This window comes from Silurus meridionalis, chromosome 3 (assembly GCF_014805685.1).
Source record: "Silurus meridionalis isolate SWU-2019-XX chromosome 3, ASM1480568v1, whole genome shotgun sequence".
Classification (NCBI taxonomy): Eukaryota; Metazoa; Chordata; class Actinopteri; order Siluriformes; family Siluridae; genus Silurus; species Silurus meridionalis.
In genome coordinates this window covers 10,297,288-10,441,466 of record NC_060886.1, presented here as the reverse complement: position 1 = coordinate 10,441,466, position 144,179 = coordinate 10,297,288, and the positions used below count along the sequence as shown (strand labels likewise).

Genomic DNA, 144,179 nt, shown 5'->3' with positions numbered 1-144,179 from the left:
TAAAGTTTCTCAGTATGCCAAGTATTATATCTATGAAGAACTTGCTTCCTAAGATGTGTTAGGTTATGTTTCATTGGGATATACAAGTCTATTTCTTTTCTTTAAAATATTATTCTCAAAACTTAGAGACCAATTAAATCAAAAAAAATTTTTTTTTTACATTTAAACTTTTTTTTTTTTCAGAAAATTACGGCAATGACTATGCAACTATGGAACATATTTATAGAGCGCAATTTCCCAAATTGTTGATTTTAGTTGGATTTATGTTTGGATTTATGTTTGGAGGGGTTTGGATACACATTATACAAACCTTAAAAAAAAAAGTCTTTCTGTAAAGTAAATGAATCTAGTCTAACATATCCAATGCTTAACGATTGTTGGTTTTATCGAGAATGCAAATTCACGTCTATTTACATACACAAACACTAATTTGCACCTAGATATAAAATTTCCTTTTAGAAAAAGTTTGTGTACTTGTGAAAATGTCAGCAATAGACTTGCAAAATGGCTATCTTTACTCGTCATCAAAAAGTAAATACGCCCCGGAGTCTTTGCCTAATGTTTTCTGACTACTTTCGACTTACGATCATTGTACAATCTTTATTAAAATGTCTCGGAAACTAGCACGGTACCAGGATAAGAGCTTTATGACGTGTATTAGTGGTGTGGTTATAGACAGGGAAAGTGAGTCATGCTGTATGACCATGCACTCTTTAACACCATCATCAGGAGGACAAACAGCTTTACACAGCACATGTGTACCTTTTGGGTAATCCATGCTTTCTCAGCTAAAAAAAATGGTGCATTAACAGAGGGGGAAATATGGTGCGTTCCTTTAGTGAACATATTTACATTGAATATGAAGAATAATAGAAAAGAAAAATCACTCAGCACAAATATAATGAGACTTAAGTCAGCATATTATAGAATATATATTCTCATATAATGAAAATCAAGTCAGCACAAATTTAATAAGACATGAGGGGTTTGAGTTTTTCTCTAACAGCAGATCTCAGACACACAACCTTAAAATGGTGCAAGAAAAGCATTTCTACAGATGTAAAACTATGTGTATTAACAAACTACAGAGACTCAGATAATCACTCTGTACAACTGGCGTGAACAGAAAAGCATCTCAATGTTTAACACTGCGAAATGTATGGCGGTTGAACTACAAAAGCACAAGATCGTGTTGGGTTCCTCTTCTGAAAACAGAAACGACATGCCAAAGGGCTCACCTATTCTATGTATATGCTCAAAACTAAAGGCACCCTCTATAGTATATTCTCTGTACCTGTTCTGGAGGTCATGGATTGGGATTTGCTTTTAGGGAAAAGCTTTAAAGGTCAGTTAGTGTATGCAAAATATGGTGTTCGATATACAAAAGGGGTTGCATTAATAGTGAGATGAGGCACTTTTATATTGTGATCTAAAATATGGAAGTGGTGTGTATGAGGAAAACGCGTTATAAGCACATATATAACCCTGATTATGACGTGTTAAAGACGTGCAAAGGTGCAGTGAATGCCAGAAGAAATTTTTTTTTTTTTTTTTTTGCAGATGCGTTCCTATCATGCAGATACATTAGTGTCACATTCCCTCATCTCTGTGTAATGGGTTCAGACAAACCTGATCGGCGAGCTTCAGCACTGCCATATCGAGGTCACCTGATGCGATTCATCCGACCTTCTGCAGATGAACACCGGTAATCAAAAGCCCCCTGCTTTTCGTTGTAGACGCACAAAGATGCGGTCGGGGCCCCGGGGCTCGGTGGCGGCCCTGGCCGGTTGATGAGTCGCTACCTCCGGCTGGAGAGCAGAGCAGGACCAGGGATCCAGGAATGCAGACGGTGCTGGAAATCCCAGAAACGATCCGCATTTGCAGCAGGGTTCAGTGAGAGCTCAAATCGGGTGTGTATCCGCTGCACATCTTCCTGTATGCTCTATATATTTGGATGCGTTCAGAAAACAGGAAGTTAACGATTTCTCTCTCCTCCCCCTCTGCGCCTCTGCTCGACTCAACAAACCGAGCTTTTTTCTTTTGCACCCATACGCCAATAAACCCCGCCTCCTTTACTGCGATAGGCTGATAGTCCACGCTCAACTAACCAATCAAAGGTAGGAAAACTAGACTTGAAGGTAAATAGTGATTTCAAGCCATCTTTATGATGATGACAGGAAATGCACGCTGTAAATGTTCATTCAAAGGATAAAAATAGAAATGCAGGTTCAATTACAATTACAGAAGTTTGCCCTTGAGCAAAGCCCTCAGCTGTAAGTCCCTCTAGATCTTCTTCTTCTTTTGGCTTCTCCCATCTGTCTCCATACCCCCCTGTCCTCTACATCTGCCTCTTTCAACCCAACTACCTGCATGTCTTCCCTCACCACATCCATAAACCTCCTCCTTGACCTTCCTCTTTTCCTCCTTCCTGGTGGCTCTAACCTGTGGTGCTCTTCCTCGGCATGAAACCATACTGTTGCTCACAGATGGTCACCTCTTCTCTCAGCCTGGCTTCCACTGCTCTTTTCTATAACTTTATGGTGTATCTGATCAACTTAATTCCCCTGTAGTTACTGCAGGTCTGCACATCTCCCTTGTTCTTAAAGATTGGTATCAGCACACTCCTTCTCCATTCCTCAGGCATCTTCTCACCTTCCAAAATCCTGTTAAACAATCTGGTTAAAACTCCACTGCCATCTCTCCTAAACATCTCCATGCTTCTACCGGTATGTCATCTGGTCCAACCAACTTTCCACTCTTCATCCTCTTAATCACTGCTCTCACTTCCTCCTAACTAATCCTATCCACTTCCTGCTTCACCATCTCCACACTATCCAACCTTCTCTCTCTCATTTTCCTCATTCATCAGCTGCTCAAAATACTCCCTCCATCTTCTCAACACACTCTCCTCACTAGTCAACACATTTCCATCTCATACAGCTCCTCATATGCCTTTGGCTTTCGCCACATTCCTCTTCACCTGCTGCTGCATCTCCTTGTACTCCTGCCTACTTTTCTCATCACTCTGCCGATCCCAATTCTGTTTTACCAACCTCTTTCTCCTTATGCTTTCCTGCACTTCCTCATTCCACCACCATGTCTCCTTGTCTTCCTTTCTATTTTCAGATGTCACACCAAGTACCTTTCTAGCTGTCTCTTTTATCACTTCTGCAGTAGTTGCCCAATCATCCAGCACCTCTTCACCCCCACCCTGTCTGACCTCTTCCCTGAACCTCACACTACAGTCTTCCTCCTTCAGTTTTCACAATCTTATTCTTCTTTCAGTCTTCACTCTCCTCCTCTGCTTCTTCACCTCCAAAACCTTCCTACAGACCACCATCCGATGCTGTCCAGATACACTGTCCCCTGCCAACACCTTACAGTCTCAAATCTCCCTCAGGTTGCATCTCCTACATAGAACATAGTCCACCTGTGTGCACCTTCCTCCACTTTTATACGTCACCCTATGATCCTCCTTCTTCTTAAAATAAGTGTTCACCACTGCCATTTCCATCCTTTTAGCAAAGCCTACTACCATCTGCCCTTCCACATTGCTCTCCTTAAAGCCATACCTACCCATCACCTCCTCATCACCTCTGTTCCTTTCACCTACATGCCCATTGAAATCTGCCCCAATCACCAATCTTTCATTCATAGGTACACCTTTTATCACTCCATTTAACTCACTCCAGAATTTTTCCTTCTCCTCCATCCTACAACCCACTTGTGGAGCATAAGCACTGATGACATTTATCATCACCCCTTCAACTTCCAGCTTCATGTTCATCACCCTATCAGAAACTCTCTTCACCTCCACTAAATTCTTATTGTACTCTTCCTTCAGAATCACCCCTACACCATTTCTCTTTCCATCTACACTATGATAGAACAGTTTAAACCCACCTCCAATGTTCCTGTCTTACTCACTTTTCACTTGGTCTCCTGAACACACAACATATCTACCTTTCTCCTCTCACATTAACTCTCCTTTCCCACCATTTAACTTATAAAGATGTTTTGCATTTTTGCTAACCAAATACAGGAAGTGAAAAGATTAGCTGCTGGGGAATGAACTGCTTTTTAAAGCAGGATCTCCGAGCACATTCATGCATTCTCGTCCTCTTTTACCAGAAACATAGTGACAAATGTAAAATCCTGTGATTATACCACTTACAGCATTATAACATTCCATTTCTCAATATTTTTAAATTTAGACCCTTTGAATATTTGCCACCATCTATAGAAATTAAATTCAATTATTTATGTGCAGTGATCACTTTGTCCTGGTCAGGGAGAACATTTGCATCTCCATACAATCTGTACGCTCATCCCAGGATCAAATCAAGGACAGCTACACCTGATTAATAATGTAGGATGCTGTTGAAGTGCTTTCAGGAAACAAAATTGGGTGTTTGTGAGATTAACCAGTATATTTGGGATGCAAATATTTAACCTTGATGCAAACTTAACATGCAAAGATTAAAGCTAAAACAAAGCCTTGAATTCCCCAACTTGAAGAGTCACAGATTGTGTAGCATTGCAAACTGGATGTAAAATGTACTTACATTGATACTGTATGTCATGAACAGCCCATGATATAGGATGTTAGGACTCATTTCACCTCTGTATTGCTATCAAACCCTTACTTTAAACGTCTGGCAACTAGTTGCCATTAAAAGAGATAAAAGATATAATTTCTTGAATGGAATTCAGTTATGTTAGAAAAGTAAAGAAAAGAGTGCAGGCAGGGTGGAGTGGGTGGAGAAGAGTGATAGCAGGAGTGATTTGTGATAGGAGAGTTTATAGGACTGTGGTGCGACCTGCAATGTTGTATGGTTTAGAGACAGTGGCATTGAGTAAAAGACAGGAGGTGGAGCTGGAGGTAGCAGAGCTGAAGATGTTGAGGTTTTGGGTTTATGGATGTGGTGAGGGAAGACATTCATGTAGTTGGGTTGAAAGAGGCAGATGTAGAGGACAGCGGGGTATGGAGACACATGATCTGCTGTGGCGACCCCTAATGGGAGAAGCCGAAAGAAGAAGAAGAAAAGATATCTTAGAGTAAAGAGTTACAGTATCTCACTATAAATACACTTCTTCGTGGAAAACAGCCAGAGTTTGATAGGAAACATATCTAAGCAAAGAGCACCATGAAAACAAAGGTGCTGTCAAAACAAGTCCAGGAAAAGCTATGGAAAATTCTCATTCAGACGAAAATGTCCTATAGAGCACCAGTACATCCATTAATGTAAAATAGGATGAAGGCACTGAATAGAGGATGCTATTCACCAAAAAATAAACGACTGTGTATGAAGCCCATTAGTCTGGACAGAAACCATGAGGCCAAGAATTACTCACAAAGTTAGAGATGAACAGTTTAGATGGAAGAAATGGACAATGGTTCTTTTGATGGATAATTAAACATGTTGGCCTTGGAAGAAAGTGTTATGTTTGGCAAACACCCAACAATGCTAAACATCCTGAGGGAACCTTCTTGTACAATGAAACATAGTGGTAGCATCATGCTGATAAAATGTATATGATTTATATATTGGTTTGATCCTATCATGCAGTAGAGTTCAATTCAGCACCTTTACAGTGCAAACATGTAACCAGTGTATACACTTTAGCAATACATTATAGTAATATAAAAAAAAGTTAATTTTTTCAACTCAAATTTTTAAACTTGTGTATTAAATAAATGCAGTGCACACAGACTCAAGTAGTTTAAGTCTCGAAAAATGTGAATATTTCATAACACTAATAAAAAAAAAAATTTTGTTGGCCTTCTGGAAAGTATGTTAATTTACTGTATATGTACTCAGTAATTGGTAGATGCTCCTTTTGCTTTAATTACTGACTCAATTCGGCGTGGCATGGAGGTGATCAGTCTGTGGCACTGCTCAGGTGGTATGGAAGCCCAGGTTTCTTTGACAGTGGCCTTCAGCTTATCTGCATTTTTTTGATCTCTTGTTTCACATTTTCTCTTGGCAATACTCCATAGATTCTCTATAAGGTTCAGGTCTGGTGAGTTTGCTGGCCAGTCAGTCAGTGGGCAGGTGCAAAATCCTGCTGGAAAATGAAATCAGCTTTTTAAAAAAGCTGGTCAGCAGAAGGAAGCCTGAGGTGCTCTAAAACTTCTTGGTAAACAGGTGCAGTGACTTTGGTTATCAATAAAACATATTAGACCAACACCAGCAGATGACATTGCACCCCAAATCATCACAGACTGTGAAAACTAAACACTGGACATTAAGTAACTTCGGCTATGAGCTTCTCCACCTTTCCTCCAGACTCTAGGACCTTATTTTCCAAATGAAATACAAAACGTGTTTATTTAAAAAGAGGACTTTTGAAGAGTTCTTCTTCTCTTTAGCCCAGGTAAGACGCCTCTGACGTTGTCTGTGGTTCAGGAGTGAAGTCCTTGACACGTCTGTGTGTGGTGGCCCTTGATGCCTTGACCCCAGCCTCAGTCCATTCCTTGTAAAGTTCACCCAAATTCTTGAATCGATTATGCTTGACAAGCCTTTCAAGGCTGCGGTTTGCTTGGTTGGTTGTGAATCTTTTTTTTCCACTCAACCTTCTGTTAACATGCTTGGATACAGCACTCTGTAATCAGCTTCTTTGGCAATGCTGATTGGCATGTCACCATATAAAAATTTGAAATTGAATTGGTGGGTTTTTGTTAAATGTGAGCCAATATCATCACAATTAAAAGAACCAAAGACTAAAACTACTTCAGTCTGTGTGCGTTGAATTTATTTAATACACAAGTTTCACAATTTGAGTTGAATTACTTAAATGTACAACTTGACAAATGAAAAACATGACAACTCCTCAAGAAGTTATAAAAATTTGAAAAGTCTGTATTGTCCATGCTTAAATCACATTGCTGCAGATTTGTCCGCTACACATAAGAATGCAAATCTGCTGTTCTACTACATCTCCACTGGATGCAGCTCCAGTAAATGTGAGATGACTTGTGCTTTGGGACATGGCATATTTGTGCTGGCCATAAAAGGGTTCCAGGTACACATGTGCATTAATACTCAGAGAGGCAGTGGCATTCAAATAAGAGTTAGTTGATAGTAAAGGTCCCGGTATGTTCCAAAAAACACAAAATGGAGGTGATCTCCAAGGATTTATGATGTTGCCAAATTCTGGGCATAATATATGCATATCATATAAGAACAGGCAACGTCTTCCATCATCACCTGTTCATTTTAGTGAATCGATGCTGCTTGAAAGTACAATGTGTTTGCAGAGATGTATTTCTGTTCACCACAGCTGCAAAGAGTGGAAGTGTGTATGAGTTACCACGGCTCTCTGGATCATCTCACATCAGTAAGGCATGTCCACCCTCAGAACTGCCATTTACTGGATGATTTACATTCTGGGCAAACTCTAAAAACGATTGCATATACAAACATTAGGAGTTCAGGATAAGAAATGTTTTCACCAGCCTTTTAATCTGCATAAAATTCTGCAATTTAATTGACTGGGTAATAAATTAATGATGCGACTAGAACATTGGCATGTTATGTGTAAATACCCATACTGTTAGGAAACAAGTTTAACCGGGTGGAAAATAACATGGAAATATGACGTCATAGCATATTTAAAATGCTTTGGAAAATACCAACTAAATGTGAATGGAAGTGACAGAAGAATAAGGGTATTTATTCCCGTAACAATAAGTGTAAAAAAAAAAAAAAAATACTATATATATATATATATATATATATATATATATATATATATATATATATATATATAAAATTTCTTTTTTAAAAAGATGAAAGCGGACAGAACAGCATACTTAACCATTAAATATACCATAATACTGACTGCAAGTACTGAACTGTGGTTAAGGCATTAGCCCCTGTTTGCAATGCTGATAATTTGATTGTCTACTGCTTTGTGAACACATAACTTGTCTTCCTTGACTGGAACTTGAACCAGTATTGAACTTTCTATACAGCACTGCAGATTTGTTGCTATGAAATGTGAGCAGTTTTCCCCCTATTCCCACTTCTGTAAGTCACAGTTGCTGGAGTGACTGGTCCTGGAAACAGTATGCTGTCCAAATAAATCTTTCACAGTGGGATATTTTTATGAATACGAGTCTGACAAACCACTTTAGACACTTCTGACCTCAATGCATAAAGTTAATGGCTGAAGAGTGACTTCAAAACCACTTCCACCCACTGTTGACAAAAATGCCTGAACCTGCCACAGTCCAAAATAATTCACTGCCAACCATAAACCATTAAAATCTATCAAACGATCTAGCAATGAAAAATCTGATTATTTTCATTTATAGGTGTAAACCTAAAATGTAAGCCCTGATTCTAATACAATAATCACACAACTAAGGATGCCTTTTCATACACAAATGTTTATTTAGGCATAACAAGCAATAGAGTAAGAACAGATGATTGCACAGAAATCATTACACATGAGAAGGTTTGTTGAGACTTTCCTACTAAGATCTTAATAGCTGCTGGCAAATCTGCCGCTACATTTCACTGCAATTGTTTGTGTCGAGTAAAAAAAAAAAAAAAAGAAAAGAAAAAAGTCCAAATATTTCCCGAATTTTTTTATTTTTTTTTTTTATTTTAAATGGTCTATTTTAATTTAAAACTGTTTTGCTAACCTCAAGCATGTGCGATTAATGACGCTGCAAACCAACAAAGTAAACGGACCAAGTACATAAAGCAGTGTATTTTAAAAACGAACGAAAAAAAAGGAATAAAATAAAAAAATGAGTGCACAAGTTTAAACGTATTCACAGAAAGTACTCGAGCTCATAGCGAACGAATGGGTTCTTCTCATCATTGTAGACAAGTGGATAATGTGCAATGAGAGCATCCTGGGAACCAATGTAAATGGAATTATAAATCTTCCAGTACACATCACGAACTTTCCGTGCAGGGTGAAACAATCCCTGAAAGAAAAACAAAAACACACAGAGTTTATTAGATAAAAGGAATCTCGCAAGAGTCAACTTTTATGAAAAGAAAATTAAAAATGCCTACCTGCAGACAATATTGTAACATCCGGCATGGTCCGATTGCCACACGAAGTCCCTCAAGGGCCCCCATTACAGCTTGGATAACATGCGGAGATGTTTCAAAAACATTAGGCCAAACATAATTGAGCAAGTGGTTGAGAGAGTCTTCACAACCGAACCCATATACACCCAGAGACATGTGTTGTACTACAGCACTGGCAGTCTGTCTATGCACAAGATCTCTGTGAAGGAAAAAGATTTGTAGGTTACATTCATTTCAATAAGCGAATAAAACACATTAAAAGTAAAAGATAACTGCTCACCTGTCCATCAGAGCATCCTCTAATAATGGGGTGACAGCATAGATATAGTCCTTGCCCATTTCACCAATATATTCAAATAAAAACGAAAGAGATTTAAGTACACCGTTCTGAACGTTTAGTTCAGGTACACGGTACTCGTTCATCAGTGCTGGGAGTACGGTGAAGGGCGAGCACGTTTCTGCCACAATGGCTATCGCAACTGTTGTACAAACTCTGTTCTGACGCTCCTGCACTTTCAAGTTGTTAAGCAGCGTGGCGAGTACATCGTGAGGCCTAGACGAATCAAGACAAATCAAATTAATTCTTTTTGAACATCACAAGCACTAACATTAAATGGAAGCAAAAGAAGATTTTTTTTTTACCCGATTGCCTTAGCAATATAGCCGAAAGTGTTCACTGTGGCTCGTCTGATTGCCTTCTTGTGAGCTTTCAGTAGTTCCAGCAGTTCGAAACAGATTCGCATCCACTCCCTGGCAGACACATACTCTGCACCCCTACAATGAAAAAGCAGGAACAGAATATTTCAGGCCTGATGTACAAAAGTATTACAAGGTGCCTACAGTGGTTTGCTAAATTGAATACTTCAAATATTATATTACAAAAAGTGGTCACTGAAAGGAACAGTGGTGAACCGGTGACAGGGTCATGGGGACACGCCAAGAGGAGCGAAGACTGGACCATGTGGTCCGATTCCACAGATGAGCTCCTGTAGCCCAAATTGCTGAAGAAGTTGATGTTTGATGAGTCAGGACTGTTTTGGCATATTATTAGGCAGGAGGTCATAATGTTATGCCTGGTCTATGTAGATGTAGGGTTGCAGCATATGCATAAACAATAACCTGACCGTTATTATAATACTTTCCTCTCTCCTGTGAGTTGGTTTTGAAGACCACAGTGATTAATACGGTCATACTGCAAACTGAAAAACTGTGATTGCTGAATCTAATCCAAAACGTCAAACTAGGTATAGTAAAGAAAAGTATTTCCTATCAAATGAAAAACTTTTAGGGATAAACAAAAGACACACTGTTTTAGCAACAGATGAAGCAAGATTCAACACTAACCGGTCAGCAATTCTGCCCACGAGATCAATGCAGTTCTCTTGCACCTTTTCATGCCTGTTTTTCAAAATGGGTGTCAATCGAGGGAGTAAATCCTTAATTGGAGGCGTCATCTTGTGCATACCTGTGGGAAAGGGTCAAATGAATATAATTAGTATGGACTGTTCAGTGATAATTAATCCCTGTATTCCAATAGCAACACTTATATACATAATAAAAGACATACCAATGACATTGACAATAGCTTTAAGGGCTCCAAGGATGCTTCCAAGCACTTCAGGGTACTCCTCTCCCAGGTACTCATACAGCACAACACCCAAATGACCCATCAGCTTCTCCTGTTAACAATTAAAGATCATATTTACAGGTTAAATCCAAGAACACAAGTAACAGGAATTTTATCATGATTATGTTCAGGTAGCTGTATTTCAGAGTAACAAACTATTTCACCTCTTGACAGGTCTTCATAACCACAGCTGTGCGAGAAATGAGATCAGCAGCCTGCTGACGGACTTTGGCCGACTTATTGTTTAGACGCCACAAAACAGTACCGCAGATCTGAGGCAGGTAGGGTTTAACTCGCTTGCCCAGAGCATTCACCACTGTGCCAAAACCGTTCAGCATCACAGAGTCCTGTGGAATGAATCAATATTAACAATTAGATTATAACTGACAGACACAGACACACACACACCCCAAAATAAAAAGGCATTTCGCTGTAATTCACCTCAGTGGTCTGTTCTTGGAAAGCATACAAGATGCCGTCAATAAGCTGCTCCTCCAGTTTATGGTCGATGTCTGCTGCACCCAGGTTGCCCATGATCTTCTCTATTGTCTCCATCACCATTTTTCTGTACTGCTCAGCTTCATCCTTCAAGTCGTCCACAATTCTTGAGATGATTTCTGCTGCACCAACCTTGTTGGCCAGCTCTACTGTAGTGTCTACCAACTAGAGGGAAAAAAAAAACAAAAACATGGCATATCATGAAACAAAACGAAAGTCAGAAGCATTGCTGAAAATACTTGTCACGTTTAATAAACACTCGCCAGAAAAGAACCCCCCAACATACCTGTCTGTAATTACGCCTGTCCAAGGCCATACGGTGCTGCCAGAAGTGTTTGAAGAAAGGGGGCAAAATCTCAGTTTTGATGTAGTTGGCCTCCACACCATCTGTCCCACAGCACTGCTTTACCACCTAAAAAAGTGACAAACAGTGTTACTTGGTTCTGCAAAATTACACAATGAATACGAACCACTCAAATGTACTTATGGTTTAATAAAGCATCAGTTCCTCTAACCTTTAGGACAATCTTCTTCATTTCCTCATCTGGAGATTGGAACTCTCGAATGAGGATAAGCATCACTTCCCTTGTGTAGTAGTTGGCATACTCGGCATCCATCAGAGGAATCAAGTATCCAATGGCTTTTAAGAAAGCAGCCAGACCCTAAAGAAATGCAAACAAATATTATTTATCTTCTGTTTAATCTATTTATTTTTCCTGTTTAATCTTTTTTTACCTTGACAACTGCTGAACCAGAGTTTATAATAATCGTTGCTCATAAACTTGATTAAATGCTCACCTTGCCTCTGTGCTGTCTGATACCCTTCCAAAGTGGCTTCAGCACCGAGTCGAAAGACTCGATACCGTAGGGTGTGGCAGCTTCTGCAAGAGCAGCAATAGCCAAAGCACTGATGGTGCGCACTTTCTGCTGCTCATCCACAAGACCTGCAAGTATAAATACAGAACATTAGAGGGGTGTAAAGCACGACAAACTCCACAACAAACCATAAAGGAGTTTTATTACATCGAAATCTGATGCTGCAAGAGTCAGAAAAAATCAGCTTGATTCTAGATATGTTTACATTACCGTTACTTACCATGTTCAATAATCTCCACCAAGCTGCGCAGATGAGGCAGGATGGCACAACCCATGAGAATGGCAATCTGCTGCACAATTTTGATACCCGTGTGCCGAGCCTGCCACGACTTCTTGCTCTTACACACGGCTTTGAGGAAAGGCAGGAGGGAGGGAATACCCAAAGCAGATGCCACGACAGCAAAGGCACGAGCCGTTGTGTTTCTCACATATTCGTCCATGTTGTCAATATCAGGCCTCATTGTGGAGATCATGGTGGCCAGACCAGCAGCCTGTATTAGATAGAGAGATAGATGTCAACAACCAAAATAATAGTACATTATTACTAGCAAAATTACAGGAATTTTGCCCACCTTTGCCAAATTAGAGATAATCTCTCTGCCCTCTACTCTGGCATAGTAATCTTCATCAATCAACAAGGGCTCGATGACCACAAGGATCTGAAGAAATAAAACAGAGATGAGACACGGTTCATATATACAAAATATTTTAAATGTAGCATAAAATACTATAGACTCACCTTGTGGACATAAGGTCGAACCAAGTCGTCCAGTTTGTACAAGATGCGATCGATGACTTTTACCAACAGATGGCGCTCCTGGTCTTCAAGAGTGGGAGACATGAGCAGGGGCAGAATTTGATTGAAGAGCGGTCCAGCACCAAATTCCCGGGCCTTGTCTGTGATTTGCCTGAGAGCAGCCTAAAAGTACAGCAGAGATGATTGGACAAGATCATGGTTCGATCAGATAATAATAAATAAAAAAAAACCTGAATCATGACAGCTCAGCACATGCCAAGTGTACCTACCTTCCTCATGGGAGGGGTTCCGTTTTTTATTTTCAGAAGCAGCTTCATGATCTTGCGCTCCTTCTGCTCCTCCGGACTCAAAGTGGACTCATCCACCTCCACCTGAAAAAGACACAATGTTGCTTTAATCTCCAAAACGGGCAATGTCCGAAAGAAATTAGCATTCATATAATAAAGAATCTCACCAGAAGTTTGTCAAAGTACTGGATGTCATCTGGTTTGAGGAAAGGCAGGTTGCCAGATGGCTGGTCGTTCATCTGTTTAGTTGTTCGGTCTTCAGCCTGCATGTGGAAGCCTGTCATGCCACCGATCGGGGTTGGAGTGGCTGATAACTTGCGGGCAGGGGTGCGGATGGGCACGTAGCCTGCTGGTGGGGGAAGCACCTGCGGGGAAAAAAATAAAACGTTAAATGTTTATTATAAACACCACTTAAACTTGCTATAACAAACCAAAAAGATCTAGAGCATGCCTTGTAGCCTTCTGGAAACATAGCATCCAGCTCCTCATCAGTCAGTGGACGATTCCGCTCATCAATCTCTCTTTCCCAGCGCCATGCTTGAAGCTGCTCGGGGGTCATACTCATCAAATGACCTAGGAACAAAAACAAAACAATAAATACAATTTGTCTTTGCTTCAAAGGATGCCTAAAAATATACACTTTATTGGAATAGTACCTGGAGTGGGTGTGGCCATATTCATAGCAGGTGTGCCAATGGGGGTCTTTCCAGGGGTGAGGAGAGGAGTGGAGGAGCCCATCTGACTGGCAGGAGTCTCATCCCAGCGGGACTTTCGTTTGCTTGCTCCAGGTGTTGGGGTCTCCTCCACAGACTCGTCCCCTCTGTCTGTACGAGGAGTCTCAGCCCAGCCGCTGCCATGTCCAGGCGTTTCTAAAAAATAAATAAAATTATTTTTAAATTGTTTCAAATGTCTTGAATTTGAGACAGTTATTTTTTAAATAATTACAATTATTAATCATATGCTGTATTCATTTACCTCTTTCGGTCTTTGGCGTCTCGTCCCAGCGGTTCTTGCGCACGCTGGAAGTGGCACCACCGTGGCCGGGTGTTGCGTGTCCAGGGGTGTCCCGGCCAGGCGTCGCAGCACCAGCAGGCGTGTGGCTGGGTGTGGGGTCCCACATGCGTGTACTGGGGGTGGCTCCGGGAGTCTCACTACCCTTGGGACGACCAGGTGTCTCATCCCAGCGACTGTTTGATGGTGTGTGTCCAGGTGTGTGTCCTGGTGTCTGGAGGGAGAGAGAAGAAAGCTTTATTATGCAAAAAATTATGGTATGTTTTTAAACAAAACCAAAAAAATTGGAAAAAGTGTCAGATGATAACAGATGCTCTAAACTTCCCCACCACCATGCACACAACTTTTAGAGTGGACATACCTCTGCTCCAGTATCTGCCTGATCCCAGCTGGACACTTTTTTTGGTGTAGAGCTTGGGGTCTGGTCAGCAGTCTGGTCCCACCGACGCTTACGTTTGGGAGCAGCAGCTTGAGATGCAGCAGAACCATTAACTGCTTTCAGGTCACCTGATTTAGCCTTTTCTGCCATCTGCAATCTGATTTCTCTCTGTACAACACAATTTTAAAAAGAGCTCAGAAAACACCTCGATTAAACCGTTTTACTTTTAGACACACTTTATATATTTATAAAAAAAAAATAAAAAGGTTTACAGTTAAAAATATTGTAACTTTTTTAATACCTCTTCTTTGGAGAGATGCTGCTCCTTCATCACATCCATGTACGACCTGGCAGGCATCTTGGGATCTGGCGTTTTGCCCCCTGCGCAAAAGAAAGCACCAACAAAATGCAAGACAGTTAGCCAGGTTCATGCTACCACCAGCGCCTTCCTTACATTGAAAAGCAGTCAACTGACCCTCATTCTACTCCACAGAAATCTTTTACTTACTGTCCTCTCAACATAACAGGTTGCATCACAATACAGCCTAACATTAAAACACTCCTAACATTCATAGTTTAAAAAACAGGCAGGTACATAGTGGATTATGTTAAGGAGAGGATATAGCCATCAATGTTGCAGGGTCCTGGGCTGTGCTCTCCAGAATACGTACACTTTCAGTGCCAAGGGTCCATCTGCAGTCAGACTTCAACCGGCAGAAAAGAAGCCTAGAAAATTGCTCTTTACCATTAGTAACACTTTGGAAAAAGGTTTGGAAAACTCACACACAACAGTATAGCACCTGTGATGCCCTGGTCACTCACTGTACTCAAACCTCATACAAGACTACAGCTCTAATCAGATTTACAAAGCAATATTGATGTGCATAGATAGATTTGTACTTTTAGGGGAGGAGAGGAAAAATTGCATTAAAAGCACTTGTGTGCATTTGAAGGAGGAAGATTTGGATATCTAGAGTGTGAATTTGTTGAACACAAAAATAAATAGAATGGGTTGGACAAAAATAAATTAGAAGTGACAAAATGGGAGGGATGAGGTTGATCAGAACTTTGAATACAGAGAGTTGTTGAACCCATGCCCCCCCTCCCCATCCCCTCCCCCACACAAAATATTCCTAAATCTGATAATCTCTCTTCTCTTTGTTCACCATAACCTACACAGGATGAGGTGCTGCACCCTTAAGAGAGTGCAGACAGGACTGGCATAGCAGTACTGCTGTAGGAGAGAAATTAAGCACAGTTAGTATGGGGCTGTGGAGTGTTTGTACACAGATTCTTCAAGATATATTTCTATTTTAAAGATAAAATAGAAATATATTTACACAACACGCATATAGAGGATGCTCCTGTTTGAAAGTTGCTACATGCAAGGTGATTTACCCAGTGGTATAACTGAAATAAGATGACCGCTTCCCTCGCTACACACTATTTAAAATATTTCTCCGTGTGACTTTATCGACTTGGTGCATACACACTTTCCGCTTGTCGTTTTTATCATTAACAGTTTATTGTATATGCAACTGCAATGCTACACCAAATGCCTTAGAGACATGTGGAGTTAGCAAGTTGCAGCTCTTTCAACAAAAAATGTCAAAAGAAATGGGGGCGTAATTATATATACGTGAATATTAAAGTAAAATGTCACCAGTCTGCCTGTAAAAAATTACCATTTCTCTAGAAAGAGTTTAAATAACTGATCGACAACACTGGCTTCTCGTTGCCTTCACAGATCTCTTCCTTGTAAAAATTTTACTTTTGCTTAATAAGATGCTACATATATATTTTATTTATATATATGTTTATTTGTTTGCGATTCATTTCTAGAGGGCTTATATTTTTGGCTGCCTGCCTAACTATTTAAAACACTTCAGAATATATAAATCATCCATTAACCCTTCGAAAGGCACACACCTACCTGGAACCTGTCTGGTTGGGCCTACAAACTCTAACAGCAACACCACCCAACTAGTAGTTCCCACAGACACCCAGCACCTTCAATCCTCTGAAAGGTCCCAGCCAGGGCGATCCAATTTGTTTGTAAATTTGTGACATGTATTACAGGAAAAAAGGCTGTGAAATCGTTTAAGTCTGGGAGAGCACAATGTTGGGTAGTGTTCGAAGGGTTAAGCACCAAACCGGCTGATCTGGACCAGCAGTGGTGAACGTGTTGACCAACAGTGCAATGATCAGTATGGACATGGATGGGGATATGAGGTCAAATGATGGTGTAGTATTTACCGTCTGCAAAAGGGTCGTGACGCTCAGGAGAGATGATCATCTTTTGTCTGCGTCTCTTGTACTCATCTTCACGATCCGAGATCTTCTGTGGCCGGTGCTCGGCAAAAGGGTCATACTGTGGAGGAAGGATAACTGGGTGTTAGCGCAATTCAAACACTATTAGAAAATGCTGCTACAGTTTTGCAAAGTTATGGCAAACAGTGGGTTCAGTGCACAATTCCATCGAATTGTTCGTGAAAGAAAGCACAGTATATTATGGATGAATTTGTTGTATAAAGGTTACACAAATCATTACATTTATAAAAATCTGATACATTTTACTGTTCAACCATACTGTAGACCAGCGGTCCACAACCTTTTTTGTGCCACGGACCGGTTTAGTGTCAGACAATATTTTCACAGACCTGCAATTAAGTAGTGGCGGATAAATACAACACAATAAAATTATACGACCGGCATAAAAACTGGCGTTTTCTAAATATAATAATAAACGTGAATCCACTGTGCTGTTTTTGTTCATTTTGCTAGCTTGGGGGTTCGAATTTAGCGGTAACGTATTGTGTGTTAGGGACCAGAGCCCCTCTAAGAAGGTAGCAGATGGAGGTAAGACATGTGACCGAGGCATCATGACACGCATCAAGAGTGAGTCATAGACAGATGTGGCGGAATGAATCCGGTATTTAAAAAAAAAAAATCAGAAAATCAGATAATTAAAACAAAAATAATGTAAGCTATGTATTCTTTTTTGTGCGGCCCGGCCCCAACTGACCCGCGGACCACTACTGTAGACCATTACAGAAAAAAAAGCATATCAGTACCTGTTCATCTGATTGAGGAATGGAATTGAGTATTGCCACTGGAGCATGATACCCCGGTTTCTTCGGACCAAGCAGAGTTGTAGAAGAGTCTTCTTCATCGTCCTAATGAAAAGTGAGAAATTAAAAGACTAGTTCAGTCTTTCAGTCCAACGCGACCATAAATATAAAAAAAAAAGCCCAAGTGTTCAGACAAGTCATCCCCTGGATAAATAAAAACACAATGATAAGCCATAACCACAACACTTACATCCTCCTGCTCGTTGGCGGCAATAGACGTGACGTATCCAGCAAAACGACTGTCGCTTCCTCCGTAGATCTCCTGGTCGTAGTATCCGGTCGAATCGAGACCGACTCCTTGATCTCCCTCCTCCAGCAGCGCAGCCTTCATGCCCTGGATCTCCAGGATCTGCGCCTCGATATCTGAACACACACACAGAGCAATCATGATTCAAAAATGAGTTTTGTCATTCCAGATATAAAAGTTTAGATGAAGTTTCCAACATGATCTACAATGAGAAGAAGCACACAGTACGTTCTTTGGTTTAATACAGAAAAACAGGCAGGTATTTAAACACACTGAACAAATCCTAAACTCAAACTATCGCTTATTCGAGAATCAGACAAACCATAAACAAAAGATGCGCTAGACACAAATTCGAGATCTACATGTTCCTACTATAAAAGAAAACAGGACCAATACAATAATACAGTTGAACAAAGCAGGAAGATCACGTGTCCTGTGTACCCACGTCGGCAGAGCATTTACAGACATTACACAGGCACTAAAATACTGTGATAAAGGAAACATGTTTAAGATTTTACTGTTAATATAAATAAATAAACCGGCACAATACCGAATATAACAGAAGCTGTAAAAGAGGTGAGCGAGTCCATGATGCCGAAGGCGGCGTTACAATAATAATAGGACATGGCGTCCTTGTTGTGTTAGCATGTTAGCTACCTGGGTATGACACAAAAACAAGTATAAAATGTTGAATAAAACAGCAAAACGCGAAGTTGTGTGTGGATTTGCTTTTTGAACAATCTTTTGGACAAAAGCTGCACATTTATAAAACACTGTTTGCAGGGAGCTGGCGCCATTTTGAGAGACCGTCTCAATCAGAACGATGTACATGTACTCGCAAAACAAAAGCTTCGGTTCTTCCAAGACACGAGTTGTAATGTATAGGTGGTGGGTGTTATTCTTTATTTTTTAAACGAGCGATTGCATTTGAGAAACCTGAAACGGTTTCTGAAATGCGTCATAGACCCGAACTTTACAACAGAGCACAGGCGCCATCTTGTTTTCTTCGTCGCGTTCACGTTGAGCACAACACGGCGCCATTCACCGCCTTCATCAACAAGATTATACGGCCTAATACGCGCGTTTAGTGTTTATGATTGCAAGAATCATATCGAAATACACTCACCCTCGTGTGTTTTGGCGATTTTCGCCATGATTCTGTGTAAGCGTGTACGCGGATTAGTCCCGGAAGGCCTGCTTCGTCTCCAACGTTATACAATCGCGCATGCGCAGTGAAAGACCTGGGCGGGAACAATGGCTACGTCACACAACGTCGTCTATTAGATTGTGGACGTGCACTAGTGATAGGAAGATCGAATCGTTTTAGTGAATCGGTTCTTTGAATCCTTGAGTTATTTAGTTCATGTCGTTTCTTTAATCACCTTCATAGCATATCATTTATGAACGATCCATTACTACCGTCCACTATTTCAAGCTGTTACTACATTATCCTCTGTATTGGACTTGTATAATAAATAGACAACCTGTTGTTAGGCTATAAAATGCAAGCTTGGAAATAAGGCATTGATTATTATAATGATCTGGTAAATTTAGTAATTCAGCCCTCATTACACGCTCACTGTCCACCTGTACACCGGCTTATTTATGCAGGTATCTATTCAGTCTGTCATGCTGAATCATCCAAAATGGACAGCCAAAGACTTAAGACAAAGTCAAAGTTTAGTACCCACGAAATTGTACCCTTCTAAATTTATCCATAACAAGCAAGCCAATGGTGAAAGTGGCAAAGAACAACTTTTTGAAATAGTAGAAACCTTGAGAGGAACCAGAATCCTCACCAAACCACACCGCACACGTTCACTTTATACCACACCGTACCACACACTTTCACTTTAAGGACAATCACATCAACCACCCTATGTGATTACTGTTTACTGTTTACTGTACATTAGCATACCTTGTATCCACAAACACACCCTGTATATACAATTTTTCTATATATATATATATATATATCTTTATCTTTATATATTTTATATTTTACATAGTTTATTGTCTTTATTTATCTGCCATTGTAACAGATTGTTTATATAAATTTGTGTCCAAATCCATCATCATAGTTTCTCGAAATGCTCAGTAACCTCATGCATCTTAAAGCTGTTCATGAGGAACCATTTTCAGCTACACAGAGCGGTCTTTAATTGATATGAACTCCATCCAGAGGGTGTCAGATGGATCAGGTGAATCCAAAAAGAAGAAGGGGCTGCATCGATGGACACTGGTACCTCAGGAGTGTGTTTAACTAGACAGATCTTCAACCATCCAGTCGTGAGTCTGTGCTCATGAAGAACCAGTGTGGTCTTCTGATGTTGTAGTCTATACAGTTTAAGGCTTCAATGCACATGTGTGAGATGCATTTCTTCTCACCAACGTTGTGTAAAGTGATTATTTGAGTTACTATATCTTTCCTGGAAGCATAAACCATTTTGGAAATTTGACACAAAAAAAAAAAAGAAAAACTGACTTTTTTTATCAACAAGACTTTTCCAACCACAGAACATAATTTTTCACACGATTCTCAGCCAATCCTTCTGGAACCAACATCTATGCCATGGCTGAAGACACTTGGATTATACATTTCCTCCCTATTCTGTTGTTTGAGGCGAACGTTACCTGATGTTCTTAACTTGTATGATTTAATGCATTGTTCTACTGCTATACGATTTGCTTACAGGATAACTACATGTATGAGCAGATGTTGCTTTTAAAGTGGACAGTGAGTGTACCCCGAGGGAACACATTCTGTTCTGTATCAACCCTTTACTAAACAACGAAGAGCTTTAAATCTCACCTGATATCTTATTGCACACACACACACACACACTGAGATCTTGAAAAAGATCTATGAAACATTTAATATAAAATGTATAATGCGCATAGAGGTAAATTGCTAGTCAACAGATTTGACAAATGTTCCAGAAAGACAAATGTGAACTCTATCAGATGTTTTCATGCAGTAGAGCCACAGATTAGTACATGTGAGTGGATTTGTAGGATGCACAGTTTTTTCAGGTCTGCCTTTAAAGGGAAAACTTCCAAAGGTAGCCAATAACACATTTTGGTTTTTTTTCTAATGGTACTTTTTTCGTTTCTACCCTATTGCATTATCATGTGTTTCTATCATGTATTTTGTGGTACATAGGCAAATCAGTATATTCAAAGCAAGTTATTATTGTATGTTAGAATCAGCATATTTGAAGCATGAGTGAAATTGTTTCTAAATTTTGAAAGGGTGATAAATGTGTCAGAAAAACAGATGGTCAGAGATTCCATGTTAGAGGGTCACGAACAGACCGAAAGCCTGGACCATAAACATAGCACATGCTACTTAAAAAAAACAAAACAGAGATGGGTAGGTTTCACCACCATTATTTTATTAAATTGGAAAGAACCTAACCTTGTCTAACAGAATCATGGATCTAGAACTTTTGCTTGGCATTTTAATTGTGTAATTGAATTTCTTACTTTTGATATGAATTAACCGCCGCATTCCTATGTACATGAAGCTTTTGCAGGAAATCTGCTGCTTTATAATGCAAAATATATGTCAGAGTTGATAGAAATTAACAGGTTTAATGTGGTGTGTTTCATCCATCCATCCATCTATCTATCTATCTATCTATCTATCTATCTATCTATCTATCTATCTATCTATCTATCTATCTATCTATCTATCTATCTATCCTATCTATCTATCTATCTATCTATCTATCTATCTATCCATCCATATATCTATCTATCTATCTATCTATCTATCTATCTATCTATCTATCTATCTATCTATCCATATATCTATCTATCTATCTATCTATCTATCTATCTATCTATCTATCTATCTATCCATCCATATATCTATCTATCTATCTATCTATCTATCTATATCTATCTATCTATCTATCTATCTATCTATCTATCTATCTATCTATCCATATATCTATCTATCTATCTATCTATCTATCTATCTATCTATCTATCTATCTATCTATCTATCTATCTATCCATCTATCTTTCAGGCCATGGTGTATGTCCTGGGACATGAAACTGTCTTCCACAACCTCGTCTTAGTAGCAATGTTTGGCTGATCCTCACCCAGTTTTCAGCCTCCTACACAGCTATTTCTGTTTCAGTTAATGACTGGGTTTCAACATGCATATTGAAGATCATTAGCACCTGCTTGGTGTAACTGATTAATACTCTGACACTGCACAAGCCCTGACTTTGTGCACCTGTATAAAGTGTGCAAGTGTACGAATCAAAAGCCAAAGGGTGGCCACACCAGTTAGTGATTTGATCTCTATATCTCTACTGTTAATTTACTTTCCATTTTCTTAATTGATTAAAAATAAACTAACACTATTATATCATTATTGAAAGCATTCTCACTTCACAGCTTTTTTCCCAACTGCCTGAAACTTTTGCACAGTACCTTTAACACTGAGCTACTAGTTTCCTATAGAACATATACACATATATTTCATTTTTATTTCTGGATTTTGGCAGACGCCCTTATTCAGTGACTTACAATATATATATATTTTTTTTACCACTAAACAATTAGAGAGCTTAAGGGTCCAACAGTGGCAGCATGTTGGTGCTGGGATTTGAACTCATGAGAAATCTAACATGTATATAATATGTTAATGTGCTGCCTTTGATCTATTATCTCCATTCCATGAAATTTACTATAATACCACACACTGCGTCCTCAAAAACTGATTTAACTTTAACCTTTTGCAGATATGTGCCCTGAGCTCCTCAGCCTGGGCAACTCTATCCCACATCCCGTGACATTTCTCTGCGCACGTCATCAATTTACATACTCAAAAGAGGGCCAGCCTGACGGACAGCACTTCCAACCAATAAGCAACGAGTATCTACTCCGCCCCGTCCAATAGAATTACGAATACTATTGGGCGAAACCCCTAAAGGGGCGGGCTCAAGTACTGGAAAAAAGTGTAGCGCTCGAGCAGGGGGGGAGAAAGTGGAAAAAAAAAAAGATGGCGAGAGGCTCCCGGTGTTTGCGGAGAGCGGTAGCGGAGTGTATTAAACAGTTACCTTTCACAGCGACTCGAGAAACACCGGGCAGGAATGGAGTCAGGTAATAAGCGAACACCACTGGGGAACAATTTAGACTCGTTTCCGCGGTTGGAATGTAGCATTAAAGGTTAGCTAGGTGGCTACATGAGCCTTCTGCTAGCGTTAGCTAGTCGTGTAGCGTTACTGTTAATGATGGCAGCCATCCAATTTACTTTACCAGGAATGCAGTGCTTATTGGTTTCGTTTTCTTTCGTGGTTCATCAGTGGTCAGGTTTGTTAACTGATTATATATATAAATAAATATAAATAGGGAGAAACCATCTGCATAAGCTGTGGCCGGATTCATTTGGAACAGACGTTGTTCCTACTGCTTTACCTGTTTGCTGTTTATTCTCAAATCAACAGGTATACATGCCCGGCCTGTCATTCATGCAGGATCAGGGGGAAAATTGCAATCAAATTGACACCAAGTTTCTTCACATGTCCTTGAGTAGTCATTTGGTCTTCGTCCGAAAACACCTACTGTTTTTTTTGCTGTAAATATTTGTCTGGATTTATCCTTAGAAGGCTTTCCAGCTTTCCATTCCATACATCTTGATATACACCTTTTCCTTCCTGCCTCTCAATTGTGTAATTGTAAAGTGAATCTAAAAACTTTCGTTTGAACCCTCAGTCTCTGACGTAGCAGGACTGAGACGTCATAACAGGTGACACCCGAGACTTTCCAGTGTCTCAATGTATCAGCTGCCCTTCCTGCCAGCTGCAGGAACACCGTGTACCCACAACACAGACCTGCAGCGGTGGTCCGGCACGAAACACTGGCTTGACTGCTGTCCAAAGTCCACAACACGTCCTCTGGTAGTTACACCTTCGTCATACTTGGCCGCGATCATCACGTCTTGTTTAATGTGCTGTGTCAAAGCCTGACGTTGAGATGTGGGGTAATGACGACAAGCGCTTGTTCCTAATAGCTGTTGAGTAGGTTAAATAACTAAAAGGGCATCCTGTTGATCTGTCTTCATGAAGGGGGTAGGTCTGGGGTTTTATTTTTTGCCTGGGATTAGTTTTCCTAGAGTACAATGTTCGCTGCAGATCACAGAATGTTTTGTGTACATTTTTTGGCTTCAGAAACTTGGGAAGTTATCAGTAATCTGATTGGCTGTCACTACTTTTATGTATATGCAAAAAAAATCAGAAAGAGTTCAACTGCATATGCTTAATATGGTGTAAATCTTTTTTTTTATATATGCATCAGTATTTCCAGCAGTAAAGCAGTCTCACAAATTTGGATCGACAACTTGCTATTGGTTCCTGACTTTCCGACACCTTTTATTTGCGGAAGAATTGTTCAGTCCTGTGATTGAGTTATTAAACTGGCAGTGAGGACACATGTTGAGCAAACAAGAAAATCCTGCACGGGATTTTGTGTGCTCAGGTCAGCGATGGCTATGGTAAAAGGTAGCATAAGGGACCCTGGTGAGACATGGGTGTAGCGAAGCCTTATATCTATGAAAGAGGTTTTAGATTCAAGAAAAACGTTTGGTTTCGAATGTTTGATTAATATTCCTATTAAGATGCGGTGATGAGGATAAAGGTAAAGTATTAAATTTGCAACTTTTTCAGTGTTAGTTATTGCCTCGAGAGTCTGGGTGTATGTGTTTGGCAGAATAGTGTAAAATCCATGTGGTTTAGCAGTCAAATGAAAGCACAAAGTTATTGTATTAAGAGAATAGGGACAGAAGGCTGATAAACTTTGTGCTCAATATTTTATTGTTGTTAGTGAAAACTTTGACTCAGAGTGATACTGGATTATGTCCATATCCATTTCCTGCTTGACGAATCTTGCAATTTAATATCAACATCTTTTCTCTAGTTTAATCGTATTGTATTAGTTGGGCCATTTCCTTACTTCGAATGACGGACATTGTTGACAAAAATCCAGATGTAAATTTAGATTTAGATATTTGGCAAAGGTAATCATTTACTGGTGCTTTTTATGACCTGCTGCAATCTGTTTTGGGACACGTAGGACAAATAGATGTCAGATGTTCACAATCCACCCATTGTCTCCTGATCACTTGAGAGTTTGTCCAGCATTTGGTTGTCATAAGGACTATCTATTACAGTACTCACATTATGAATTGAATTATCATCATTTTGTTTATTCTTTAATATCAGGTGACTCATGGTGAATTTTTGGTTGTCAGATTCACAGCCACATGACAAGAGGCATGTCAATAGAGAGGAATTAAGCAATGCTAACGTTAAAGAACTGAGTAAAAGCAGCATGCAGTCAGTCATCTGACATGAAATGACAGCACCAGTGGTGTTGCAGTTTTTGTTTGTTTGTTTTTTCAATTCAGGCCTTGTTTTAAAAGATAAATAATAGCAGTGATTGTAGTGTAAACAAACTACATGATATTAGTGATTCATTGTAAACCTGATGACTCTAGATTAGATTAACCTTAGTGCAGCATGCAGTGGGTGAGAAACGTAGAAGGGTCCTAACATAGAGGCTACAAAGAAAATAACACACTTGATCACTTAAATTCCTACCGGTAACCAGTCAAATATGTAAACGTCTACCTTATGTATTCTTTTTCTGTTTTGTTTTTTTATTTTTTATTTTATTACACTGCATGTTCTTCTACAGTTTCTACTACAGAGGAATCTGCAGTGTAATAAATAATATGTAGAAAAAGAATCTATATCTTTCCACTTACTCCTCCGTGTGTATAAGAGCGGAAATTTTGTCTGTCATCCTGACTTTACCTTCTGTAAAACTTTTTTTTCTCTCACCCTCTTTTTAATTTGCATCCTGTACCTTTCACCCAGACAAATTCCTCATGTGTGAGAGCATTGTTCTGATTCTGAGTCTAAAAAAAAAAAAAAAAAAACGATTAAGAAAACCTTGTAGTATGCATAGAATAGTAAAGTTTATGGCATGTATAACATGTAAAATATTGTAATTTGATCGTTAACCAATTGTTTTCTTTCTTTCTTTCTTTCTTTCTTTCTTTCACGAAGACTCATACTGATGATGATATATTTGGATTGTGGCTGATTTGTGCTCTTCTATAAAGAAACAAGCCCATGTTTTTTTTTTTTAAATCCTACAATAATGCAAAAGAGATGATTCTTAGTACATTTCCATAAAATTTTCCCAATTTAAAGTCAATTTTATACAGAAATGGTTCGTGTTCTGAACTGCTTGTTCAGTCCTCGTTTAGGTCCTAAATGAGCCACAAGCAGGCATAAATGTGATATTTCAACAGCTCACAGCAATACATTGCAGAGTATGAAAATGTAATTCACTCTCCTGCTTATCTGTAAGCTTTTCGAAAAGTGCCATGCAATCTTGTTTTCACTGCGTACACGTTATCTTGGCAGTTTGACAACAGCTTTGATCAACAGAAAATTCCAGGATCATGTCAATAATCCAATCCATCTGACAAAGAACGACTTTGGATTGGTTGATGTGTTTTTGTTGCTGTGAAATCTGTAAAAAAAGAATTCCTCTTAAGTCCTGTGTGAAAAGCCTAATGATGAGTTTCTTATCCCAGGCTGCTTTGTGTGTATTGTGTCTAGATATCTGTCATCGTGTGGCATCCTGATGACCAGAGTGCCTCCCCTGTTGCGTATGACTGCGTGTGGCCGTCCTGCACTCTATCCAACCAGAAGCTTTTTCAATCTCGCTGATTCCTTTAACAAGAGGAAAGAGTACTCCGAGAGACGCATCATTGGGTAACGTGTCTTCTATTTCGTGATATAAATGTATATTGTATGATGTCAGTTAAAAAAATCAAATAAACATATAGAATTTGAGTACGAAAAAACATGGAGTGTGTGATTATGGAAATAAATCCAGTGTTCCAGTGGTGTGGTGACGGTAATTCGATTATAAACGGGATATTTTTCTATATCATGCCCTTGTGTTTTTCCATTAAACCCATAATGTTTTGCAAACAATTACCATATTCTTTTACTATAATAGATACACTTAATGCTTTGTATCTGTTCGATTTAATGATGTGGAACATACTAGACAAGTCAGTACCTGTTATCCTCTCCGCTTTCTCTCTCTCAAAGTTAATATGACCGAAAATGTCAGAGCAGCTGTTCAACACATTCTGACCAATGAGATTTGAGAATTCAGCAGGGCAGTGTTTATAACACTAATAATAATGCGGCTTTCAGTACTGCACAGCTCAAAATACTTGTATGCCGACGGCCTTCTGGGTTTCTGCAGTTATCTGTGCCAAGCGTGGAGGTACTTTCATTTTAACAGAACCCTCATTCATGCTGGCGTTAGATAACTGCTTTTTGGCAAGGAGAGCACAAGGCCTGTGCACACAGGGGACTGAATATTATGTAGTCAACCAAGTCTCATTAGTGTCACATTACACATTCCTTTGCCCCCATATTTTACATAGATAAGCAGCCAATTATAGCTGTTTCTCCGAAGCCTCAGTACTTCTGCTTAAAGGATTTCAAGGTGGCAGCATGTCATAAAACAGTAATTATAAGAAGGAAAATGTTCAAACTGCAGTTAAACAAATGTGTCGCATGTTTCCGAGACGGAACTGGGGGGAAGGAACTGATTTAATTATTAATATTAGGGAGGAAATCCAAAGTAACAAACTGAGCAATTTCTTTTGAAGTTACATTCTGGAAACTTTGCAGGGCATAATGAATAACATGAAGTTCTAATGATTGAAAGGTTTAACTCATTTGCTCCTGGCTAGCTTGAGATTATAATAAACATATTTTTGACCTTTACACAACTCCTTATCAGCTTTTGAGAAAGTGAGGAAGGTGACTTGGGGTTAGGCTCGTAGCTCATGGCATGGTGCCATTTTTCCGTCGACCCTCTCTGTGTGTCACCTCAAACATTTTTCACATGGTTTCCAAGTTAAGCCAGACACATTTCTACTGCTGGCCCCACACCTGCTGGATGGTGGCGCTCACACCAGTCTATCGACTTCTCCATCTGCTCTCAGGTATTCCATGCAAGAGATGTATGAGGTAGTATCCAAGGTGGAAGACTATCTTCACTTTGTGCCCTGGTGCAAGCGCTCTGACGTCGTGTTCCGGCGTTCTGGTTTCTGTAAGGCCAAGCTCACAGTGGGCTTTCCTCCAATGGTGGAGAATTACACATCTCTTGTTTCAACAGTGCGCCCCCATTTGGTGAAGGTAAGCATTTACTGTAGAGAGGACTTTTTGGTATGCCTTAAAATAAGTGTATTTTAATTGCATATAATTTTTTTTGCTGGTGATACTTATTGCATTATGTCTCTGGTTTTGCCCACAAGGCATCATGTTCAGACGGTAAATTGTTCAATCACCTGGAGACGGTGTGGCGATTTAGTCCTGGCCTACCTGGCTACCCCCGTACGTGCACTCTGGACTTTGCTGTGAGTAACACAGAATAATTTGTGCTTGTTTTGTTTTCAAACCGTCCGACAATTTCATCTTTAAAGAAACCAAGATACTTGTTGATGCAAAATTCGCCCTTGTCGTGTGCAATCAGCATTGTGTATATTTAAAGCTGAAGCTCCGACTGAATCTATTTGACCTGGGTACTAATCAACACTTAATTTTTTCTGCAGCATTAAAAGATTTTTAAACCTAATTCGTAAGCAAAGGGCAGAGTTACGATGTGGTATCAAAAAGATTTAAGACTAACTCTGTTCCAGTTTTGTCTCTTTTGCTGAATGTCCTCTCTCAGACGCCTTAAAACCCGGCAGTAGAACTCGCTGTGGACAGTCTGGTCCCTGAGGACGGATTCTCAGTGCACCTCAGTGGACCTGAGATGGTGGGCTTTTTTACTGTGAAGACTGTTGCGCTGTCTCAGGGCCGTACCTGTACACCCAAGTTTCCTCACCTGTAATGATCCTTGACATGAAGGACCTGTCATCCACAGCACGCTGACCGAGTTCTTATCAGACTTCGGCAGCGCTCGTGCCACTCAAAAAACCTCAAACGACTCACTGTAGCATCCCCGAATCAAGCTAAATGCAGAATTTCACGTTTTCTCTTTGTTCTAATTTGCTATCCATGATGAAATCGCAGACCTGGTAGCGCACGTGGTCAGAATAGTACCAGTTGCACAGCTCCTGATGTACACAAGACAATGTCTTTTGGCACATTGCCCTGTAAGGTGCTCCCTGTGACTGTGCGTGCAGCCTTATGCTGCCATCTGTTGGCGTGTTACAAAACCAGTCTGGAAACTTTCTGATACCACCTCATATATACTCATTGTTTAATTAATGGTTAAGATTTGAACATATTATTCAGGTTTTCAATCATTTAAGTCTCAATATAGTTTTTTTGTTTTGTTTCAATTTATAACACTGTAATTTGAGACGGTGTGCAGTACAGTCAGTCCACAAGGTCACATTCTCCTGTCTCTTTCCATGACAGATTTCCTTCGAATTCCGCTCCCTGCTGCATTCGCAGTTGGCCACGGTCTTTTTCGATGAAGTAGTCAAGCAGATGGTATCAGCGTTCGAACGAAGGGCCTGCAAACTCTACGGTCCCGAGACCCAGATCCCACGCGAGCTGATGTTCCATGAGATCCACCACACGTAGCGCCTCTCCATACATAGAGGCTTCCAGGGCGGGAGGGCATTAAGGGAATTCTGGTAAAGGGTGCTTTCGGAGAGGGGACGTTAACAAACACAACTTCACGTGCCTCAGTATCTGCAGTGCCTGGTCCAAACAAAAAAAAAAAGTTTGATTTTACATTTTTATCCTAAGTTATTTTTGGGGGCTGGAACAATTTTTCGGAGGCATGGCGTTGTAAGGCGAGTTAAATGCGTAGCTGCATCACTCCATCTCTGATCATATTTTAGAACTGCGTTGTGAGCCATAATGCGTAATGGCAGCTGGAATATGTGGAAAGTCTGTCAAGAGCTCAGTGAAAAGATATTGACCAGTTTTGTAAAAAGGAGATGGAGAGGGTTGTTTGGCATGTGTGGGATTGGGATTTCAGTAGGATTGAACCAGGCCTGTTTTTCACAGGGGTCTACGTTTCTTTTTTTTCCCCCGAATCGTCTTGTAAGCTTTTGGTCTGTGTGTTTATGTAATAAAACAAACACACAAAAACAGTATAAGAAGACCTGGACTTGTCCAGTATGGGTGGTGTGCATCATGCAGCAGCCATAATCAGAACCAGTATTTTTTTTTTCTTTCACAAACTTCCAAGAAGAGATTGCGCGTGCCCTGTATATAAAGGGTACACTGTAAGTACGTGTTGCTGCGCTGGCTGGATGCATGCATTCAGTGTCTTGTATCTAAGACCAACGGGCAGCAATACCTTCACACCAGCAACAGTAGGGATTTCCATGACATGTGCTTTGCGAAACCGAACCGATTACATACACTTCACGTGCACAGCGATAACGTTTCCCGCCTGTGCAGTGTGGGGACATGCTTGCCAAATCCGGAGGAGGTATGTGAAGTCGGCACATGTATATAGTTTTAACTGCTGAACGTTCATCGATGGGAGCACGATACGTATCATCTTCTGGTGTCTCAATAAGTGTCCAGATCAAAGGACGAAATGTTTTATTGTAAATGTGTGCAATATGTTTGTAAAGTTTTTTTTTTAACAGATAGATCCTTCCGACTTTACTAAACGGGCCCAAACTCAGGGGGCTGATGGGACAATACACTTCATGGCTCTCGTGAGATTGCTGTATAGTGAGGTATCTGCTTAGACCTTCGAGATTCCGCTCAACCTGCATGCCCTTTCTGCTTTTGAACCCAGCACATCACATATTTATCATTGTCTTCAAAACATATATTCATAGACATCGTATATTTATTTTGGATATGGGTAAACCACATGTATATATCTAATGTAAGACCACAGACTAGTCTACGGTGTATGATATTGTTTTTGTTTCTTGTAGTAAGATTTATTTTAGTAGTTTTGATTGGGGTGTTCAATGAGCGTGATGGCGAGTATGTATCCTGCCTGCATGGTTTATAAACTATTTTTATATTAAAAAAAGAAATTCAGGCTTCTTGTGGTCTCTTGTGCAGTATCTTGTTTGCCAGCATCTAGTCCAGACTAGTTTCACCTTCAAAATAGATGAGTCATGTGAGAGATAATATTAGACACCTCTAGCTATGAGCTTCTCAACAGCTGCTGGATAGTGTGCTCATGTAAATAAGCAATATTACAGATAATGAAATACAGGATATGCCAATAATTAGACAAGTTGTTTCATTAATAGCCAACACACCAAACTCTACAGACACTGCAGTTTGGTTTTTAAAAATACTAAAATATCTCTCTCAATACATCCTAATGGTTTTCTCTCCTGAGGAGAAAGAAAAGGAATTGGTTGATTTTGCCTGATGGATGTCCTACACAATGATATGTAACGGGTCATTTCACACAAATTGATTGATATTGCACTTTCATGTAACATTCAATTGCCAAATTACATCCAACACAATCAAACCTTGCTTTCTCTCCTTTAAAAAAAAAAAAAAACCCATAAAAACATACATGCTGAGACACAAATCCCATGTGAGGTTACTGGCAGAGATTATGATTAAAAAAAAAAAAAAAAGAGGACGAGGTCTTATTTGGAGCTTACTTTAACATTTTATTAAATAAAAAAAACTAAACAATTACTAAGCGCTATTGTACAAAACATTTGTTGATCAATCACACATTTGTAACTCCAGTCACAGCTGAAGAAACACCAGCCCCACTGATACACATCAGACGAAGACAAGTGACAAAATCTAGGCCTAAAACTCTCAGTCTCGGGTCTGTTTCCTCATATTCTATACAGGCAACTCATTTGAGCATTTCAGTATTTATATCAGGAACAGTCTGACACATGCAAGTCATCAGTGAAATCATTTTAATGTTCTTGACTGACAAGTGAATGTTTAGAACAGGTGTAAACGTAACATACACAAAAAGAGACAAACTGGACAAAAAAAAGGAATTTGCTGACATCTGGCTCAAGTTCCTCAACACTGAAGCTTTTTTAGAACTTTTAGCAACAAGTACTCCTTAATATTATTCATTCGATGCACAAATAGGACAGATGAGAGAATTCTTGCTGCCTACTATATTAACCACTGATTAAACTGAGCATGTTGCGTATGAACTGATGCCACAGGCCGAGTCTGGTCACTTGGTGCTTGTCTTCTGTGCAATGAGGTCAGGTCAGCTTCAGCCCCGAGTGGAGAGGCGAGATCAGACTTGATTTTTTAGAAGAATGTGGGACGGGGGTTATCCGTTTCTTCTGCATTGTCACACACCTTTCCAGGTAGGAAAGGGGGGTGCAAGGGAAGGGTCAATTTGTGTCCCATGCCATCACCCTCCCTACCTCAAAGTCTGTATGGCACATGTGGTAGTGGAGTTTAGAATCCCATACCACCCATGCCGCCCATACCACCCATGCCGCCCATTCCCCCTGGAACCTCCTTCTCCTCCTTGGGCAACTCTGTGACCACAGCTTCCGCCGTCGAGAGCAGGGATGCGACACCAGCAGCGTCCAGCAGGGCTGTCCTTACCACCTGTAGGGGGAGACAGAGATTTAGCACAGCTGCAGTATCTATGTCTTCACAGCAGATGGCACCAAAGATTTCAGTTTAGCGATTAATGAAAGATCGAATACACACTGATCAGGCCTAATTTTGTGTTGGTCCCCATTTGCTGCCAAAACAGTTCTGACCCATCAGGCAATAACGGCATTAACTTCTTCATTGATTTGAGCTACAGGAGCTCGTCTGTTGGACCTGCCTTCGCTCCCCACGTGCATCAATATGCTTCATCCGCCCATGACCCCGACACCGGTTCACCACTGTTCCTTCCTTGGAGCACTTTTGATAGATACTGACCACTACAGACAGGAACATCCCACAAGAGCTGCAGTTTTGAAGATGCTTTGACCCAGTCGTCTAGCCAACACCATTTTTTCTGCTTCTAACACGTCAACTCCGAGAACAAAATGTTCACCTGCTGCCTAATATATCACTCCCACTAACAGGTGCCATAATGAGCTAATCAGTAGTCATAATATTATGCCTGATCAGTGTATATGTAATATATACACATTCATAACACACCTTTGTAGGGTCGATGATTCCTCTCTCCACCATGTTGACGTACTCGCCATGAAGGGCATCGTAGCCGATCTCACTGCCGCTCTGCAGTATTTTTTCCACCACCAAAGAACCCTCAACTCCTGCGTTCTTAGCAATGGTCATGGCGGGGATGCGCAGTGCTCTGCGGATGATGTCGATACCTGGCAAAAAGTCATAGTTCGAAACCAAGCGCCATCTATTACACAACCTTCAATTAATTACTTTTCTCAAGAGACGTACCGATCTTCTGGTCCTCGTTGATGGGTTTGATAGTGTCCAGGGCGGGAATGCAGCGCAGGAGAGCGCAACCTCCTCCAGGAACAATGCCCTCTTCGACAGCGGCCCTGGTGGCGTTTAGAGCATCAGTAACTCTGTCTTTCTTCTCATTCACCTCCACGTCACTCGTTCCACCAACCTACAACAGAACAGCAGTCAGCCCACTATGCTGCAGCTAAATGGGTACACTTTTCCTTTTTATTTTTCACGCCTGTTTTCTGACCTTGAGCACAGCCACTCCATCAGAGAGCTTGGCCAGGCGCTCGTTGAGTTTCTCCTTCTCGTAGTCGCTGGTGGTGTTCTCCAGCTGTTCGGCGATCTCGGCAGCTCGCTTCTCGATGGCGGCCGGGTCGCCGCGGCCCTTCAGCAGCATGGTGTCGTCTTTGGTCACGACCAACTCACCCACGCGACCAAAGTCATGTACCTGTACATCCTCGAGAGCCAGGCCAACAGCCTCGTCGCCAAACACCTAAATAAGAGTCATACATTATAAACCTTGCATGTGCCAAATTATACCTGTGAGATATAGGGATTTGTTAAACATGAAAAAAAAAATAAACATACAGTTCCTCCAGTAGCAATAGCCATGTCTTTCAGCTGGTTCTTCCTGTTGTCTCCGAAGCCTGGGGCCTTCACTGCCACAACCTGCAGTCCAACCTTCAACCTGGAGGAAGGAAGTGCATGTTACAGCCTAACTGTTAATTAAAACTCTCTAAGGAACAGGAATAGTCATTTAATTATGTACAAGAGCTTTATTTAGAACAAGAATTTAAAAACGACCTGTCATTCTGCATGCGCATGTGCTGTACATTATAAAAGGTACTGAGCTCTTATAACATCTCACACTGAAAAATTAATAAAGAAAAGTCAAACCTGTTGAGGACAAGAGTGCTGAGGGCCTCTCCGTCTACATCCTCAGCCACAATGACCAGGGGTTTACGGTGCTGGTTGGCGAGTTCCAGGGCTGGCACGATGCTCTGGACGCTGGAGATCTTCTTTTCACACAGAAGCAGGTAGGCATCCTGGAACTCACACTTCTGACCTGCAAACATCAGTCAGTGGATACTGAGTGAAGGAGAGTTTGGAAATAATTACACCAGCTGTGTTTCATCAAAAGGACTGCTGACCTTTAGCAGTGTTGATAAAGTAGGGTGAGATGTAGCCACGGTCAAACTTCATGCCTTCTATGATCTCCAGCTCATCGTGCAGAGTTTTGCCATCCTGGATGACACAGAGGAAATAAAATTCAAGGAAATGTTCGCTAGATTTAGATGTGCTGAACTACGCAAGCTGGGAAACACACCTTCACAGTGATCACTCCTTTACGTCCAACTTTCTTCATGGCGTTAGAGATAATCATACCCACTTCAGTGTCTCCATTGGCAGAAATAGTGGCCACCTGTGGATGTAAAGTTGAAGCATTTTAAAATCAAGTGTTTAAAGCATTAATCTATACAGCACACACTTTTACCTATAGATTTAAAATTCTTACCTGAGCAATTTCCTCAGGTGTAGTGACCGGTTTGGACAGCTTCTTGAGCTCGTTGATGACCGTTTCCACAGCCAGCATGACTCCTCGGCGGATCTCAATGGGGTTGGCACCTTTGCTGATGGTGTCGAAGCCCTCCTTGGCAATAGCCCGTGCCAGTACAGTGGCGGTGGTGGTGCCGTCCCCTGCCTCCTCATTTGTGTTATTAGCTACATCCTGCACCAGCCTGGCCCCGATGTTCTTATACTTGTCTTTAAGGTCAATGCTTTTGGCAACTGTGACTCCATCTTTAGTGACTTTTGGGCTGCCCCAGCTCTGCTCGATGATAACTGTGCGACCCTGATGAACGGGAGGGGAAAAAGCATTAAGACGGACACCGTGACCTATTCTAGAAAATATTCCAGAAAAGGATCTCAAAGAAAGTGCGCAAAGGAAATACATCAAACTCAACCCAGTGCCCTCTAACTATTTGTGTAAAGTATTGACCATTAATGTGTTTTGTGGTCATGTTTGATTTCTGTAAAAGTATAAAACAGTGTTGTCTGGATATTTAAAAATTAATACTGATCTCCATTACCAACACTAATACAGTATATACACCCCCCTTTTTTATTAAACAAACCTACCTTTGGTCCCATAGTGACAGCAACAGCATCTGCCAACAGGTCCACTCCCTGGAGCATGAGTGCCCGGGCATCTGCTCCAAACTTGACCTCCTTGGCATAGGAGCGAGTGAGGTGTGGAGCCAGAGCCCTGCACACAGGCCTCATCTGCCTCATCACACTGGGCAAGCGGAACATTTCTACAGGGGAAAAACCAGACACAAAAAAAATCTAAATCAACCTTTTATATATAAAAAAAAAAAAAAAAAAAAAATCCAAATAATACTAGTTGATCCTTTTACACATTTTAAACAAATGAATTTAAATTAGTCACATGACAAAGCAAAAGTCAGACAGCGCCCCTACTGGTACACGAGTGAACTGCAGGACTTTTGCGGGAGGGAAAGAGCCGGGTTTTTTTTTTTTTTTTTTGCACGCTTCGCTCCCAGTGAACCAAAATGTCACCAAAAATCCAATCCGCTTTTAATTAGCAATTATGCCCATACTGTGTGCACCAGTATCCCCGGGCTTTCTAGATATTACACGCTGGTTCATTCATGAAGCCCCCTCCGACCCACGTGGAGTCCAGGTCACGCGTCACAAGGTCAAGCTTAACGTCCTCATGGCAACACGTCCGGAAGCACCATATATCAGCGCACACACACACACACACACACACCTCCTACAAATACGTTTAATTGGCTTAAAACGTATTGTTAATTGACAAAAAAACAGCATAGCACATGTTTCTTCTAGACGCCTTTGAGAATGAATACTGAATAGCAATGATAAGAAGGGTGGCATTCTGGTGATCAGAAGGTTGTGGGTTCAAATCCCCGGCTTGTCACTGCTCAGCTGTAGCACACGTGTTTTATTTTATTTTTTAAATTATAAAACGTGTGCCATACAATCAAAAAAACAATGCAAATTTGTTAATAATAATAATAATTGGTTAAATAATTAAGGGGAACAGAAACAAATATAAGTAAATTGTTTGAATCATGTATAAACTTGGGGACTAGTAATGTTTCCTAAATCCACACCATTTAACAACAACAGTTATATTGCTGAATTAAGGCCGCATTGTTAGCTAGAGATGATTTCACAACATGGTCAACATCCCCCTGTTTAATCAGTCAGTTAGTAATCATGTGTAAGACATGGGTGGAAAATGATATCAAACTCAACTTAATACAAAAACAGCGTTAATAATGAGTAAAACACAGCATTTAATTCAATACATCACATTATAAACTGTTCGCTACTACTTTTGTTGCAAAGCATGATTTCATTTTATAATCCCATATCATGCATGTCGTTTGTACTCTCTTGCAAATAGCATATACATTCATCACAATAATAGTCCGATTAAACTTACTTTAACAAGGACTGGAAGCGTAGCACCCGGCTGGAGGAGAGAAAGGAGTGATATAACGCAAGGAAGGTTCTCCTGCTGCAATTCAAGGAGCTCCACTGCAACGCACATGGGCTTCTACATCCGGGTAACAAACCGGCCCGCCCCGAAACATGAATACACACCTCTTGTATCTATTTAATACTTTCTTTTTAATCGTTCTAAATTTAAAACGACTAGAAATATCTTCGTATATAATTTAATTTCCACCAACACAAAAACCTACAAATAATATTCCTGATTTATGTATAATTATTCAAAGAAAATATGTTTATGCTCGATCCGGGGCCCGGGTTTCTAGAATTTTCTCGAACTCTATTGGAGAAAAAAAGCGAGGTCAGGGGTTGACATTGGGTAATCCCTAAGCGCGGGGTTTCCTCCTTAGAATAGGTTTTTAGCACAGTTTCTTTAATATATCCTCCACTAATTGTCATCAATACCAATATTATGAAGTACAACGCATTTATGTATCGGTTCGTATAGAAATATTGTTGAAAATCCGCCAATATTCTTGTCAGGCAGGGTCCACTTCCGCGCATGCGCACTCTGCTTCTAGAGCTTTCTTCACGTGGGTTGTACGGCGTGCTGTCTCCTGAGTGCCACTTCTTTTCCTTGGCCTTTCAACACGAGCAGGACTGAGACTCACTGCTAAAGACTCACTTCAGACATGGTAAGAAGATTGAAGATTATTTTTGTTATTTCTACTCATTTTCTTTTGCGTTATATAAAAGGATCTGTCCTTTTTTTCTTCTCCTCTCCTCATTTATCAGTAATGTAGCCGGCAAGGTCATCATGCAATCATGCATCCACCTATACTTGGTCACCATTAGCAGTAATAACGTCTCATATGATAATCATTGTAAGGTTTGGTTAATATACAGGACAAGATCAGGGGAGATTTGAGCTCTGTGACATGAGTGCAATAGATCATAGCCCATGATTTCATAATCCTTCTATTCACTACCTTCATAGAGCAACTTCTGATCTGTGCAGTGTGATCATCAGTCACGTGGTCACTGCTCTGGTCTGCTCATTATCACCTGTATAATGAATACGAATTTAACAAAGAAATGGCAGTGGAACATATAAGATCTTGTAATAATCTGACAACTGAGCTCTGAAACATGGGTGCAATAGATTATAGCACAGGATTTCTTCATTGGTGAACATCTATTCTTTTATAAGCTGATTTTATACAGCAACTACTGATGTCTGCTCTATTTTATATCTATTTTTATCACCTGTATAATGTTGAACTGTCTAATAAACACATTAAATTAATACACTAAATAAATGGGACTGACACAGGTGTTTTTTTAATGTATTTATTTTTTCATAAATACGTTTAAAATCTACATAACCTTTCACACGTATTGCACAGAAGACTCACTGACATGGTCTTTAAGGGCTTTGGGGTTGCTACAGGTACGGTTAAAATCCCAAACCGAACATACACTGAAATTTCATGTGTATGAAAAATGTTTCTTGGAAAACTAAATAAATAAAAAAATTGTGGTTTATATCAAAGTCATGGTGACCAAATACAACCTCTTGTATGACAGAGAAATTTGGGATAAAGGTGAAGTAAGAAGATGCAGAAATCCTGAATAATGTCCACAGAAGAGATGAGAAACAGAGTCGTCCTCTGCACCACAGAACGAATATAAAAGATGTTCAATGTTCAGAATTATTTATTTTTATTTATATTTATTGTAATGGACATAGAGTAGGGGGCTTTTGAAATTGGTGAGGTAGTTTATCTATTTATTTTTTTCTTGTTTGTTCACATTTCACTGCTGATAAAACACTGGGCAGAGTTTCAATTGATTTGCAGGAAAATTGCCAAATGTATGTAAATTGGGCCTCGTCCCCCTGTGCAGTTAATTTCATCAGCCTGTTCTTTCCAGAAGTTTCTCATCTCTCCTTAGATGATTATCTTGGTGTCGGTGCCCTTTGTCCTTCACCATATCTGTAAACATTTACAAAGCCTCCAAATTCTACCCCTCCTCCTCTACCCCCTCACAGTACTGTCCTTGGTCTTCCACTCCCTCGAACATGACCTTCACTCAAGGACATGGACACAGTTGTTCTATGCAGCTGGCGGTGAAAGTCTTTTAAGTCCATGCAACCTCAATTCCTTCACAATATGGTTCAGTTTAATAACTGGTGTGTGATGTGTTGCAGAAATGCAAGGCATTCAGAAAAATGAAATCTTAGATCAGGCACTTGGTGTTAATAAACCCTATTGATTATATAAACAACATACATCAGTGCTGCAAGAAAACCAAAAAGGTTTCTACTGTTACCATTGTTTTACCGGGGGACTGGTTGTGGGCAGCATTTTTGCATCATAGCTTCAAGGTCCAATGTTCGATCCTAATCTTTGAGTGAATTCCTGGGACTCTGACCAGGATAAGTTTAAATCAGGATAAATGAATAAATGTGTGTAATGTCTGTAATTTAGTGATTTCTAGTTGAGGTAATGTGTTTGTGAATGTTGCTTTACATTATCTCACTGGTCTAAAAATCTCACCCAGTTATCTTTTACCCTGTAATAGGCAAAGGCATTCCGGAAATTTCTCCCAATGTTCGACCGAGTGTTGGTCGAGCGTTTAGCAGCAGAGACCGTGACGAAAGGAGGCATTATGATTCCAGAAAAGGCCCAAGGAAAAGTGCTGCAGGCCACAGTTGTGGCTGTAGGACCTGGAAACACCAACAAGGTGTGTGTTTTGTAACAATAAATGATACATATTATTTATTATGTGCCTTTTTGTGCTGGAAGATTATAGAAACTGATTTCTTTGCCTTTTCTGTCAGGACGGAGCCGTAACACCTGTCAGTGTTAATGTTGGTGAGAAGGTTCTACTACCAGAATATGGAGGCATGAAAGTGGTTCTTGATGATAAGGTATGTCTCTTCCCATCCTGTGACGAATTTATCATTTGTGGGATTTTGCTTAAACATCATTCAAGACGCTTGTTCTAATAATTATTTTATTCCTAGGACTATTTCCTGTTCCGGGATGCAGATATTCTAGGAAAATACGTCGAGTAGTTTGTGGTATCGTCCCATATCACCATGTTCGTATTCCCCGAGGATTAGTTGCATCTATTTTTCCTTTATTTTGGTTTCTTTTCTATGTTGTCAATTGTAAATAATTATGACTATACTTTGTTATATTAATAAAGTGAATTTGGGGAAAACCTGATTGTCTTTGATGTAATTGACTTGATTGAGTTTTGTCTCGCCCATAATCAGAATATCAGATTGCTTAATAATGTGGACAGAAGTCCGATTAGAGTCTTGTAAAGTCTAGGGTTAGTTTAATGCAGCCTTATCTTGTAGTCTCCTGTAGATATATACTTGGAGAATGACTTACAAGCCATCTTTGCATACATTATTATGTTTTTATTAATACGTGTTGATAATGACTGCAAAAAAAACTGCTTCATAGCCATAATATATGGCATTAAATAATGTCATTTCTATATTGCATTTAAAATAAATGCATGCTCATTATGTCCTGCAACTTACACAATTCAGGTAAATAACAGGCTGGTGTGATACTACTATAAAAGCATCTGTCATATGTTCTTGAGGAACAGTACTATAGAAATGAAACCTGGGTATATTTCAGAGTAGTCAATATGCAGCTTGTATAGCAGTATAGATTTACTGTCCCCTGAAAATTACTCCACATACAGCCAATGTCAATGTCAGTCAAAATAGAAATATGAGCTCTGAATTGTACTTGAGTAAAAAGTAGCCTTTACTACTAACTGTGTCATGCTGGTAACTGGACCTCACATCATATTCATATATTGATAAAAAATAATTTCACATTTTGTTATCTAATGAATGTGTCCATGAATGTGTCTCATCAACTTTAACCCCATACATCTTGTTACCTTCTGCCTGCTCATTGATATCTTCATAAACTGGTCTACATCTGTGATGTGTAAGAGCAAGGAAATGATACACCAGTGGTAGATTGAAAAAGCCGCACAATGACAGGAAATAGGTTGATGGGCTGAAAACAGCGTGCAATGAGAAGAAAAAACATTGATCACGTCAATGAATAGATTAGAACTAAAGTAGAAATAAGTAAAACAGTAAAATAGATCATGTGTTTAGAGAATTAAATAGTAATTTTAAAACACACACACGTGCACATCCGTATTACCCAAATGGGGTCCAAAAATTTAAACTATTTAATTAATTTTTTCCATTTAAATTTTAAATTTGTGCCAATTTAATTGATTACTAAACTATAATATACAAACTACAATATAATAAAAAGGTTTGCTTTAATTTGATTTATTATAAAATTTTTACATTTACTCTTCAAATGTCGATAATCACTAATGTTAATAATAATAAACTGCATTAATAAAAATGACAAGCTATTTCATGTTTTGAATTACTTTACCGAAATTGAACTGAACCATGACTTAAAAATGAGGTACGTACCGTATATGAATTGAATATGTATATTATTTGAAATTTTAGTTTAATTAGTCCATGACCTATTTGCTCTCAGTATCCTAGATGTTTTCTCAGATTTATTTTTTTTTCATTTGGGTTTTTCCACTTGAAGTTTATTACTTAAATTCATATTGTTGAACTAAGAGCTTATATATATATTGTTAAGCAAATTCAAGATCATGTTCTGCTGACTGATTTCTCTCCACAGGGAATGTGATGAAGTGCATATTCAAACTTAATAGACTCATCACCACCTATTTTAGTAGAAATACCAGTAACCCTGCTCATTTATGCAATTCTCCAGTCAGTTTTGTGATATGCAAATTAAAGTTGCTTTGTTGTAATGCAAAAGAAATTGGCATGTGACCCTTTAATACGAAAACCACCTCAATCCCTGGACGCATTTTATTTGTACACATTTATTACTTTAATACAGTTTTATCACATCACACACACACACACACACACACACACACACACACACACACAAATGACTGCTTTACATACTCAGATTTGTCCAAATACCACAAACATAAATGATTAAAACACATGACAATGCAAAAATTTTTTTTTTTTTTAAAGCACCATAAAGCAAATGGTTAAAATACAGAGAGGGTATGAATTAATACTTTTGGCTACTGTACAAAAAATACAACAGTATTTATGGTAAAAAAAAAAAAAACAACAGCAAAAAAACGAGTGTTTTGGGCGCCATTTTATCCCTGGGACCTGCACTAGTATAATGTCTACAGCACTGCAGTACCACGGGCGACCGCTTGAGGCGCGCGCACACCATTAAGTCGGTCGAGATGGTCATGGCGGAGGGGACAACCGTTCTGAGGAGGAACAGACCAGGCACCAAAGCGAAGGTACACCTTCTCATCTTTCATTTAGACACGCGGTTAAACACAAGAAACACGTCGAGTTTGGAAAGACGAATGCACATTGAATCCAAAGGCATGATACAGTTACGATGATACGGTTGGCTCGTTTGAAGCAGGGCTCGCTAACGTTAGCATGTTAGCATGCTGACAGATTCTGCTCAAATCACCGGTTATGGACACTGACCGTAAATCTTTAGTGTTTCTAGAGTTTCCTGCTCCTGTAATACAACGATTAATAATCCGCTAGTCTGGTGTATTTATATGATTTCATCCTCCCTAGACACATAACTTTTAAATGGAGGCTTTTATTAGCTAGCTAGCTTCATATTCATTGTAAACAGAGAAATGGCTTAGCCATGTTTGAGCACTACCCTGTTAAATAACAATAATAATCACAACTCCAGTGTGACAGGATTCAGGAAACTCATATAATTTGTTGATATATTGTTTTGGATTGTAGTAGACTTGTACCTATGTCTCTAAATATATATTTATATATCTAATGCTATAAGACCAATTTGTTAGTTGCTAGTCGACAGAACAGTTAGTGCTCTACTGAACGTATAAGATAAACTAGATATTCATATAAATATACACTGTACATGTAGATATACACTATTTGTACATGTAGGTATACACATGTAGATATACACTATTTGTACATGTAGATATACACATGTAGATATACACTTTTTGTACTTGTAGGTATACACTTTATACTTGTAGGTTTACACTACTGTATTTGTACTTGTAGGTATATACTTTTTGTACATGTAGGTATACACTACTGTATTTGTACATGTAGATATACACATGTAGATATACACTATTTGTACATGTAGATTATACACTGTTTGTACTTGTAGGTATACATTTTATACTTGTAGGTTTACACTACTGTATTTGTACATGTAGATATACACTATTTGTACTTGTAGGTATACACTTTATACTTGTAGGTTTACACTTTTTGTACTTGTAGGTTTACACTACTGTATTTGTAGGTATACACTATTTGTACATGTAGACATACACATGTAGATATACACTATTTTTACATGTAGATATACACTATTTGTACATGAAGATATAAAGATGTAGATATACACTATTTGTACTTGTAGGTATACACTTTATACTTATAGGTATACACCTTTTGTACTTGTAGGTTTACACTGTTGGTACATGTAGATATACAGATGTAGATATACATTATTTGTACATGTAGATATACACATGTAGATATACACTATTTGTACATGTAGATATACACATGTAGATATACACTATTTGTACATGTAGATATACACTATTTGTACATGTGGATATACACATGTAGATATACACTTTGTACATGTGGATATACACTGTTTGTACATGTACATATCTGTAGATATTGACATTTATGGTATTTGGCCGATGCCCTTATTCAGAGCGACTTATGTTATCTCAGATATACAGCTGAGCAATTGAAGGATAATAACCTTGTTTAGGAACCCGATTGTGGCAGCTGAGGAAACTGGGGAAATTGACCGTTTTAAGGAAAAATAAGATAAATTAAAGTAGATAAGATAAGATATATCTTTATTCGTCCCACAGTGGGGAAATTTCTCTGTTATTTGTATGTGTACACTGTAGATATACACTACATGTACATGTAGATATACACCAACTGTTGATTAAACTGTAGAATATACACTAACTGTACATGAAAACATTTTTTTATGTAGCATTCACCTACAGAGTTAACCTACAGATTTATTGGTTTCTTTCCGTGCTGTCAGGACTACTACAGCTGGCCCGATGAGTCATTCGAGGAGATGGACAGCACGCTGGCAGTGCAACAGGTGGGAGCTGCTTACAGACCAAACCCTTATGTTTATGTAGGCTCACTGATGAGTGAGGGATGTACAATATGTCTCATTGTATGTGGACACCTGAGCATCACATCTCATTTTAGATTTAGTCCCTCCTCCCAGACCCAATTGACAACTTCTGTTGGATTTTTATAAAAACATGAATTAATTAAGGTGAAGCTTTTCGTAAGAACACATTATAAAGCTTTTTGGAGAGAATGTTCGATGCCAGTGTTTAACTGTTTGGGGTAAACTGTCTTTCTTTATGATTTTATTGAGTTATGATGACATCACATGTCAGATAAAAACAAACATAACAATATAATCATAAACTGATATCGTAACAATATGATGTTACTTAATGAATCCACATATAATGGTTATAGTATAAGACTAATAAAACATTTCAGAGTGTGCATTTTTTTGTAGAAAAATAATCCCCAGGGAAGTAACATGACCGCTTGTTAATTGCTTTCTGATAATTTTGCTACATTATTACTGTCCATGTTGTTGAGAAGTCTCTGTTGTGACGTTCTTAGTATATCCAGCAAAACATTCGCTCAGACTGCTCCAACATAGAGAAGATCTTGGAGCCTCCAGAAGGACAGGATGAAGGAGTGTGGAAGTATGAACATCTCAGGTAACTCTTCTTCTATTGGAATACAGTCAAACATCTCTGATTTGGTGGTGCATCACGTTCTGTTTCATAATGTAATGTATGTGGTTGCTACCATGGTGCTCAGCTCACAGTGTTATAATGAAACCATAACTATGTATGCAGGAGTCTTTTTCCCTTTAGTAAAATGTTTCAATGTTTTCTAGGCAATTTTGTCTGGAACTCAACGGCCTGGCAGTTAAACTCCAGGTAATCTATGATGCTTAGTCCTCAGGTACAACACAAAGAGTTAAAATAGAGGCACCACCCATGTTGACCCAGTTGTGTCCCTTTTGTATACTGAGCAATCGTTTCTCTATTTTTTTTTCTTGTAACGCTTTGTTGCTTTCGCTTGTGCCGACAGAGCGAGTGCCACCCAGACACGTGCACCCAGATGACTGCCACCGAGCAGTGGATCTTTCTTTGTGCTGCTCACAAGACTCCAAAGGAAGTGAGTATACTGGTGTGCCCTTGCACCCATGTGTCCAAAATATAAAAGATGCTACCTGCTATTCCTGAAAGGACGAAATTGATGGCTTGTGTCCAGATCTGATTCTTGCATAGAACGCTGCCTTCTTGGACATCATCTGCCAAGTCTTGCACACATTTATTCAGTAATTCTGCAGTGAAAAAAAATTTTTTTCCATTAGCTGATTTATTCAAGTCAGGTTTATACTACATTTCTCTGCAAACAAGTACTGGATAGAAACCCAGTTTATAACAGTGCACAAACATTCAGACACTAAATCAAACATGGGGCAATAAAGCAGCCAGGAACCCCACATAAGCTTTTTTCACTCATGAACTTTTATTTACTTTTTAGAAATTATAGCTATTTTAAATAACTAGTGACAGTACATGCACATGTTTGCTGTTTGTGAAATATTGAAATAAAATCTCTAACAAGTTTTTAGTTTGTGACAGCTGAACTCTCTGAACCAAAGGATCACATGCAGCTTTTTCAATTTCTGTCATGCATCAATGTAATGAACCATACAGAAGACCCAAAACATGCTAACAGTCCCTGAAAGTCACTACAGGATCGGCTTCTGACAGTGTCTCCCTTTCCCTCTCTCCTTCTTTCTCTCTCTGATTCAGTGTCCTGCCATTGACTATACCAGGCACACTCTGGATGGGGCAGCATGCCTTCTGAACAGCAATAAGTATTTTCCTAGTCGGTGAGTGCCTTTAATACAAAAGCTGCCGTATCAAAACATTTCCTTCTCTCATAAGAAGTTTTTTACACTACCGGGGAAATTGAGTGGGAAGCGTGTTCTCTTTTTCACAGCGTCAGCATTAAGGACTCGTCCGTGGCGAAGTTGGGCTCCGTGTGCCGTCGCATCTACAGGATCTTCTCCCATGCTTACTTTCACCATCGCCAAATATTCGACACGTATGAGGTCAGCAGACATTCATTTGACACACTGATTATTAATGTCTGTTAACTTTTGGAGGGTGTTTTCTAAAGGCTACATTTTTGTTGACTGAAAACGTCGAAGTATGGACAGAAGGCCAAAAGGGAGAGAAAAATATGTATAATATTAGTGTGGCCAAAAGGTGGGTTTTTTTTGTGGAGTTAGGAGCAGATTCTCAGCGCTGGCAAAAGATTGGCGCTAGACCGCATTGGCACAGCTGTGATTGGTTGTTACGTTGTGAGCCAGCAGTTGCTATGAAAGTAACACACGTTCTAGAAAAAATGTGTAGGAACCCTGAACTTATCTTCCCGTAATGCAGAATCAGAAGGCACTTAATTTATCGACGCATAGCAAAAAAAAACTGCAGGAAATTAGCATAGGTAGAAGTGGTCATTTTTACAAATAAAACACCACGCAGACCGCAAAATAAATGAAATGGAAATAAAATAAAGTTTATGGTTCATGAAGTGCTGCATTCAGACCATGTTTGAATAGCATTCCTCCGGTTGATCAGTAGGTGGCACCCTAAAACAAGGTTGAACTGATACAGTAGTTCACACTGTGCAGAGTGTTAATTCTATTGAACACCAAGAATAAACAATGGTACAATTCAACATTAGACACTGCATTTTGTTATTGTGGAACGTCCTGTTCAAATGCAAATGTTGCCGGGAAACTTTTCTGGAGGCAAAAGCATCCCTTAATGATATGCATTGAACAAGATTTCCAGGAAAGTTCCTCTGACCAACATACCATACACGTGCCATACAGCTCTCTCTTGTTCACACTGCCTGCAGAACGAGACGTTTCTGTGTCACCGCTTTACCCGCTTTGTGATGAAGTACAACCTGATGTCTAAGGACAACCTGATTGTGCCCATCATGGAGGAGGAGAACCAGAGCGGCTCTGCAGCTGAGAGTGAAGCCTGACCTGCACCACTGCGGAGCATGCTGAACAACTAGAATTCAGATACACACTTTTTTGTTTTTGTTTTAACATCTACCAAAAAAAACAACAACTCAGAAGCTCTCTTGTATATACGTCTCACTCTTGCACTCCAGCATAAAAATCTGTCAGGCTGCAAGAGGCTTTCCTTTGCGTTTTTCTTTTCATCCTATATAAACAAGTGTGGTGATATTCACCCTTTCTTTACTTGTTAAGTTATTGTGTGGGTGGAGGTGTTTTTATCTATTTTTTTGCCTTTTTTTTTTTTTTAAACTAAAGTTAGATATTTTCATTATGATAGTAATATAACACACCTCATACCCAGAGCTGGCTCTGAGCCGTACTGTTCAGTGGACTAGCAGATAGATTGAGTAGTTTTTCATGTTTGTCATGTTTGTGAATAGACATGCAAAACAATTGTGAATAAATTGACAAGCGCAATGAGGGAATATCTGTTTTAATAAAAATATTAACTCCAACAATGTGTGTCGAGTTTCAATATTTAACATTTTAAAATACTGTCACTGGTAGATTATACTGGTCACTATTAGTTATTACAGTAAAAAAAAAGGACCCGCATTTTTATGGCTTATTAATCGTATATACAATATAATATTCTACAACCTTTTTTCCCCCTAATAAAGTGTATAATTTAAAGCAGGATAAATGCTAAAAAGCAGAAATGTTAAGTCTTTCTACTCATAGATGCTGTACATGGTCAAGTTATTTCCTTCAGAGATCCAAACAGTGGAAAAGTGAATGTGTTCAGTTCTTTAGACCCCTAACCACCCCCACCCAAAAAAAAAAAAAACCAAACCCAGGACTTTCTGTAGCACCACTTGTGTTTAAAACTGCTATATAAGATGTGCTCCCTTCAGTCTGATCTTTCTCCCAATTTTTAAATTATTAAATATGAAAAATGCACTTTCATTGCCTGGTCTCAAAACAAACAAAAAAGAATACGTGTTTTCGCTGACTGTTTCGACTGTAAGGCCTGGGCATCCTCAGTACCATAAATAAGCAAATCAGAAACACAAACATTTGTGTCCTGCAACAAGAAGCAGAGGAGCAGAGATGAGCCTCAATGATCAAATCGATACGAGTGCTGAAAGTGAGATCGACTGATGTGTGAAAAGTGAAGAACAACAACAGAACAATCAACCAAATATTGTGAATGCTGGAAAAAAAAAAAAAACAGTGAAGGAATGCAGATGTGTGTTAATCCTACAGAATATGCGTGCAGTGTGATGGATCCGTGCCATGCAGCTTGTTAATCTGTAAGTCTTCTGTGCCTTGTTCTTAAAAGGTATTAAAAATGAAATAAAATCCACCTTGTTAAAAAAATTACGGCTTTATAAAAACACCCAAAGTGCCAAACGTTTGTCTGTAGGAGATTACGAGGGACGAAGTAAATGCAAAGAAGCACAACCGGAATTGTTAATGATAATTAAACTTCTCCTGTAGCAAAGAGCTGACCAAATTGGATCCAGTTCTCGAGACTGTTCATTGTGTGAGCCGGTCACATACAGGTGACCTCAGCTGCCCCGTCGTCCTGCTCGAAGCCGCCCTCTTCCAGCTGTGAAAAGGCGCTAGGATAACCAGCTCCAAACAATGGGAATCCACCAATGCTGCCTGAACCTGGAGAAATTTCCTCTGCCGCCTCCATGCCTCGATTCACTGAGTGAGTGGCCTTCTGTCTCCCAGTACAGCTTTCCTGAGACACATGAAGAGGCAGATGATTACTACAGCATCTGTATTCTAATTCATATTTAAAAGAACTTACTTTTTTTAACAGCACTACTTTTATTGTTTGGCCCTTTTTATTAAAAGTATAATTAAAACCTTCAACGCAACACATTTATTCACAACGTCCTTTCTTTACTCGGATATATATCTGTATGTATAAAATCCACCTAAATATTATTTTTAATCCCTAAACATTTTACTTACTGTGTCGAAGTCTCAAATGAAGCACCAAAATCCCCTATGATGCACACATCCGGCGATTAAAACCGTCCGTGTGGAAACATAGCAAAAGTTCTATTTGGTCTCCAGATGATTTACTTAATTGAAAACACCATCATTACTTTAAAACATTTACAAGAATATTTTATCTTCATGCGCTATGTTGAGTTTGGTTTTAATAATAATAAACATTTTGCATAACATTTGCATAAAGCATCCATATTTGTCCATGCCCATGTTGATTAGAATATTTAAACCTTAAACCGTATTAATTTAAGGTACATTTAGAACAGAAAAAATGTGCGATTAAGTTGCGATCAATCATAAGTTACCTCATGAAAATCGTGCGATTAATCAAGACTAAATATTTTAATCGATCGACAGCCCTAATTATTATTTATACCACAGTACCGTCGAATTCTGAAGGCTGCATTTCAGACATGTTTATTTTACTGAGCTGTTTACTGCTTATACAGTAAACTCATTTACAGGGATTTAAGAGGTGATCTCAAAATGTTTCAAGACGAGTTCTGTTAGATATACTATATTTATCTACGTTTACACACAAACGCCTTCAAAATAGTCCCCTTGCACAGTAAACATTGCTCCCAGTGTTCCTGCCACTTCTGAAATGCGTTCTGGAAGTCTTCTTTTCAAAGTGTGTCAAGCACCTTCCCCGGAGATAGAGAGATTGATAGATTCGTACTAACTAGCCAGCATACATCAACGGTCATGAAGAGTGAACACGTTTGAATCTGTTTCACAGGATGTCGCACATGGCAAATGTACACACTCAGAGCAAAAAGCTATCTGCCCTCTTCTATATACAGTATGTGAGCTCACAGAGCTCCATGATTGGCCAACATTGGGACCCCTAGTCTTCTGCGGCAGTACTGCAGGCGGTCGGCTAATTAAATGTTGAATCACAAAAAAAATGTTGTTAAAAAAAATAACAAACTAAATTAAAAAAATTAAAAATCAAAAGATAAAATTTCATTTACAAATATTTTTATTATTACATTAAAGTTCTATTATACCTAAAGCTGAAGTTCATGTAAATGTATAATTGTCCACCTGACAGTAAAATTAAATGTTTATTTCTTATTAAAACTTAACTGCAAATCTATTAAAATAAACAAACTGTAAATAACAAAATGTTATTAAAATTTTTAAGTACATGTTTGATATGATGCATAAATCTTTTTGAAAAATGTGAAAATATATGAAAATATATACGAAGATGCATGCAACAAAAATATAGTTCCAATTGTTTTACCATAATATAACTAGTGTTATATGATTGGTTTCTATTGATATCAGTGGATATGTTTGACACATTTTGTCACTTAAGGGGTCCTTGACCTGAAAAAAGTTGAAGACCCCTGGGCTAACATGACTGTAGTTTCACAGAGGGAACAGAGTGTCACTCATTTCACTCTGTTGGACAAACAATTTATTCTGATGATTTTGTGTTTATCTTGCTGGAATAGTCAAACATTCTGATTTGTAACAAATTTTCCACCATCTTCAGTACCAAGAACTTTCTTCATAGCCTGACAGTGTGAGCATGAGAACTGTTTAGAGCTGCTACAAAAAAAAGTGATCTCAGGAACTTTTTTGCCTCTTCATTAAAAGTAACTAAATAAAATACTATGTAAAAAAGAATCCATGTTCATTAATAAATTAGTCACCAAATTGCTGTGGAACATGAGAATTGTTTATTTTATTTCAGTTCACATCACCCCATTGTTCATTCTAACAGTGTGTTCTATGGTGTTTTGTGAAGTGGTTAAAATAAGTTTCAAATCTGTTTTAATTATGATATCGCTTTGGTGTCAGGTGATGAAATGCAGAAGGTCTTTGCTGTACCTGGCTGTTCTTTCGGATTGAGGAGGATTTAACAGGCCTCTGCAGGAACACCACTTGTTTAGTGGCCAGATTTCCTTCACTGCAAAGGAAAAATAAACCCTGCAGTCATGATAAAAAAAATAAAAAAAAGAGAAAAGGGACAAGTCTGAACATTGTGCATGTGTTTTACCTGTCATGCCGAATGATAGGTGTGGGCAGTACGCACGTCAGTAACCAGCCAAACTCAGCTAATGTGTGAAGAAGTGGCCCGTAATCCGTTTTCACGTTAGAGCCCTGTTCCATACACACACACACACACGCAATTTTTACATGCATTACTAATTTTTCTTTTTACACATGTTGTACAGACATGAGTGTAGGAAGTAAAGCTTTCTCCTTAGGTTCTACTGCTATTGACGGTAATGTGCTACACTGTGTATTAGGGATGTGCATCTCCATACCTGAGGCCAATGCGATTCTCATCTTGATGTATAGCCATCAGTACGATACAATAGACATACATATGAAGCAGCTACGGATGCGATGCGATTGGCCTCTATTACGATTCAGTGCGATCCGATTTCGAACTGATTAAACGTTATTCAATGCAAAAAAAAAGAAAAAAAATTATGACGCAATGCAATTCATTATGGTACAGATAGTTTGCTTTTAGTTATTTATTTTAGACAGACAGCAAATCATACATTTATCTAGGTGCCTTTAGACTTCTAATGCATGGCTCTTTCATAAACAGGGCTTTGTAGTGCAAAAAAGAGAATGATTAAATATAAACCCGATATTTAATCTTCTTGTTCTTTCTGCAGGAAGATGCAGCTCTACCTCTGCCATGTTAATCTGTATTCTATGTGACTCTCGGGACACGCCTCGGTCTGTGCGATGTTGCGATACATCATATTCCCCGCAGCAGCGGTGGTGCTGAGAGAACGGGCTTGAGAAACAGTTTAGCGAGGAGAAATCGATCTACATTTAAAATACTGGTCACAAATTATTAGTCACTTTCAAAATAATAACAGTATAGCGCGCTTACTAATAATTATATGTAGTCTTTACCGATGCAAATGTGATAAAAACAACGTATCGCGATATAAATGGCACCTTGTATCCGATGCACACGTTCTAAAATTTATGCATCACATCGTTAACTTTTATTATGGTGACTCTGACCATCCCTAGTGTGTATGAAGAATAAAGTGCTTTTGCTGACCTCTATAACAGTCCACTGCTCAACAACGATTGTGTCATTGGCAGGAGGTGCAGGGCTTCTCTCCTCATACACAAACAGACCCTCTAAAGATCTGGGCACTGGATCACCTATTAAAAATAAAAATAAATCCCTTATCATTCATCCTACGCTGATATAGAGAAATGTATCATTCAGTCATAATTACATTATAATATACTGCACTGTTCTACACAATGTGTACACATACTAGTGCACACAAACATTTCTGTATTTTGCACTAAATGTATTGTATAGGAGTTTAATTCATCGTGGATATACACACCAATGATAAATAAATGATTCAACATTAAACCGGTCTCATTATGTCAGCGCTGGAAATGTGTGACTGACCTACTAAGATAACGCTGAACTACTTTGAAGCCTAACGAAGGAACAGGGTTCTGCTGTTGTATTAGGAAGGAGAGACGTGAAGAGAAGTGAGCTGTGTGTACGCCCTCATGCTCTACATTCTCAGACCCCAGATGTCTTCGCACACATCTGATTTAGCTGTTATTAGTCTGGTGCAAAAGAGGAAGGGAGGTCATGAGGTTGAGCACTAAATATAGTCACTGTGGGAGAAAAGAGAAGAGATGGAGAAAGGAAACAAACCAGAAACCGACACTGAGGGGATGAAGACAATAAAATTGGAAGGGGGAAAAAAAAAAAAAAAAGACGGAAAAAAGCATAATAGCGAGAGCAGATGAAAAGATCAGTCAGATATGAAGTATTTTAAGTCAGACCTGCTTTTAAAAAGTTTGCACAGCCCTTTCCTTTACAACCTCACAATTTAGTACTTTTTTTTCTATTTTTTCTATTTTCACTGTTGGACAACGTGTTTGGATGGAATCTTATTTCAATCGTGAAATACGTTACCTCTAGGTGTATCCCAGTACACAAAAGAGTCCACTAATGACCAGCCTTTGCGGTAGTAAGCTGCCGTCAGCTCGAGCCAGTCGGCCTCCAGACCGCTGACAACTTGGCCCTTCCTGGACACGTGCATGGAGAGCGCCCCTTGGTGGTAGCAGCAGGCTAGCGGGTCTAGCGGGGCACATCCTGGAGCCCAAGTGTGGAACATGACCAGCAATCTCAAATCTGCAGATTTGACAACACAGAAGCACTTTAAGTCTAGAAGCCATTGCTTTCTAGTTCGGAACGATAAAAGGTTCCATCAATAGATTACCCTGCTATGGAGAAACTGATGTTTTTTTTCCTTAACCTTTTTTATTAACTCCCAAATACATCAATTCACTCTTCGTTTTCCTAGCAGGAGATCTGAAGCTGAAGCCTAATGGTTTAACAGATTACACCGAAACATAGAGTGTGGCTCAATCACGAACACTTAGCTGATGTGACTTGTGAGTGGAGCGTCCAGGTCAAGCGAAAAATACATTACAGCTTGATTAGCTGTGGTTAAAAGTGACGAGGTGTGAGAAATGTTAGTGGTTAACAGCACTGTGACACCAGATTCACTTCCATAGTTGTAAAAATTGTTTTGAATTGATGTGCATTTATCCAATGCAAACTCGTTTTATGTGATTGTCCTCCGTCATATCGGTTTGGTGACGGTATCTATCGCTACCATCTGTCGCAAGGCTCCTTATGACTATCCTGCTTTGCCACATGTACATTACAGCACAGTGAAATTCTTTCTTCGCATATTCCAGCAACGTTAGGAAGCTGAGGTCAGAGCACAAAGTGGCAGCTTGAGGATACTAGATAGTCTCACCTGGAAATTGTCAACATGTACCTAAGAACTGCTTCTGCAATCTTAAAGACTATAGTGCCTTCAATAAACTTAGTACTGTTGGCTAAATTGGAAAAAAAATCCTGGTTCCTCTTAAGGGTTCTTTCCCATGTCATCTGTGAGTTGTTCCATATCACTGGCTGTATTTCTGCATTGCTCATTAGAAATCTACATACAGATTTCGGTGAAGCTGCTCTTTTGAAACGGTATGCAAATAAAATTGTTTGGTTGAGTTTCTGTCTTTTTAATATTTTGGTTATACAAACTGTAAGAGAGAAAAGTGACAAGCGACTTAGAGATACTGAAAGTACCACCTGACCAAACCGAGCAGAAAGATTCCTTTGTCTCTCACCATTTTAAGGTTAAAAATAACCTGTTGTATTCTGGATATGTGATCAATTGTGTGCTAAATATAAAGAACCTTAAATGGCAATTCATTTAGATTACTTTAACTCTCAGAATGTTTTGGTTAGAAAGATATTGTAAAATGTTGTAGTGTCTTTTACTTGTTGTTTTTAGAGGTGGAGGGTAACAAATTTACCTATTTTATTACTCCTGTTGCTTGAATTGAGTAGTTTGTTTGTGTTCTACTTTTTGAAAGTAGTTTTTTTTTTTAAATCTGTCATTTTACTTTTACTTAAGTATATTTTGTTTGAAGTATTGTACTTAACTACATTTTAAAAGCATATCAGTTACTGATAAAAAAATACAAAAAATAATTTATATATAAAAATAATACAAGGGAAAAAAAAACAAGCTGTTAAAAACTACTGCACTGATTGATAGAAAAAAAGATGGAAACGGACAATACAGACACCGCTGATGCAGACCCAGCTGAAAGCGAAATCCAGGCGAATCAAAAGTTGTTCAATGTGTCTGGGTTTCTTTTTGCTGCAAAAGTGCATAACACATTAGACTTAAGTCACAGACTGTAGTGTTTATTTATTTATTGCACTTTTATTTGTAAAGGTGTTTCTTCAATTAAAAACAAGGTTGAGATTTATATCCCCTAGTCCTTTTTAAACTACACGAGATTCCCCCCACCCCACCCACTGCTGTTAAAAAAGAAACTAGGTAAATTTTGTATAAGATACTTTTACTCAAGTAAGTTGAGTAGATTTTTAGACAGGTAACTTTAAATGTACTGAAGTAAAATGTCATTACAGTAACCGTAACTTAAGTGAAATATTTTATTACTCTTTCCACATCTGGTTGGTTTTTTTTTTTTTTATCTGGCATATGCTTATCCCCCACTGTAATATTCACATAGTGCAGTACACTAATCCCCCGTTTATCGCAGTGGTTACGGTCCAAAACCACGATAAACAGATGCGCACCCTAAAAAGTTATATTTTATGTATACAGTACTTTACTGTATTAACATTTTACTTCATTTTATAGTTAATAATTATATTATTAATACAATTAATTATTTTAACATAAAACTCAATAAAAACAATTCTCTCTAAGTTTTTTGGTCTATCATGCTATCCGCGAGAGACCGGGAAAATCAGCTAAACAAATTAGTTATGTGGCAAATGCAATTCTGCGATAAACCGGGGGCGCCAGATTCGAACCACAGTAAAGCGGGGAATTACTGTAAATCACTTTTTCATTATGATACTATTTCAATAAATACCTTATCACCATAAACCTTTTTTGCAGAGTCACCAGGGGCATGATGTTGGATGGCTTCAAGACAATTTGCATCATATGCTGTTTCATGTCAGTAAACCTTGCACATTTTCACTGCATGATTACTCCGAATGGTCTGAAACCTGCCCCAATACCAATATTTACCACAGTACTGTCTGTATGGAGGAGAGACTTGTGAGATGTGTGACCTGGACTATATCTGGCGTCTTCCATGTCTTTGTCTCCAGGTGGAGTGTGTGGTGGGGAGCGACAGTTCTGTCTGGGACTCGCCACTCTGCCGTTGCACCTCCCTGCTCCGGCCTGTTGGAGCACAGAGCCCACGAAACGCACGCCTCCCCGAGCATTGCAGTTAACCTGAACGATCCACAATCCACAGCGTCAGTGTTGTGTGTAAACGAGATTGTTTCAGTAAAAATAAGAAGAACCTTGTAGATCTTGTCTACAAAAAAAAATAAATGAAAAGGAAACACTGACCCGGTCTATAAGTGCTCTTACAGTGTCACTGGTCAGGGAATCTCCAGGCAGTGGCCACTCTTCAACCCTTAGCACTGGTACACTGTGAACCATGGCCACTGCATGCTTACTAAAACACACACACACACACACACACACACACACACACACACACACACACACACACACACACACTTTTCGTTTAGAGTTTGGGAAAATTCTACTTTGCTCTGTATCAATTTTTTTTTATTGTGTTTTAAGCAAGTGTTGGAAAAAAGGGACTGTGAATTGTATGCAGGTTTCTCAAATAATTAATTTTATACAAAATCCTATTGTGCAGCCTGTGACCTCTACAGTGATACTGCTCTATTCATCATGGCCTACGTCAGCACATAAGCGTCATACATGCCTCACGACACGCCTAAGTGTTTTCCTACACATCCAGCAACTCTCTAGAGATAAGCTGTTGCTTTTTCCTTTAATACAATGCTACCTGTGTCACATCTCAGTAGATATGCAGACCTGGATGCTTCTCTTTCGCCTGCCTGCTTCTCGTGTGCACCATGTTTACACCTTTGTGTGGTTTTGCGGTCTCCTTAAAAGCCTCTACCTCTACTAGTAGCTTACCTATTCTGCCCTGGATACAATACTGGAGATGGCACAGGAATCAAATATAAAGAACAAAAGGAGATTAGAGGAGATTGTGTACTCCTGCTTTTAATTCTTTGGCTCCTCCCACCTGACCCATCATTTTGCTCTCCATCCTTATACTTCTTTTTGAAGCTTTGCATCCATGTGGATTGCCTAAAGATCTGCTAAACATTTCCAAGACCTACCCTTGCTTTCTATTCCTTTATTCTGCAATGATTTATAAGAAGTTTCGGGTCTAGTTTATCTCGAATAGGTCATCGCAGGGAGGTTTTCTTCGTGTGTTGCTCATTTAGGATAAAAATTTGCATCTGGAAGCCAGTAAAGCTGCTGTTTAGCTATTGTTAGAAGCTTTAGACAAATAAAACTAAATTACCTGGGTCGTTGTCTGGTCATGATGGCTCGGTAGAGCAAACTGCATGGCAGAGAGCGTGTGCGACCAACAGAGAGGATGATGGGATGCAAGGCAGCCAGTACATAACCCTGAGTGTAGTATGGCTGGAGGGCCTGAGGCAGCTCACACAGCGAGGACAGGTACTGCACAGTGGGTCGACTCCCTGAGAGACATCAAACAATGCAAAAGAAATGAAATATGCACATTCATGATGTTCAGGACTGCTCCTTTTGAATTAATTTATTTGGTAACCAGATTACTCGGATCAGGTCTGATTGGACATAGAGGCTAAGAGAGAATATATAAAGAAAGAGTGTTGAGGAAGACTAACATCATTGTGTTAGATAAGACAACCCCTCCATCTTACACATTTGAATTATTACCATCTGGCTGACGATACGGTGTTCCTAAATGCTAGAAAAACAGGGCAAAATTATTGTTCATACTTCAAGCAATTACATTTTTAAACTCTTCTTCCTCTAGTGGTAACATATTGTCAATTAAACTGGTCATAATTATTATTTTTATTTATTTATTTAATGTTTACACATGCCATCTGTAAAACTGAACTGAAGGCAAGAATACACCCTGGATAGGAGGCTAGCCTATTGATGAGCATTACACATGCACACCCTTTCACCTGTCGATTCAAAGAAGCGAGAGTCGTAAGTTAATCATGAGTAAAAATTTCACAAACATGATGCGATACCAGGTTTTAAACATCGGTCTCAAGGCTCCGGCAGGAAAGTCTTTTTTACTACACTAACCCCAAAATACACTTCCTCTGTCTACAAAAGAGCTGCTGTTCATAGCCTGTATACACTTGCATAACATTCCAACATACACACACACAAAAGTGGATTGCCATTCACTTTTTCACAAACATTCCAAAACGGACAGGTACAGGCATGAAGTAATATAAAGTAAACACTCTTTTCGTCTCTGTCCCCATGCTAACACTTATCAGAAATGAGGACTGGTCATTGCATGCCATGTGCTTCAGATCCCACCTGAGCCATGGAGCTGATAGCCCATAGAGAAAGGAAAGCGAGTTTGTATTCGCTGGGCAACAGGAACACCACCAACCTCAGAGAGGGTTTTGCTTTTATTCCCTGGAGACTCCCTCTCACACTCCCTCCCCAACTCCATTTAAACTCACACACTGAGCCCTCTGTTCTCTGCTCATCAAGCAACAGGGAGAGCGAGAAGGAGGCAGTGAGGATAAGAAATGAAGAAATAAATAGGAAAACTGGAAAAAAAAAGTAGATGTTAAAGAATGAAAGAAAATGAAGTAATGAGGCTGAGGGGAAAGAAAGAATCATGAAGAAACAGTGAGTGAAGACAGAAGACTGTGGGGCTGCAGGGTGGCAGTCTGTGTGGAGAGGAGAAAAGCAGGAAGGGGGTAGAGAGAAGAGAGAAAGAATTTATGGGGGGTTTTATGGTGCAGAAAGAGTTTGAGGAAAAAGACTATGTATATTAAAGGGGCATTTGGGAGGGTGAGACAGACATGGCGTAATGAAGAAACAGAAGCTGCAGTGAGAGAAAAAAAAAAGTTTCTGTCTGTTGCTCCTAATCCAGAAAAAAACGTGAAATATATTAAAAGGATAAACAGAGGAATGTAGGTGCAGTTTACATGAATGATTATGGAAATACACATTTTTATCAAAGTGGGCCAGCATTCCAACAGGAGCAGAAAAAAACAAATATTTAAAAACTCTAAATCACAAAGTAAAAATAAGTTCCAGGCGTCTGTTCCATTTGTATTAGCCAACTAATGATCATGGTTTTGAGTCTCATGCTCACAAATTAAGGAACATCTAGTGCCTTTGCTATGTTATGTTGGCATTTTACTGGCATTCAAACACCTTTCTAAGCCACTTTTTGCTTATTTTTTCCCTTAAATTTGTCACCCATTGGCATCTGATCAACAGTCTAGCTTCAGGTTGTCTAGACTCAGGTTGTCTGGTGTGTTAAAAAAAACTAACTTTGCTCATTAAAATGTTCACAATTAATGAATAAAATACATATTCCGTCTTAATTAAAAGAGAAGAACAAAAAAAATAGGCCTGGTTATTTCTATCCTGACCTGATTTCCTCATTATGGTCACAAATACTGATTCAGAATTTCTGCATCTAAAATGCATTGTGAGGAACAGCTCACCACTTGCCAGAGAAAACTACCTCTAGATTACTTGTATACACATTTTAATTTATATTAATTAAAAAAATATTCAGGATATAGACATTGTTAGTTTGACCTTTTTGTTACAGTAATCAGTACAGTTAAACTCTCAACATTTCATTTCATTCTCACTTACTTCATTCTCTTGTACATGTTCCCATACTGAATGGCAGTTTATCTTCACATCGATTTCACAGTCTTTGACTTGGGTAATGGAATCATGTTGGTAGCCATTAACTGAATTCCAATCTCAATGTTAGCTTTCATCATTAGATTATGTCAAACCCCAACTTACTTCCATCAGTTCTAGGTTCTTTTGATAACAAAGAAAGTCACCATTCTGGGCTCCATAGTGGCACAACAGAAAAAAAAATGTTGACGCTATCATTTGAATCACTGGTGGTGGACCTCCCTCAGAACAATCAGAGCAACACTAGCCAATCATTCCCATTAGTGAGCTTGTGCATGTAGAAAAGGTCAGACAGTATTTTTTCCAGAATACTCATGACCTATCATAACAGCAGATTAAAAAGATGTTGGTGTAAGCATATATTATCCTCTCAAGATCGTAGTAGTTGTGTGAGATCTGAACGTTTGAGAGCATGTTAGTGAGTATGAATTGACAAATGACCAAATTTGGAATCACATCAAATTGGAAACCAAACATGCCTACAGTTCTGATCCAAACAGAGTTTGCTTAATCCTCAAAGCTGCAGCTGCTCAGCATAACCGAGTAGACGATTAAGGCCAGTCAGTTTGAATCTGTCTGTTAGCTCCATTACACCACAACATCTGGCGTTCCACAGGCAAGGGCTTCTGGAAAACTGACGACTGAATGTACCTAAAAGTAATTTGACACACGAGTCAGTTAAATTTTTAGATGTTAGATGAAGTACTGTTTATCATTTTCCTCAATTTGCTACATACTATTAAACTGACTGAAAGACACTGGGGGTCTATACTGGAAAAGTTCAGTTAGAACAATTAAATGTAAACGAGTGTTAACGAAAACACTGCTAAAATTATACACTGACTTTTGAGGACAGAGGAGAAAAAAAAACATTTGAGAATGATTTACAGCTGCACAATAAGTTCTGATTTGTTTGGGCCCATGCTGGTTCATCACCATATGCTCAACCGCCCAAGGCTAAAAATACCATATACAACATATAATCTACAAACTTCTACAAGCAGTTTCAACTTTGGCATTTATCATGAGGTTTATGAAATATCTTTAGCCACTTTTGGCTGAATGGTTAAACTTGTCCAGAGAAAGGAGACTGGATAGTCTGGGATCTGCTGCAATGTCAATATAAACGTTCTCGAAACGCATGAATGCAGTGCTAATCCCCTCACTTATTTGGAGGCAGCTATGTTTCTAAACAGATGGCTCTGATGTCTAAGGTAGCAGTGAAGGCAGCCCAAAAGTTGAAGATTCCTGCAATTGTGGATAATAGCTTTCAAACATCAGGCAGCATTAAAACCACAAATAAATACAAGATTGATGCCACAGCGAGCTCTGGCTGTTGTTTATCCAAACTAAATCATTCAAAGAGCCGCCTGATTTCACAGGGATATTCAAAGTAGATGTTAGGCAGATCTGAGAAATCCTCTTGCATTCCACAGGTTCTCAAATACATTCGAAGTAATGCTTAGCACTCATTTGCAGCAAATCATCAATCGACTTCATCCTCAGCCAATCCTGCCTATTTACATCTTCACAAGCAAACAGGAAGAGACCAAAAATCAAATATTAATAAATACTTTTAGCTGAATAATAAAAGAGCACGATGCCATTTCTTCCTTGTAGAACCTTAGTCATGTGCAATTTTGTTTATTCTCTCTAAAATTTACTTTCGGAAGAAACAGACTTGTTCAGGATATCAAGTGCGCTTCAGATGTGGTTTTGGAATGAGGAGTGGTATCTGAATGGATTTTCTCCAATCAATCAATCAAGGGATCGCAAACACTAGGATTCTCAAACACTCTACACTACAAAATATGGGGTTGAATTTCAGCTTTAGGACATTCGGTTCAATGAATACCTCTTCAGTCTGATTTCGTTTTAGCAATCTAGTAGATTTCAAGAAATGTTTTCAGAGGACAATCTCACATTTTCACTCTGAGAAATTTGTGTTTATCTTCTGCTTTATAACAAGAAGTAATCATGGTCCAGTAGTAACCTTTATGAAACTCTACAGACATTCCAGAAAAACGCAGGCTATAAATAGAGAAAAACTCAAAATTCCTAGTTTGAAGATTATAATCGCTGGCTACTTTTTTAAAATGTTGGGTTTACAGGTAATTGTTTGGCAGATCATAAGTAACTTATGCAACGTTACCTAGTAAAGTTATCATAAATCCAGTGAAGCAATTGCAAATTCAATTGCATTAAGTTTGGTCAATCTGGTATACTGCTTGAACAAATGATGATCTCCTCTACTATCTTTGCTTAAACACTGCACTGTTTGTGTGCATGTCTTTGGTGGAAGGAGTTGAAATTGAGAGATGACAATCACTAACTGCTTATAGCAACTAATAAGAAAATTGAACAACTGATAGACATCAACCATAATGGTGAAGTGATGGCCCAAAGTTCACCTTATTCACTCACCATACAGTTATTTAGTAATCCAATCATATGGCAGAAGCAAAATGCATATAAACATACAGACAAAAGGTCAAGAACTTCAGGAACAGCTCACATCAATTATACATGACCTCTGTGACCTTAACCGTGGCATGGTTGTTAGTACCAGATGGGCTGGGTGAGCAGAAACTGTTGAAATTTTCACACATGGAAATTCACAGCAATTTACACAGAATGATGCAAAACAACAAAAACATCCTGTGTGTAGGATGAAACAGCTTGTGGATGAGAGGGATCAGAGGAGAATGACCAGAATGTTCAGAGCTGCCAGGAAGTTTATCATAACTCAAATATGACTCTTTACAAATGTGGCGAGTAGAAAAGCATCTCAGATTGTACATCGACCATTGAGGTGGATGGGCTACAAAAACAATAACAAAACAAAAAAACCCCATCATACTGGAATTCGAGGAAATTGCACAAACTGACACACTGAAGTTTACACAGTATGATGCAAAAAAACAAAAACAGCGAGTAAGTGACAGTTCTGTGGGTGTAAACTTCTCCTTGATGAGAGAACAGGATCAGAATAATCAGTCTTTAAAACCATTATGAGGAGAAAAGCATCTCAGCATGCACAAAACAACAAAAATTGAAGTACAGCAGCAGACTGAGAATCTAAAGATATCATAAGCACACGCATCTAAACAGCTGAAGCAAAGAAAGAAAAATTACCTGGCATCCCATCCATTTTTTTGTGGGTGTGTGTCCATCCACTTCAAGGTTTGATGCGCGTTGTGGGATGCTTTTCTGCTCAACACGGTTGTAAAGAGTGCTATTCAACTTACTAGTGATTTCCTGTAAGTGAAGATCTGGAAATTCTCCTCTGACCTCCAATCACGTTTTTTTGTTACACCATTTTTTGTTTAACACACTCACAAAGTGTGTGAAAAATCCCACACAAGACACAGCTCAGCAGTTTTGAAAATACTCAAGCCAGCACTTCTGGCACCAACAACCATAACAGAGCCACAGAGATCGCATTTGTTCTTCATTCTGATGTCTGTTTTTGTCTTGTATAGTCCAAGCTGAATGTATAGGTTTTATTTATGTCTGTACTTTGAGAGTAACTAACAACTGGAACAAAATTCCTTGTGTGTCTCAACACACTTGACCAATAAACCTGATTCTGATTCTAATGTTCCATGTGAACGTTCACAGAAGCTCCTGAGATTCCATTAAAGTAGACGCAGAGCGTAGACTGGGGGCAAAACAAAGTCTTACAATGTGGAGTGTTCGACATAGACTTTTCAAATAGATGTTTCCATATGATACATCAAGTGTGTATGGGTTTAGTGGAACAACAACAAAAACAATAGCAAACCTAAGAAGTGTGTACAGGATCTACAATAGAGGAACGTTAACAGGAATTTTCAACAATGAAGTTTTCATGTAAAAATCACCAAGGGAATGTGAATGATGAATGTCCTCCTGACCCAATTCTCGACCCTGTTAATGTTGCTATAAGAAATGTGAAACTCTATCAACTTCATGATACCAAAATGACACATTTATACACGTGCCCACGTTGGAGAATTTCAGTGGGGTCTCTAGGACTGGAAGAAGTACACATCTGAACAGATTTCATTACACACGTTAAGTCATAGAACCATGAATCAGAAGTCACGAGCCAAACTTCTATACCTTCTAGACTGAAGTCCAGCAGCACGTACTCGTACACGGTGTCGGTTTTGGTCTCCACATGCGGTCTTCTCAGGGTGGAGTAAATTTTGCCCGGACTGCTATCTTCGGGCTCCTCGAGTTTCCGCAGTCCACATCCCATCGCGGCGGCGTCTCCGGCGCGCACTACAGAACCCGAACCTGGAAAGCCGAACCGACTCCTGAGCACGCGCAAAAGAGCGCGCACGAGCCTAATTCTCCATTCTCGACTCCGTGAAAAAAGGAGACGGTTTAAAAAATGCTCCAGAAAAGAAAGGTAAACCGGTGAAAAGTGTGAGGAGAGGTAGAGTTGTGTAGATCAGTTATATCAAGCTGCACTCCGTTATTTAATTAGGCTGTTCACTTGAGCTCCAGAGCTTGGGGAAGAAATGGCTTCCATACCTAAAGCGCTCTGGCAGTTAAAACAAAAACCCCAAACTCGTGGCTGGACAGAGGAGGGAACTAAATGAGAGGGCGGGGAACAAGACGGGGGTGAGAGCTGTCTAAATGCGCATGCGTAATGATGGTCCAAAACCCTTTGTCCGGCGGTCCCTAACCTTATATTTTTGCACCACGGACCAGTGTCACGAAAGACTATTTTTTTTCCATGGACCATGTAAGGCGCATAACTAAACTAATGATCATATTATATCATATTAAACACTATCAGACGCGCTTGACCTACATTTACAACCTAAATTCTAATATTTGTTTAATGAAATTGTATTAATTTATTCACAACAGTTTATTCTCTTTATTTCGTAGTGTTTCTCTTGGCTGCACTGCTTCCAGTACGTGTATGTAGATGTTAGATTTTTGTCCAATAAGATTTCAGCTTCTATGTGCTGCCATGTCAATCTAATCTGCCCAGGGCCTTCACAATCAGTAGTGCTGGCCCATGTACATTAAACTATATTATCAATGGGTCTGTTTCGAAGCTAGACATCGTGAGGAAAGGTCGGCCAACACCGAAGCTAGTTAGCTTTTTTCAGCCCAGGAAAGGGTTTGTTCTCCACCTCCAGACCAGTGAATATGAGCGGTACCACTGGCCTACAGCCTCTGAGGAGCGGTGCAAATTATGTGAGTATGCATTATAAGTCTGCATCTCTGGTGTGTAGGTTGTATTTAATTATTATTTTTTTAGGTTTTTGCCATGTTATTAAACAAGTATTGATTTTGAACTGCTCCAGATGATGTAGGTGGCACAGTTGCGGTTGTATTTAGAGGTTTGGACCATGCTTTAGTAAAATGGTATTCACCCTCCATATGCGAAATGCCTATCTGTAATGCCACGCGTTGTTTTATTGCGCTTTTGAATAGTATTGATGGTATGGTATAATTGTGACGTGATGGTGGTGTTATTAAGAGGTGGATTCAGTCGGGTAAGTCCTCACTGAAGGCCCAAGTACCAAATGCATCAGGGTCCTTCTCTGCTGGTCCAAACACTCAGCAGACTCATCAGAATCACTGACTTACGTTTTGATATATTATATACACGAACATGTATTAAATTATTCCAAATAGTCTATTCTTTTCATTTCATTTCATAGCTTTTCTCTCGGTTACACTGCTTCCAGGAGTGTATGTTTATGTTGGAGTTTCAGTCCAATCCTATTTCAATCATCAGGTGTTGGCACTGTCAGGCACCTGTATCTTAAAATAAATGACAGTGAAGCTGTTACTTTAACCATCAGATTTCACAGATTTTGCAGCCATCTAGCAGCTGTACAATAACTTGGGCATTTTCACATCCTTTGATTGAATGGTCAAAGAGCGCAACCTGCACAAGGTCAAATATATTAGTGTGGACTTAACAGTTGTTTTTTCATTTCACATTTGCTGACAGAGGAGAAGAAATTGATTTTTTTACAGACATACTTACAAGACCATTTTCAAAATGGAATCTTCAAGAGATCGCAAGGCTCAAACAGTTCAAAACAATTGTTAAGCTTTTCCAAGAGTTAGTTCATACTGGTGTTTGCTTTCCTGTAGAGTCTCCACAAATTTGCCAGGAAAAACGTATTCACTGGAGTTTTAATGGTTGGAGAACTTAAATATTGTGCTACAAAAATGCATTAAAAAACCCAATAAGACTGTATTTTATTGATAGGGTTAAAATTGATTCTTTTGCTAGAGATTAACTATGCAGGTTGTGCAGCTGTGGCTGCAGTAAAAGGGGAATTGTGTTAATTGGGTTTCTTGTTATAGTAATGTTATTCATTCTCACTGCAAGGGATACCTGTCTGTGATGCAGTGCTCTGTTAGTTTTCATAGCTGTGTCAGCATATCAATGGTATTAAAAAGTCTATTAGTCATAACCCTGTATTGAATGGAATGTATTTAAGTAAAAAACAACAAGTTTATGCAACTTATACAATAACTAATTCAGTGTAATGTTCTTAAACGCATTATATGGCCAAATGTTTGTTGACACCCGACCATCGCTCTAATTTGGAAGAGCACAAGTGTCTAAAATGTCTTTGTATGATGTAGCATTTTGCTATCACTGCCCTCTGGCACAAAGCCCTGACTGACTTTAGCCCCTATGAACACCTTTGGTGTTTATTTAAACACTTATGAAACTACAGGCCTCCATTCTTAATATCAGTACCCAATCTTTCTAATACACTTGTGACTGAATTAGCACAAATCCATTTGTTATTTCAATGGGTTCCCTCTTGAGTCTGGTTCCTCTCAAGATTTCTTCCTTTTGTCATCTCTGGAACTTTTTTCTTGCCACAGTCCCTACCAACTTGCTCATTAGGGACAAACTTACACTTATAAAGAATAATCTTATGAATTCTTTATTTCCACATTATCTGTGTAAAGCTGCTTTGAGACAATGTCCATTGTTAAAAGTGCTATACAAATAAAAATTAACTGAATTGAATTTAAATCTTTGCATCCAAAATGGAAGGGAAACTTGCCTAAAAGCATGGAGGTCATTACAGCAGGCAAAAAAGGTGCCATCATTAGTATTTATATCCAAGGTTTTAGAAGCACATGTGTATTTTGTAGTACATTATCAAAATTGTGTCCCCTCCCCTCGCTCTATCTCTCTTTCCCTCTCTCTTTCTCTCTCTCTCTCTCTCTCTCTCTCTCTCTCTCTCTCTCTCACTGTCACCCTCTCTCTCTCTCGCTCTCTCTCTCTCTCTCTCTCTCTCTCTCTCTATGTATTTTATGACATTCTTATTTCTAGACATTAGTGATAAAGAAACTGGTGTTTAGTAACTCTCATATATCCTTGTGTTTTTGGGTGAGTTTGTGTGAGTTGCTAGAATGTTTGTGCTCGTTGTTCAAAGTTCATCATGAGGCTATGGGGCCATTTCCAGGCTGATGCTTAAAACAACATATGGGTCATCAAGGATGACCCCCTATACCAGCCAACCCCTCCCCCTTATCTTACACAGTTACAACTTACATAGGTAACATATTTGTTTAGGTACAAACAGCACAAAGTACAAAAAACTAACAGGATTTGACATTTTTATTTGCAAATAGTATGAAGAAGTAGTTTTTATATTTTTAGTAACCATGACTGCTTAGTTTTTCTTTATCAAAGGTTATATTGTTGTAGTATTGAAGCCATGCCTACTTGAGACTTAAGCAATAACAAACCCAACAGGAGAAAAGGAAGGAAAGAGGCCTCAGTATAGAGGGAAATGTGGATTATGAGCAAAAAGTCATAGTTTACCCTCAACCCACCTCCCAGCAAGATGGTATGAATCTATTAATACATTCTTGTGGGTGAGTCAGGCCCAGAGTGGGCCAGTGTGGAAGGAAAAGGAGGAAAACATTGAGTTGATGGAAAAACTTGTTTCTGTTCCACCTGTCAACCAGACAGTCACAAACAATGGCCACCTGCTGGGTTCTGCATGGCACAGAACAAATAAAAATCGCCATGACCTGCCACAGGCAAGCATTCCATGTAAAAAGGGATTTTATGGCTCAGTTCATGAATGGTTATTAAAGATCTGCTGCACACATGTCAGATTGAGAAATGCTGATAAGAGTGTTGTTTCCACCTCTACTTTGTTTCCAAATTCATCCTTCCAAAACATCTTTGTGTCACGTTTCCTGTTGTTTTTTGTGGATATGAGCCATTTGCTAATCTTATTTTGCTTATATTTTTCAGGCTGGACAATTAAGGGGTTTTCAGCATACTTACTTCCATACCCTCAAGACGACATGGTATGTATTTGCAAGTTTCTGTAAAGTCAAATCTCAAAAACACATCTAATCTACTAACAGGAAAACAATGTAATTCTGTAGCCACACCCCAGGGTCCTGCGGAAGGACATCCAGCGGCTTGAGTAGAATCTAAATCTTAACACAACAAGGCTAATTATTTTTAGAAAACAGTTTCATTCAGTTTCACAGATGTCTTTCATCATATTAGTGGAGTAATCTTGATAGTAATCCTCTCAAAATTTCCATACAGACTTGAAAATGATTAGAAGCTTGTAATTCTAGAGAAGGAGCACCATCTTGTGGTTATACTAAAAAAAACAATGTTATCCAAGAACTAAAACACATAGAAGTTGTCATTTCCTATATAATCATAAACTCAACAATGCTGATATATTTGTATTCTTTGTGTGAGTATATAAGGTAAGTTTTAGTGCAGCCAGTGAACTCAGCCATTTGTATTGGATTGAAATATATTTTAATGGAAATAGCAGTGGCTCAGGACTACAGATATTGCATTTAATCACCTATCACTGCACACCTTCACAATGATTTACTGTAATGAATAGTCATTCGGTGCAACCCAGATGAGAATAGATTTTAAATCTGGGTCTTATAAAGGTTTCTTCCCCACACCATTTAACACTGGCTTGATCATTAGGGACAAACTTACAAATACAAGGAACAAACTTATACATTATGTTATTACCGTTTTATTTTTTTTTATTTCTTTGTAAAGCAGCTTTGAAGCAATGTCTATTTGTAAAACCTTTCTTTAAACTTTTATAAAACATACTTTTATAGCGCTCTTTGATATTAAATTGAGCACAATTCCAAAATACAGCTGTTTTAATAGAGATAATATAAATTAATGAGGATTTACATTGTGTTTAATTTTCAGCTCAGAAACACCAATCAGGCATAACATTATGACCACCTGTCTAATATTGTGTTGGTCCCCTTTTTGCTGCCAAAACAGTTCTGACCCATCGAGCATTAACAGCATTAACTTTTTCAGCATTTTGAGCTACAGGAGCTCGTCTGTTGGATCCAGCCTTTGCTTCCCATGTGAATCAATTAGCTTTGGCCCATGACCCTGTCGCCGGTTCACCACTGTTCCTGCCTTGGAGCATTTTTGATAGATGCTGACCACTGCAGAACAGGAACATCTCACAAGAGTTGTTTTGGAGATGCTCTGACCCAGTCGTCTAGACATCACAATTTGGCCCTTTTCAAACTCACTCAAATCCTTATGCTTTCCCATTTTTCCTGCTTCAATTTTTCACGTCAATTTTGAGGACAAAATGTTCACTTGCTGCCTAATATATACTACTCACTAAAAGGTGCCATGATGAAGAGATAATCAGTGTTATTCACTTCACCAGTCAAAATGTTAGAATGTTTTCGTAATTGGTGTATTTCACTATTACACACCACTTCGCAGTTCTAGTCTCTGGTTTTTATTTTTGATGCAATTTATTTCTGCTTTCTCCTGTAATACATGACTCAGGTCAGCCCACCAACATTTCCTGAATGTGCTGACAGGACTGATAGAGCACAGCTGTAATCATGTTTAAGGTTCAGTGTGTAGTCAGTGAGCAGTTAGCCATACTGCGAAGGAAAATAAGTGTATGTTTATGTCTAGTAAGACTTTTATGCTATTGTTGCGTATATATTTGGGTAGCATAACCCTTGGTAGCATTGCAACTGCACGGTTCCCCATTTCGATCCTTAGCTCTGGTTGCTTGAGTTTTTGTGCATGCGCTCCTTGTGTCTGTGTAGGTTTCCTCTGGGTTCTCCAGAGTCTTTTTACCTTCCAAATCATGGCAATAGGTAGATTGTTGACTCTAAAGTTCCCAGTGTTTGTCAGTGATTTTGTGTGTGTGTGTGTGTGTGTGTGTGTGGCATGGTGCCCTGTAATGGCCTGCCATTCCATCCACATTTGAATTCATAGTTTGGATTCAGTTCCATCATTGTTGTGTAGCAGAAAATTGCTAGAAACTTTTATTTCAGCTCCATATCCATTATCATGAGGTCAGTGCGACATGGAGGCACTCACACCTGCTCTCGAAAATCTCTGCACATTACTGAGACCAGTCTGTCCTCAACACTCATCCTCTTCTGTTAATCCACCGTGTGTGTGTGTGTGTGTGTGTGTGTGTGTGTGTGTGTGTGTGTGTGTGTGTGTGTATGTGTGAAATACCTTGAAGGAACCCAGCAGATTTTTGTCCCCTTTGAAAGCTGTGACGGGTAACATTGTACAAAATTGTTGTACCACATACTGGCCTCTATTTCTAAATAAATCACCCCCGACTGTGTGTGTGTGTGTGTGTGTGTGTGTGTGTGTGTGTGTGTGTGTGTGTGTGTGTGTGTGTGTGTGTGTTTGCCATTGTACTTAATATGGCATATTTGTAGTGTAGTGTGGTGAATTAATGACTGCTGTGGTTACTTAATGAAAATGTAGTCCATATCGGAGGTATATCAATGAATCCACACTACAATTGAGTGTTATAAAGATTGCTAGCTCTATAATGACACGAAAATTAAAAACGACCCAAAAAAATGAAATATATACTTTTGTATACGAAAATCATGTCGATGTTCATTTCACACTGATGATCAATAGATTCAAAATGTGCGAGTGGAGTTCAGTTTATAGTGTAGTACCATTTTATTAAAAAAACACATCTATTAGTTTGGAACTGTAGCTTTAAAACGTGTTCAACACAGGAAACTGTGAGGATGTACGGGGCCTTGCACCTGCACAAGTCTCTGTTTTTTTTACCAAAACAGCACATGAGGGAGGGGGATAAGAGGAGCCTCGGATAGACAGCTTAAAAACAACAAGGCCCCTGAAACACATTTGACACCTCTCCCACACCTCTCAGTTAAGCTTCAAGAAGTGGATGAACATGGTGAAGTTTATACAAAACATTCCAGCTCAGTTTCTTGATGTATAAATTCCAAAAAAAAAATCACACAGGCCCTGGAAATTTTGCAAAGTGTTTTGTACAAGCACTTCTTTGAAATGCATATATAACAACATTCCCAGTTTCTCTGTGCTGATTCTAGAAAAGCTTTTGTAAAGAAGGAGTCTATGGAAAAGTAACCAAGGTCATTGATACAACTATATATAATATATACTATGATATCAACTGCTTTTGAAAATAAAAGGTCGGATTTCAAGCAGTAGTCTCACGTACAGTACAGACCAAAAGTTTGGACACACCTTCTAATTCAAAGAGTTTTCTTTATTTTCATGACTATGAAAATTGTAATTTCACACTGAAGGCATCAAAACTATGAATTAACACATGTGGAATTATTTATGGAATTATATACATAACAAAAAAGTGTGAAACAACTGAAAAATGTCATATTCTATGTTTTTCAAAGTAGCCACCTTTTGCTTTGATTACTGCTTTGCACACTCTTGGCATTCTCTTGATGAGCTTCAAGAGGTAGTCACCTGAAATGGTCTTCCAACAGTCTTGAAGGAGTTCCCCGAGAGATGCTTGGCACTTGTTGGCCCTTTTGCCTTCACTCTGCGGTCCAGCTCACCCCTAAACCATCTCGATTGGGTTCAGGTCCGGTGACTGTGGAGGACAGGCCATCTGGCGCAGTACCCCATCACTCTCCTTCTTGGTCAAATAGCCCTTGATGCCTTCAGTGTGACTCTACAATTTTCATAGTCATGAAAATAAAGAAAACTCTTTGAATGAGAAGGTGTGTCCAAACTTTTGGTCTGTACTGTATGTGCTTCATAGCCAGACATTATCTCAGTAATAGCACATGTAGCCCATCTGAGGTCACTGTTGTAAATTGCCCAAGAATATCATCTAAAGATAAATAATGGTAATGTAAAATCATGGTTTGTTATCTATAAGCCTGATCCTTACAATAAGGGATGCAATATGTTTTTATACCCTGTGAGCCTAATGATGTTATAGATTGTGGCACAGTTATTTAAAAAGTTGACTATGAATTATAAAAAGAAAAGAAAACGCTCAAAAACATCAGATAATTCGTTATCTGCACAATCCACACCTGGTCTTGCCTGTAAACAAGAAAACAATAGCAATACGTGTGCACTAGATATCCATCAGGCACAAAAAGACCATGAGTCTGGCTATCTTTAAGCGACGATTGAAGACCTACCTCTTCCTGAAACACTTAAATGAACACTTACCAATCAAGAGTTTGATTTATCTAAAGTTTGTAATGTAGGGTACCAGTGTAGATTTATTCATTAATAGAGACTCAATGGACTTTTGTACGTCGCTCTGGACAAGGGCGTCTGCTAAAAGGCGCATATGTAAATGTAAAAAAGCCAGTGTACACCATACATATGCCGAAGAATGCATTTTAGGTATGTGCTTGCATCACTTCTTAGGCTGGTTTACAAAAAAAAAAAGGACTCTAAGTTGCACGTTTGTGTGTGTGTGTGTGTGTGTGTGTGTGTGTGTGTAGCCAAACTAGAGCTGGTGGAAAGTTCAGGCCTGTATCTGTTATGTTCTGATCATATTTCATACCTCTCTGTCACTTAAGCTTTTAAAAAGCATGCATCACTTTACACCCAGACTTCACTTTTGGCAGGCACAATCCAAAACAGACTTTCATATCAGGTATTCAGAACTCCTTCCTCATTTAAGGTCATACTCAGTTTATCAGAACTGAGCAAACCAAATGTTCATGACCTGCAGGATTCAAGATAATGACCATATAACACATAACGTTTTCCTACATATATACAGGTAAAGAAATAATCTAAGATTATTAGACGTCTTACACACACACACACACACACACACACCCACACTATAACAGCTAACAGTTGCAGTCAGATGTGAGTGGAGCCTCAGAAAGGTGTGAGACTTCTAAGACCCTCGCTAATAGCCCTTAAGTTCGATCTACATTCCACAGTCCCATCCCAGTGCTCTTTTTTTGAGATTTTCAAAAGCGTTCCTGCTTGATATATTATGAAATTATATACTTTTTAAGCACGATCATTTACATAATGTGGTCTTATACACAAACAAGAGCGCCACTGTATGACTTAGTGTATACAAATACACCAATACTACAAAGAGACACAAAGAGAATACTGAAATAAGTTCTGGGATCATGGTCCGATTGCAAGATTTGTGTTGTGTCACTTAAGATCACACTTTCATAACCATGTACACCAGTGAATCAGAAGAACATGCTAAATACTCTCTGATAGCAACTTTGTGTTCTCAGATAACATCGTATTTTCATGTTTTCTCTGCTTATTTTACACCTATATTGTAAAATTTGATCTTTGCACTTATGTAATGCAAAGATTTAGCATGAGCTTCTGAAACCACCTCTGAAATAAACGCCATGCACCATCTGTCTATCTTAATATGTTCCAGAAATGGAGCAGACATCTTTTAGTATATATTTTCTTTACACTTTATAACATTGCTGTATAAATGACTGGCATCTGGTATAAATACAGCTTTCTTTTGTTTAATAAATAACTAATAAAACACAATGGGGCATATTATATATTTATATATTGTTGAAAAATAATACTCAGAAGAATGGTGAGAGGCCGTCATGCTCTTATAAAAGCTTGGCATTAAGTGTTTATTTTCCTGATGATACCACAGAGATCTGTATCTATAAATGCTTCAATATATAAATTATTATATATTATTCCTACATGACTTTGTTCAATAAAACCAAACCATTTTCATTTATTATTTTTAGTTTGGTACATTTAATATTCACAAGGTGAAAATAGGACATTGACTTCATTGTTTAAACAAGGACATTAGCATAAAAACAACAGCTTAATATTAATTAATTTAAAATATGAATTAATTCATTTTAAATTAATTAATAACATATTTCAGCATACTCACAATCCAGTATGTACAGATACTGTGTATATGTATAGATAGCCACGATCTGTAGACTGTCAACTATAAAACAAATCTAGGGATGTGGTGGCTCATTGGTTAAGGCTCAAGATTATTGATTGGGAGGTTGGTGTTTTAACCTTTTGCACCAGCATGGTGTCACTGTTGGGCCCTTGAGAAAGGCCCTTAACCCTTTCTGCTCCAGGGGTGCTGTATCATGGCTGATCTTGCACTCTAACCCCAGCTTTCTAACAAGATAGGATATGTGAAGAAAGAATTGTGCTGCAATGTGCATGTTACACAGAAAAGGAGGTGGGAAGTGGTAGGTCATAGCTTAGTGGTTAAGGTCAGAAGGTCGTTAGTTCAAATCCCAGGCACACCGAGCTGCCACTCCTGGGCCCCTGAGCAAGACCCTTAATCCCATAGCTGCTCAATTATATGAATGAGACAAATGTAAGTTGCTTTAAATAAGTGCATCCGCTGAAAAAGTAAACACTTAAGTGTTTACACTTTTTAAGTTCCTTAGAATTTGCTGTTGTATGAGATGCCATTATAGAAAATGAATCAATGCCTCCATAACCAGAACCTCAGAAGTGCTCTGGTATGTGTAGATTAACTTCAGGTAGACCTATGTGTGCTTCTAGAACTGGTTAGTATCATCTTTCGCAGGAATCACATTGATTTGATAAACCTACTGAAATGAGAGATCAGAATATGTTCTTTGATCACACACACCATCAGTCAATCTCTGGGATTCATAGTGACCTCTTGTATTTTTGAAACTTTCCTTACCATAGCTTAGGAGTTTATTTTTTTTCGGCAAAAAAGATCCCCATTATCCTGATTGCCCCGCCCCTTGGAGAGCCAGTCTGGAAGCTTTGCTACGAGAGACCCTCCGTGGAGTCGCGTTTGATTGGTCAAAGACGAGCCTCAATCACGAATGAGGGGCGGAGCCACTCTCTTGGTGCGTCCTGTTCCCTTTATTTCCTAGTGAATCGCGGCCGCGGCGTGGGTATTGCACACATCTGTGCTTGTGCATGCATGAACATCGGGCTGTTTCCCTGAACGCAAGCTGACCTGACATGGCTTCTGACCCAACCTGAGCGCATGGGAAGCCTAACACCATCTGAACTGAATGCAAAAATGGGTTGTGTATTTGGATATGCCATGGACAGTCCTGCTCGGGCATAGAATCTTGTATAAGGTATTTTTCATAAGCGCTCGTGCTTTTTATTTGGTTTACTTATTTTTAGTTTCTCTGCTGACGAGTTGCTTCTGCAGATCATCAAATTATCATCAGATTATTATTTATTTATTATTATTATTTGGGGTTAATTGAATAGAGAAAAACTTGTTGCATATGCTGCATGGCATAGACTCCAGGACTGCATGCGCGCGCCCATTTCGCACGGAGTGTATAAATATATTTATATAAATATATATGAATATGTATATATGTTTTTAGATATACATATATGTGTATATACAGACAGCAAACGCGAGCTACAAGTGGACGGCATCATTGCAGGATTCAGGAAATTGAAGTAATTGCAGCCGGCCATCTCAGATAGCGCGTTTTAATCAGGGACAAGAGTCGAGCTGGCACGCGCGCAGGGGGGATCGCTCAAGTTCGCTTAACAAGTCCACGCGCTGCTCGTGGGAGGACGCAGGTCTGAAACGCACCGACTCTCTTTCAGCAAAGAAGACAAAGAAACAACAAAAAACCCAAGCTGGTTTATGTGTGTAATTTGAGCCACGATGTCGGAGCGAGATTGCGATGGAGAGGAAGCCGCGGACTCGATCCCCGCGGGCGCGCGGCGGGGCGCGCGCCGGAGCGGAGTGCTACTGCTGCCTGACGCTGAGAGCCCGCTGCAGCTGGAGAGCGTGAAGGCTTCGATAGCGCCACGCAGGAGCAGCATCATTAAGGTAGGTGTGGAAACAAGAGCCTCACTTGGGACCCGATCCCAAAGCGCAACAGTGTACCGTCAATAAAAATAAAGCCTTTTTGCAAGCCGCAGCTCGTGCGCCAATGACTAGGAGAATGACAGTTTCCATACTTACACCACTGACATCCTGGTGCATGTGATAAGATCATGTTTTTGATTAAAAAAACTCTTTGTAGCCATGCATACAGCTGTGAAATATGAAAAATATATATATATATACTGTTTGGCTGTAAGTTTTTAGACTCCTAACCTATCACAGGTATGAGCCTAAGGTGGAACTGAGGAACTCAAATCTGAACAAGTATGACGAGCTCCATGAAAGCATCAGTTGCTGAGGTGGAGTAGGTAAAGAGAGCCCTTAACTCAATCCCACTGAACACATTTGCAATTAACTGAAACACTGGATGCACACTTCCTCTCCTGATATCACATAACATTAACTTGTGGTTGAATGAGCACAGATCCTCAGTCACACTCCAAAATGTAGTGGAAATCCTTTTCAGCAGAGTGGATGTTTTTATATCAGTAAAGAGGTATTGAACATGGAATAGACTTCTCCAAAAATACATATGGATATGATGGTGAAAAACCTTTTCTGGGGGAAAAATACATGACAAATGTACAGAGGTGAACAGGGAAAGGTATCGTTAAATGTTTTCCTGAGAGCGTAAGGTGTGGAAAGTTGTATCATAAATCTGACCATGGTCCAATCTAGTGTGTATCCTGTAATTATAGCCCACCCTTATCGTACATCGTATAAATGTTTATGTTAGTAACTACAGGATGTAGGATGAAGCTTTACTGATAACTAAATATTTGTTTTTTCACTGATGGAATATTTAGACAGTTAGTTTTACATAACGGGTTGCAATATACAATACGCACACCAAAGAACAACACAAAAACTTTTAAATGTGACAAAAATTAAATCAAAAATTGATTGGGTACCAGTGGTGCATTCATTATTATTAACAGTAGAACCTGGATATTTATATGTAATCTTTAATAAGGTGGATATCGTCAAGTAGCTTTATCAATAAGATTATCTAAAGAGACATCTACACATTACAGTACATTCTCATATCTGACAATTTGTCACCAACATTCATTCAGAATTGGTATTTTGATTTGTAGTTTAGTCTAAACAAGTAAATTAAACGTCAATCAAAACTACTTAAAACCATCAAATGAAATCGACCAATCAAATCATGTGCCTGGTTTTCAAACAGTAACTGAAATTAAACTCCTAAATGTATGTACAATGGGTTCTAGACTTAAACACAGCATTTAGACTATACAATCTGTATAAACAGAAAATACATGCGGTATGAGGAAGAAATGATCAAGAGACATTCCTAACCCAGAGATTCGGTTTATGCTGTTAGTTAATCCACACCATGAATTTAATTATAGCTATTATGAGAAATGTAAACATGATTACTTCTTCTGTCCTGTACGTACGTATGTATGTATACTTTACTGTACAAGCATTTATGTGCATTATAACGTGTCTAATGTTAATCTCAGACCTAATACAATAAAACCTTATATTGGTTGTAATAAGCAAATAACGTTGGCGCATAATTGATTGTCAATCAGAGATTTTACGTCAGTTAAGCAATTACCCATTTTATGGTGCTCAGTGTACTGACAAGTAATGGCTTGTTTACCCATGAAAATAAAAACAGGCAAAAATTGAAATGTTGCACATTCTAGGAGGGGGATAATAATTGCATTATTATTACAAATATTGTCATGAACCAAAATTATGAACTACTTGGATGGTCAAGAAAAAAATTGAATACATTTGCAATTAAATTGGAGATGAACAGTTTCAGAAGGTCTGGTGATGTTTGTGTGTATAAAAATGTTTAGTTGTGTGACAGAAACTGCAGTTCACATTGGAAAAAGACCATACTGACTTTACAATCGGGATTATAAATGAATTATTATTTTTTAAATGCATATAACTTGGTTCAATCTATTTTTAGATCAACTAAACGCTGGGCTATTGCGTGTGCGTGAAATTAATTATTGTTCATATGATGGCAACATCCTGATGTAAGACTTGTGGTTTATGTTTTGCTCTGCAGAACTTTCCCATTTTCTCTGTTCTGCATACAGCTGTGGTGAACACAGCTTTCTGAAAAAAGGAAGTCGACTTGGCAAACATTTGTAAACATTTACAAAAAAACGAGAGCAGTTTGATTGCCTCTTGTAAATTACCTGCATGAGCATATTGTGAAGAAGGGAACATGAGAGTTTTATTCCTGCCTCCCACTGAGAAAGTTTGGTCTTCACTCAGCTGGCAGTGTCTGTCTGAGACACACGGACTAGAAGCAGCTCTGGCTAACTGACAGATGGCAAAGAGGATGATGATGTCAGTGACAGGCACCAACACAGGAGCTTTTGGGGGGAGGTTTCATGTGACTTGTCCAAAAAAGCCTGGATTTTGGATCTACATCTTTTAGATCCAAAGTATGACTAATGCCCAGCAAAAGCCAAAGAACCCTGCCCATCTCAGAAGACACACGAGGCAGTATTGCTTCTTAGTTGTCAAGGGTGCAGCTGCAGCATTTCTAGGCAGAGGCAGACGCGTTTGTTTGAGCTCCTAGGAGATCCATTAAAGGTCTGTGTGTATGTTCAGTTCATGTTCATGTTCAGATGTGTGCAATCCCAGTACACAGGCAGATGGAATCAAATTCAGAACCAGAATCCAGTGTTAAGATCTGGTATTGAAGAAATATTGTCCTTCTGCCCTTGAGCAATATACAGTACTCTTACTGAACAGCTTCAGTTAGATTGTAATTGAATGTTGATTCTGTAAGCAGAAAACGGATAATAAGAGCAGATTGATTTCCGTCTCTGTGTCCTTGGTTGGAGAATGGCATAAAGCTGGCAGATTAATGTTTTGTAAGTGAACTTGGATGTAGACTTAAGCTTAGTGGTCTAATTGTCAGTTCTTTCCAGTTCAGTTGGTTGCACTGTTACCTTGAACAGTGAATTAATTTACATCACAAACATTCATAAAGTATTATGTATTGCCCAAAGCACTGAAAATAGCAGATCTCAGAAAGTTTAAAAACTGAACGATGACTAATTAGTGCCGGTAGATGATTCCTGAAGTAAGTCTTTTTTTAATACTCATCTAATTATTAGTAACTGGATATGGTGACACTAAATGTGATGGAAATCTTTTGGTCTTCACCAAAAATATTCAGCTCTGGCACTCTACACTGTGTCATTAAAAAAAAAACACGTACATACCCAATAATATTTTTTGGAATAATCCAGTGGTGGATGAAGTATGTGTACCATGTAAAAGTACAGACACAGTAAAGTGCTCCCTTTAAACCTTCACTTAAGTGAAAGTACAAAAGTATTCGCTTCAAATTTACTTAAGTATCCAAAGTACTATGATTTATTACAGCTATAATGTCCATTATCAATTTTACTTAAGCAACTCAGTTTATGTGAAAAAACTGATGTTACTCATAGAACACCAATCTATTGCTATCTATTGAAATAATCATGAGCCCAAAGACTTCTTTTCAACTACTTCAAAAAACTTGCGCAAATGAGGCCATGGCTGTTGTGGCAAGTTAGAGTCAGGAGTTTCTTCCATCGTTTATTCTTCTCAAAATGTTCTGCTTGCTGTCGAACTGGTGCTGAACTGTATGTTCGTGCTAAGTAGATACCTTTAGTATACAATTAAAACAAGTTCAAAACAGAGAATGTGCTTTACTCTGATTGGTGTATTGCTATGTGATTGACCCGTTGAGTTTTCATCCACTCATTAATAAAAAGGAACGACTGATTTCGCAAAATGTAGTTGAGAAAAACATATTTGACTTTGAAATGTAGTGAAGGTAAAGTAAAAGTCTAGAGTATAGATATGCGAAAATGCTACTTAAGAACTGTCGACAACTATAATATGATGTGAACAGAAGCTATAAAAAGTATACACACCCCTGTTAAAATTGCATGCTTCTGTATTGTAAACAATTATTCAATATCATTTATATCTTTTCCACATTTACTATGTGATAAACGATAAAATATCAATAGATAACCAGGTATAAACATTAAATGGGCTGCATGGATATATTGAAAAATTCCGATTACTCTTTTTAGTGGTTCCTCAGTGCACTTCAAGCTGTTTTTATGTATCTGAGCTATGGGATAAGATGGCAGAATTGAAGGCTTTCTTACAACAAAATATCCAAGCATGCTTAAACCACAAGAAAAACCATGCGGTGAAACAAGTTATACACATTAATTAGAACAACAAGTGCTAAGTAAGAACAAAAAGGCCATACATGGTGGAACAAAAAGTCACCTAAAGACCTCCATACTCAAGGTAAAGTATGGTGGTGGCAGCATTATGCTGTGGGGCTGCTTCGTTTTGCTGAGACTTAGCTTCTGTTCAATGATAGAGGAACTCATGGATAACAACAAATTCCATACATGCCTATGTTAGAAAAAAATACACAAAATCCAACCAAAATAATGCCTTTAAAAGACAGTGTTTGGCCCAGTCATAGCTCTGACCTAAATCTAAAAAGTATAGATTTTACTCAAAATGCTGTATTTCAAGTAGAATGTGTTCTTACAAAGTGTTAGTTAAGGGGGGTGTGTAGACTTATGTCAGTCAGTTCAATCAACAGAGAATTCGTTTTTCACTTGAATTATATTGTTTGCTTTTTCACTTTCTAGGAGGAAATATATCGATTTATCTTGGTTTCTGAGATCTCAAAAAACCTGCACACAGCTGCATTACAGACCTCTCCAAATGAATAAAAACAGCAAGGCCAAAAGTTCTTATGTTCTTGCTGTTTACTGAAGATGAACATGAAACGACACATCAGAGTTTCATTTCCTGCTATCTACATTAAGGTTTACTTGTGTGATTAAATAACTGTAAACCATGAACATAAAAATGTTTCTGTGGAGCTGTTTTATCTCTAATTAATCCATGACTTTTTGTTTGCAACATAATATTGTGCCTTGAGTTCAGTCTTTATGCTTAACAATCAGTTTGCATGGATTTCACCCCTCTTGTGGTCCTTCTGTTGTAATTTCCATTATGAGAAAAAAAGGACAAAACAATGCCAGTCAGTAATTTCTACAAAAAAACCTACTGATATTATTGAAGAACAAATGAATTTGTTTAAACATTGGAAGGTGAAGTATTGTTAGTGCTTGAATTCAAAACACTTTAATACTTGACAATATGTTTCTGGAGTGATCACATGACAGGGTTTTTTTGTGTGTGTATGTGTGTGTGTGTGTGTGTGTGTGTGTGTGCACTTTGCTCCCAGCTCTTGACAATCACACTTTAGAAAGTGCCACTTGTCTCTGGTAAAGCAGAATGACAGTGTAACAGCTGTGATAGTTTGTGTGACTTTGTAGTTGCATGAGCTATTGTTGTGTGTTTGTGCGTGCATGTGTGTGTGTGTGCTGCAGGTTGGGTGTTGGCAGGGGGCAGAGTAGGACTTCTGTCTACTCGTGTCACTCTGCTACTGGTGCCACAAGACAGAGAGCGATGTTGTCCTTTCTCAGTCACACACCATCGCTCTGACTCACCATGATTATTCCATTGATTTTGTGTCGCTGTGTGTGTCGCTGTGTGTGTCGCTGTGTGTGTGTGTGTGTGTGTAAGTACCTATCTGATGCCTGAACATTACTTTAGATATCTTCAGTTCAGAAATATTTATTCCTGGAAAGAGGAAGTGGAACCTTATATGAATATATGCAAATGGGAAAATTTTCATAACTTGTTCTCACTCGTACCTCTGTTTATTTCTTTGTTTCTCATTCCCATGCAGTGCTTTCTGAAATCTGGTGAACAGTTCTGGATTATATCTTAGAGCTGTTTGTTCTACATTTTCTTGCAAGGAAAAGAGACACGCACACACATTTTAACGAGCTGATAGCCAGGCTTGATCTTCATAGCTGTCTGGGCCTCCAAAGGTCTGCCTTTCTGTCAATTTCCTGTATTTAATAACCTAATAGGCTTTTAAAGCGTTGCCGTGTTTTGCTTTTGATTTCATCTTACATACGTTTATTGCATTCTTTCCCACAGTAGTGGCTCACTGTCCAGATGAACACATGACATGGCTAAACTGCAGGAGGAGATTACCGTGCTTTTTCTATACTTTTCTTTTTTTTTTGCATATGCCTTTGAGGGAATTGAGGAGGGAGAGACGGCATGGAAGCCTTATCTGTTTTTAACTTCCTGTTTAGTAACACCCAACTCATAACCGTCCATGCGGACGCCTGCAGTGAGATCTTGCATTTACTGTGCTGTTTAATGTATCTGAAAGCCTGTTATTGTTAGAGCCCTGATAGGGTCATGACAAGGAAGCCTCATCCAAACAAAGAAGGGGGAGAGAGTGTGGAAGAAGACAACATCTAAGACAGAGAGAACAGAGAATGGAGAGCTGTAATGAGGGATGAAGGCACAGAATGAGCTAAAGAAGGTTACTGGAAGTGCTGTAGAACTGAGATAATAAGATTAAAATAAAGATGAGGAAGAGAGAAAGTAAGAAATGATACAGTATACCGCAGGCTGTAATAGGAAAGCAATCAGTGACAGGATGGGGTGATTGGGCCACATTTCCAAATGTTAATTACTTAATGTTATTAATAGTTCATTCTAAAATGTTTTGTTCCTTTTACACCACAGTAATTAAACAAAAAAAAATTGGTTATTTATTACAATTTGCTCATTGATTAAAGTATAACAACATATACTAGCTGTGTGTAGTTATGTTTGCTTAATGTTGCAGGAAATCTGAGAAACCTGTTATCCATTGTGTATTTATCTCATTCCCTTCCCAAACTCTTTTTTTTTCATTTCAAGTTGCTGAGAAAAAGAAACCCCGAAACATCGTAGCTTGTGGTAAAAAACCCCTCAAATGTGCAAAGAAACTTTCCTGAAGGCTAATTTTCCTCTGACTGTTACGAAGCTTTCAATGATGAAACTTTTTACCTTATTACATTTTCTACTTGCCTTTTGCACATTGAAATAGATTTGCACAATTTTTTATATACTTATACTTTAAAATAATCTAATGTATGTCCTCTTTAATTTTCTCCTATTTTCTTTTCTTTTATATTTATAGTCCTTTTATCTAATGCACAATTTCTGAGAGGTCGATTAGGTTAAGATTTCACTGCAAGTGCTATTCTGCACCTATATTTGTGTCAAAAATTCTGAATCGTGATGTAGTTCTGATGAAGCGACTCAGATACACGCTGTTTGCAAGCCTTTTTTAAAACTTTCATCAGCTTTCTAAGTCTACCATGATTGCTCGGAATAAGCTGTCATTATTTTCCTGATAATTCAACTTGGCTCGGCTCTTCAAGCCTGTACTTTGTCAAAGCCTTTTTTCCCAGAGAGCGCCAGGCTGGCCAATCGCAGAAAGCACACATTGAAGGCCCTCCTAATCTGAGTTCCCACTCGAGTGCCATCTCTTAACTCTATAAACAATCTATGACAGTGTACATACCCTCAGGGGTTGGAATATATCGTGTACTCGTAAGTCACCTGTCTTTATTTATTATGAAGTTAAAGGAATTGAAGAAATTGATTCTTCGAACAATTTGTCAGGTTGCTTTTTCTGTTTTTGCTCAGAAAACTTGTTGGGGGTGTTAAAGTTTGTCGGTAAGAGTCCGAGTTTGGGTGGAATAAAAGCAGGAAGAGTTAAGCACCACAAGTTTTTACACATCTGTAGCCCATCAGTGAATCCGAACAAGTAGATGGAGAGACTTAAAATAGCCACACACACACACACAAAGCATTTATTTGTCTTCAATTAACGAATACTATGCCTATTACTAAACCTAAGCTCAACATTAATAACAAAATAAGAAAGCTTTTTGCTGTTTTATTATAAATGCTTTTGATGATTTATTACTTTTACAAACACACCTCCACTGACAAAAAAAAAAGAAATCTTATAGGGACCTGCCAAATGTTCCCACTAAGTCAAATCCTTCAGATATTCTTATCCTTATCTTATATCATCAACCAGGATGCAAAAACACGTACACATACAAGCCCACAGTTGCTTGCATGCTAAAAGCTGCCAAGATATATTAGATTTTTATTTTTTATCTCTGCGTGAAGGAGGAAATCAAGTTTTGTGTTCAGCTGAGTATTTAAAAAACATTTTTTAATTCAGGCTGCTAAAGGGTAGAAAAGCTGTGACAAGCATGGATGTCTGGAAACAACATCTATAACAGGATAATAGTACTTATCTTCTCTAGAAAAGCCCTCTTGGTCCAGCAGAAAGAAAGCTGATGGCCATTTGGGGCAGTTATCAGAAGTGGATGAGTATGTGTGTGTGTGTGTGGAGACTGGAGCCTAGATTCCTAAGTGTATTGCTTGGATTCACATTAGTACCAAATTGGCATCAAGCAAGAAGAACTGTTTCAGCAAGTTGAACTTTTCTTAAAACGAGCCACAACTGCGCAGGTCTTGGATAGCCATTATGGTGTGCAGTGCTGTGCAATCGGCCCAAACATTTCCACATGTGGGTCGGCCAAAATCATGGAATCAAAATTTAATGCGGTCTCTCCTAGTAGAAATAAAATGTTTATGTACTCACCCGTAACAGAGTGGTCTCAGTGTACCATTGTGTGGCATTGAGAACGAGCATGATTGATGTGACTGGTTTAAAATCAGTTCGAGCTATAGCTTCATGTCATCTGCCGCTGGTTATCAGTCTTTAAATAGCTGTAATTGTTTCCATCTGTCCTGCACAAATGTTTAAATTCAGGCCCTCAGGGGACCTCATTTGTTATTAAAAAAGTCAGCTGTGGTATCCCTAGCAACACATTGTTGAGTATTACATCAGATTAATCACAGTGTAACTGCCCTCATAGGTTTTAACTTCGGTGGGAAGAAGAACAGCACAGCATTTTTATTTTCAAGCTAACATTTCTTTTTTTTTTTTCCTCATGGTCAGTAGATGTTCTCCAGTTTTCCATTCCTTTCCTTTTTCGTGCCGGTGGCTACTTATTTCCGCACCATGTGCTCTATCTCGGATATTCGGCAGACATGTAGCTGAATGTAATTCTTCTGTGACAAAAGGACTGAGGATTCTTCTTACCTTATGATCTTTCATTGTATGGACACTATCGATCGAAACAAATAGAACTTGTTCTTTCTCTCCCACCTACTTTCTGCATTTTATTCTCTCTCTGACTTGCTGTATCTGTTGCTCAATTATTCTCATTTAACCTTTTTCAGAGTCCAGAGTAAAGATTTATCTTCTTTACTTTATGGACGCTGCTCTCCAACAGACCTGTGGTCATTGAGGTTTTTATCTGATATGTCTATAAAAGCCGACTAACATAATTTTGCAACATAATCTACACTTACTTGTCCCACAAGTAAAGTTATTGTCAGGAAATATACCCCTCTGCTGTTGTGCGTACGTGCATCACATGACAGTTATAAGACTTTTACTTTAAAACTTCTATTCTCATTCAACTGAAAATTTACGACGGCGTATTAGGGCCATTAGAGCCATGGGATTAAAAAAAATGGGGAAAACACAAAATTTTCAAGTTTTCAAGGCGAAATTTGTAAGTTTAAAACTCAAAGATTTCTAGTATCTGCTGATTCTGGGCCATTGTTGCTAAATCCAAGGGAAAAGTAAAGATTGATAAGATCTTCCACTCCAGGCATACTGCAAAACAAGTGAAGTCTGCACAGCCTTGCAAAGTGTATATGCGGTTTTCTTCCTTGATAGAAACCTGCCAACACAAAACTTTCAAGTTAATTTTTCATAAATTTGAGTTTTTTCATGTAATCTTCACATTTTTTTTCTCAAATGTTTTGAGTTTTAAAATTTGAAAATTCCCTGCCCCGCCCCTTCCAATTCTTTTTTTAATTTTTTTTTAAATCCCATGTTGACCCTAAAACGCTGTCGTAGTTTTTACTGTCAAAAGGGTTATCACTTAAGTTATCAGCATCATCTCCATCCATCTCTGTCCCACCACCTGAGGTATTGAGTCATTCACAGCTTTTAAACACGAGCTTCATCGTTTCTTCAATACATTTATCTCTCTGTTAATGCCAACATTAGCAGAGCAATAACCCTGATTAATTCAGTCAGTTCTGCTGAATAAATGTCATCTGTACAGAGTGAATTTCAGACAAATTATATTTGATTACAAATCTGGATTTTTTTTTTGCCAATTTTCTAAACTGCAGCTGTTTTAGCACTCTGCTGAGCCTGACTCTATAAACATTTCAAAAGCAAATGTAAGATGGGATTTTCTTTCAACTAAAAAAAGGGATTGAAAATCTTATTTGGTCAAAAAATACACTCTAGTCTTTACTTCATTTTCTTCATTTTTGCTTTATCTGCTGACATTTTAGTAGTGCTGATCTGATCTGTCATCAGAAAAATGCTGATGACCAAAGATGACTAAAAGTGGAAAAAACTCGCTAAGACGAAAAATCCTAGCAAGTGAAAAAAACTCTAGGCGAATTGACGAGATTTATAAGATTACAGTTAACCAAAAAACAGGATAATTAGAACTATCTCTAGACATTACTCATTTCAAGCTTATATTTAGAAATAAAATAGGCAAATCATTTTGCCTTGTTTGATATGCCAATCGAACAGACTATTTCAACTTTGTAATGAGTGCAAATGCTTAAAATAATAATAATAATAATAATAATAATAATAATAATAATAATAATTTAATAATATTGTATTTGGTTTATTGTAATCTTATTATAAGAAATATAGGTACTAGATGCATTTGACTCAAGATATTTTCAAGAGGAGAAAAAAAAGAAATAGACTAGCAGAACATGCTACACTGCAAACAATGACCATATAGTAAATGTGGGGAGTAAATAGATGAGGTGGCTAAGGCTTAGTGGTTAAAGAATTTGGACTTTGAATCCAATGGTCATGAGTTTAAATCCAAGCCAAAACGAACTTCCACTCCTGGTCCCCTGATCAAGGCTCTTAAACTCATAGCTACTCAGGTGTATGAATGATATAAAAGTCACTCTGTATAAATGTGTTTGCCAAATGCTGTAACTGTATTTTTATTTCTTATTATAAGAATAGAATATAATTTCACCTCTTTCCTAGTGTGTTTTTTTATTATTCATGCTTGAAATTAGCTTTGCTAAACTTAGCTTAGATTTTGCTAACTTTAGGTTTATAGTTCTAGGATGAAGCGAAATGATCTGGCAATAAAATAAAAAAATTAACGATTGTATTAAATGTCTAAAAATAGGTTTAATAATCATATTGGCTTTATTTCAAGCTTAAAATGGAAATACTAGAGAAAGGTTTTATATATTATCATTACTAAGATGCCATTTTCTTGAATGCCAGTTGGCCAAGGTGGATTGAGTCAGCAAAAGCCGACAATGAAACTAATATCTAATGTAAGTAAACAAATAAACAAATAAATAAAATCCTAATAAATACATAAGTGACTGAATGACATAGATTCATGCAAAGACCTCATACTTTTTCCTCATTAATAGTTGATTATGGACTTTGATTTCTTTGTAGATGGAGAGCTAGCTGTTTATGGCAGATCAGCATTATAACCTCCTGTAGAGAGGACAGGGTCGTCTGGCGGTGGATGATAAATCATCCCCTGCTTGGAGATTTGTATTGGGTTTGGAATTGTTTTTAACATTACTGCATCAGTGATTGTGGTTTAAATGACACAGACAGATAATGGCAGGCAATAAAGCAGAGCTGCATGGCTCTGCATGGCCCAGACTGACCACTGACGAGAGATAAAGCCTCACCCAGATATAAATAGAATGTGAGCTAAGTGCAAGACAGGAAGGGTCCCCCTTTATGTCCAATATGTCGTATGTGATTTATATATCATTTTATCACTTCATCTCTCTTTTAGAGCTAGGCAGTGCAATGAGGTGATACCAAAATAGCACACTAAACAGCAAAGCATCGGATTAGATATTTATTAAAATAAAATACATTTAATTTTATTTCATTAGTTTTCATTAAATTAGTTTTCATTACATACGTTAATAACTGTTTTATATAAAACAAATCGAATTATTTAATAATTAAATAAATAATTGTAATTATATTACATGCACATATTATATATTAATTATTGTATTATTTATTTTTTGTAGACATTAAACAAAATAATTACATAAATTGCTTATATGAATTATATTTATATTAGGGCTGACAATCGATTAAAATATCTAATCGCTATCAATCGCATGATTGTCATGAGTTAATTGCATTAATTGCAAATTAATCGCACATTTTTATCTAAATTACAAATTTATTCAATAAGTTTTCAATACTCTAATCAACATGGGCATATGGATGCTCTTTGCAAATGTATGTTTATTGCTATTAAAACCAAACTCAATATAGAGCATAAAGACAAAGACAACTATTCTTTTAAATGTTTTTAAGTAATTATGGTGTTTTAAATTACGTAAATCATCAGGACACCAAATAGAACTTTTGATTTGTTTCCACACGGACGGTTTTAATTGCCGGATGTGTGCATCATGGCGGATTTTGGTGCTTGATTTTAGACTTGCCATGTCAGTAAAAGTCAGTAGCTGTTTTTCCAGTTTTGTCATGTTTTGATGTTAGTTTTTTATTAGCAAACCTCAATATTTAATTTCTATTGTAGGAAGTCTTTAAGTGTCATTGATACTTTTGTCACATTTCCAACCCCTACAGGTTACAACAGTTGCTTCTGCACATTTGAAATCGCAGTTTCATGGCCACAGTGCAGGCCACTAGAAGGACACACATGCAGCAGTGCAAAAAAAGTGCCTTGGGCTGGCATTCACATGCAAAACAAGAGGCTAATTGAAATAATTAGTGGTTTTGGAGCATGGCGAGAATGGCTTTTTCCTCAAACACTTATTCGTATTGCAGGAACTCAGCCTTCATTAGAGCCAGCTGAGCCACAAATAGCTACTTTCTGCTCTTCACTGCCCCACCAGCTTGCCCATTTCCTCTGCTCCCTCACTGTCATTTTCCTTACTTTTTCTTCTTAATCTCTGGCCTCTTAGGATCATTTTGAAAAAGTGTTCAACATTTTTTGGTTGGACATATTTTATTCAATCTAAACATCTTACTTTGCCCACTTCACTTCCATTACCATGTGACTTTTCAAATGTTTAATCCCCTTCCAGACCATTAAAGACGAGATCTGATTTTTCTCTCACGTTAAAGCGAGGAAGCAAACCTAGCAGCTCTCCGGATGGCTATTACTGTTAAGCTCGGAGCCTTATATTCCCATGCTGATAAGTGTGCTGTATGCCTAGTCAGGTGGAGCTTATCAGTGAGAACAGACATGAAGGTGAAAGGAAGTAGCCTAGCGATACGCATTAAGTTTAAATATTAAGCTGAAGCCAAATTTGGTTTCTATAGGATGTGTAGTTTAGCTGGAACTGAAATGAAGCGAGTCTATGTAATATAAAAACATGTGGTACATTGTGAATCTTCACACACTTACAGCAACGAGATCATCAATAGCACACAGGCTATTGTATATAAGAAATAAGCGCTCATCCAAAAACAGGTCCTTTTCAGCCGATGGCTGCTGGCTGCAATCAGTAAGAGAAAATGTCTCCTAGATACATGCTATTTAGGGCTGCAGCAGCTAGTTGGAATAAAATTGATGAAAAAACGTAGAATCTTTTTTTGTATGAACTCGGTAGTTAATTCAGCAAGTGCACTCCTTAATGGAAAAAACACATGCAGGCTGGATCCAATATAAAATCAAGAACACAAACACATGCAACCACTCATACACTAACACACACAGCTTAATACAAAGGCACTGGACTGATACACACACACACACACACACACACACACACACACACACACACACACATATATACACAAATGAACAAACTCATTAACTATTTGCACAAAATTGCTGTTTTTGCCTAAACTGCACACACTTGTATACATGCCCAGTATTTATCATTATATCGACATATCATTCGCACTATCACAAGTGATTTCAAATGTGCTGATGCAACTGTTGTAAACTGTAGGGATTGGCAATGTGACAAAAGTATCATGATGCCTGAACGCATTTCTATGATACACATAGAATTTTGAGGTTTGCTATCAAAAACTGCCATCAAAACACACACATACACAAATAAACAAACTCATTAACTATTTGCACAAAATTGCTGTGTTTTTTTTTTTTACATGTAGTTTTTATTATTATAATATGTCCAATTCATTTGCACTATCACTAATCTTCTGTGCTGGTTAGTGCTCCAATATTACTGTTTCTCACTGTCTTGTGTGTGCATTGCTCATATTGCTCATGCGCACTTGTGTCCTAGTTAGTTTTGTTTAGTTTTGTGCTTTGTTTTATTTTTTGATAATTTAAGTTGCCTTATGTAGCTCTTTGGTCCTGGGGAATGTTCATTTCCCTGTGTACTCTATTGTATATATGGTTGGGAAGACCATAGTTAAAAGCTTAAGTGACTTCACAGTGGCACAGTGTTTAACAAACCTGTTCATTTTGGATTAACAAATAATATTGCTGCTTCTGTAAGGGTACCATTACTTCTGTATTAACAACAAAACTAGTACTAACCAGTACAGGTAATTTACTGAATGATGAACTTAGCAATTAGGGCTTTTTTAATTCAAATCTTCAGGTGTTTGTGCCTGGATAGGCCTCCTGGGTAGTAAAAGAAGTATTTATCATTATAATATTAAATATTTCAGTGGTTGTAATATTAAAATATAGTCAATAGTAACATTTCAGTTGTGAAATGTGGCAAAAACCATGGAAGCCCTCACGAAAACATGTTTTATAAAAAGTGCCTTAACCTCATTATGTGCTCTAACAGGACTATCTGTACTGTATTAGTACAGTGAATGTCACAAATTCCTGCAACATGTTTTACTTGAAATTGCCAAAGAGCAGCAGACACTTAGCGTAGCTTAGTAACAAGTTGGGTAAGTGATAACTTTGGATAATGTTGGTGATTGGAATTGGAAAACAGTGATTGTTATGATCAGTGCTATAGATGTTATGAATTATGTACGTAGAGTTATAGATAAATCAGTGTTATAGATTTAAGTACTGTGTCTATAACTGATCTATAGCCAGTACTACAAATATGTATTAAAAACTTGACATTTAAAAAAATATTTTGGCCACATTTATAACCAAATTTAAGTTGTGCCTTTGCTTCAAAGCTGCATTACCTTTCTAGCTTTGACTAGCTACAGTCATTGTTGATCACAGTTCATAGTTCTTTCCTGATGTCATTACTTTGTTGAAGCTTAAAATGTAAAGCTTCTTGTATTATTAGTTAAATGTCAGAGATGTGATTGATTTATTTTCAGGATATAATGTATGCAGAATGTGTTATATATGTTATTTAAAGGGGCAAACGCTAAGATTAGTGGTACCTAAACAGTATGCAAATAACTATTAAGTGTAGCTGTTATGTTATATGATTAAGGTCTTCTCCTTCACTCTGTGCAGTGTCACTCAGTTACTGTAGTTAGGAAATTAGGAAAAGACTGAATGGTCTTAGCTTAGCATCTCTGTTAGCTTAGTGATTGGCATTAGCATTATGTACATCAGGTGAGTGTATATTTCTATGTATGCATATTACATTACACTGCCCTTTGTAGCGCAACAGTATGAGATATTACTAAGAAAGCTGCTGTTGTACATATTCAATTTACTCAGCATTGTTTTCTGTCTGTTGTACTTCTCCACCTTATAATTATTATTATGTTCCACTGACTAAATCCACATTAGACCTACAATAGTATTGGCAAGGCGTTGGTCTTTGTTTTCCTCTCGTCTGCCCTGCACTTGGCTGAAATCAGATTAGCTCTGCAACCACCTCTGATGACTTCCCATCGTACTTAATTCCGTAATCCGATCAACCCAGGCGAGTCAGCCAAGAGTGCATGGGGCCCTCGCATGGAACGAACAAAGTGAAAGCAGGAGGAGAAAGGTTAGTATTAACTTGCACACTGAGTTAAGAAGCAGCCACTATGTGTGAAATCAGTTTTTAGATTTTCTGATTTGCAGGCAGTGTGATGGTCTGCCTGCTCTTTGTTACCAGGGTTACCATGACATCACTCATGTGCTGCTTGTCTAAGGGAATTTGCAATTTCAGATAATGGCGGATGTAATTTTTTTAATCAGTGACCAAAAGGACACCTCCATTCATTGTGATTACATATTATTTTATAATCATGCATTTGATTTAATCAGGCCTTAATGGGTAGAGCAGAAAGATTTTAAAGCAGATACCAATACCTGGGTCAATAGAATATCTTATACTCTTTAAAAAAATGCTCAGATGATACCAAATACAGCCATCTGGACCTATTGTATGAGCAAGCTGCAAACATGAATATAATCTCTGTACTACATCATCTTCTAGCAAAAAAGGTAACAATAAAAATGTGTCAGAGTGTTTAAATTGTGTATTTAATAGAGAGCATCTGGAGCGACGACTTGAGGCACAGAGCAGCTTGAATGATCATGAAAATGAACCCATGGTGCCAAATTGTGTGCACACAAAAACATTAAGAGATGTGAGTGCGAAGAGAACCGTTGTGTGTGAAAGCACGTCAATTCTGTGAGCACTGAGACACACACACACTTCTTTTCGTTGCTCGCCAGGGTTTGCTTGTGTGTCAAGGTGCATGTTCGATGATGCCTCAAATCTGTGTCTGATATTCTCTGGTGGAACACTTAAGGTTTCACATTGAACCTGTAAACAAAGGGTTTTATTGTAGATGTTCCAATTTAGGAAGCTAGGACTATTAGCCATCGAAATGAACACCAAGAAAGGGATTTGTCAGGATTTGTTTATAAAGCTATGAGTTGAGACAGGGTCTGTGCTGCCTTCATTTTTGAGGTAAATACATCTTGACACTAAAAGGCTTGAAACATGAGACACGAGCATCTGGCTGCTCAAGATTAATTGCACTTCTACCGTGAGGTCTTGAATAGACATAATTGCAGGAGAGGTGTTTTTGGGAGGCTGGGGGGTCGTCTGGTTTACAGTTTCTGGATTTTGATTTAAATGAGGGAGTCTGAGGAGAGTACGTGGATAATAAGGTCACTGGCTAGGACAACATGGAAAGCTCTAAATATTCATCATCAACAGGATAACTTCCCTTGGATGGAAATTTACTTAGCTGTACAAATCAAACCATTTTAGTGATAATACTAAAGTAGAGGTGTTTTTTAGAGGCATATTTAGTTTGAGAATGAACATGTACATATTACTGAGTATGTTCTTTAATCCAACTTGGAATTTATAAACTGGGAATAGAAGTGTCTATATTGACCAGCACCTATACTTTCAATCATGCATATACACAGTGTTACTGGTGTGAGTCCAGGTGCAAGGTAATGAACTTATTAGTATGTTTTAAAACTCGTCTTTTAATTACATTTCCCAGTCAAGATGAAAGTTGTTAAAAGGCTTATTACTTTACTTAATTAATTGAAACCCAGGCACATTTTATTATGTCTGAAGCTATCAAAGTCTTGAATGTGCTTTTGGAACCCACCAAAAATGTGTGTCTTGGTAATAACATACATGTTTATGTGAATGCGTGTTTTTAATTAGCACAAGGAGAAATCAGACATCACTGTGAATTAGGAATCTGATGAATAAATACATATGCAATAACGTGTCTAGCACGATTCATGGGCCTTTACAGATTTAACTGACTGGCTAGTCTGGCATCTGGGAGTTCTTTTGCTGTGAAAATGAGCTGTCAGGTAATTAATTAGCATTTTTTTAACTGGACTGTTCACACTTTCGATGTGCAAGCGATATGTGATGCACTATTAGCTCTGTATAATGCACTTGGAAGTCACACCTTATAACTTATAGTAGTGTAGTCAAGTAATTATAACTTTCCCTTTTCTATTCCTATTTTTTTAAAAACCCCACAGGGTTTAAAATTCCTATTTAAAGGAAATTCCTATTTACAAAAAAAAAAAGCTTGGCATTTTAAGGATGATTTGTGGTATTTTTTGTGATGGTAAGGTGGGACCTGCTCGATGAGATTTATATAGAAGATTGCATGGTTTAGGAATTTTATTATTTCTGCTCACACTGAAACCCATGCAGAGTTTTATTAAATGGCTGTCTGTCGCTGCCTCTTTTTCCAGTAAGACACATGAAACAGTTCATCACACTAAAGCCCATTTTTCTTGCCACCTCTATTCTTGTTTCTCATCTCCCACAGTCCACCTGTCATTTACAGACCCAGTGTGACATTTTCCTCCCTCAATCATACACTTGTACTGGTTGTGTCTCAGCTGTCAGCTTTTTTGTTTCTCTCTGTCTGAGAAAATGCAGGCGGTGACAATTTTCTCTTCTAATTTTTTACTGCCTCTGCTTTTTCTCCCTTTCTGTGCCTCTCTCTGATTTTCACCATAATACTTTGCAGACATTTCAGTCACACTTAGCAAAAAGTGCAAGCTGACTTATTTACTGTCCACCTGGCATCTAAACGGGGCTCTCCGTCTCTGTCTGGGCCTGTCACTCCATCTCGTTTAATGTGTCTGCCTGCTCCTTCTGTCTCTGTTTCTCTCGTCTTTCTATCTCCTTCTCTTGCCTTTAGTTCTTTGTAGCTGTACCATTTTTCTATACAAGTTGCTGTGCTAATATGAGTCAAGTGTACTGTTATTGGTTCTGTACTTGTTTTGTTAGACTTTTCTGTGCTTGTCCTGTTGATCCCTCTTGTTCTGTTTTACTCTCTTTCACCTTCTGACACCCTTTTATTTGCAATCTATCTTTTGCAAATAAATGTATCTCTTGCCAGCATCTCTTCCCTGAGTCCTTTGTCTGCCTTGCTGTGGTTACTGCTTTTAATAAGCTGCCAAACCTCTCCTCCGTTTTATTCTCTTTGTCATCTTTATGCCACTGCACTCATTCTTTCACTTTTTTTTCGTATGATCTACCCACTCATGCTGTTATTTAATTCAGCCTTTGTTCATGTCTGTTCTAAGGATATCAACATGCCTCCTAAAGCTTAAGGATTAGGATACAGGATATCAGGAAAGATAAAGTTTCACCTTTTTTGTCCTCCCTTATTGTATGTGGTTCTGTCTAGACATCTTATTAGTGTCAGTTTTTGATTATGCAGACGGGTTTTACAAGTCTGTGCCTGAATGTGTTACAGAGAACCGGTCAGTAGCTTGTGTAGGATGTGTGTGTGTGTGTGTGTGTGTGTGTGTGTCTGATGTTACCTGAAGCCATCGGTGGTTTGTGAAAGTGTGTGTGCATGTGCAAGTGTGTATTTGACCATTAGGTCATGACGCAATCCTCCAGTCGTCTCCATGGTGCGCTGCCATCATGTGCTACATCTCTTCTCCCTTAGGTGTCACTCGCATGCACAACGCACCCTCAGTGTTAATGCAACACGTCACATGCGCAACAGAGCATGGAAGCTCTCAGGAGATAGCATAAAAGGCTACATATTAACCTAAGGCTTTTAATCACTTATACTCAAAAGCCACATATAAAAGTCACCCACCTATAAAAACCTAAAAATTTAGACCAGCTTTAAAGTGTAGTGCCAATCGTGATGTCCTGCTTGATAGCAGTTTTATTTTGGAAAAGCACTTTGATTATGAGCTATTTAGGTTACCTATAGATATTTTTGAAAATATTGTTTTAAAGCAATTTGTTTATGCCAGCTTTGGCTTGTGCAATTTCCTGTTGATTTTTTTTGTTTGTTTATGATTTAGCATTAAGTATGTGCTATTAATCATCCAGACAAAACTGGAAAACACACATATACACCATTTAAGGTTTAAAGATAGTACAGGGTGTAATTCTAATATTAGGTGATGTGTAGTTTGGAGCCGGCAAATGCAATTATAAAAAGTGTAAGTTCAGTAGATAAGGTGTTGGGCTTCTAAATGGAAGGATATGAATTCAAAACCCAGCATCACTACCACTACTGGGTGCCTGAGCAAGAGCCTTAACCCTCACCTGCTTACGATAAGATAAGATAAGATAAGATAAGATAAGATAAGATAAGATAAGATAAGATAAGATAAGCTATACCTTTATTCGTCCCACAGTGGGGAAATTTCTTTGTTACAGCAGCAAAGAAAAAAATAAAACATAAATGCAATATATAAATCACATAATAAATATGTGTGATAAATATTAGTTAAACTAAGTTTTACTAAGTGTAACACTGATACATTTTACAAGAATAAATACAAAGCAGAAGCAAGTCTCTACGTGTGAGTTCAATCACGTGTTCATTAGGTGAAGTGGGTGAATCTTTAAGGTGGTGTTTTATATTTAAAACTCCAGTTTTATGTCTATTTTTTTGCATATTTCTGAGTGATACATTTCACATGGGTATTCCAATATTAAAATTACTATGCAAAAAGCTTGACAGGTCACTGGACATCATGGAGTGAAAATAATATGTGCCCGTGTTAGGTGCTGTCAATGGCAGCTAATCTTGTGGACAGTTATTCTTAGAGATTTCATAGCAGAATACAGAAGATTGATAGGTCTTCCTTCCACACAATTAATGTCAACACTGATTTATCCTACTGCTGCCCAATATGGGAGCTTGATATGGTACCTGAACCTACAAACTTGAGATTTAGAGCATCATGCTCTTGAAAATACTGGCATGAGCATGGCAGGGAAGTGATACAGTGCCATAAAGTCCTCAAAAATAATGTTAACATCCTGTGTATTGACCTTTAGTGATAACAAAATGCAGGAACAGATTGATATGTCTGGACTGAGAGTGAGGGGGATCTAGGTTATGCTTGAATCATTCTGGATTGCAAACATGTTTTCAAACAAGAAATTATAGACCATAATCTAAGAACCAGGTCAGTTCTAGCACATTCATAACACATGCAAAACCACAATAGTCGTCTGTGTTACCAAAAATTCCCCTTTTAGTGATCAATAAATCAGTTTGATGGGAACGAGTGGCCGACAAATTTCTGTTTTAATGCTAACTTGCTAATGCTGATGCCATTTCTGTTCTAATGCTAAATCCACTCTCATGACAAGAACCTTTTGAACCTTTCTTCTCATCATCTTATATCACTGTCACTCTTGGATTGATACCTCATTACTCCAGCTCTCCTTATCTGCTGCAGTCTGGATCATTCATTTTTCTTCATCAGCTTCATCATTTTTCCTCTCTGTCATCACTCTTGTATGGCAAGCAGCTGCCTGCCAAATAAGCCTCCCAGCTGTTGTCTTTTCATCACCTCTCCACTTTCATACACCCAGAACACAGGGTGCTTTTTCTGCCCTGTTTCTCTAGAACATTGTCAGCTCAGTTCATGTGAGCCAATATTACTTTTCCTCCCAGTTTCACACTCCAGCAGAGAAGCGTACTTCCTCTGTAATAAGGTGGCCAGTTGATCTTCACACCAGAACAGGATCCAGGTGATTGGATAACTGTATGGTAAGGCAGCTGCTGAGAGCAAGTCTGCACATGTGTAGGAAATGATTGTTATATAGCAAAGGCAGAGGAAGAAAAACAATATTATAGCTGATATGCTATTGCTGTCACGTCACACTCATTTTGCTGTATCACAGTGTACATACTGAAGAGGCACAAGGCAAAAACCAATTAAGTATCTTTGAGTGTACAACGGTAGTCTGTCAGCTTTGAGTATGTGCTTTAAATAACTTTAAATGCAGGCTTGCATTTAAATACATACATTTTCTCAAAATACTAAGGAAAATCATTAAAAAAAACCAACCTTTTTTTATTTTGAAATATACATTTTTTTTGCATCAAAGTTTCTAGTTAATCTGGAGCATTTTAGTTATTTCAATCTGAGATTGAAGGTTATACATATATGCGTATTTGCAAGAATATTATCTGCAAAAGTAGAAGGTTACGCCTTTACAGTTCTCTCAAATGCCTTTTCTTCAGTGTGATGCACAAATATGAATTATTATTGAGGAACTTTAGATAATTCATCCAGGATCTTTCTATTGGGTACCACATTCATCGCTGAACTCTGGCCGGCACAAATCATAAAATTCCTTGTTCAGGGTCATCAAAAAAAATATTTTTCATATTTGAACACCATTTTCTGTATGGGTGTATACTTTGGAATCATTTTCTATTTACATTTAGTTACAACATTTGCCACAAATACAAAATATTTGAAAATACTGAAAAGCAGAAAAAGCTGCTTCAATGTATATTACTGTAGTGATATGATGCACCAATGTACTTGTTTAGAAATGTGAGGAAAAAAAGGTCAGTCAACCTAAAACTTTTCAAAAAATTAAATGCCTTTGTTGAATACATTCTTTACTGAGAGTGTTATGAATCTTGTTGGATGGTAATGAGTTTGCAAGAGCTTTTATGAGGATGACCAGTAGTGCTTATATATACAGTGGACGTGTGTTATGATTCCAAGATATTTGTGGTAATTGCAAAGTGTCAGTTACATAGTACTCTTGAGCATATAAAACCTTCAGGCTGATGAGTATGGAAACTGTTGTTGTTAGGCATTCAGACATTTTGACTGCCTGTTGAAGCCAGATCATACATTTATAAACATTCTTGATCGAAAGGAAGTTGTGTGTGGTTCAGAAGGTGAATGGGAGCATCTGGGATCCTAAGTGTGGTGGCCCGCGTCGCCAAGACGACCCTTACCCACAGCTGCACAGATGAAAGTTAGTCTCCTGCAGACTCAAGCTGAAGCCCTCATTACCTCACCATGTGAGCTGGCCACCAACAGTAAGTGTGTATGTGTGCCTTTGCATGATCCCACCCCATTCAAGAGTGTATGTGTCATAGCACAAGCATAAATGGGGAAAAACAAAGCATTACTATTACGTATGTTTGTCTATATATATATATATATATATATATATATATATATATATATATATATATATATATATATATATATATATAAATTACAAATATTACAATTACATTACACAATATTAAAGAACAAATAGAAAAAAAATCCATGCTGTTTTATTTGGCAAAAATATTTTGTAATAATTTAATTATTTGTTTAATTATTGACATAGTGAAACAGATGCTTATTAAACATGTTTTTCTGCCACAGGGAAATCTTAATGACAGAGCTGTTTACACTTTCTGATTGCTCATTAACATGACAAAGTGTGTTATATTCAAAAAATTTGAAAAGGGAACGACATGCTGTGGGACATGTCTATTTGTTCACAGATGTTCGACGCCATTATACCTAACTATAAACGGATAAACCATGCCCTTTTTAATAAGTTAAAGCATGTAATTATTGGCAAATTACAATGGTGTAAGAGGAAGAAAACATTTCGAAATATAAACAGGTTCATTCATGGCAGGTCGCATTAACCCACCCTGTTGTTCATTATTTTCTGATGGTTCATTAAAAGCATATCCTGTCCTCTTTTAGGCTTTGATAATGTCTCACACTACCTTGTGTAGAACTATGTGGAGTTTCAGCCACCATATGGCTTAGGTTTTGCTACACATACTGCTTTGTTTTCCTGTCATTCATTATACATCAACAGCTTTAGGATTGTTGGCACCTGCCTAAAGATTTAGGTGAGAGGAAGGAAAAAAGTATTGGAAGTAGAAAAATATATCTAAATATAAATGCACATTGCAAAAAAAGTGTGTTTAGAGAATTCAGCATTTCATTGTATTGTATACATTTTTTTAAATTATATATTTGAAACATGAGCACCTTACCTTCTATCTAGATTCAGAATGGTATTTTTTCTCATTAATACACCCCATATGAACTCATCAGGTATTTATTATGCCTTCAGCTTTGAACTGAATTATTTGCACGTGAGAGGAGGGAAAGCACTTTAATTAGGCAGGACTGTGACCACTTGGGATTGTTCTGTGCATCTCTAATCAGAAATATGAATTACTAAGATATTGGGATATTGGGCTGGCAGTGAAAGCTGTGTTATTTAGTTCACTCTAAAAGCAGATTTAAGACTAGTTATGATTTGTGTATAAGGCCTACACAGCCTTAAGTCTGTGGATCTGCTCTACTCAACCCATGCCTTCATTGAGCCTCTGATGTTGAGCATAAATTGGGAGATTTCAGTTGGTTATGCAGAAGGATGTAAATATTCATATAATTAGTCAATACTAGACAATAATTAGTTCAGAGGGTGGAAAATGAGAACGTTTGATGCCTTAGAGCTTAGCTGACTTTACAGTCACATTGCTTATGTATATGTTGTTTCTAGTTTGATTCTTGAGATTGCTGCTGCAGTTACTTTTGTGAGACATTAAAACATTTACGGCAAAACAACACTTTTCTAATTAAATAAAAGCTAAGGGTTTTTACGGTTTGGTTCCTTCATGTCCTTCTTACTTCACAGATTTTAGTATTTTATCAAATGCTTTCTCTTCAATAGGATTAAAAAGACATTGGCAACATGTCATTTATTATTGAAGAGCTAAGAAAATATTAATTATTATTAATACAAATGAATATATAAAATTATTATTGAAGGCACATATGTAAATTATTATTGGAGCTTTAGATAATTCTGCCTAAGGATATATCACGAATCAGAGAGTTCCTCTTTCAGGGTCATCAAAAGCCAAACAATTTTCACATTTGAAGACTTTTTTTTTATGTGTGTATGAGTGCATTCTTTAGTATATTTTTCCATTTTCATGTTTTAGTTACTACATTTGCCACTACTGCAAAATAATTGAAAAGTACAGTAAAGCAAAAAAAATTATGAACTCAGTATGTAGTCTTATTTAGACTGGTTGTCAAATTAGTTTCTAAATGGTACAAAATCATGTAAGAATTCTTGGGGTGATGTTTGACTTATAATTTTATCACTCTTCAACAAGGAAATCAGTGGTGTTAAAGGTAGCTTTTTCCATTAGAGAGCAATTGCTAAAGTTACAAAACAGGCAAAGACCTCGAAGTTGTGACTGAGTCTTTATTCACATCATGTTTAGACTGTTGTAACACATTGAGCATTGGTCTTCCTCAGACTGCATTGTTCCACCTACAGCTGGTTCAAAATGTGACAGCCAGGCGTTTAACAGGGTCAAGAAAAAGTAAGCATATTACTTTAATATATAGTCTTTACATACGCTTAATGTCAAATTCAGGGTTGATTTGTAATACAGTGAGGAAAATAAGTATTTGAACACCCTGCTATTTTGCAAGTTCTCCCACTTAGAAATCATGGAGGGGTCTGAAATTGTCATCGTAGGTGCATGTCCACTGTGAGAGACATGATCTAAAAAAAAAAATCCAGAAATCACAATGTATGATTTTTTTAACTATTTATTTGTATGATACAGCTGCAAATAAGTATTTGAACACCTGAGAAAGTCAATGTTAATATTTGGTACAGTAGCCTTTGTTTGCAATTACAGAGGTCAAATGTTTCCTGTAGTTTTTCACCAGGTTTGCACACACTGCAGAAGGGATTTTGGCCCACTCCTCCACACAGATCTTCTCGAGATCAGTCCGGTTTCTGGCCTGTCGCTGAGAAACATGGAGTTTGAGCTCCCTCCAAAGAGTCTCTATTGGGTTTAGGTCTGGAGACTGGCTAGGCCATGCCAGAACCTTGATATGCTTCTTACAGAGCCACTCCTTGGTTATCCTGGCTGTGTGCTTGGTCATTGTCATGTTGGAAGACCCAGCCTCGACCCGTCTTCAATGTTCTAACTGAGGGAAGGAGGTTGTTTCCCAAAATCCCGCAATACATGGCCCCGGTCATCCTCTACTTAATACAGTGCAGTCGCCCTGTCCCATGTGCAGAAAAACACCCCCAAAGCATGATGCTACCACCCCCATGCTTCACAGTAGGGATGGTGTTCTTGGGATGGTACTCATCATTCTTCTTCCTCCAAACACGTTTAGTGGAATTATGACCCAAAAGTTCTATTTTGGTCTCATCTGACCACATGACCTTCTCCCATGACTCCTCTGGATCATCCAAATGGTCATTGGCAAACTTAAGACGTGCCCGGACATGTGCTGGTTTAAGCAGGGGAACCTTCCGTGCCATGCATGATTTCAAACCATGGCGTCTTAGTGTATTACCAACAGTAACCTTGGAAGCGGTGGTCCCAGCTCTTTTCAGGTCATTGACCAGCTCCTCCCGTGTAGTTCTGGGCTGATTTCTCACCTTCCTTAGGATCATTGAGACCCCACGAGGTGAGATCTTGCATGGAGCCCCAGTCCGAGGAGATTGACAGTCATGTTTAGCTTCTTCCATTTTCTAATGATTGCTCCAACAGTGGACCTTTTTCAACAAGCTGCTTGGCAATTTCCCGTAGCCCTTTCCAGCCTTGTGGAGGTGTACAATTTTGTCTCTAGTGTCTTTGGACAGCTCTTTGGTCTTAGCCATGTTAGTAGTTGGATTCTTACTGATTGTATGGGGTGGACAGGTGTATTTATGCAGCTAACGACCTCAAACAGGTGCATCTAATTTAGGATAATAAATGTAGTGGAGGTGGACATTTTAAAGGCAGACTAACAGGTCTTCGAGGATCAGAATTCTAGCTGATAGACAGTTGTTCAAATACTTATTTGCAGCTGTATCATACAAATAAATAGTTTAAAAATCATATATTGTGATTTCTGGATTTTTTTTTTTGATTATGTCTCTCACAGTGGACATGCAGCTACGATGACAATTTCAGACCCCTCCATGATTTCTAAGTGGGAGAACTTGCAAAATAGCAGGGTGTTCAAATACTTATTTTCCTCACTGTATCAACAATTTTTGGTCTCATGCCAGAATTGTATAACAATCTTTTTAATTTTTTTATCAATCAGTTCTTCTGATCAGTGAATCCAGTGGCAAACTGTTGACTAATAATGGCCAAAAACAACTGTGGAACTGAACAGTGCCACAGTACTAACATGTGCTTTTCCTATTCTGTAATACTTTAGCTCATATAATTGCACTATAAATCTGAGTTGAACACTTCCTTCTAGCAAACAGTTTTTTTTTTTTTATAAATGTAGTTAGTAATGTCAGTGATAGTATGCATACCTCGTTATTACAGTGTGATCACCATTTCCACCATCTCAATTAAATATAATTGTGCAATGGTAATATGTTCAGCTTCGTACTCTTGCAGCCCTGTTTAATAGATAGTCATCTGCTGGTCTTGTGTAGTGCCTGGGTCCAGAATCCTTTGATCAGCAAATGACCTTTAACTTTATTCTTCAACAGTCCAGGAGAAAATAATTTATATCAAGTGTAATATTTTTTTATAGTTTGGCACAATAAACCCATAAGCAGTTCTGCTTTTGAGGCTGAGAGTAACGTGTCAGAAAAGAGAACTGATGCTTTAGGAGTTTTATAGCGGGGAGATTTGATGAAGAGGTTTATGGTAACTGTGTAGGTCTTTACAGGCAAGCATATGAGAAAGGTGTGGAGCTGCCAGTTACCGATGGGAAGCAGGAAACAAAGCCCATTTTGCTGAATTTCTACCTTTGGGAGGGCAAGAGGTCCCTTCCAAAGTACAGACAATGTTACAACCTGTGTGCACTGCATGTTTACTATGTAAAGGTTTTTTTTTACTATTTCTGTTCATAAAAATTGTGTGTGATTGTGGTTTTAATGTGCAGATATGTGAGTGGTTGTTGTTTTATGTGCAGCGTATGTCAGAGTATTTATTGGCAGAATATGCTGATCATGAAAAGAAAAGCCTAAAATCTTTCATACAAACACTCTTGCAAATGAAGCATGTGACTAATAACAACTTCAGATGTATTCAATATTTCCAGCAAACAGACTCCAGACTCCAGTCAACCATCAAATATGCAACACAGGAATTTAGTACCGATATGGATTATGTTGTATTTAATTAAAGTCTCACCATGGGGACAGTGGCACAGTAGCTAATCTTGCTCTCCTAAGCTGTCATCATTGTAGCCTATACGGTGATGACCTTACAGTGGTGTCATAAACGATGGGACATACAGAACAGAGTGAACAGTGATTTACCTTCAATGTCAGGCAAATGTTAATGAAGGTTTACAGGGCTGCTACAAAGAAAAAGCATGTGTAAAATGGATGAAGGTTGCTGTAGACAGAAAAGAAATAACTTTTTTTTTCTGTGGGCAATTTTGTGCATGCGTTTATATGATTAAGCTCTAACTATGCCTATGTGCGTGAGTGGGAGTTTGTGGTAGACTGTGTGTGTGGTTTGTGCGAGTAATGGCTAGCTTTTAGTCAGTGCCCAGTGTGAGGGGTTGTATGAACCCTAAATTGTTGTTGGATAACAAACAACTACTAAAAGGTAGTCATGAGTTTGCAGATGTCATTACACTTTTTAAGTGGTGTTCTTAGGCCATCTGCCGATGCCTATTCGACCAACCCACCCATTACCATTTAACATTAGAGTCAACAACATTTGAGTCCATTTGAGTCCACAACAGTTCCGTAGAACATTTGAGCAACTTCATATTTGTTAGAATGGTCATGCATTCTACAGAAGCTGTTTTGACTATTTAGAGATTCTGGATTTATGTAGAATGTGTGACAAAATTCTCTGATGTCAAAAATTTGGCCTCTCTCACAGACTGTTTCATCAAATCCTGCCTCCTGTGGGAATTTCAACTAATCCCACTCGCTTTCATAGAACATTTGAACAATCCCAGCCGCTTTTGTAGAACTTTTCACCAATCTCTCCCTCTGCTGTTAAACATTTAATCAGCCCCACAGTTTTACACAAAGCATTCGACTAATCCCACCTGCTCATGTTTGAAAGTTTGACCACTGATTTCTCCCTTTACGAAGAACAATTTGGAATTTATATCACAAATAACAAAAAGAATGAAAGTGCTAAACTCATCATGCAACCCTGCTGACTGAACTCCATGTCCAGTTTGCTTCCGTCTTAATTAGCATGGCCTTGCTTTGTCCCAAGGGATTTGTCCCACACCCACTCGCATGAAAGTAAAAAAAAAACACCAGCTGCTGTAATTTGTTTTTGTCTGTCCTCTGGGATCTTCTACCATGCTGTCAGTTATTACTTGCGATTTAATGGTGATAATTTACTAGTAGAAATAAACAGCATGTGTTTTGTTTGGGAGCTTTTTCAAATGTGCATGTTTGGGAAAAAAAGAAACCATTCAAGTCTTTGTCTGTTGTGTTCAGATAGTCCTGTAGGTGTTGTGTGACATAAATAGTTGATATTTATAAAACAGGGACATTTTAGCTATCGCATTTGTGCTAAAACGTGTTTTCTGTAGGTGTTCATATCAGAGTTATTATGGTTTTAAAGTAGCCCAGTAGTGTCTAAAGAGGAAAAAAACTCTGTATGTTTCTTATGTCTATTTCACCCTGAACCCACCTAATCTAGACTGATCTCTAAACAGACTTAGGCTTGCTTAGTACTCGGATATCTGTCATTGTTTGTATTGTGGGTGTGAGAAAGTGCATATGTAATTTATTTCAATAGCATTTGTTTAAGATTGTTTTCTCATTACATGCAATCCTGAGAGAATCTTCTGGTTTCCTCATTACTGGTCTGTGTATGTGTGTAGTGTGTGGGTGTTTGAGTGCTTCATGGTGTACGTCTGTATGTGGGAGTGAGAGTTTGAAGTTGTACATCAGCAAATGAGCATGTCTACACTTGTAGTGATATAGTGATGAATATGTAGTGACTTGGAAAGCAGTGTTTTAAGCATGCACACGGTGTGTGTGCTTTGTGTATGTGTGTGTAATTTTGGTTGGTTTTTGTAAACAAAATGTGATTATACATTATTTGTATTTGTTTCCAGGAGTGCACATTTTGGGTTGTGTGGGAATGGGAGTGTTTATTAAAGTGTCATTGCGTGTTTGTGTCTTTATGATTGATAATGTGAACACTGGACATATGTGGCGTTTTAACAAAGGGTTGTGAATATAATGGAAAATGATATACCACTGTGCATGTTTGGAAAATGGGATAATTCATTAAAATGCCTGTTGGAATGCATTTCGACCACACATGCAGCATGTGTATGTGTTTGTCTTTTGTGTTACAAAATACAATCTTCTGTATATGATTCTGTGTATGTGTATGGGGTACATGCCTGTTGTCAGTGTATTTCATTGTATGTGTACTTCTATGTAACTGTGTGATATTTAAAGAAGAAGTCATTTCCAAGAGGAAAGAGAGAGAGAGAGAGGCAGTAAGGGAGGCAGTCCAGTAGCTGGTTCTCCTGTATGTTGCATAAGCAGATTTTGTTATGTAAGAGCTTCTTTCACGAGGACCAACATACACAGCTTTGTGCTTGGATTTTCCCTCAGCATGACATTTATCCCAGTGTCCCTGAAGCACAAAACTGGGCATAATAATATTCATAATAATAATATGTGTGTGTATGTGTGTATGTGTGTATGTGTGTGTGTGTGTGTGTGTGTGTGTGTGTGTGTGTGTGTGTGTGTGTGTATATATATATATATATATATATATATATATATATATATATATATATATATATATATATATATGTGGGTATGCACATGTGTGCATGGGTATCTGGTTGCACTTGTGTATTCTAACAGCTGGAAGCCACTTCTCACGCACAGCATACTGTCACTTGTACATACTGTGTGTATGTGTGTGTGTGTGTGTGTGTGTGTGTGTGTGTGTGTTTGTGTATATTTAGATTATTTTATTTTCTTGTACAGGCGTTTGAACATTTGGTGCCTCACTTAGATATAAAAAAAAACATAACCTGCCCCAACACACACACACACACACACACACACACACACACACACAAAATCATTTAAAATGATAATAAATAATTTCATTTTATTCCAGTGAACCATATTTTATTTTATTTGCCATAAGCTAATATGTTTAGCCATATTTAAACATTTCTTTGCCATAATTTAGCGTTTGCCACACTACTTGTAGGACTGTCGGGTTGCACACCGGTTGAGGAACAAAAACTACTAATGTCATCAAGCTAAGATTAAAAAAATCCAAACAAACACAAAACTCATAAATTAGGTTTCACAAATGATACAGATACAATCTGACATACCTCTTTACAAGGAGTGTCTCCTTTTTATCGACATCATTTGGAGGTGCAATGTACCAGCAAGCTTTTTCCCGTCATTTATGTGCATTCATGTTATCTTAATCACTAAAGTCCGCTTTCTCATCACATTGTTAGAGTCATCCAGATGACAGTATAAAACCACATGCCGGTTGCAGGACAAGTCCTGACTTTGTGGGAAGGTTCCTGCAAATAATGATGTGTCATACATTGCAAGGTGACTTTATTGAAGGTCTTAGTATGGGTGTGAAGGCACACAGGAATGTATCCAGGTGATTCTTACCACAGCTGTCTATATACTCATCCACTTTATTGGCAGCAGAATGATTGTTTTTTTTTGTACCATTCTGTTTAAACGCTAGAGACTGAGGTGTGGGAAATTCCAAGCATATCAGTAGATTCTGAAATGCTCAAGCCAGCCTATCTGGAACCAACAACAAAGTTAATGATCTTGATTTCAAAGATCTTTCTATGCAGCCACATGACTGGCTAGTTGGACAATTGAACAAATCTTCTTGTTAAAGTGACTAATGAGTGTACTACTAGCATTATTTAAGTAAATGGGATTCAGATTTTCTACTACAAATATAGCTTCTAATCACCGCCAAGATGTATTCTGGACATATTAAGTAATTATAGATTTAATTCTTTTTACATAAGAAACAAACTAATAAAGATGGTCCCTGAGTAACGATGGTACTTACGATTTTTAGATGTTACGATGACGATAGCGATACGACAAAATTGTTAAAATATAAAAAAATCACGCAACAGGCAGCAGCGTACAATGTACGATACGTTGAAAGTGCAGCTGGGATGAGCGTATCTCTTGCCCTGTGAGATGCCCCACTTTTGCTAGCGGTCGACAGAGTAAGGTTGTCTGTGTGTATTTTTTACTGTTTCAAACAGCAATTTTAGTGATAAAAGCGCCAAGTATGTATCCTGCTTGTAGTAGAATAAAAAAGAAGAGAAAAGCAATCAGTTTAGAGCAAAAAATTATATTGATAAATCAGCATGGAGCAGAAAAGACTGTCACAGTCATAGCACCATCTTCTACCTACGATATGTTTGACTTACAATGGGGTCATCGTAACGTATCTCCATCGTCAGTAGAGGAATACCTGTATTTAGTACCTCACTGCAAGTATATTTAGTGGTAATATAGCAGAGGTAAAATGTAAGTATTTGCATTTTACCTTACATTGTAAATGTAAGTGAGAATAAAAATTCCCGTACCTATATGAAAGGTTCTATAAAATTAACTCATACTGTACGAAGCCATGAGATGGAATATAAAGGAATAATGTAGAAGAATAATTTGCAGTCTTAGTTGTTCAGGTCACCTTTGATTTCGACTGTTCATCTTTAGACGGGGATTAGAGCTGACAACTGGATTTTCAAATGCACTTGTGCTTTTCATTTAATTTAAATAACAGAGAAGTTAAAAAATACATTAAAGTGCACTTTTATCTCAGTCAGTGGTAGGACATACTGGCTCTGGTTCTCTCTCCTTTATACTCCTGTGCAGGTTTGGGGTCAATAAGTGAATAGGTTGATACTGTCGATAGAGTATTGGAAAGTATCAAATAATGCAGTGCTTTATTATTTAAAACTTTCCTTTGCTTTATTTTATTCAGCATTCAGAATAATGAGAAGGAACTGAGACCTCAACTCAGCCTCCCAGTCTATTGTTTCAATTTTATGCGGTATGTTGATGGCTGAGTGGAGAATTGTAACAGCTTCCGTGTTTGTTTTAATGTAATTTTGTCTCACAGCAGGAGGTTAGATGTAATCGTTCACTTCATTTGGGCCAGTTTCTTGTAGGCAGCTCCCACAAGCTTGGTGAAGTCTGCTAATGGCATGTAGCTTGTCAGTCCTGTGTGTAAGCTCTGAGTCATGTTGTGGGCATTTCAGTCCCATGCTGGAACTCACTAGAGTGTGTGAATGCTTCATGCCGTCCTACCGAGACCAACTCTGGCCTGACACGACTCTTTATGGGTCTCCGGACACACAGACAAACACACAATTGCTTATGAGTATTTCAACATTCATTCATATATTCAGATAAAAAGTTGTGTTTAATGAAATAGTTTAAATGAACTAAATGTTTCACATTTATAGCTTTTTAAGATATTACTTATTCAGACTGATTTATAGAAGAGGTTCAAAATGTTAAAATATAATCGTGATAGTTCACTTGTTCAGGGTTCCTTCAGAATAAAACCACTGCTTGGGTGGGGTATGTGGTGGTGTGTTTTACTCAGTTACCAAAGTGTTATTATACAAACATACAACCACATTTTGGTTATTCTCACAGCTGATCTCTCATACCCTGATGTTTCTCTCTTACTTTCTCTCAGGGTGACCTTTGCTCTCTTCCACATGTCCTTAGTGGCTGCTTCCTCTTCCTCTCTCAGATTATTTATGGTTTACTGTTTGTTTGTTTTTTCTTCTGAATAAACACAAGTAAAAGCTAAATTTTTATAAAAGTTTTTTGCCCTCAGGCCCATATAGCTTTTCCAAAGAAGAGGAGAGGCTTTTACTTGTCAAATATGCACTAATACACAGTGAAATTCTTGCATTACATAGCTCAGCTTGTTAGGAAACTGGAGTCAGCTATGATACTGCATTCCTGGAGCAGAGTGGGTTAAGAGCCTTGCTAAAGGGCTCAACAGTGGCAGCTTTGGAGTGCTGGGGCTTAAACTCCCAAACTTCTAATCAGCCACCCAGAGAATTAAATATCTCACTCATTAATCTTTCTCATTTATCTGTTATTCTTTCTTTCTTCTCACTGGAAAAATAGGAAAAGGAGATTTTGAGCCTCATCACTTGTTATTAATATACATTGTCATTACATTTAGTATCATGTAACTTTTCATTTCACTGCATACTGAAGTGCTGCACTGTATTCAATTCCAAATCCATTGGCTTTCAGCAGGAATCAATGTGACCTTGGCTTAGAGTGTGGGAGTCAGGCCCAAGTCCCCTGAGTTTTCCGCATGGGAGGAAGATCATCTGTATCCACAAATTGGAAATTTAAAGATGTCTTTTTTTTTTTTTTGGTCAAACTCTTGGTGTGCTTTAAAGATGTTAAGAGTTATCACAGGTGTTACATTTAAAAGTTTAACACAGACATGTGGGTTTGAGTGACGATCCAGGATTCCATTTAAAATTACAGGGCAACTCTGACAGACCTTATGAACCCCTTGGTGCATAATGAATTAGTTTGAAATTTGATTTTATTCCCAGTGCATATGAAGCGGCAGAATTTGATGTCAATTAAGCAACGTTGTGTTGAAATCACAATTCAGCAGTCATGTTTATAGTGATGAATCTAGCTGCCTTTCCTGCTGTAATGCAGTTAGTTTTAGTTCAGCACCTTGTCAATACTGAGCTGTCAGACACTGTCATAACACAGAGTTGTTAAAAGCTGAGCTGCTACAAATGAAATGGTGTTATTATTCCTTGTTATGGTTTCATCTGATTTATAAGCCACCTGTTGTGTTCTTATCTCCAAATGGTGTAAAACGGGCAGAATTAAACACCCTGAGAATCTTTAAGGGTTTCAGAACAGACAGAACTCCTACGTTTCTTCATAAACCAAACTTTGAGCAAGTTACCTCAGCGTTCTAATCACTTTTTACAGTGTTTCAGGCCTCCATATGTCATGTAGTCAGTAAATAACTGGACAGTGAGACAGATTTTGTTGTTTTGGCTTTCAACCCTGGCACTCGGGATTTGAAATGTAACAATGACTATGAAGGAAAAGTTCACAATGTTTTCTCGTTAATCTCAGGGTAGGCGTTTCTCCATCTGGAGCTGATTCTCATATAGAGCACACTTTAGATTGCAAACATATATATATACACACACACACACACACACACACACACACACACACACACACACACACACGCACGCACATATATGCAGACCTCAAAATAATGCATGGAGTTATATAAATGGACAAATCAGCATAACATCAGCTTCACTTAGCTTCACAGAAACATCTGGAGCTTCACCTGGTTCTCTGTACTGCACATTTTTTGTAATTATTCAGCCTTCTAGGCTCATCACAGGAATCCCAGAAACAATAAGTACTGTTTTCTTTAGTCTCTGCTATCCGGTGTCACCAAAACTGAATGAATTTTTAATTTTGAGTTTGGATCCTTTTCAGATTTTTTCTATCATTCTTATCCTTGTTGTTGTTACATCAGAGTTAGTTTAACCTACAAACATCTTAAAAATATATTTTGTCAGTGTCTATCCTGTAAAAACTGAAATTCCTTATTAAATGGAACACCAGAATTCCAAATGCTCATCATGGATTTGTTAAAGTCTTTAATTCTTGTTGACAAATGACCAAAGTTACGCAATGGTTGAGACAATCACCTGTCACAAACATGCAACCCCTAGGTCTGAATCTTGGTGTACATGGTGCTCTGCAATGGAATAACATCCCACCCAAGGTGTATTCATACCCTGCAAACATTGGATTACCAAAAGTGAACGCATTTAATAATATTACTATAATAATCCCACACCTATGAAATGATACTGATTTCTGTGAATTTGTTCATTCAGTATTCCAATTCTAGAGTATTCTTATTCTTTGTTGTGGTGAAAACATTTCTACTACAAAGTAAGATTAATATAAATGAAAATTGTATATTCAGACAAATCAAAAGCAAGACATGCTCTTTTTCATAAACTGCAAAAGCAAAATATGGAAGTGATGGCTCAGTGGTTAATATGGTGGCCCTTGGATCAGAAAGTCATGAATTCAAATCTCAGCACAACCAAAATGCCACAGCTGTGCCCTTGAGCAAGGTTTTTAATCCTAAGATGCTCAGTTGTATAAATAAGATAATTGTCACTTTGGATAAGGGTGTCTGAGAAATGCAGTAAATGTGCATACACACATGAGAGGAGACAGGTCATGAGTGAATACGCTATGTTGTGCAACATGACAATTTATTCTATCAGCTACTTCAAAATGAGTAGAAATATGAATTATTTGATAATTATATTTATAAATATTCCTATAATTACAATAATTTATATTTAGTTTATATTTGCTTTGTCAGTAAAATAATCACTTTTTGGTTTGGGGAAGAGGAAAAGGCTTGCTGGTGTTTTCACTATAAAATGCAATCTCAGGTTTCAGGTAGCTTTGAAAAATTACATAATGCTTATTTAAACACTTCCTTTTTCCCTAAACATTTCATACTGTATGAATTTATAATGAGTCTTCTACACATAAATAAACTCACACGTTTTGTGTATTAGTTTGTACCTGGTACCGAGCTATTGCTGACATCTCTGCAGTAACCAAGCTGACTTTGTTCAAGTTTCTCTTGCCAAGTTCTGCAAAACATCAGAAGTGTGATGAAAACAATTTGTGTGCGGTGTTCACGTCTCAGGTCTGGGTTGTGTCCACAACATATGTACAAAAGGCTGTTTGTCAATGGCACAGACAGGAAAACGTTAAATCCTAATAGCTAATACAAATACTCAGTGCTTGAATGAAGGATTAAAAAAACACTTCAAGTACACTTTAAACAAAATGTAATATCAGGCAGCCATAGGCTTTTCTCCCCTCTTACTTTCCATCAATTATGTACCTGAAGCAGTTAAATGAATCCGATAAACCCTCTAGGAATTCCCTCAAGTCGGTGTGTTCTCTAGTATGGGTAGAGTTGCAGTAGCAACACAAATATAAGTGTGTCTAAATCTGATACTGATGCACTAAGTGCTAAACAATCCATGTAGTCCTTGGGCCTATTTATCCTCTTTAGTGCGAAGAGTTCAGACCCTTTCTCTCACCCATCTTTATTGGCTTCCCAGCGTTCTTTTGGCATGATGTAAAGAAACCAGCACTTCACTTCACTCAAATACATAGACATTGGCTTTGACACCAAACACATGCTCACGCATCTAGCTGAGCATGTCAGCAACATATAAATCTTCCCAAACCAGAATATTAGTGTGACAAAAGTTTCTGTGACTGTGAGTAGGTGCTAAACCAGGACTGGTCCTAACTCAGGTTTCCAGTGGCGGGCCGTGCATTTGGTACATGGGACTTCAGTGAGGATTTACCCAACTTAATCCACCTCTTAATACCACCACTATCATGTCGCAGTTATAAAAACCCTCAATACAATACAAAAATGCAATATAACAACTTGTGTCATTACAGAGAGAGAGAAATTTCACATATGGAGGGTGAATACTATTTTACTAAAGCAAGCTCCAAGCCTTTACACTACCACTGCAACTGTGCCAACTACATCATCTGGGACAGATCAGAATCAATATTTGTCTAATAACATGACAAAAACATTAAAAATGTAAAGAAAATACCACCTACTCACCAGAGATGCAGACCCATAATTTGCTTTTCTCTTCAGAGGCTGTAAGCCAGTGGATAGCTCGTATTCACTGGTCAGGAAGTGGAGAACAAACCCTTTTCCGGGCTGAGACAAGCTTCGGGGTTAGCCGACCTCTCCTCACGATGTCTAGCTTTTCTTGAAAATTCATTTTTAAATATGTCCGAGTCCAAATCAATTTCTCTTCCTCCGTAGGCATAAAAAGTCTTACTCAGATGCATTCATGTGTGCAGCACGTGTTTTGCAAGTCGAACTTGGCTGTAACAGTTTCCCTCTGACCAACCAATCCGAGGACGTAAAAATGGCCTGTGAGGCCAATTTGAAATCTGATTGGTTAAAGAAACAAAGCTATTTCCTAAGGAGACTATAGTAAAAGGGTCAGCAGTACGGAATGTGAAGGCCCTGGGCAGATCGGATTGACATGGCATCACATAGAGGCTGAAATCAGATTGGGCAAAAATTTTACATACATGTACTGGAAGCAGTTCAGCCAAGAGAAACGCTACGAAATGAAGAGAATAAACTATTGGGAATAAATTAATACAATTTCATAGAACAAATATTAGAATTTAGGTTGTAAATGTAGTTCAGTGCTTCTGATAGTGTTTAGGCCGGCAGAGAAGGCCCTGACCGCCCACCATTGCAGGTTCCCCATGTAGTATTATCTTCTGTAATTACCCCATAGACAGGAGTAAGCTTTGCTAATTCACAATACGTTTAAAGCAGCTCCTTGGGGCTGGAGACACCCAGTGGAATGGAGCTTAGTCACTGTAAATTCAAACAAGGAGTCCTTGGACCACTATGCTTAATCAAAAAAATGTTTGCCTTGTCTGTATCCCATTTCAATCTAAGCCACTTAGTCTTGAATAAATAAAATCTTGGCCCAGATTTATAATGAATGGGGTCTGGAAGGTGATTTTTTTTTATTGTTGAGATAATAGAAAAATGCTGCCATTAATGTTTTATTTCCCAAGCATATTCCCTTCATGCCTGGTTGCTAGGCAGCTTAGACGGACTCTACTTGCAATAATATAGTCCATTTGGCAGTAATGTTCTGCTAAATTAACTTCATTTCACCCCAAACAATCTTACATTTGGTTGTACTGTATATTTAATAGGGAATAGGTTTAATTTTTCTTTGTTATATATCATAAGGCTTCACTATGGATATATGGTGCCTTTATAAATGTATTTACAGTACAGTACAATAATTGGACCATAATTGCCTTTGGAGTAGAGTTCTAAAGGGTCACTGTATGCACTTTTTTAGATAAAATGCACACTAAAGGTATATAAAACGTACTGCTGAGTGTACCACCTCCAGAAGAAAGAATGGTACAGTTTAGTGGCCTTTTGTCTACAGCATTCAGACCACCAAATACCTTTCCAAATGAGAATCATATTCTTAAATGCTTTAAGATGTTTACAACTTGTTTTTTTTTTACTAACATGACTGCCTTTGCTTACTGAATGACCCACTGTTGTTTGTGGTACTCAGAGTTTGTAGAGAATCAGATTGCTTCTTCAATGTAGTGTAATTAAGCGGATTCCCTCAGGGCATGCTTGCTGGGGATAAGGGTCCCCTGCAGAATCCAGGATGTGTCCTGCAGTCCTTCAAAGGCAGGAAAGTAAAAGGCAAAACCTTTTGGATTCAGTAATGCCCTATGAGATGTTTTGAACTCCTAAGCCTGTAGAAAACATCTTACTGTAAGTGCTTTTGTTAAAACCTACTAGTGTCATATATTCATCTTGAATAAAAAAAAGATTTTAAAGGTGTTATGAACCACATGCACTAATTAGATTTAGTTCTTGTATTTCCAATCAATATGAGTGGAAGAGTGTTTTATAATTGAAGCCTGGCAGGTGTATAATTACTTTCAGAAGCAAAAAAAGCATTTGATATTTACCAGTGATAAGCATTTGATATTTATGAACTATGTCCACATTAATCTTTACTCAATTCATGAAAAATTCATTGCAGCATGTTCCAAAACGACTAAATTCCATATGTAAATACTGAAAACCTGCAATTTTTCTGTTTCGAAAAACAGAAATTTTGCCAGGGCAGATATGTTACAGCAATACTCTCAGTATTTAATGAAATGCCCCTAGAGATGAAAAAGAAAGTGGCAAACATTTTGTTCGCCTTAAGCCCAGATCCGCTGCTTATCCCTTTAAATGTAACCACTGATGCTCAACTTGTTTTTTGAATTTGTGAATTAGAACTGAGGAAACCAACCGAGGAATACTGATAATATATTCAGACAGCATTGCTCTACTGTAAGGACATCATTTTCATCTTTCATCTGTCTGGAAAACCAGGCACGTAGGCAGTTAATGAAATCTCTAGAAGCCTGACAGGATTTTTTAGAGAGTAAATAATGCTTGGAAATCAACTCTTGGCACAAAGACTTAGTAAGCAGTGGATGGCGTGAACGGTATAGTGAGTTCTCTCTCCTTAGTGAGGACTGTTTGGAAGAGCGCCCAGTGCTGTAGGCGATTGTTTTCTGAGTGGAAGCTCCATGTAGGTTGCTGAAAGCTCTGTAGTTTATGTAGGCTGCATTCAGGGCTGCGATATAAGAAGCCTGATTATGGAAATGGCCAGCAATTAGTGCCGCACACATTTCTGCGGAGAGTTTGCGCATGTTGTTTCTAAGAAAAGCTGTTTTACCGTCATATAAATATGGAGGAAATGAGTTTCTGAATTTTCTCCAGCATTATGTACTGATAATATAGGTACACTGCTACTTTTGATTAGAGAAACCCCAGATAAATGTCAAGGATTGAACACATCACTGATGTTTACCTGTTTGATTTTGTCTAACACTGCGCTTTATAAGTTTACCTGCAACTTTATTAAATACACCTGTACACCTGCATATTTATATAGGTAACTAATCAGCTAGTCATGTGGCAGCATGATTAAATAATGCAACAAAATTACATTCAAAGTGGGATATCTGTGACTTTGGTCTTGTCATGGTTGTTGTGCCAGATTTTCAGAAAGAGTCGATTTCCAGAGATTTTAACACATAGCAGTTTCTAGGGTTTACACAGAATGGTGCAAAAATAAACAAAAAACATTGACTGTGTGACTGTTCCTTTAGTTGGAATGCCTTGTTGATAACAGAGCCCATAAGAAAAAGGGCCAAATTGGTTAAAGTTGATAGGACCTAAATATTGACTCTTGTATATTGACTCTACATTTGTGTTCAGGAGAGAAAGCATTGATTGAGCCTTGAGGTGGATGGCTGACAGCAGAAAACCACATCAGGTTACACTCCTGTAAGCCTAGAACAAGCTTAGCTGAAGAACTGGATAGTTAAAGATTGGAATTACGTTTTTTTTCTAGTCTTTAGCATCAGATTTAAATCACTGATGCTCACCTACAAAGCCAAAAACTCACAAATCTTATCTCACCTGCACTATACCATGCTCCCTCCAGTCCTCTAACACTGCTTGACTTGCCCTGCTGTCTTTCAGGGTACATTAGACATGCTTCAAGACTTTTCTCTGTACTGGCCCAAAGTTCCAGTTGATGTCCAAACAGCTGATTCTTTATAAGTCTGCAAATGATATCTAAAGATGACCTTTCCATGTTCTGATGTTTGATGTGAATATTAAGTGAAGCTTTTGACCTGTATATCATGATATTATGTGCTGTGCTGCTCCCACATGATTGGCTGATTAGACAAATGCATAAATGAACAGGTTTATAGGTTTTCTTAATAAAATAGATGGTAAATGTACATAAAAAGAAATTGGGAGCAATTGTTTGTGTACACACAGTTCTGCACTACTGGGTGTGGTAGCTCAGTGGTTAAGGCGTTGGGTTACTGATCGGAAGGTCGGGAGTTCAAGCCCTGGTATCGCCCAGCTGCAACACTTGGGCCCTTGAGCAAGGCCCTTAACCCTCTGTGCTTCAGGGGCACCGTATCATGGCTGACCCTGTGCTCTGACCCTAGCTTCTGAGCAAGCTGGGATATGCGAAGAACGAATTTCACTGTGTTGTAATGTATATGTGACAAATAAAGGCTATTCTAATCTACTACTACATGGTTTAAAAGACTCACCTCAACGTCCTGATAAGCCTTACAGATTACCACTTCAATATAATCACCAGTGTGGGATCATAGGGCCACAAACTCCATTGTTGACTTTTGAAATTGGATCCAAGTAACTGAAGTTCCAGTGTATTTGGACAGTGTCCTGCAGTATATTGTATTCAATGTATACAAGCATCCAGTTGAATCAGCTCACATTCCAGATTTGATCTGTTTATAATCATTTTGTACACTTGGGTGGTCTGGTGACAAGCATTACTCAACTACATCTTCTTAAACTGCATGTCTCTGCAGTAGGTAAATGTCAATGCTTATATGGTCATGCAATGTCTGATTAACAAGTGTTCAGGCTCCCTTTTGCTGTCCATGTGTCTTATTGGATCCTATGGGTGCTCTGGAAACCTAGTTCCCAAAAACCTCAGTTTTAATAAATTAACCTTAAGGAGATCCTATTTGTTTTTGCATACAGGACATTTGTATTTAAATTAGTCAAGCAGTTGAATTGTAGAGCACCTAAACATATTGTCAACTAGTTCAAGTTCACTTCCACATTTGAACTATTGCTACTACATCTGACTTGTATTAGCAGTGGACTTGTGATGCTGCAGGCAGTACTAATTCCAGAATTCGGTCATTAGCTGTATTTAAGCTACCTTCAAGCTATCATGCAGCACCCGGTTTTGGAGTGAATTTAAATTTGTTGGTTGTGGGTGATGGGATGGGCTTGTGGTATGTGGGTTAATGTGTTAGATAGTAAATGGAAAAATCAATAGGCATCATTGATCAGTTGAAGGCCTAAAAGGGGACTGTATTTAGAAACAGATATGCATACGATATAGTGTTCTTTGATCACTAGGGAGTCATAGTTTATTGTCTCATTGTTCCTGTTACATCAAATAACCATTTATCCCAAAGCTGACCTGTTTGAACATTGAACAATGTATAATTGCATTATATTGTTACTGTTCTGTTTTAGATTGCTCTGTCAGCCTTTGTTTCATCTGATCTTTGCTTACAAATTTCTTCTAAAGACAGATACCTTAGTTCTTTGCCTATGACCTTTCATGACAATTGATTTATAGTTGATTTATTAATGTACCACAAATAGTCATAAAATGGCTCCACCACTTACATTTTTCAGTATAGTCTGTTCTGTCATGAAACAGCCCTGGTCTCTATCTTTCTAATAACTGATGATAATCCAGTACCTAGAGTCTAAATGTTAAAGATGATTTCTTACAACCAGTGGCCAGGAAGTTAAAAATGAGTCTCAGTTTGTTGTGCCACTACTTGTTTTCTTTTACCACATGATTTGGGGCTGTTCTTACTATTTATCTGTAGCAGGATAAAAGGTAACCAGAACGGACTAAAAGACTCAGGAGGTAAACTTTCAGTGTCATTTGTGTTTTGGGACAAAGCCTATGCAGGTTTCACATTACAAACTAATGATGTGGCATGCATGTGTGGCTAACACAAAATTACTTTCTGAAAACCATTGTTAATTTTGGTCACATAAAAAAGTGCATTTAAAACAAACAAAATGTTCATCTTACACATTAACAGTCATCCTATACTGTTTGATTCTTTTCCTCAGTCTCTGCCCTTTCACTGACCATTATCTCTTCATCATCTCACTTGTGTTTTTTCTGATTAGTGGGAGAAGAGAATGAGACTATTTTTAAACTTACTTCATCTCCCAGAGTCACAGTAGGTGCAGGTGGCTTATTTATCTTTTCTATATTTATACAACTGGGGTTATGTCAAGCTGCCACTGTAATTTATAGAACCATTTTCGGGTTTTTGTTGCTAATTTCAGCATCAGGTAATCTTATTATTCTACAAGCTATTGTTCAACTTGAGATTCACACGACTTAGAATAGACACGGTTTCCTTATCTTCTACTGTCACTTGTTATGTCTTATACGTTTTACATGGTGCATAGTGCTACTCCCTGACTAGAACTTAATAAATAGATAAAAAAAACAATGTCCAATAAAAAAAAATCTAATTAAATATAACAAGTCTCATACATAGGTGCCCTTATAAAACAGCACAGTGGATTAACAGCTTTGCTAAAGACAGCTGGATTTTCTTGAGAACACTAATCAGGTGTCTGTTGCAGGGGCATGTACCCACCCTCATTCCTGTGCTCACCTAATTGTCCTTGGTACCAGCAGGAATAATGCCTTCAGCTATAGGGCCCAACATGATGATGGCCTAATTCTTTTTTTTTGCATTTGTTTTGGTTAATTTGCTGCATCCTGATCCAGAGCACACACAGTTTTTAAAGAATGACATCTGCCAGCCCTGTAATGAGACAGGCACACTGAGACAGATAACAATTCAAGGATCTGTAGTTTCTCCTCCAAGATCTGCTCTCTTGTTTGTCTAGACAGTTTCTTCTGCATGCTGAAGGCAACTTTTAGAAGCTCAGGTTGTGTTCTTCTGATTTTATTACCCATCATTTTAACACATTTATTTATTGCATATATGCTGAGAGGTTTTGATTTGCTAATAAATGGAATGTATTTAGCACATTTTAATATATACTGTGTAACAGAGAGGATGTAAAACAGAGAACACTGCTAAAAAAAACCCCTCTGCATTTGCTTGAACCACTCTGACATTTTCACACATTGCTTTGTGTCTTTCATCAAAGTAAGATCGTACACAACAGCTTCAGGATATGGATGGTCGAGTGGACCAATACTGAATGAGAGTATTTTCATGTTTATCATAGAGGAAATGAAAATGCATAACACACAGGACTCGAAAGAGGTTTGAGGTTTGCTGGTGCACAAACAGAACAGAAATCCAGAATCAATGTTGTACAGAGGACTGTTGTCAACACATCAAATATGTACATGAATGAAAAAAAAAGGATCAAAAAGTACTACATAGAAGTGTCAGAACTTGTGTAAACTGGAGCTGGCAAGCCTTTGCTTCGCACATTGTTCATTACAGGTTGTATTTGGAAACATTTCAATTTCCTTATTTGTGATTGCTACTGTTTATTTGTTCAGCTTTTGTTATTTGACATTAAATCAGAAAATTCTAACAGCTAAAGTAGCCTTAGGCTAAAGTGTAATGTTATATGAATAGGGTGGAATGTGGTACAATAATCTGTTTATATATACTTTTAAATAAACCTGCACCTAGCTTTTCACTGTTCTCCATAATTTTACCTGAATCATGCTCTCTTCCCCGTAGGACCCATTAGTCGCCAAAGTTGGTGGTGGGCGCAAGAAAACAGTATCTTTCAGCAGCATACCATCAGAGAAGAAAGTGAGCAGCGCAGCTGACTGTCTGGCCTTTATGCAGGGTGGCTGTGAACTAAAAAAGGTGCGCCCCAACTCACGTATTTATTGCCGCTTCTTCACCCTGGACCCTGAGCAAGCTTGCCTGCGTTGGGAGCCTTCAAAAAAGGATACAGACCGTGCCCGACTGGACATTTCCTCTATCCGCGAAGTCCGCACAGGCAAGTGCACTGAAACCTTTCTCCATAATGGCCCATCAGAACACCTGGCTGAAGAGGCTGCCTTCTCTATCATTCATGGAGATGACTATCAGTCTCTGGACTTAGTGGCACTGTCACCTGATATAGCAAACATCTGGGTGACTGGCTTGAGGTATTTGGTGTCCCATCCTGGAGCCTTGGCCGGTGGAGGTGGAGTAGATGGAGGAATAGGAGATGGAAGCGTGGGAAGCAAGTTGAGGAGGGACTGGCTGGCGGCAGAGTTTGCTCTCGGAGATGAGGATGGCCATGGTATTGTCTCAGAGGATATAGCTGTTGCCACCATCTGTAGGCTATGCCCTGGATTTAAGGAGGCAAAGGTGAGAACTGTGTGGGAGAGACTTGATTTGTCAATCAGATCTCACAACGAAAACCTCTTTACAAGTTTTTGACTATTAGCAATTATCAATACTGAAATCAATTGCAATATTCCAATGAGTACAAAATTAATGTTTTATTTTTCTATTTATGAATGATTATTACAGGTTAGAGCAAAAATAATACCAACTAACCGATTTGCTATAAGCAGTGGCAGGCCGTGCATTTGGTACCTGGGCCTTCAGTGGAGATTTACCTGACTTAATCCACCTCTTAATACCAACACTATCACGTCGCAATTATAGAAACCCTCAATACAATACAAAAACGCAATAATTCGTGGCATTACAGAGAGAGAGGCAGTTCACATATTGAGGGTGAATACCATTTTACTTAAGCAAGAAACCCAGTTAAAACAACTCCAAACCTCTTCATTACCACTGCAACTGTGCCACGTACATCATCTGGAGCAGTTCAGAATCAATATTTGTCTAATAACATGACAAAAACAAGAACAAGAACTCTAAATACAATAGAATACAACTAAAATACAACCTCCTCACCAGAGATGCAGATTCATAATTTGCACCGCTCCTCAGAGGCTGTAATCCAGTGGTACCGCTCGTATTCACTGGTCTGGAAGTGGAGAAAAAACCCTTTCCCGGGCTTAGACAAGCTAGCTAGCTTTGGGGTTAGCCAACCTCTCCTCACAATGTCTAGCTTTTCTTCAAAATGTATTTTTAAGTATGTCCGAGACCAAATCAATTTCTCTTCCTTTGTAGGCGTAAAAAAGTCTAACTCAGATGTATTAATGTAAACATGCTACACATGTGTTTTGCAAGTCAAACTTGGCTGTAACAGTTTCCCTTTGACCAACCAATCAGAGGACGGAAAAATGCTGATGCTATTCTGTGAATATGAAATCTGATTGGTTAAAGAAACAGTGCCGTTGGTAATATTCTTAATGGTAAAGAGCCAGCAGTACAGATTTTGCAGGCCCTGGGCAGATTAGATTGACATGGCAGCACATAGAGGCTAAAATCTGATTAGACAAAAAATCGAACATCCACATACACGTACTGGAAGCAGTGCAGCCAAAATAAACGCTACGAAATAAAGAGAATAAACTGTTGGAAATAAATTAATTCAATTTAATGGAACAAATATTAGAATTAAGGTTGTAAATGGAGGTCAGTGCTTCTGATAGTGTTTAGGCCAGCAGAGAAGGCATTTCTGGCTTTGACCACCCACCACTGGCTATAGGTATTGCTTATAAGATATAGCTTGTTTGGAACTTTCTGAAAGCAGATTTCCTCTATGTAGAATTTTAAAGGGTTTGCCCAGAGAGTAAAGGAATACACAGGAGTGCCTATTTCATGTATTTAAGGAGTTTGCTCATTAAATAACTGAGAGTAAAATGCTGGGTTTGAAAGCATGGTCTTGAAAAAAACAAATTATGTGGCTGCAATTTTCAGGATCAGTGGTCATTCCAAGGCCTTCTCATCACTACTCAGTCTGGCTGCTGCGTTTCACAGTGACTGGGGGAGTGGAATTTAACAGCTGCACAGGCGCATGTTTATGTGGTTGTGTGTGTGTGTGTGTGTGTGTGTGTGTGTGTGTGTGTGTGTTTCTGTTTGTGTGTGTATAGTGGGGTAAGTTGCTGAAAGCTGAGGACAGAAGTAGGACAGACAAGAGCAACAGTATCATGCTTCGAAGTCTTTGTGACAGGGAGTGTGAGGCATCTGCTTCATGTGGCAACAGAAAAGACAAGTAAAGGCACTAAAGGGCAAACAGATAGGGCAGAAAAGAGTAGAGTCTCTGCTACTGAATGTGATTTGCAGCCTTCATTTCTGTTCTGTAATCTAAAATGTGCGTGATCATGTCAAACCTCTGTGGAAATCTGCCTTTATATTTGGTACAGGATTTGTGTAGAGGCTGGATTTAGAGTCAGGTGGATAAACTGATAGTTTAAAGATAGTCCACATTTGAAACTTTAAGTTTGCACTAAATATGCTTTGCCAGTTATATAGCTTTAGAGGAGCATTTTAACTTTTTGTTAAAGAAAACAAGAAAAAGGTTTATTTCAGGGTCATTTGTTATTGTTGTGATCCTCTAGTGGACAACTACTTTATCAGACCCTTAATAATTTATGATTATCAAGTTTAAAAATACAATCTATTACTAAAGAATTAACATTAATTTTTTTTATATTGAATACTCTTTCATATGTGTTTATAATATATTTGCACTTATGGCTTAGGTACGACTTCGCTTTAAGGAGATCCAACGTAGCAAAGAGAAGCTGACGTCTCATGTGACACTTGAAGAATTTCAGGAGGCTTACTGTGAGCTGTGCACTAGGCCAGATGTTTACTTCCTTTTAGTTCAGCTATCAAAAGACCAGGAGTGCCTAGATGTACAAGACCTACGTCTTTTCTTGGAGACTGAGCAAGGACTACCGCTGGCTACCACTGAAGGCTGCCTAGAGCTCCTGCGGCGGTTTGAACCGTCTGCAGTCTGCCGTGAGAAAGGACTCCTGGGCCTGGATGGGTTCACTAATTACCTTCAGTCAACTGAGTGCCAGCTGTTTGATTCTGAGCACCAGTATGTCTGTCATGACATGACTCTGCCCTTGTGCCATTATTACATCAGCACCTCTTACCGCTCCTACTTGCTAGATGACCAGGTGCATGGTAAGGCTGATCTGCTAGGGCTGACACGGGCCCTACAATCTGGGTGTCGATGTTTGGAGCTTGGGGTAACAGACGGACCTGATGGAGAACCACTTTTAGGAGTTGACCATGAGTCAGACACAAAGCACCATCATCATCATCATCACCACCATCATCATCACCATAATCCCCTAGTCACACTGCACAGTGCTTTGGAAGTGATTAACAAATTTGCATTTCTCACCTCACAGTACCCATTGCTACTATACTTGTGTCAGCGATGTTCCCCTGGTCAGCAGCACACTTTAGCATTGCACCTAAAGAAGGTGTTTGGGGCAAAACTGTACAGGCCTGAATGTTTGCCCATCACTCCTGGAGGGCGCAGTACCACATTTCCTTCTCCTGACCAGCTAAAGGGAAGGATAATGCTAATAGGCAAAAAGCTACCTCCAGAAGAGGAGGGCTCTGAGGGAGAAGTGTCTGAAGAGGATGAAGAGATTGGTGGTGGAGGTCCACTGGCTGGTCGTCAGATGACTATTCCTGGGGAGGAAGACCTAGGGGTTGTTTTGGTGGTTCCACCTCCACCTCAGCCAAGGCGACTTCGGTTGCGCCGAGAGCTTTCAGATCTGATTGCAGTGGCTCGCACTGGTAGCCGTAACTTCTATAATCATCGTTCCAACACCCAGCAGTCTCAAGTTTCTCCTCCCTCGACTCCTTCCACTCCCAGCACCCCGGGTCTCCCAGATACCCCTTATTGGACCTTGTGCTCTTTATCAGAGGGTGAAGCAGGCCGGCTGGCAAGTGAGAGCCCAGAGGAGCTAGTAAGCTTCACTAAACGCTGTCTTACACGAGTTCGACCCAGCTCGGTCCGGCTGGACTCTAGCAACCCCAACCCACAAGGCTACTGGAAAGGAGGTGTGCAGCTGGTAGCACTCAACCAGCAGACACCAGGTGCCATGATGGATCTAAGCCGAGGCCGCTTTGCACAGAATGGAGGATGTGGTTATGTCCTGAGGCCAGCTGTCATGCGAGATGAGGTCTCTTACTTCAGTGCTCAGTCACAGGGCTGCGTGCCTGGTGTGCCACCTCAGACTCTCAGGGTGAAGGTTATCAGTGCTCACAGTCTGCCCAAACCACAGGGTTCTGGCGCCAAAGGTGAAGTCATCGATCCTTATGTGGTGCTAGAACTGCATGGTGTACCAGCAGACTGTGCTGAGCAAAGAACTCGTACTGCAGCCCAGAACCAGGATAACCCACTTTTTGATGAGACTTTTGAGTTTCAGGTAAGAGAGAGTTTGATTTCTATGATTTAAAGCGTAACCTGATAAAATGGATTTAACAGTCAAACTATTTAAATGGCAATTAAGATTAAAAATCTGACTAGCTTGTAATTCCCAGAGGAGAAAAAAACTGAGTAGGAAAGAATTATATTATCACTGGTTTATTTCCATTATGATTGATACATTCAATATAAAAATGTTTGACTTTTGCTAAGCTTAAAGTGTGAGCTGGTCTTTGAAATATGATCGTAGATGTTCAGTATGCTTTCAAACCTTTTTATGGGTACATGCCTGGAAAATCATCTTGGCAGAAGTTAGTTTCAAGTGAAGCAACAAATAAATAAGGCTGCAAAGAATCTGAAGAATGAGCCTGAGCGAATCATGTTAGGCGCTATCACGCACAAATCTAGACAAATATAATTAATGGAAAGAAAAATCAACACTAAATGACTTGCAGTTTCATCTCATAGGTCGCTAACAAACCGAGCAATGACTTTGTAATAACTCAGTGCCACTATGCTCATAATGGCAATCTGGAACTCCACATTTTACTGATTCCTTTACATTTGTGCTAGACTGATAGTCAGTAATATGACTGAACATCACTGGAAAATGGAAAACTCCCCCGTAACATCTGTGCAATAGGGATACTGGAATATAGGGATACAGGGATATGAAATACACACACAAGGAATTTGTCTTGATGACAGAACCTTCAAAATATCATAATATATAAATTATCAGTGGTTATTATCACTGGTTATTATCACTGGTTAATTGAAATGTTCTATGTTCTAAATGTTTTTTTAGGGTTTTTCTTTAACATAGCACTAACCACTGTCACTGTATCTTTGCCTGCACAGCCATGTTTAAATATTCTAAATGCACATTGTTGCACTGTAACTAGATACCTCAAATTAGTTTAATTAGCATTAAAATGTGACAGTAACAGAAACATTATTGCTTAGCCTGGACTTCACATTTACAGTTCAGGAAGTGTAAGTACCACAGGGTGGCAGAGGGCCAATGCAACTCCGATTTCAACAAGACAGTCTCATTGTGTAGCTCTAAACCGGAAACCAAATCTCTATGGAGAGTATGCATGTAGTCATCAGCTCTTGTGCTCTTTACTATTTCATTCATTTAAAATTGATAAAATTATGGACTTCAATATCAATTATTGCTGTGGAAACATACTGAAAAAGTGGTGCATGCTGACTATATACAGTATATCCACTATAAATTTGGTCTAAATTTGGTCTAAATAACTCTTGATGGTTAAAATGAACAAATTTAATAGTAGTGTGATAGTTCACATTTACACATACGATCCTGGTAAACAAGGTTTCCAAGCTTTTATAATGGTTTGATAAAAAAATGAATGGCAAGAATGAAACAAATGCACTCCTAAGACTTCCTATGGCACCTGAACTATTATTTGTTGTTAAGACCCCAAAGCATTAGAGGCTTTATTTTTTGCTATTGTATGTTTGTCCAATGATTTTTTAATTTAATTACAACTACCATTTAAAGTTTACTATATGAATTATTATCAACATTAAATTCTGTGCAAAGACACTATGCAATGGGAACATTTTTTTGTTTGAAAATGTTCATGGCCTTGAGCCACTCTGGAGTGTATTTTTGTACACTAGCAGACATGTAGATGAGTAAATGTATGCATGCTAACATTTCCTCATGAAAAGTTCCCATGGTAGGAAAACCTGGATGTGAGAACTGATAAATGTTTACACCATGTGAATATACCATATTAATTAAATAAATAAGTAAATAAAATTAGTAAATAAAGAAATATGTAAATAAAATGAAGTAAAAAAACAAGATTGTTGTAGGACAAAGACAACGAGCTTGGACTTAATGTAAATTGTCACTTACACACTGCAAAAATCTGCATCAGAGCTAAGACACAACAGGATATGTATAGAAAAACTAATCAAGGCTGAAGCAAGAGTCAAAGTCATGTTTTGACGTAATCACATAGCAGGAACACAAAACACAACATGAACACAATACTGAGAGAGGGAGTTCGTGACATAGGTTTACAGTAGATGTGACTTTGCTCTTCCTAAAGAATGCTGGCAATTACTAAATATTGCAGTTTTCCAGTCAGAGGAACTTTGCAATTCTCAAAACTTTTATTTGTTTATTAAACTTTACTCTGGTATTCGAACTTTGGTGATGAAGCTGTCAACAAATTATGTAATCATTTGCTTTTCTGATATTGCAATAATGAAATGTTAGAACCTATAATAACGTGAATGCAGTGTTATAAAGCCTTAATAAGGTTAATGACCAAGAACAGTCAAGGGTCTCGATTCAGTAATGACTCAGATGTTGGGGGCAAATGGATACAACCGTTCTGTTAGTTCTGAAATTATGGAAGCAACGCCTAATGTTAAACTACACCTTCAGATCATAGCCAGTAATTAAGGAATGCAGAAAAGGACAAGAAATCGTTCTTGGACTATGTAACAAGGCTGATTTGTCTAAGCTCATATGTTTGAGAATTTAAATTAAGTACAAATAAGAAAAAAAAAATGCACCTTATTGCAGCTAGACTGTAGCTTCATTGAAATTTAGAGATCTGCTCTACTCACGTACACACAGACACACACACACACACTTTAGAAACTAAGTGTGCTATGATCGATGACCGGTGCTTTCTCATTTTACTTTTTTCATTAAACACATTCATCATAGAGACTGATGTCTTCTTAATGATACCCATCCCTCTGCATTTGTGTCTCTGTCTTAACTTACAATTGAATTTTGATGGCAATAATTTAATATTAGACAATGTTCTTTTATTGACCGACATTTAATTTTATAAATATTAATTATAAATATTCATTTAACTGTTGTAGTCTTATAAAGGTACACTCAGGTATTTGTGTAGAATATGGAAGATGAGCATGGATTGCCTTACATTTATATTGTGTACCATTTGTTTAATATACAAATCTGTGTTTCTGTGTTTGAATTCATGGTCTGTTCATTTAAGGTGTTTTATCTTTAATTTGTGTTTTTCTTTTTTTACATGTATATGTACAAACACACACATGACTGACTTACCCCTGTGTGTGTGAGTGTGTGAGTGTGTGAGTGTGTGAGTGTGTGTGTGTGTGAGTGTGTGAGTGTGTGTGTGTGTGTGTGTGTGTGTGTGTGTGTGAGAGAGTGTGTAAATGTATTCTCTGTCATGCACACATTCTGTGCACCCTTGTCTCTTTAGAGGTTTAGAGGCCAAGAGCATTGTTCCTACAAATCGCATTTTGCAAATGTAACTTTGTTTGATAAATAAACATATTAGCCTTTAAAGTAAATTTTAAAGGCTAATTTTTAAAGTAAAAAGAAAAAACGAGTAACGGTACAATACAAGCTGTTTATTGATGAACAATATTTGAAGAGCAGCTCTTTTTGGTCATGTGTTTAATCTTATTGCGAATTGTGTCGGTGTCGGTGAATCAGTGCACGGTGCACAAAACATAGTTGTATGTAATTGTGTTTAAAAATATATTTGTATAATTGTAACATTTAAATTAGACCCCACATTAGAACACGGGTTTTCTGATCCATTGATTTGTGTTTTTGGGTTTTAAAATCATTACTCTATAGGTAAACATGCCAGAACTGGCCCTGCTGCGGTTTGTCGTTCTGGATGACGACTACATTGGTGACGACTTTATTGGCCAATACACCATCGCTTTCGAATGCCTACAGCCCGGCTACAGGAATGTGCCACTGCTCGGGCTGTCGGGAGAGCCTTTACCTCACGCCAGCCTGTTTGTGCATGTGGCTATCACGAATCGCCGGGGTGGAGGCAAGGCACAGAGAAGAGGCCTATCCGTGAAGCGAGGAGTACGTCGAGGAAGGGAGTACGTTACTCTCCGAAACACAGGCATCAAAGTGTTAGATGACACCTTTCGCTCTGCTGGCCCTTCTCTCAAAGAGGCCGCTGATCTTCGGGAGAATGCACTGGTAAGTCTGACTACTACATTGATGTAGTTCTGATAGATTTATTTGATATATTATTAATATAAAGATTATATACACCACTTGAACACCACTATATATTTTACTGTAAGAAAGAACACGATGATCTGAAAAAACATTTACCAACACAGTATACAAAATCTTGTGACCTGTGTTTATATGTAATTTTCGGCCCTAAACATGTCTCAAGGTCATGTATAGGTCGGTCCACATTCAGTCTCCATTCATTCAGTCACGAATGTAATAATTGTGTGTGTAAATGTAATATGTGTGTGTCTGTGTGTGTGGTATTTTGTGGAATCAGATGTTACCTTCAGGCGGATAGGAGTTTTCCAGGTGTATGAAAACCTTTCACTGAGCTACTTATCTCTCTCTCTCTCTCTCTCTCTCTCTTACTTTTATGTGTATATATATATATATATATATATATATATATATATATATATATATATATATATATATATATATATATATATATATATATATATATATATATATATATATATATATATATATATATATATATATACTTAAAAGTGACATACACATTTATGATTACAATGATTACACAAGGTACATAACTGCCAGTTGGAAAACTCCAATTAAATAAGAAAATATATAAACCATTTACACTGAACTACAACACTACAGACTGATATCCACTGATAAGCCTGTCCAGCATAAACTCAAACACTGTTTAATGTTATCCGTTGCTGCATTTAAATTACATTCAAATACTGTTCTGTGTGTGTTGTCTCTCAGTCAATTTAGAACGATTTATTGGTCCACTGTAGGTAGAAAACAGAAAGGAGAGAAATGTTACCTAACATGAGACCCTTTATTCTCCCCGAGCCCAGGTGATTGTCCAGGCTTACATTATTCACTCTGGTTTCCATTAGTTGCTGAATAATTCATAGTAGTTCCTAAATAATGTTCTTTAATATTAATTACTGCATAATCAGAACTGGTTTAATGGCTTGCTTCTATTTTGAAACTACCACTATACCACACAACAACAACAACAACAACAAAAATAATTATAGCCAGCTGTGTAAGAACGCATCACACTCCATATAGAAAGAAAACCAAGCAAATAGAAAACCTGAAATATGCACTTCCTTGCTCATCTTTGCTTTGTTGGTATTTGCATGTGTGTAATTGTGAATAATCATATCAACAATTAGTTATTTAATATTTTTCCTTTTCTATAGAGTGCTACAGTGGCGTTTACAGAGCAGTGTGGGCTCCCCCCAGTGTCCACGTTGAAGCAGTGCATGCATAGTTTGTCCACTAGGCTGCAGGCCCCTGATGGTGCCCCAGGAGCCAGCCTGATCCTAAAAGACGGTTACCCCTGCTTGGAGCCACTCTCAAACCTGAACGACACCACACGCAAGCTTCTTAATGCCTATGACATGGTGAATAACTCACACACCTTATACTTTAATGAGAAAAATATATCCTCAAAGGACTCTGAAGTCTTGTAACTGACACTTTAGAGAAAGAATGGTTATGTTGGGCTTTATTGATTACACTGAAGCTGTTGCCTAAGATACGAATTCAACAATTTTAAGGAGAAAAAGATTTCGGAAACAAGAGCCTCTTTTTAATCTGACCCCATGTTTGGAGAGAGAATATATCTGCATCTGTATCTGTTTAGTGTTCCAAATATTTAAATATTTATTTTTGTGACTGTATTCAGATTTAACCCAAAACTGTTTCTTTCAATCCCAGTCTCAGTCAATAAGTGGGATAAATCAAATTTATAAACAAACTAAATACAATTTGACTAATATACAACGCTGTTAATAAGGCAGGTACTAGGGGCAAATGAGCAACTGCATAGATCACATTCATGTATTATCCAGATGCCCTGTGAAACATTTGGCCGAGCTTTCAAACAAAAAGTGTGCCTCCTGTCTGTATCTCTGTTTGTTTGTGTTCAGAACACAATTCTTGTACACATTCATATTCAGTTACATCTCTAATATTTACATAAGCATGCCTTCAAATAGATTCCGCTTGTGGACATGAGGAAGCTAAACTTCTCAAGCTGTGACTTTGAATTTTATATTTACGTAAAAACACCCAGGAGAATACTGAGTGCTTCCTGAAGAATAAATATCTGTCAGCTGTGTGAGGCTGGATGAAATAACACTTTGGCCTGAAATATCAAAACAAGACTCTTTGCCCTGAATCACCTGTTGTTGTTATACAGTATTATAACTATATATATATATATATATATATATATATATATATATATATATATATATATATATATATATATATATATATATATTGGACTGTCAATTGGAAATATTTAATTGTGATTGCATGATTGTCATGACGTAACTTGTGATTAATCACAACTGAATCACACATTTTTATCTGTTCTAAATGTACCTTAAAATAACACTTTTCAAGTTTTTAATACTCTAATTAACATGGCCATGGACAACTATGGATGCTTTATGCAAATGTATGTTTATTATTAGTGAAACTAAACTCAACATAGAGCATGAAGATGAAATATTCTTGTTAATGTTTTAAAGTAATTACAGTGTACAGTAAATGACAGAAATCATCAGTACACCAAATAGAATTTTTGCAATGTTTCCAAGCAGACAGTTTTAATTGCCGGACGTGTCCATCATGGCGGATTCTGGTGCTTGATTTTAGACTTGGCACAGTAAATGAAATGTTTAGGGATTAAAAATAATTTTAATATATATACACAGTGGAACCTCGGAGCTCGCGGCCTCAGCGCTCGCGACCTTGCATGCTCGCGACTTTCATTCCGACCGGCGACTCTCATTCAGATCGGCTCATGAGAAACCGCGAGCTGCTCAAAACACTAGTTTTAACATTTCTAATCAAGGTTTATCTCATTAAAATTGTCTAAAAAATACTTTAAAACTATTTTTATTATGTATGGAGTGAAATAGTGTTATTTACTCATTTAAATCGATTACGTATAGTGTTCTTTGGGTTTTTACTGGGTTGGAAGGGGCGTATCAAAAGGTCGCGAAAATTCGGAACTTGCGACCGGTCTTGGTCCCTAACCCTCACGAGCTCCGAGGTTCCACTGTATATATATATATATATATTTATGACCAGATGCCTGTTATTGTGTTGGTCCCCCTTTTGTTGCCAAAACAGTAATTTGAGCTACAGTAGCTGGTCTGTATTAATTTTATATATATATATATATATATATATATATATATATATATATATATATATATATATGCAGAGAGAGAAAAAGTTAATTAAAATGTATGATTTTGGAATTTTTATATGATTAATGGGCTGACAATTTATTAAAATGTGAATAATGTTTATTATTTAACACAAGTGTTGGCTACTTGATGTATTAATACTGTGCTCTAATTACAGAATGTCAGTGACGTTAGACATTAAATCAAGTGTTAAATATATGAAGCCCTCATCATGGGTATTTCCTGTTGATGAGGTAGAGGGGGTTTCCTTGTTTGTCCCCGCAAACCTAACAGAATTAAATCAGTAACATTTTTAGAGAAATGTTAATGCTCGGCTCCACATGGTTAACCAGCTGAAGTTATTCGGCTGATGAGCCGAATGCTTTATTTCTCTATTTATAGCTTTGACTGTAGAAAGGTTCAGACACAGCCGAACAGCTCTGCATAACACAACTTCTTAACTTCTTTCTTTTGGAAAAAAAAAATTGTGGTTCCTTATTTCTCTGACAGATGTGTTGAACCGTTCACCATGGAGCACTCTGAGTAGGCTCCAAACGGTTTTGATATAAACTAAAATCCAATTAGAATACAGCACATTATCATGCGCGTGTAGGATGTTTTGGAGACAATGTGAGGGAGGCGAGATTGAGATGGTTTGGACATGTGCAGAGGAGGGACATGGAGTATATCAGTAGGAGAATGCTGAGGATGGAGCCACCAGGAAGGAGGAAAGGTCAAGGAGGAGGTTTATGGATGTGGTGAGGGAAGACATGCAGGTATTTGGTTTGAAAGAGGCAGATGTAGAGGACAGGGGGGTATGGAGATGGATGAGCCGCTGTGGCAACCCCTAATAGGAGAAGCCGAAAGAAGAAGAAGAAGACATTATCATATGTGACAGACATAGAGATGGTCCTAGCTTGCATCCATCTTATTTTGGCTTCCTAGTAGAACTGTTGATTTATTGGTGCATCTGGGTTTGGCCTGCCTGTCTGGCTGGGTTTCATGTTATAAATATCCACACTGTGGGAGAGGGCAGACAGGGTCTCTGCTTGGTCTGAGACAAGTCTACAATGTGTGTCAGTAAGTATATGTCTTCCTCAACTGTCATGTGGCCTGTGTGTGTGTCTTTACAGATGATCTCAGCAAATAAACAGCTAATAGAGAATGCAGATGCTGTGCAGGAGAGAATCGCTCAGGTGCAGAAGGAAGGTAAGCTGAATGATGAACGATAAATCTTTTTGGCTGCTTTTGGTTGTAATAGATTGTTCATAATGAGGACACGGCCACCAGAGTGTACACCAGTTATTACAGTAAATCTGTAATTGAAACACAGAATTGAACCCAAAATCTTTTGTCATGGGAAAGACGGATATCATAAATCGACTTCTCTCCAATTAGTGTTCTCTCTACAAACATGGGCACTCCATTGCATTAATTAGGCCATTATAAAAACAAAAAATTCTAGTTTTATTCTTGTGTGCAAACAAATTTAAAAAGCTGCCAGCCTGAGGGGGGTGCATAGCTGGTGTGGATGTCCCTATGAGGATGAAACACTGTAATGGAACAGGGTGAGTGCCACACTGCTGGTCTGCTATGAGAGAACATGAGAGAGCCAAAAGGCCAGTTTAGAGAAGAGACAAAAACCAGAAAATATTTCATAAACAGGAACATCATTTTTTAAAAACAAAAATAGACATACTGTACGCTACTATTGGTCAGCTTGGTTCCTGCACCATTAATAATGTTTTTTTTCTTCTCTTGAATATTATTTGCATGTATTTATATATATATTATTATTATTCTCTCTAAGGCATGGTGTTTCATGAAGATCTGGCCAAACTAGGGGAGAAGGAGAACCTGAAGGAGCGGAAGCTGAGCAAAGCTGTGGAGAGCTTCACCTGGAACATCACCGTACTAAAGGTTACATTTTGCTACAATCAATAATTCCCCTAATCTTCCCAGATAAAATGCAACTAGGGCTCATTCTTCCAAGACCTTTTTTTCCATGTTGCTTTTTGCATCTGATGAATGATGAAATGTTTCAGTATTCAGTAGTAATGATCTCTCCACCCTTCCTATCCCAGGGTCAGTGCGATCTGCTGCGCAGTGCTAAAATGGATGCCCTGGATGCTTTGCGGCAGCTGGTGTTGGCCTGTGAAGCTTCTGGACTGACTTTGACCTCTGAACTTCAGTACACCCCACACAGCCTAACCTCCAGAAGGGGCAGCAGCCATGGCAATGGTCGCATTTAAGTCCTCCTGACCTGAGAATGGGTTGGTGAATCTAAAGAGTAAATGTGGATAAAAAAAAGTGGTGCAATAAACAAGAGATGAGAGTCTCTTGAATGGGATGAGAGCCTCTCTTAAAGAGTGTAGCCAGGTGAATATATGTATAAGATATGATGTGATAGATCAAAGGGGCACTAAAATGATATCTTAAAAATACACGTTTTTGAGATGACCAGAAATATTTGAGTCTTAACTAAAGTTTGGAGCATTCCATTTATATTATCGAGAGTGGAGTATAAACTGGTTAGCTGTTGTGCTAAATTTCTTTTACATCTTGCAAGGTTTGAAAGGAACATTAAACTTTATTGCCGTTATTCAGTAATCGCTTCTTTGATTATGTAGGTGCTGTCACTTCCTGTTTTTCCAATTCAAAATTGGCTACGTTTAATCACTGGAGGTTAGCATAGACTTGCGTGTCCTTTCTCCTCCAGCGTAGAGGTGATCATTTCCTGCACATCCAAATTGCATACTCCTCTCACCCTTTATGACTGGAATATACCAAATCGTTGGCAGATTGTGACACATAATTAACGATTTAATAATTAAATCTCCACTTACTTAAAGGGAATTTTTTGTCCCTGTATAATTAGATTTACTGAGTGAACATGACTTGCAGTGGGTGTTGCTCAACTCAGCATTAATCGAGCTCTCAGATCAGACCCATTTAAAGAGTGAACAATGGTACTCACATCCTAATATAAATATTATATCGATACGTTGCCAACTAACACAATACCAGTGGTTACTGGCATTAGAGAGAAGGAAAAGGACTACCCTTTTATTTTGGAAAAATGTTCTTTAACCAGCTTACTTAGATTAAAGTAAACACCGTTATAAGCAGTCAGAATCTGAAATGGCTAAAAAACACTGGAGCATTAACCAACCTCATGGCTAATGTTATATCTCACGTTGCTTAACACTTATTAACAGTGTTGTGATACAGAGAAGAGAAAACTTCCAAAGTATTTTCTTGACTGCTTTAAAAGCAGCACTGAAAGTGAACTGTTTTCATGTTACAATTTGCTTTAACATAGTAATATAGAAATGCCAATATGTGATTTCTGATCATGTACCAATATTTTTCTTTTTGTATTATTGAACAGCAGATCGTGTGTGTGTAGGTAGTCAGTTTTGTGTAAACGTTCCAATATCTGTAGCTAGATATGTAAATCTGTGTTTGTATCTTGATTATTAGGGAAAAAGAAATATCATGAATGTGAAGAGCTTCGCTGAAGCATTGATGCATTTACAAGGATTTGGAGGGGTGGAGAATTCTCTTTTTGTCGTTTACTGTTCGGGCTGAATGAGAAGTGCCACTTCATCATCCAGAGAACTAACTTTTTCTTAACGTTACTTTCTAATCATTGCATTCTGTACTTCTCTTAATCCTTTCACGTCGTCTTAAATATCAAGAGCGGGACGCGTTAAGAATGGCTTTTTTTTTTTGTGTTGTCTCTTATTTCCCTTTCGCTTTGTCATTGCTTCTCCGAGCAAGGGAATTTGATAACGGTGTTGTTTTGGGAAGAAATGTCCACAGGTGACCTTGTGCGGCTCTGCTTGTGCATACACGTGCGCATCATGTTCAGCAAATGTACTCGACTCTTCTTAATTAACAGCTAGTGTGCATTTGTCAGACTGTTACCAAACCCAATAACTTACACATCTACTCCATAGAGCAGAGCACTGAGGCATTCCTTAATGACCTGTATGAATGATCCACCAATGGATTGAGAGCCTATCCTGCATAGGATCTGCTTACCTGTAGCTCATGGCTGAATAATGAATGCCACTATTAGTTTTCAGTTTCAGTAGTCTGTATGGTCATAGTAGGTTAATTCCACAGAGCAATGTTCATGACTGTGAGATGAAAGAAGTACTGTCTGTTATGGTAATTAATAAAGGATCGAATGAAGTGAACAAATAAGTTCTATTAATTGATTGATATCATTGCAGTGTGAAACAAAACAGTACCAACCAATGAAGGACTAGTATGCAGCATTCTGGTCAACAGATCGTATCAGTGCACCTGTAAACTTAATCTCTTGCTTGTTCTTTAGCCTTGCGGTCTATTTACATGTAGATGAAAATGTACTGTATCAGTCTGCGACTAGTCAGATTAGCCCAATAGTATTAAGTAGCCTTTAGGCGAACACTTCAGATGGTGCTTTGGTAGTACATTGTTTATTTCACCGAAAGACCTCCCTGAACCTGCAACAGTAGTCCAGTTTGTCCTAAAAAAAAAAGCTTTCCGGTGTGACTGCTGTCCTCTGCACTTGGCTTGCTTTCTGTTGTGTCTGCCTTTTCCCTGACCTTACAAAACAAACCTGATTGTTTCCTAAAGTTCCATTGTATAAACAAAAGAGTATTTATTAAAGCTGACGAGTGTGTTTTAAAGAAAATTTACTTTAAAGCGACTGCTTTTATTTTGAAAAGCCATTTTGTATTCCTAAAGATTAACATATGATAATATAATATGTGGCACAGACTAAATAAATCTTTTATTGACTATCACTGTCTTTATCTTTATTTTATTTTTTTTATTTACTGTCAACGCATGCAACATTTCAATTCCCATTTTAACCATTAGGTGGCAATGTTTAGTAAATAACCATCAGATTGAAACATTCTTTCTGAAACCTGCAAGACACTTCAAGACAATTCACTGACATTTAATATATTTAGGTTAGGACAAACATACTACTGTGTTCTTATTCTGTCCGGATGTCCTGCAAAGTAAATGATACTGACAGTATAAAAGCATTTCTTATAGTTATGGCTGCAAATTGTATAAGGGTTTTTAAACAAGGACATGAACTGAATTCGACTCATATACAGAAAACAAAATAGACAAAATAAAATGGACCAGGCAAAAAACTCTCATTTGCCTCACAAAAAGCTTTGAACAATTAATTAAATGGTGTTATGAGCCCTTGCCCTGAGTAGTTTATGGTTTGGAGCATCTTTGATGGTGGAGGTTGATATGAACTTCATAGTCTACACTCTGGAATTTCATAACTTTATCGTGGTGTCCATCAAACCACTCTTCAATTTCATTTAGCAGTATGTGTGTTAGGTTTGTTTCTGTGCTAGACGTGACTCTGCAAGTCTCATTTCACTCGTTCTTGTTCAGTCTCTCCAATACGGACCCATGAATATCAGTCACACAGACACCAGGAGGTGTATGAAATATATCCAAAGTGTAATGATGGAGAGAATGCATATATAGACCTCTGTGACAACTATAAGACCATTGCATTACATAGGAGTTGTTATGACATTATTATTGTCTTTTTTTTGTAATTTAATAACATGCTGGAATATGGGAATGTCATCAGGACAGTGTTTTTGCATCGTTGTAACAAAGAAAATCGCACACAGATATTTGCTGGTGGTTGTATGACCATGCAAAACAATCAGTGGACCTAATGATTTCCACCCAATGATGGCTCCTGAGACCATTATGGATCCCTAACAATACTGACATGAAACCCTTTGCCTGCCTCTGTTCTGATTTAGGCAATATGGTGATAATGGACTTGTCAGTCTGTACAAAATTTTCCATTATTCAATTATGGGGTCCAAGATTTTGTCTCCATTTAGTGATTATCTTGTCCGTGTTTGTGTATCCTTATCAGTAATCACTATTCATCAGTGCAAATACCATATGCTGCCAGGATTCTCTGAAACTGTTGACCATTAAACATTAAATATTTGTATTAAAATGTATTAATTTTTATTTATTTATATAAGCTATATATTTTATATAATATAAAAATTCCATCTCCAAAAATAAGCGTCTTGTAAAAACTAATTTTATTAACCCCTAAAAAAAGCTAAAAAGCAGTTAATTACAACAAGAACAATTATCTTATTATATTTACAAGACTATTTAGTGTCTATATAAATGCTGGGATCTGAAGGTATACTGCTTAGTGACATAGAGTTTCTTTTTGCAATTTAAGCCAAGCATGAGGGAGTATTTTAGTGATATTGTAAAAATATTTAATCCAAATCAACATAACAAACTGGGCTAATTATGTTCCTTTTAAAAGATTTAATTTAATTTTTTTTTGTAATAGCCAAATGCCTTCTCATAATTGAATTTCTTCAAGTAATTCTGCAGTGTTTTTTTTTTCAAGACAATAGCAGCATTTATAATAATGAAATACTAATGCAGGTTTTTTAATTGCACGGCAGCAACGTGCTTTATTTTTACTGATGTTCATGCTTCAGTTCATGTATTCAAGATTTGGAAATCTGTTACTGACCTCAGGCTGCATTTGAAATTTTACATATTAGATTGCAATCTCCCAAGACCTCTTTTATAGCTAATACATGCTATGCTAAAATAAAAATCTCTTTCACATTTTATTATTTCTGTCTTTATTTCAGGTACAATAATAAGGATCACATATTGCATTGCATTTACATTGTAAGATTAGAGGTTGTTATTAGCATAATCACCTCTAGGTGGCGACTTTGCCTAGAAAGAAAATTCTGCAAAAACAGAATATTATGATTTCAGAAAATAATTATAAAATAAAAGAATTAATATACTTCAATATAATATAGCAATCAATTTAATATACTGCATTTCTGTGCATGCAACTATTCTGAAATAATGCAGTACATAAAGTTGTACACGTAAAAGTAACTCACTCTGAAACCCCCCGCACAATATTGTTAGGAGTTGTACATCTCACAAGGACTGATGGAGCAGATGTAAGCAGATGGGACACCATGATAACTGCAAAGGTGACATGACAGGACATCAGCTCCTAATGTAGGCAACATCTGGCTACTGCTAGTTTGTGTCAACACACATTCATCGACATTATGATTTTGCTCGGGGCCAAGCCACTTTCAGGGATCTTAGGGAACACTACATTCTCAACTAGATTATAGCTGCATTTAGAATAGCATTAAATAAGTTATGTGTAAGACTAAATATAGCACATTATTATAGTTTGTTAAAGACAGTTACACCACCCCCTCAACCCTAAACTGTACACTGAAAACACAACAGATTGTACACTGATGTATAGTGAGTGAGGAGGCCAAGTGCAAAGTTGTTATTCCAATTTATCCGAAAAGTGTTTAGTGAGGTTGAGGTCACGGCTATCAGGTGTTGATGTGGAAGAACACTTTTACACTAATCTTGTCGAGCCATCGAGCCATATCTCCATGGAGCATATTTTGTGCACAAGGGCATTGTCATGCTGGAACAGTTTGGGTTTCTCCATTCCAGAGAAAATGCAATTGTAATAATACAGCATACAAAGACTTTCTATATAATTGTTGCTTCCAGCTGCATGTTATCATTTTAAGAGAGAACCACCTATGAGTCTTAAGGTCAGGGAAACATGTAGTGTAGCATCAGAGTACAAAATATAACTGTTTGCCTCATAGTTATTTTATGTGGGTAATATCAAATGATCTTTAAAAAAATTATATCTGCATGTTAGCATGATTTGTCAATTCTACATAAAGCACTAACAAGTCAGGTTTCTTTGAGAATGAACGCCTTCTCAATCCTCTACATAAAAAAAAAGATAAACATCATAAAATATATTAGAATATTAATTTACTCCCATTATATTTCACAAAATCTAAACATATAAGTATGTTGTTGAAATGTTTCATGTTTTTATCTGGCAGAAATCAGAAAGCATTCCCGCATTCAGCAGAACATACGTTAATAAATATCCCAACTGAGGCACTAAGTGGCATAGACTAATGCTTGATACAGAAATCAGATGCAGTTGCTTGAAGAGCTTTAAAAGTATTTAAAGAAATCCAGGTGCTTGTGCTAATGCTAAGAATGTTAAAGTGGGTAACCCCATTGATATGTCTTAAGCAAGGCAGTTATTTGGCACTCAGGAAGTTAAAAGGGACACGCGTCATTATCAGCTTGTAGGCCTACTTATCAACAGCAAGAGAGCAATCAGTAGCTGAACACAGCTAGCGCTAAAACAGCCGAGCATTAGCAGCTGGATCCCCTCTGTGGTTAGTTAGCCTCCCGAAAGCAGTTATGTTATGAACATGCTTAGCCACCAGCGCTAGCGTGGTGCACTTCCGCCTTAATAGGGCCTTTTTAATTTAAGCCTGCCGTGCGGCTCCGAAGAGAGCCACTTTGGGGTTTAATTACAGTCTTACTTGAGCAGCAATTTTACCGTGATTGAGGAGGAGAGGAAGGGAAAAAAGAGCAAGAAAAGATCACCTCTTAAAAGTGTCTAAATTGCATCTTATTTTCCCCTCTTTTTAACCACAACAAAAGGGATGGTGACAATAGCGCGGCATGCTTCCTCCTAAGCAGAAGTGTGTTTTGACCAATTACCAGTGCCATTATCTGGGCTCTATTAAAAGTGGCACAGGAGGACTGATGTGCCATGATTGAAAAGTTTGTCAGGCAAAGTTTCTGCAGCAGACTTTACCTTCCAATACCTGTCTTAGTTCAAAAGCTTTAATTTCAACTCGTTTTTTTATTCTTAATATATCTTCTCTCCAAGATTAAACATTTTGTAGAGTTGGAATACTTCTCTCTTCAGATCTAGGCACAAGACCTCTCAAGTCAGATTAGACACCATGCTTGACGCGAACAAAGGTCAAATTTCCGATGAATCTCAAGCGCTCACTAACATTCAAGTACGTAGACGAAACAAAGGGGACAACCAGCTACTCTTCAGCTAATTGATCTCAAGTCGAAAGTTGATCACTGATTGAGAGCCTGAGGGACATCCTCTTTACAGTGTAGTGGTTGCACATGAGTAGTCTGTAAATGAGGAAGTAGGCTCTAAATGAGGAAGGCAGGACTCTGTGGTTCTTTATGTCAATCTTAAATCATTGCCTATTGTTTAAGTGTGGGCTAGAGTTAAGGAGAAAGTTGTTTCGGAGAGGGAGCGTAATTGTCTCACTGTATCAATGTGGCTGAGAGTTAGCCCCCTCCTCTGGCCCTGTGGACTGAGCGGTACCTCCTACTGATGAGAGGATACCTGTGCAATCAGACTTCACACCAAGAACTATTGTATCATAATCACTCCAATTCACACACTTCAGCTTTTACATGGCAGGATTCATTATCCTCCATTTCACAAGCCATTTAGCCAGGAATCCTTTTTTTACCCCCTAATTTAGACCCTGCATTGCTTTGTGGAGTTCACTGTCACTGTGTTGTACTTATTTGTCCTCTGTTCTGTTCTGTTCTGTTCTCTCCTCTTCTCTCCTCTCCTCTTCTCTTCTCTTCTCTTCTCTTCTCTTCTCTTCTCTTCTCTTCTCTTCTCTTCTCTACCTTAGTTGCTGCCTCCAATCTCTTTAAGCATCACTCACTGTACTGACAATAAAGACCTTGTCATTAGCACAATATGTCTTCCTGCTATTTCTCTTTCCTCATTACGACAACTCTTCCTTCCCTCTTTCTTGAGATCTCTTCGTCACTGTGGTACCATACAGCCTGCCTGTAGTTGTTAATGGCCCACGTAGCTTTAATTGGTTTCTAACCGTTTATGAGTGAGAATCCAACTGTGAGCTTAATGAACAGGTATGACTGGGTAATTACTGCAATCTTACATCCTCCAACTCCGACCCCTCCCCCCATCTCACCCCATCACCATCATATGCACATACACACGCACACACTGACCTGGACCACACAAAGCTTAAAAGGAACCCAGGCCCTGCAGGAGTCTGCAGAAGCAGAAGGACAAGGCCAGAGAGATAGAGAAAAAGAATCAGCAGAGGAAAACAAAGGAGACTGAAAATTGAGAGATTTAAATATAATAACTGGCTATTATTGGCAATTTAGTGTAGGAGCGGCATATGGAACCCCAGGGTGTGTTTACAACAGAGATAAAACATGTAAGTCTTCATGTGAGGCATAGGTTTGGACAGTACATGAGCTGCAGTTTTGCTTAATGGTATATTGAGGAGACAAGAGTTGTAATGATGAATGTTATTTTAAAAATGATAAAAGCATCATCATCATCGCAATTTATCTTGACTTTACACTTTGCCAAAGTTTCTGAAGCTGTTCATTAAAATCTTCAAATGAAAAACAGCAAGGTTAACGGAGAAGTAGAAATCAAGTTTTCTAATTTCTCATAAATTCACAGATATCGCATAACCAATAATAAACATAATGACAAATGCAGTAACATTTAGCAAATTCAAGAGCCAGGTAATTTCCAAGTCTATCTACCTATACAGTGCATTCTAAAAGTATTCAGATCCCCTTCACTTTATTATTTTTTTTTATTATGTTGCAGCTTGATACTACAATGGTACAAACTATTTTCTTTCCTATTAATCTACACTCAGAAATCTACACAGTCTACTAATTACTAGTACACAATTTTAGAATTGTGTGTATGAGTCCTAAGAACACAGTGGCTTCCATAATTCTTAAATGGAAGAAATGTGGTACAATCAGGACTCTTCTAATGTGCATTCTGAAATGTCTGTAAACATATTTAAATAAAAAACTGAAATATCACATGAACATAAGTATTCAGACACTTTGCAACAACACTTCAAAATTAGCTTAGGTGCCTCTTAATTCTCTTGCTCATTGTTTTGCATTAGCACTATGTTTGTACACCTTGAGTAGAATCTACTTGTGAAAAGGTTTATGAATTGGACATGATTTACAGATCTACAGATCTACAGAAGGCCTTACAGCTGACAATGCATATCAGAGCAAAAGCCAAGCCATAAGGTCAAATAAACTGACTACAGAACTCAGGGAGAGCATTGTTGCAATGCACAGATCTGGGGAAGATTAAAATTTTTTTTTTTTGATGCACTGAAGATTCCCAATAGCTCAGTGGCCTCCAGAGCTGATCGCCCTGCCAATCTGAGCAATCAGGGGAGAAGGGATTTAGTAAGAGAGATGGCTAAGAACCTGATAATCACTCTGGCTGAGCTCTGTAGATCCAATGTGGAGATGTTACAAAATTCCAGAAGGACAACCATCATGACAGCCCATGGGTTTTATAGCAGAGTGGCTAGACGGAAGCCCCTTCTCAGTGCAAAACTAATGGTAGTTTGCCAACAAGCACCTGAAGGAGTCTCAGACTGTGTGGAACAAGATTCACTGGTCTGATGAAACCAAGATTAAACTTAATCCTAAACGTTAATTTTAAATGTTATGTCTGGAGAAAACCAAGCCCCACTCATTACCTGCACAAAACCATCCCAAAATGAAGCATGATGGTGGCAGCATCATGCTGTGGGAGTGTTCTTCTGCAGCAGGGACTGGTCAACTGGTCAGGGTTGAGGGAAAACTGATTAGACCAAAATTGAGATATCCTCAATAAAAACCTATTTGACAGCATTTAGGACCTCAGTCAAGGCCGAAGGTTAACCTTCCTACATAACAACACCCCTAAGCACACAGCCAAGACAACACAGTAGTGGCGTAAGGACAACTCTGTGAATCTTCTACATTGGCCCAGCCAGAGCCCTGACTTAAACCTTTTAAACATCTCTGGAGAGACCTGAAAGTGGTTGTCCACTGACAATCCCTATCCAACCTGACCAATTTAAAAGAATTTGCCATGAAGAAGGGCAGAAAATCCTCCATGGGTGAAATATGTTGTGGCTCCTTTAAGAGCAGAGCGGCATTTTGGGAATAGCCTGCCGCCACATTTTTCCAGTATTACTGCATGTGTGCAAGACCGAGGAATATGTCCTTATAATTTTCTGATTCTCATTTCTAAGTTTCTTTGACTAACCCGTAACGCTTTTGCCAAGAAAAATAAAAAAGCACGAGTTTTGGAAACCTGTCTGTGCTTATATGATTTCTGTTGCAACTGAGTGAGCT

The 144,179-nt window shown here is 38.2% G+C and overlaps 7 protein-coding genes across 17 annotated transcripts in view; 3 read left to right on the top strand and 4 right to left on the bottom strand.

The window, feature by feature from the left end:
- Nucleotides 1-2,022, bottom strand: part of ankrd44 (ankyrin repeat domain 44) — a 24,923-nt gene extending 22,901 nt beyond the window's left edge. Inside the window, exon 1 of one of the 2 annotated variants that reach the window (XM_046845958.1) lies at nucleotides 1,630-2,022. In XM_046845958.1, the coding sequence (XP_046701914.1) occupies nucleotides 1,630-1,656 (27 nt within the window). In that variant the 5' untranslated portion in view covers nucleotides 1,657-2,022. The remainder of the gene's footprint in view (nucleotides 1-1,629) is intronic. The other variant, XM_046845959.1, reaches the window with a different exon arrangement.
- A 6,353-nt stretch (nucleotides 2,023-8,375) lies between these two features.
- Nucleotides 8,376-19,148, bottom strand: sf3b1 (splicing factor 3b, subunit 1). 6 transcript variants are annotated; one of them, XM_046845008.1, is made up of 25 exons: nucleotides 18,993-19,148; nucleotides 17,810-17,982; nucleotides 17,563-17,664; nucleotides 16,745-16,859; nucleotides 14,790-14,869; nucleotides 14,471-14,656; nucleotides 14,074-14,323; nucleotides 13,755-13,967; nucleotides 13,550-13,671; nucleotides 13,266-13,463; nucleotides 13,081-13,182; nucleotides 12,794-12,973; nucleotides 12,627-12,713; nucleotides 12,275-12,545; nucleotides 11,977-12,122; nucleotides 11,694-11,840; nucleotides 11,465-11,590; nucleotides 11,122-11,343; nucleotides 10,845-11,027; nucleotides 10,621-10,732; nucleotides 10,398-10,518; nucleotides 9,696-9,827; nucleotides 9,334-9,606; nucleotides 9,036-9,252; nucleotides 8,376-8,944 (listed from the first exon to the last, which is right to left on the bottom strand). In XM_046845008.1, exons 1-25 carry the CDS (start codon nucleotides 19,018-19,020, stop codon nucleotides 8,786-8,788), a joined length of 3,945 nt encoding a protein of 1,314 aa, XP_046700964.1. In that variant the 5' UTR covers nucleotides 19,021-19,148; the 3' UTR covers nucleotides 8,376-8,785. The 6 variants fall into 6 exon arrangements, 5 of the variants coding, with proteins under 5 accessions (XP_046700964.1, XP_046700965.1, XP_046700967.1 ...); XM_046845009.1 differs by lacking the exons at nucleotides 16,745-16,859; nucleotides 17,563-17,664; nucleotides 17,810-17,982; nucleotides 18,993-19,148 and adding an exon at nucleotides 15,160-16,725; XM_046845011.1 differs by lacking the exons at nucleotides 8,376-8,944; nucleotides 9,036-9,252; nucleotides 9,334-9,606; ... (14 more) ...; nucleotides 13,755-13,967; nucleotides 14,074-14,323 and adding exons at nucleotides 15,160-15,214; nucleotides 15,665-15,722 and having other exon boundaries at nucleotides 14,515-14,656.
- Nucleotides 19,149-22,840: 3,692 nt separating this feature from the next.
- Nucleotides 22,841-30,954, top strand: coq10b (coenzyme Q10B). The gene is made up of 5 exons (XM_046845737.1): nucleotides 22,841-22,985; nucleotides 26,513-26,668; nucleotides 27,925-28,117; nucleotides 28,237-28,338; nucleotides 29,348-30,954. The coding sequence occupies exons 1-5, from the start codon at nucleotides 22,885-22,887 to the stop codon at nucleotides 29,513-29,515; spliced, it is 720 nt and encodes a 239-aa protein (XP_046701693.1). The 5' UTR covers nucleotides 22,841-22,884; the 3' UTR covers nucleotides 29,516-30,954.
- An 838-nt stretch (nucleotides 30,955-31,792) lies between these two features.
- On the bottom strand, nucleotides 31,793-36,927 carry hspd1 (heat shock 60 protein 1). Its single transcript, XM_046845731.1, has 11 exons — nucleotides 36,789-36,927; nucleotides 35,435-35,610; nucleotides 34,812-35,147; nucleotides 34,623-34,718; nucleotides 34,447-34,540; nucleotides 34,193-34,361; nucleotides 33,884-33,983; nucleotides 33,543-33,788; nucleotides 33,284-33,458; nucleotides 33,026-33,204; nucleotides 31,793-32,473 (listed from the first exon to the last, which is right to left on the bottom strand). Exons 2-11 carry the CDS (start codon nucleotides 35,606-35,608, stop codon nucleotides 32,318-32,320), a joined length of 1,725 nt encoding a protein of 574 aa, XP_046701687.1. The 5' UTR covers nucleotides 35,609-35,610; nucleotides 36,789-36,927; the 3' UTR covers nucleotides 31,793-32,317.
- A 112-nt stretch (nucleotides 36,928-37,039) lies between these two features.
- LOC124383244 (MOB-like protein phocein) lies at nucleotides 37,040-47,543 on the top strand. 3 transcript variants are annotated; one of them, XM_046845736.1, is made up of 9 exons: nucleotides 37,040-37,494; nucleotides 39,383-39,544; nucleotides 43,978-44,040; nucleotides 44,589-44,689; nucleotides 44,872-44,914; nucleotides 45,069-45,155; nucleotides 45,803-45,882; nucleotides 45,993-46,104; nucleotides 46,917-47,543. In XM_046845736.1, exons 1-9 carry the CDS (start codon nucleotides 37,492-37,494, stop codon nucleotides 47,046-47,048), a joined length of 783 nt encoding a protein of 260 aa, XP_046701692.1. In that variant the 5' UTR covers nucleotides 37,040-37,491; the 3' UTR covers nucleotides 47,049-47,543. The 3 variants fall into 3 exon arrangements, with proteins under 3 accessions (XP_046701692.1, XP_046701691.1, XP_046701690.1); XM_046845734.1 differs by lacking the exons at nucleotides 37,040-37,494; nucleotides 39,383-39,544 and adding an exon at nucleotides 42,068-42,178; XM_046845735.1 differs by lacking the exons at nucleotides 43,978-44,040; nucleotides 44,589-44,689; nucleotides 44,872-44,914; ... (2 more) ...; nucleotides 45,993-46,104; nucleotides 46,917-47,543 and adding exons at nucleotides 39,642-39,731; nucleotides 39,828-40,032 and having other exon boundaries at nucleotides 37,156-37,494.
- On the bottom strand, nucleotides 47,506-63,968 carry rftn2 (raftlin family member 2). Its single transcript, XM_046845733.1, has 9 exons — nucleotides 63,492-63,968; nucleotides 56,998-57,178; nucleotides 55,995-56,103; nucleotides 55,709-55,874; nucleotides 52,994-53,212; nucleotides 52,103-52,209; nucleotides 51,068-51,171; nucleotides 50,899-50,977; nucleotides 47,506-48,778 (listed from the first exon to the last, which is right to left on the bottom strand). Exons 1-9 carry the CDS (start codon nucleotides 63,628-63,630, stop codon nucleotides 48,584-48,586), a joined length of 1,299 nt encoding a protein of 432 aa, XP_046701689.1. The 5' UTR covers nucleotides 63,631-63,968; the 3' UTR covers nucleotides 47,506-48,583.
- A 10,616-nt stretch (nucleotides 63,969-74,584) lies between these two features.
- Nucleotides 74,585-136,870, top strand: plcl1 (phospholipase C like 1). Of its 3 annotated transcripts, XM_046843247.1 has the most exons (9): nucleotides 74,585-74,786; nucleotides 75,072-75,508; nucleotides 120,272-120,895; nucleotides 123,154-124,848; nucleotides 128,479-128,841; nucleotides 130,068-130,271; nucleotides 133,208-133,283; nucleotides 133,885-133,994; nucleotides 134,159-136,870. In XM_046843247.1, the coding sequence occupies exons 2-9, from the start codon at nucleotides 75,341-75,343 to the stop codon at nucleotides 134,324-134,326; spliced, it is 3,408 nt and encodes a 1,135-aa protein (XP_046699203.1). In that variant the 5' UTR covers nucleotides 74,585-74,786; nucleotides 75,072-75,340; the 3' UTR covers nucleotides 134,327-136,870. The 3 variants fall into 3 exon arrangements, with proteins under 3 accessions (XP_046699203.1, XP_046699213.1, XP_046699196.1); XM_046843257.1 differs by lacking the exon at nucleotides 75,072-75,508; XM_046843240.1 differs by having other exon boundaries at nucleotides 74,585-75,508.
- The last annotated feature ends 7,309 nt before the right edge of the window (nucleotides 136,871-144,179 follow it).

Bases quoted from the DNA above. Each gene is read 5' to 3' on its own strand.
- coq10b (XM_046845737.1), top strand. From the start codon at position 22,885: ATGGCGAGAGGCTCCCGGTGTTTGCGGAGAGCGGTAGCGGAGTGTATT. The intron at 22,986-26,512 runs GTAATAAGCGAA...TATTGTGTCTAG, and splicing joins CCGGGCAGGAATGGAGTCAG to ATATCTGTCATCGTGTGGCA. The intron at 28,339-29,347 runs GTGAGTAACACA...TTTCCATGACAG, and splicing joins CGTGCACTCTGGACTTTGCT to ATTTCCTTCGAATTCCGCTC.
- hspd1 (XM_046845731.1), bottom strand. From the start codon at position 35,608: ATGTTCCGCTTGCCCAGTGTGATGAGGCAGATGAGGCCTGTGTGCAGG. The intron at 35,148-35,434 runs GTAGGTTTGTTT...CCCGTTCATCAG, and splicing joins CTGTCACTATGGGACCAAAG to GGTCGCACAGTTATCATCGA. The intron at 32,474-33,025 runs GTGTGTTATGAA...CTCCCCCTACAG, and splicing joins GAATCATCGACCCTACAAAG to GTGGTAAGGACAGCCCTGCT.
- sf3b1 (XM_046845008.1), bottom strand. From the start codon at position 19,020: ATGGCGAAAATCGCCAAAACACACGAGG. The intron at 17,665-17,809 runs GTAAGTGTTGTG...ACTTTTCATTAG, and splicing joins CCGCCAACGAGCAGGAGGAT to GACGATGAAGAAGACTCTTC. The intron at 10,519-10,620 runs GTATGTCTTTTA...CCTTTCCCACAG, and splicing joins AGCTATTGTCAATGTCATTG to GTATGCACAAGATGACGCCT.
- plcl1 (XM_046843247.1), top strand. From the start codon at position 75,341: ATGTCGGAGCGAGATTGCGATGGAGAGGAAGCCGCGGACTCGATCCCC. The intron at 75,509-120,271 runs GTAGGTGTGGAA...TCTTCCCCGTAG, and splicing joins GCAGGAGCAGCATCATTAAG to GACCCATTAGTCGCCAAAGT. The intron at 128,842-130,067 runs GTAAGTCTGACT...CCTTTTCTATAG, and splicing joins ATCTTCGGGAGAATGCACTG to AGTGCTACAGTGGCGTTTAC.
- rftn2 (XM_046845733.1), bottom strand. From the start codon at position 63,630: ATGGGATGTGGACTGCGGAAACTCGAGGAGCCCGAAGATAGCAGTCCG. The intron at 57,179-63,491 runs GTATAGAAGTTT...GATGTCTCTCAG, and splicing joins GCTGGACTTCAGTCTAGAAG to GGAGTCGACCCACTGTGCAG. The intron at 55,875-55,994 runs GTCAGTGTTTCC...TGGATCGTTCAG, and splicing joins TAAGAGCACTTATAGACCGG to GTTAACTGCAATGCTCGGGG.
- LOC124383244 (XM_046845736.1), top strand. The intron at 39,545-43,977 runs GTGTGTGTTTTG...CCGTGCTGTCAG, and splicing joins GACCTGGAAACACCAACAAG to GACTACTACAGCTGGCCCGA. The intron at 45,883-45,992 runs GTGAGTGCCTTT...TCTTTTTCACAG, and splicing joins AATAAGTATTTTCCTAGTCG to CGTCAGCATTAAGGACTCGT.